Source organism: Phyllostomus discolor, chromosome 14 (assembly GCF_004126475.2).
Source record: "Phyllostomus discolor isolate MPI-MPIP mPhyDis1 chromosome 14, mPhyDis1.pri.v3, whole genome shotgun sequence".
Classification (NCBI taxonomy): domain Eukaryota; kingdom Metazoa; phylum Chordata; class Mammalia; order Chiroptera; family Phyllostomidae; genus Phyllostomus; species Phyllostomus discolor.
The window spans coordinates 51741977-51870473 of record NC_040916.2 but is presented as its reverse complement, the minus strand read 5'-3'; the positions used below and the strand labels follow the sequence as shown (position 1 = coordinate 51870473).

General features: G+C 39.6%; 3 protein-coding genes across 4 annotated transcripts; 1 reads left to right on the top strand and 2 right to left on the bottom strand.

The window, feature by feature from the left end:
• Positions 1–18877: 18877 nt before the first annotated feature.
• On the top strand, positions 18878–50626 carry PDZK1 (PDZ domain containing 1). The gene is made up of 10 exons (XM_028502471.2): positions 18878–18970; positions 27843–27984; positions 35820–36031; positions 36778–37027; positions 38748–38884; positions 39726–39921; positions 42351–42547; positions 46927–47148; positions 47794–48084; positions 49621–50626. Exons 3-10 carry the CDS (start codon positions 35822–35824, stop codon positions 49672–49674), a joined length of 1557 nt encoding a protein of 518 aa, XP_028358272.1. The 5' UTR covers positions 18878–18970; positions 27843–27984; positions 35820–35821; the 3' UTR covers positions 49675–50626.
• LOC114489200 (charged multivesicular body protein 1b-2-like) lies at positions 31422–35823 on the bottom strand. Its single transcript, XM_036015323.1, has 2 exons — positions 32482–35823; positions 31422–32442 (listed from the first exon to the last, which is right to left on the bottom strand). Exon 1 carries the CDS (start codon positions 33315–33317, stop codon positions 32814–32816), a length of 504 nt encoding a protein of 167 aa, XP_035871216.1. The 5' UTR covers positions 33318–35823; the 3' UTR covers positions 31422–32442; positions 32482–32813.
• LOC114488724 (Golgi pH regulator) lies at positions 50131–116040 on the bottom strand. Of its 2 annotated transcripts, XM_028502473.2 has the most exons (14): positions 115892–116040; positions 97046–97105; positions 91236–91339; positions 83258–83364; positions 82761–82862; positions 72284–72404; positions 71581–71661; positions 66037–66146; positions 61863–61951; positions 60864–60956; positions 54888–54983; positions 53161–53250; positions 51909–51974; positions 51114–51767 (listed from the first exon to the last, which is right to left on the bottom strand). In XM_028502473.2, the coding sequence occupies exons 1-14, from the start codon at positions 115931–115933 to the stop codon at positions 51561–51563; spliced, it is 1368 nt and encodes a 455-aa protein (XP_028358274.1). In that variant the 5' UTR covers positions 115934–116040; the 3' UTR covers positions 51114–51560. The 2 variants fall into 2 exon arrangements, with proteins under 2 accessions (XP_028358275.1, XP_028358274.1); XM_028502474.2 differs by lacking the exon at positions 54888–54983 and having other exon boundaries at positions 50131–51767.
• Positions 116041–128497: the final 12457 nt, after the last annotated feature.

Sequence of the window (128497 nt, the reverse complement as noted above, 5' to 3'; positions counted from 1 at the left end):
TGCAGCAGTGATTATAATACCAAAAACTTAGAAAATGGAGAAGACCCATTGGCTAGAAAATGGTTGAGTAAATTATAGCATATCCATAGTATGAATTATTATGTAAGCATAATTTATATAAAATTAATATATAGACAAAATTTCATAAGGCATTTACTTATTAAATAAATACATAAAATCATTTTTCCTAGACACAATTGATAGTCATAAAATATGATAGAAGGAAAAATTCCACAAGGAATAGCAACAATAATAAAGAACTCATATAATATGTCTGGGAATTTAAAATGTAACAAGATTGCTATATCAGACCTATAGGTAAAAACTATAAAATGTTTATGAAGGAACATAAAAGAAAATCTAAATAGAGACAATTGTTAATTTTCCCTATATTTAGCTATAAATTTGTTATAATCCTAATAAATCCCAGTAGTAGCCTGGTGGTCTGGCCCCCAATGCTTCTGCCCTAGCCTTGACCTCTTGCTCCCTCTCCTGTGTTCTCACACCTTCGTGTTCCACCAAGTCTCCACTAGAATATCCTGCTGACTTGAGACAAAACATCAAAAAGTTTAGTTTGTGTTAGCTACAAAGCATCATCTGATTTGAAGAAAAGATAAAGAATTGCATTTATTCATTCAGCCTAGAGTTGTGGTTGTAAGCATAGACGTGAAACCCAGGTCCAGCAGTTGTTTAGAGTGCCTACCCCACACTCCACAGTTGCAGGTTCAATTCCCTTTGTGTGGGATTGTGTCAGAGCACATACAAGAATCAACAGGTGAATGCATAAATAAGTGGAAAAACAAATCAATGTTCCTTCCTCTCTCCCTTCCTCTCTAAACTAAATAAATTTAAAAACAAAATCATAGACTTGGAGCCAGGCTACCTGTGTCCAAGTCCTGGTCCCAAAACTTACTAGTGTGATGGGCAAGTTTCTTAGGCTCCTGGAACAGGAACTACACTTAACTCTTAATAAGTAAATGGTTATATTTGACACTGAGCAACTGGGATGTGTCAGGTACCTTAGGACATAGGGAAATGACTAAATAGCAGAGGCAGACTATCTTAGTATGTACTTAATTTCAGCCTCTGGAGCCAGAACAGGTTTGTAACCTTTCACATTTATTAGCTGTAAAATGTTGGACAAATTTCCTAACCCCTGAAAATCAGCTTATTGATCTATAAAATGATGCTAATATTTTTGTCCCAGGATCATTGTGTGGATTATATGAGGCTACCAATGTAAATTGTTTATATAGCATAGTTCCAGTATAGTGCCTGGTGCAGAAAGGGCTCAATAAAGGATAGTAATGGCTGTTTTAATGGTTCCTCATATTTGAGGCAACTTATAGTGTTCCAAGCACATTTTGTACATGACTGTATTTGGTTCTTATAAAACACTGAGCTATTATGGTTATTTAAAAAATTATTTGTGTCCTGGCTTGCATGGTTCAGTGGATTGAGCACTGGCCTACGAACCAAAGGATTGCTGGTTCGATTCCCAGTCAGGTTCATGCCTGGGTTGTGGGCCAGGTCCTCAGTGGGGGCCATGTGAGAGGCAACTACACATTGATGTTTCTTTCCCTCTCTTCTTCCCTCCCTTACCCTCTGTCTAAAAATAAAATAAATAACAAATCTTAAAAAAATAAAAAATTGTTCTTTGTACTGAGCATATGGACTCTTAGAGCCATTGTGACTAGTTTAAAACTAGTTTGTAACTGGGGGAGCTAGGACTCTAACTCCCAAGTTATTTGATCTTTCTCTGGAAGTTTCATTTCCTTTGCCCCTCTTCTCACACCCATCCAAGCTATTCAGGTATGTCTGCAACACAAAGACTGTGATAACATTAATAAGGTTGTAAGTATATCAAGGAACTAGGAAGGAGAAATTCTGAATGAGGGATCCTGAAAAGGCTCCAAGGTGGGCATGGAGTGAGTTAGGTCTTGACAGATGTTTATTGACTTTGGGGAGCTGGTGCCTGATGGATAAAGTGGTGAGATAAGGTGGAGAGTGGGCTGGGGAGATTTGGTTTTCAGTCTTGGCCCTGCACTAGGCTAGCTGTGAGATGCTGCAAAGGTCATGTCTCTTAACTAGACTTGTCTAGCCTGGTGGGAGGGCGCTGGGGTAGCGAGTGCTTCCGAGAGTGGCAGACAGGTTGGCTAGCTGTGTGGCGCTAATGTAGGAGTGATTCACGGGTGCATAGGGCTGAGCTGGAGCAGACCATAGAAGTCTGTGGTGGGCCATTCAGGAGAGCTGGGGGCAGGGGTGGGGGGGGGCTTTGGGAAAAGGATGCTCTTGCCGTGGTGCCCAACGGAGCAGGCACCGCTGGTTCTGCACTCTGACCGCTAGAGGGCGCTGTCTTCCCATTGAAACCGGAGATGACCCTCCACCCCTTCCCACAGTTCCTCAGCCCAAAATTTGGCCCCTTAGGGAACCCAGTGTGTGGGATCAACCTAGCGGGGCTAGCTTGAGAAAACCTAAACTAGTAGTGGAGGTGTTGGAATTGCAAGATCGTGTCCGATTGGTCCTGGAGATGATGCCTGTATTACAGTTGCAACTGGCACTCATTAGCCCTAGAAGGTGGTAGGGGAGGGAAGTCTGGGTATTTTCTGCGTCTACCACGTGCCAGGGGCAGGCATCCTCTCTTCGGTAGAATGTGGGAGACGCGCAGCATGCAAGGATGAGGGTGCAGATTAGGTTGACATCCTCACCCTTCTGCCTTCCTCGGGGCTATGTTGGCTGCCCAGGGCCTGTGAACTCTCAGGTTGGAGAGATCGCTGCTGGCAGCAAACGTCCCCTCTCGCCTTACCTTTTAAGTGGGAGGCATCTGGATTCCTGGGATCCAATACAAAGCTCATGTGATCTCAGGCACGTTACTAGTAACGCTAACCCTGCTTAGCCTTACATTCATGCCAATGCTGTGACAATTAAATGATGCATAAAGTTGTGCCAGAGGTTTTCTGGGGAGTGAAGACTTGCTGGTGCAGAAAAGATCGCAAAGAAGAGGCTCCATTCTCTCTGCCACCAAATCCCAGATCTAACCTCTCAGAGGAGCTGAGCAACCAACTCCACATATACATACTTCTGTTTGCTGTAACAGTTGTAATGAGATGTGAAAATATCTGTGATTTCTATTGATGGCAAATTCTATTGTGGTTTGTTGCCTGTGTTCATAATAGAAAGAAATGCTTACTTTCAACTACAGGCTGGTGAAAATAAAGATGTAATATTTCCCCCAAATTCACAAGTCCCATGAATAAATCCATGGCCCCAGGTAAGAATCTCTACTAACAGTTTCTTCAGTTTGCAGCTGGGGAAGCTGAGGTCTCCTAATTCCTGCCTAGGTCAAAGGTTTTCCTACTAAAGTGCAGAATTCTGAATCTTAGGGAAAACTTTCTCTACATCATTTTTTCAGTCTGGAATTCTCAGGTTTACTTTGTCAAAAACGTGCCAGTGGCCTGAAGCATCCCTTGCTTGTATTATGCCCAGAGCATATATCCGGGGTGTGAACTTCCCTCAGAGGTGCCTCTCAGGGCCAGCTCCAAGCTCCGTGGAACCCAGTGGCTTGTCCCAAGAGGCTTTGAGGAGTCAAGTGGAGAGTTGATTCAACCCTGATAACTTTCTTCTAGTAACTCCTTTTTATTGATAAGAGTGACCCTTTGCCATTTGTCCCCCTTGGGCACTGAACAAAACAAGTAGCCTGGAGGATTTAGAATAGCATGAGGGATTTAAACTCTGTCAGGTACAGTTATTTCAAGGAGCTCACCTGGATTTCTTTCCCATGAACATAGAGTGTGGTTCTTTCCCATTTGAGAAAAGTGTCTGAATGCCCAAATCCCTGAGGATAGTGAGAATGCTTGCCCTTTTGGTACAAGTATCACTTCTCTTTCCCATGCCTCTTAGAGTAAAGCACATTGAAATAAATAGGTTTCTTAGGGACCCCACTGGAAGTCTGTGGTTGCCTGAGTAGTTCTGTTGACTGTTCCATGCCTGCTCCCAGACCCCAGGTCCCCAGTGGGCTTCTTTGCCTCAGGGCAGAAGTTCTTTTTGGCTCTAAGATAGGTGTCCTGGTGAAAACACCTTGAATGAGCTCTTAGCTCTTGAGTTGTTCTTTGGTCTTGTTAAAACCCCATCTCTCACCTCCGTCATTGCTCTGCTTTCATTACTGATCTATATGGTCTTGGAAAATTACAGAATTTTTTTTAAGCAATCAGGGGTCTTCCTGCCTCTCTCTCCTCCACCTTTACTGTGATTTTTTTTCTCTTCTCTCTCTGCTGATTTCTCCTTTTCCTCTTCCTTTTTGTTGTGTTAGAAATAGACTATACTGAGAAAAACCATCCTTGCAAATTGTGTTTTTTTTTTTTTTACCTTGGGGACACAGATTTTTCACCTTATAATTCATAAGGATAAGACTGATAATAGAATAACTAGAAGATTTTTTTAAAAAAATACTGTGCTCCTAAGTACAAAGAAAGGTACAAAGCCTTTTCCTGAGAGTTTTGTTTAGGACCTTGTCAGGTCAGAGGGACACCAGGAACATCTCCCTATTTCGCCAAACTGTTTGGCTTTCAAAACAGAATAAGTCAATTCCAGGAGCCTGGAAGATGGAAACCAATGGTGGGAAATTTCATTCCATTTACCTGTCTCTCACCACCATTCTCATCACCAGATCAATCCAGCCCACAGGATACCTGGCCACCCCAGACATAAACTGCTAAGCCGAGCCTGGTATCTGGTAACCAGTATCCTTATTTGTTGTCCCTAAAGAGTAGTCAAATATATGACTTCTGTTTCTTAAAGTTGAGATTTGTCACTGCTTGTCTCTGTAAGATACTTAGAAGAATATTCAGACTTCCGGCAAGATGGAGGAATAGGTGGTCGCACCGTACCTCCTCGTACAACCAAGATTAGAAAACCAATAATTTACAACAAAAATTTACTATCAGAATAACACCCAGATCCGGCAGAGGATTTATCTGAATGGAAGTCGGACAGCCAAGAAGTTGAAGTAGACGCGTTCATCCGGACTGGTAGGAGAAGATGAGCTGGGCGGGCGCGGGGCTGGCTCGGGTCGGCGGCGCGCAGAGGTCAGGGGAAGGTTTGGCGCGAAATCGGCGCAAAAGCCATCGGGGGCGCAAGAAGGTAGCGGTGATCCCTGAGTACGCAAGCTGCGGCTGGCAGACCCAGAGGGGTAGCGATTGTGGACCAGGGCAGAACTCGTGGTCCGGAAGCCCAGACAAGGGTCTGAGTCCAGGGGAACGGAACTACCGCCCGCCATTGTTTTCTCCCGCCCTGCTCCCGCTCCCGCCCCGCCCCCACACATAACGTCACAATCTAGCGACCGGGGTGCCCTGCCCTGGTGAGCACCTAAGGCTCCGCGCCCCACCGTAACAAGAGGAACCAGACCGGAAAGAAAAAAAAAAAAAGGAGAGACAGGGAAAAAAAAATATGTTTTCAACAGAGCAGATCAGTCCCCCAGGACTCATCCTTTTGAGTGACCAAGAATTAGCCAATCTATCAGATGCGCAGTTCAAAACACTGGTGATCAGAAAGCTCACGGAACTGGTGGATTTTGGACGAAATTTAGATGAAAGAATGCAGATTACCATAAAACAGATGCAGGAAGACACGCGGAGGAGAGCCAATAGTGAAAGGAAGGAATATGAGTCTCAAAACAATACAGTGGACCAGAAGGAAGATAGAATCAACCAAGCAGGAAAGCATGATGAAATAAGAATTCAAAAAATTGAGGAAAAGATTAAGAGCATCTAAGACACCTTTAAACGTTCCAATATCCGAATTATAGGGGTACCAGAATCGGAAGGGGAAAAGCAACAGATTGAGCACGTATTTGAACAAATAATAAAGGAGAACTTCCCCAATCTGGCAAAGGGAACAGTCTTCCAAGAAATCCAAGAAGCTCAGAGAGCCCCAAAGAAGTTGGACCCAAGAAGAAACACACCAAGGCACATCATAATTACATTAGCCAAGGTAAAAACGAAGGAGAGAATCCTAGAAGCAGCAAGAGACAAGGGGACAGTAACCTACAAAGGAGTTCCCATCAGACTGTCAGCTGATTTCTCCAAAGAGACCTTACAGGCAAGAAGGGGCTGGAAAGAAATATTCCAAGTCATGAAAGACAAGGACCTACATCCCAGATTGCTCTATCCAGCAAAGCTCTCATTTAGAATGGAAGGGCAGATCAAGTGCTTCTCAGATAAGGTCAAGTTAAAGGAGTTCATCATCACCAAGCCCTTATTTTATGAAATGCTAAAGGGACTTATCTAAGAAAAGAAGATAAAGAAAAGACATGTATAGTAAAAGGACAGCAAACTCACAAATATCAACAACCACACCTAAAGCAAAACCAAAAGAAACTAAGTAAACAATTAGAACAGGAATAGAACCACAGAAATGGAGGGCACATGGAGGGTTAGCAGCAGGAAGGTGGGAGGAGGAGAGAGGGGGAAAAGGTATAGAGAATAAGTAGCATAGAATGTAGGTTGAAAATAGATAGGGGGAGGGCAAGAATAGTACGGGAAATGTAGAAACTAAAGAACTCATAAATATGACACATGGACATGAACTAAAGGGGGAAATGTGGGTGGGAGGGGGTACAGGGTGGAGGGGAGAGAAGGGGGGAAATGGGACAACTGTAATAGCATAATCAATAAAATATATTAAAAAAAAAAACTAAAAAAAAAAAAAAAAGAATATTCAGCATTTCTTGTCATCCAGAGGCTATATAGCAATGACTATCACGAACATGAAGAGGTGTTGAAGACAACAAGGGATGTGTGAGGGTGGGGCCACTTAAGCACCAGCAGACATACATGTGTTCACACTGGTTATTGCAAAACTCAAAGTTCTGCAAAGACCTCAGGACCTGAGATTGAACCACAGAGGATTTCTCAGCAGTCATGAAGCATCTATCCATCCTGCAAACAGTTGCTTACATAATTTCTTTTAAATGTTGCTTCTGATCACTCCTAACTGAACATCATTGTATGTTAGGCACAGTGAGGATGACATGACTGAGCTGTCAAGGACAGCACACTTTGTTGAGAGAGGCCCCGTCCCCAGAGATGAGGCAGGATGCTCCAATTGTTTAGGCACCCCAGAAGTGAGAGAAAGCCCAGAACGGAGAGAAGGAAGGGAAGAAGAAAGGGGACTGTCTTGTGTGCCAGACACTGTTAGGTACTTTAATGGACGAAGTTTCATTTGAATTGAACTTTTAAAGAAGGTAGGATTCCAAAAGGCAGGGGTAAGCATTTTTCAGATATAGGAACAATATGAACCAACAACGTATAGGAACATACTGGGCTTGTTTGGAAAGCAGTGAAGTTTCTGAAATGGGTATAATGTAGGCTGCCTCCTGGTGATGATGGGGGTGCTGGAGGGGAGCCCCTTGCCCACAGCATCCCAAATATCCTGTCAACCTGTGAATGTCTGAAGTACCTGAGTCCAATGACATAATTTAGAAACTGATATATTGTTTTCAAGATCTTACTGGTAAATGCTCAACATTAAAAGAAAGGTTGGATGTTAAATCATATTTTTATCTTCCATCTAAAATTGTGAGGACTCAGAAATGGAAAGGACTAACATAGCCATCTGGTCCAGTCCCTGGCAGGGTGCAGAAGCTTTTATGCTAGTAATTCTCACACTTGAGTGTATATCAGAATCACTTGTTGACTATTAAAATACAGATGGCTGGGCCCAGCCACAGAATTCTGATTTAGTAGGTTTGTAGTGAGGTCTAAGAGTTCGTATTCTTAACAGTTTCCCTGGTGCTGCTACTAATGTAATGTTCTTGGCAAAGTCTTCTGTGTAAAACATCTTGCACCCTTTGTTTTCCTCTTTCTAGTGGTGTGCAGCCTATTACCTACCACCCAAAGCGCCCTGCCAATATTCTTTGTTGAACACCGCCAGCTGTTTAGAAATTCTTCCTCGTGTTGCTTCACACGTTTAACTTCCAAGCAGTCGTTGACAATATCCTATTAGGAGAAAGTCAGGGTTGTTTTATTGTGGAGAAGGGGTGTCAGCCTCAGGGGTTTGAGTATCAAGATGACAGGACAGGCCCTGGGAAGAATGCCTTTCTTAGCCTCAATTCTAATTTCCAGTCTGTAGTGAATGGCTCACAAGGAATATTGACCTCAAGTTCTGTCTTTTTAAATAGAAAACAGAGAAAAATCTATCCACATCACTGTGGTGTCTTAGAGTCTGTCCTGTCCCTCCCTGGTGGTAGAAGATACCAGATTCCTTTGTAGCCAGGCCTCCTGCTGACAGGTAAACAGGCTTGTGGGGGTACTGTCACTTGCTTCACACACTGGTCTGTACGGTGATAACTTCTCTTTCTCTAGAACACACCAGCCTGATGGCAGAAATGGCTTCAGTCACAGCTCTATCTGTCCTCCCAGCTGGGGTGCCCCCTCATTACCACCACCAGACCACATTGTGTGTGTGAACACACAGGGACAAAGCTCCTCTTCCCACCTCAAGGCCACACTGTCTTCTGGGTGCCAAAGTCACACAGCAGATGGCCCTGTAACTAAGATCTCACATCCTCCTCTGCTTATTGCCTCTAGACAGCCATCAGTGCTGAGTTCCTCGCTGCTTCCTGCTGAACTCTGTCTTTGGCCAAAGGAGTTGAGGAAAAGAATCTCCCATACTTTGTGGCATCAGCACTCTTTCAGCCTTCCCATTGCACCAGGAATCCCAAGATTTCCTGATGCGTAATCCTTTAAGTGTTCATGTTTAACTCCAGCAAAATCATACCATGAAACTAGAGCATTCTGAAGGATGGCTGACAAGAGGAAAATAAGACTGAACACCTGCATATGTACTTGACAAACACATGGGTCATGTTCAACATTTGCCAGTAGAGGAAGAGCCTTCTTGACTTCATTGTTACCACATAGAAGTGGATTTCTGATCATGTGGATCATGAGAAAAAACTAGACATTCTTGCTCCAAGTTGGTGGATAGCTTCCTCCCCTCAAACCAGGCCTCTAAGTGCTGATACATGGTCATCACTAGCGAGGGCACTTTCTTAACTTCTTGTAGAGACTGAAACCAAGAGATGAATGCCTAATCCTTTGAATCAGAGATTTAACATTTGCCCTTCAGGAAATTTTCAATAATGTTTAGCAAAGGATCTACTGCTGAGGGTGGACTTGTAGATATTGCTATAGCTGGCTGGGGTTGGGGGGACAGAGGCTGCTTTCCATCTGAAAGCAGATTGGATGGGGCCATCGTCATCCTGACTTAGGCTTCTGAGAAGAAAATATACCTTACTCAGTGAATAATGAAAGCAAGCATTTCTTCCCCCTCCTTCTCCTCCACCGGCATGTTAGAATTCTAAGCAATGGGAAATTAGTTTGTTCTCCAAACAAGAATGTCAGGGTGCACTGAAACCATTCTGACAGAGAAAATGCTTTGAGGCAGGGTGTCTTGTAAATCATGCCACAGACTTGGAACTTCTAGGCTTGATTCTCTTTCACGGGTCCTTCACATCTGGATGAGATGGTCCCCTACCCCTCCAGGGAGGGGTGGAGTCAGTCTAAGGCTGTGGTCTTGAGATCCCTTGGCACTTTGTTGTTCTGCTGTTCCCAAGCTTGTCTCTCTGGGGGCCCTGTGAAGTTGGCCCTTTAAGACAGAGTCCAAACTCATAGATACAGAGAACAAACTGATGGTTGCTAAGTGGGAGGGGGCTACGGGTTTGGGTGAAAAAGGTGAAGGGATTAAAAAGTATGAATTGATAGTTACAAAACAGTCATGGGATGTAAAGTACAGAATAAGGAATGTAGACAATAATATTGTAATAACTACTATGGTGCCAGGCAGGTACTAGAACTATTAGGGGAATCAATAAATAATATAATTGTCTTACCACTATACTGTATAGTATACTATATACTATCTAGTATGTATGTATATGTATATACTATGCTATACTATATATTAAAGCTAATATAAAACAATATTGAATGTCAACTGTAATTGAAAGAAACAAAGAAAACAGGGTCTAAACTTCCCAAGGACCAGTGATCCTTATTTCTGTGTTTCTCAGAAGAGGTGAGTGGAGACTAATCCATATTCCAAGAGTGCCTAGATTTTGATACATGCAGGAAGTCAGCACATGCCCTGTTCTTGCTCTGCACCTCAGTTTTTATTTTGTGGAAAGGATTGTGTGTTCTGATACTTCAGCTGGGCAAAGGAAGAGGGAAGGAAAGACAACTAAAGTATCCTTCACAGCCATCTTGCAAGTGTTAATAACTCACCATTCTCCAGGGGCTCTCAGATCTCCCCTGATCTGCCACCTGGTTGTTGAAAAAAACTAGATCAGCAATCATGTATGGCCACAATGGGTGAAGCAACAGAGGAGAGTGGCTTTGCTCTTCCTTCTGCCCATCACCTTGCACAGCTGTAAAACATTTATCTCAGGTCTGCATATGGATTTTGGCCTAATAAGCTTCTCCAAAGGCGTGCAGACTACACAGACTGCTTCTTCAGGCCAGAGCAACATGGTGAGTAAAAGGGGAGACTGTCATAAACATAGAGCAGGGACAGGAAACCACCGAAGCTTACAATGCCAGGTTCTGAGTAAATTAATGAGCTACTAAAAAGACAAAATAATACTGGGCTAATCAGATCTAAAGTTGTAGTAAAAATTTGAGGATATCAGAGATGGATCTCAAATATGAAGGGTAGAGGATGGAATCTTGTATTGAGCCAGAGAAACTGAGGTAGTAGAAAGGCCTTTGTAGTAAAAGTGCAGAGTTTTAGCTGTGGCTCTGCTATGAAGTTGAGTGATTTTGGCTGAGTCATTTCACCTCACTGGATCTTTGTTTCATGGTTAGAAAAATAAGGAGGTACTACTCAACAACAAAAACTTAAACAGCTTCATTAAAAAATGGATAAAGGACTTGAATAGACATTTCTCCAAAAAAGATATATGAAAAGTAAATAAGCACATGAAAAGGTGCTCAACATTAATCATTTTTAGGAAAATGCAAATCAAAGTCATAAGATATCACCTTACACCCATTAGGATGACTGTTATCAAAAAACCAAAATAATAAGTGTTGGTGAGGATATGGAGAAACTGAAACTTTTGTTCATTGTTAATAGGAATATAAAATGGTGCAGCTGCTGTGAAAAACAGTATGACAGTTCCTCAAAAAATTAAACAAAATTATCCTATGATCCAGCAATTCCACTTCTGGATATAAACCCAAAAGAATTGAAAGCAGAGACTTGAACAAATATTTGTACACCTATGTTCACAGCAGCATTATTCACAATAGCCAAAAGGTGGAAGTAATCCATTCATTGCCAGATGAATGGATAAATGAAATGTGTTTCATACATACAATGGAATATTATTCAGCCTTAAAAAGGAAGGGAATCTAATGTATGCTACAACACAGATGAGCCTTGGAGACATTTGCTGACTGAAAGAAGCCAGTCACAAAAAGACAAATACTGTATGATTTCACTTATAAGAGGTGTGTAGAAGAGTCAAATTCATAAGGACAGAGAGTAGAATTGTGTTTGTCAGAGCCTGGGAGGAGCTGAAAATGAGCAGTTGTTGTTTAATGAATATGGAGTTCTAGTTTGGGAAGATGAAAAGGTCCTGAAGAAAGATGGTGATGATGGTTGCACAACAATATGAATGTACTTAATGCCTCTGAACTGTATAATAAAAAATGATTAAAATGGTAAATTTTATCACATTAAAAAATAGTAAGCCCTGGCTGGTGTGGCTCAGTGGATTGAGTGACAACCTGTGAACCAAAGGGTCATTGGTTTGATTCCCACTCAGGGCACATGCCTGGGTTGCAGGCCGGGTCCCCATTTGGGGGTGTGCAAGAGGCAATCACACATTGATGTTTCTCTCCCTCTCTTTCTCCCTCCCTTCCCCTGTCTCTAAAAATAAATAAATAAACAAATAAATACATAAATTTTTAAAATATTGAGGCAATGAGATAAAAGTCCCCTGCCAAATGTGCCAACATATGCCATCATGAAGATATTGATTCCTTCTAATTTTGAATATACCAGACAGGACTGAGGGCAGCTGAAACCACTAGGTAGGTCACTTCTAGCCTTGAAGAGCTGCTTCTGTTTATCACAGTATCCTATACACATATAACTTTTAAAATTTCTTATTTTTTAACCTCATTAATTGTCTGATATAATACACATACAGAACAGTACATAAAACTAAAATGTATAGCTCAAATACAACCATAAATGCCTCTGTAACCACAATTTAGCTCAAGAGCTAAAATCTTGCCAGCATCCCAGAAGTCAGGATAGTGTGTTACCACCTAGGCAGGCATCACCCAGAGCCTGCCTGATATTTGGATATTATACAGGGGTGGACAAAAGTAGGTATACAATCATGAGTACACAAAACAGAGTTTATTCGTGAGTTATTATTTATTAATTATTGTATTTATGTGTATTATTTTTATTCTTCTCATTGTTATTATTGCATATCTTTACTTACAATTATCTTTCAGGGAATGATGGTTGGTAATTTAACCTACTTTTTCCCCCTACCCCTGTATAAATGGAATCCCAGAATGAAAATAAATGAACAACAACTGCACAGAGCAACATGGATGAATCTCACACATATCTGGATTACACCAGAACAATGTATTGAAAAAAGTTACCCTTACCTCTGTCTGCCTGTTCTTTGTCGTAAATCAACTGTTTTATTTGAATGGGTCTATTTTGGGGCTTTCTAGTCTATTCTGTTGGTTTATTTGTCTATCTTGTGCCCATCTGCAGTAGTTACTGCTACCCTACTGTCTTGTTACCTGGTAGAGCGTGTCCTTCTTTATTCTTAGTTTTCGGAACTAGCTCATCAAGGTCCACCAAAAAATGAATAATGAAACAAACCCTGTAGGAAGTGTAATTGGAAGTGTAATACACTAATCTGTAAATCAGTTTGGAGGGGATTGAAGTTTTAGTCCATGTATATGGTGTAACCTTCATTTACTTAAGTTTTCTTTAGCTGCTGTCAATGATGTTTTGTAGCTTTCTAAAAGTATGCTGAAGTATTGATCCCCCTCAACTTTTGGGTAGCCTGGGCAGTGCCTGGGAAAACTAGCTGGCTCTAGGCAGGTCCTCCAGCCTTGGAAAGGCTCAGCTGTTTACCCTAGTGAACTATACAACCATTATCAATTTTTCTGTGTGACATGGTGAAAAAAGTATTGGGAAGCGTTAGGAAGTCTTTACAGTTTTCCATTTCTGATCATTTGCCAAAAAATGCAGTGTTGTGAGTGGACTAGAATGACATAATAATGCCCTCAAACATCCTGGGAACTCCTAAATTGCCCAGTGTGTACTTCTAGCCCAATTTATTTCATGAGCCTATCTGTACAATGTGTGCTCATAAATTAAGAGAGCTTATTCTTGCAAAAACATTAATAATGTGGTTATGTACTGAGCATTTACCTGGTTCTGGGTGATATACAAATGTCTTCTTACTTAAGACTTCAAGAAATCCTATGAAATTGTTAGTATTATCTATGCTTTACAGAAGAAAAAGCTGGAGCTTTGAGAGGCAAAGTAACCCTGAAATGGTAGAACCACTTCTTCAAACATGGCAGACTAGATAATCTGAAAACCTGTCCTCCACAGAGTTCATAGAAATACTGGGTGAAATATATAAAACATTTTAAAAAGTAGATAGTTGAACTTGGAAGAAAGGAAAGAAATTGCTAAGGTCCAGAAGTGAGGTAAAAATTGAAACCAGTAACCAAGCAGTTTGTTTTCTTCACAGGGTTACTTTGGGACAGGAGATAAGACCTGTAAACTGAGGCCCCACATAGAGCCAAGACCCTCAAACCGCTACATTCTCCATGAAAGGATGGGCTAAAAACCAGTCCTGTTGGCAAAAGGAGATTCATTCATTTTCCCATTAATTCAATAACATTTTTTGAGAGCTTACTATAAGCTAGACTTATATTCCAGGCACTTGGGGGGGATATAGTAACAAAACAAACAAACCTCTGTCCCTCAGGGATTTATAGTCAGGTGGGTGCAATACAGAAAATACTTAATACACGTAATATAGCAGGGGATATGTTTATGGAAAAAACAGAACAGGGAAAAACAGATTAGGGATGATGGGGTAATCATCTATGTTGACCTGGACTCTTGGAGGGAAAACAGATTCTGTCCTGCAAATTCTCAGCCACAGATCTGCCCTTTAGGAGGGGCTGGGCTTATAATTGATATTAGTTATTTGCATGATCTGGAAAAACTAAGGAAAGTAACCAATATAAATTGACCCCAGGTTCTTTTTTTTTTTTAAGGTTTTATTTATTTATTTTTAGAGAGGGAAGGGAGGGAGAGAGAGAGACAGACAGACAGACAGACACAGACATCAATGTGCGGTTGCTGGGGGTTCTGGCCTGCAACACAGGAATGTACCCTGGCTGGGAATCGAACCTGGGACACTTTGGTTCCCAGCCCGCGCTCAATCCACTGAGCTACGCCAGCCAGGGTGGCCCCAGGTTCTTAGTGTCTCTCCTTATCATTCTGGTGGTATGGAGAGGTGCTACCTGATAAAAACAAAGAAACTCACCACCTAGGCTGCCAAGGGGTTCCAGAGATAAAACCTAGACAAAAGTAAGCTCACAATAAAAAAAATACAAAACTATCAATGATTTTGGCAGATTTTGGATTCAATACAGTATTGTTGGATGCTAAAGCCCATTCTACACACACATCAAGATATACCACACATTCTGATGGGCAGGGTTACCCTAAGATCCAAGGTATTTAAGATCACAGAATCTTCAAGTAGGAAGGGACCCCCCAAAATTACTTTCTCCAATCTTCCTAACAAGGTAGGACATCTTTCTGTAACATGACACAGATCATCAGCCTCTATTTGAATACCTCCAAGGCAGGAGTATATATTCTTTGCCTGGATGGTGGGCAAAACAACACTATCTAAGGAGACAGGTAGGTTCCTTATTCCTTTTGTGCCCAGTGATCTTGGGCAGAATAATTACCCATATGAATTTAAGTTTTCTTATCTTAAAATGGGGATATCATCTCACAGGGTAGTAGATATAATGGCTTACCAGGCACATAACAGGTGGTCATCTTATTTTTCTTCTCATTAATGTCTTGATCTAAGTAACAATAAAAATATTTATTCTGCTTTGCATTTATTAAGTCAAATCCACTCATAGGCATTTGAAAATCCAAATTTTAGAGGGGGGAAAATCTCATTCAATTCAACATTCCACTGGGAATGAGCTTTGTCATTTTAAAAAAATTACTAATTTTTATTTAATTTTGAACCAACATTGTTTCTGCATTTCAGGGCCTTTTCTATTTCCAGTCTGAAGGTTTGTGGCTGCTTATTCTATCTATGTTGGGATGGAGGGTGAGTCTGAGAAGTCTCTTGATCAAGGATGAAGTATAAGCTCCATTGTGACAGCTGGCTTTTTTTTTGTCATATAGCTTTTTTTTTGTTTTAGAAGTTTCAAGAGTAAATTTTACTCACTTAAGCTCATTAATTTAAAACTTATGGTATTGGAGAGTTCTGGCCACGATGGAGACACAGGTAGAAACACTTCACTTCCTCACACAACCTAAAGGAGGATAAATAACAACCAATCTAAAATAAATAAACAACCAGAAAAATCAAACTGCAGGGAACTCCGACAACCAAGGAATTAAAGAAAAAATCAACCAGAACAACTAGTCTGGTAAGGCGGTCGGCCATGCATGCGGGCCTGAGGAGAAAACCACAGCAGCAGACCTTGGGGGCGGGGCTGGCTGCAGTGTGGCGACAGGCTGCGTGCACAGGGCTGACTTGAGGGGAAACTGAGACTCAGAGTTGAGACATTGCTACATTGGGAGAAACTCCCAGTGTCACACAAGAGTCCAGAACGTGCACTAGGGACAATCAGGTGAGCTTCATTGTTCCCTCTCTGGCCCCTCCCACACAGGCAGCACAGCAAAGAGGGTTGCCCTGCCTGGGTGATTTCCTAAGGCCCCACCCCCTTTCAGCTTCTCAGCTGCTCCAAGACAAAGAAATATGGCCTAAATGAAAGAACACAGGAAAAACCTCAGAAAGAGAACTAAACGATGAGAATATAGCCAACTTATCTGATGGAGAATTTAAAGTACCCTGGTAATCAAAATGCTCACAGATCTGATTGAGCTTGGTCAAAAAATGAAAAAACAAATGAAAGATACACAAAATGAAATAAAGCAAAATATTCAGGGAACCAACAGTGACAGGAAGGAAACCTGGACTCAAAGCAATGATTTGGAACAAAAGAGAAAAATAAACATCCAATGGGAACAGAATGAAGAAACAAGAATTCAAAACAGTGAAGAGAGTCTTACAAACCTCTGGCACAACCTGAAATGCTCCAATATCCAAATTATAGGGGTGCCAGGAGAACAACAACAGCAAGAAATTGAAAACTTATTTGAACAAATAATGAAGGAAAACTTCCCCAATCTAGAGAAGGAAATAGATTTCTAGGAAGTCCAGGAAACCCAGAGAGTCCCAAAGAAGTTGGACCCAAAGAGGAACACACCAAGGCACATCATCATTAAGTTACCCCAGATTAAATATAAAGAGAAAATCCTAAAAGAAGCAAGAGGAAAGGAGACAGTTACCTACAAAGGAGTGCCCATTATGCTATCAGCTGATTTGTCAAAAGTAACCTTGCAGGCAAGAAGGGGCTGAAATAAGTATTCCAAGTCATGAAAGACAAAGGCCTACATCCAAGATTACTCTATCCAGCAAAGCTTTCATTTAGAATAGAAGGGCAGATAAAGTGCTTCCCAGATAAGGTCAAATTAAAGGAATTCATCATCACCAAACCATTATTATATGAAATGTTAAGGGACTTATCTAAGAAAAAGAAGGTAAAAAATATGAACAGTAAAATGACAACAAACTCACAACTATCAACAAATGAACCTAAAAGAAAAACAACAAAAACAAAAACTAGGCAAACGACTAGAACAGGAACAGAATCAGAGAAATGGACATCACATGGAAGGATTTCATTGGGGAGGGGGAAGGGAGGAATGGGGGGAAGGTACAGGGAAGAAGAAGCATAATTAATAGGCATAAAATAGGGAGAGATAAAAAATGGTATAGGAAACAGGACTCAAAGAACTTGTATGTACAACCCATGGACATGAACTAAGGGGGGCGTGGAATGCTGGAGGGTTGAGGGGATAGGGGTGGAGGGGGATAATAGGAGAAAAAAATGGGGAAACTGTAATAGCATAATCAATAAAATACTTAAAAATAGATAAATAAAACTTATGGTATAATTTACTTGCAATGTAATTCACCAATTTTAGGGGTACAGACTGGTGAACTTTGATAATTATAGATAACTATCTACCCACACTCAAGATATAGAACAATTTCCTCACTTTAAAGTTTCTCCTTTAGGTCTTTGATTTTCAGAGGGATGTTGACAAATTGGCTGAAGTCTGGTGAGAAATCTGGAAGTCCTGGCATAGGCAGACCACCTTAAGGAATTAGGCTTATGGAGAATGTACCAGCTTTCTAATATTTGAAGGACTGCCATGTAGATAAAGAGTGGTTTTAGGGCAGCTCAGAGGGAGCCATCAGGACCTGTGGGTGGAAGTGAGATATTTTAGCTCAATATAAAAAAGAAATATCTAAAAACAATGTAATAACTATTTACCGATGACAAAGGTGAGACTGAGTTAAAACTGAATTACTCTAGATCAAACACCTAGGAAATGGTAGATTCAGAATTTGAAGGCAGGTGTTCTGATCCTAAATTCAGATTTTCTCATTCATCCCTTTGCTTTGGAAGATGTCCAGGAGGCTCATGGGGCATAGTATCAAAATAGAGGCGACCTGAGTTAGCTACTCAGATGTTCGTCATTTTTAACCATTACCCTCTGGCTCATGCCATGCCTTTGTTGGGGCTAGCCAAGGCCCAGTAAAGACCAGTGACCGTTCCAACATGAGCGGGGGAGGGTGAGACCAACCCCCGCAGCCTGTGGTTCACTTTGCTTCACAGCCATCTTTTGCTTTGATTTCCAGCGTGGGGTGAGGATCCAGGTCAGTGAGAAGCTGGGTGCTGGGTTTGCCTGTGTGGGTGCCACTGATAGAGATCAGCTGCTGGCCTGGCTGGGGCTTCAGGTTGAGAGGAGCTTGTAGCAATGCCTTCCACCTACCTGGCTGGGTTTGTCTGAGAGATTCTGAGTGTGAAAAGGGAAAACAATTGAAAATAAAAACAGCACTCTCAGGTGAGAGAGAGGGTAAAAAAAAGAGAGATGAGTGTATAACAAGAGGAAGGGAGCCTAGGCAATAAACCCAGAACTGTACTGCACAATTCCCAGTGAGCAATTGAGTGAAAACTCACTGTCAGAGGAGAAAGGACTGGCACATGAGGGCCTTTGCTGAATTTAGGGGTCTTATTGGCCTCCTGGCACTTTACTGACAGTGGTTGCACAGGTTACTACTATGCAGGAAGACAGTTCATGAGGATGCTCAGGAGTCCCTCAGCCCTGACCTTCAGATGGGAGAGAGTGGAGGCTCCCAAGGCATTGAGTATCAGTTGGACGTTTGTTGGATGTGACCAAGGCATCTGCCAGAGGGCGAGAACAGAGAAGGCAAAGGCACCTCTTCCCTGGCTGTCATTCCCCTCTACTTTGCCCTCCTTTTCTCTGGGAGAGGCTAGCCAGCAGTGGCATCCTACACAGTGAGGAAGGTAGGCCAGTGCATTGTGTTTGCCCAGCTCAGGGCCTAGCCAGCTGGCAGGAAGCAGGACAGAGGTCACTTGAACTCAGACCATGTGTCCCTGTTAAATACATCAGCTTTTAAATCAATCTTTGTTCAAAGTCCAGTGAGTTCCAAGAAAACAACTCACCAGCAGAGAGTGAATTCCCAAGTGGACCCAGCAGCTCTTCCTCCCAGGTCCAGGTAAGAACTAACTCTGAGCCCCCCGACTGAGGGGCTGACCACCTAGGCCTGAACCACCTTTTTCCTTTTCCTTTTCCCTCTTCTAAGCAATAGCTGGCTATCAAGAACAGAAGAGAGGCTCATGCAGAAGGAGCAAGGAGCCAGGCCCCCTTGGTGGTGGTGGTGATGGTGGTGTGTTTGTGTAGTGGTGGGGGACTAGTCTCCTAGATTCTCTCTGCTTGAGGTGCCCCAATACTTGCAAATGAGGGTGCGCTTCACAAAGGAGTTGGTAAACTAATCCTCAAACAAAAGCTTTCTCACAGTTGCACAGAGGTTTGATGTACAGCCAAAGGGAGTGAGACAGCAGACCTCACAGGTCACAGGGAGATACTCACAGAACTTTCCTGCTATGCAAGGGCTCTGGGTAATAGAGATTTTCTTAAGGGTTACAATCTAATGTAACTGGACAATATAGACAGGCATTGCTATTCTTTTCATCACATTATAGCACTGAGAAATGAGGAAAAACCAGGGGATTTCTAGGCTGGCTGAATTTTAAAATGTAGATCTTCAGGCTCTACCCTTTGGAATTTCTAGTTCTTTGTTTTTTTTTTTTTTTAACACTCACCCAGAGGAGTCTCATGTACAGGCAGGTTTGGGAACCACTGGCAGGTTCTTTCCTAAGTAGTGGGGTCAAGGGACTTAAACATGACTTTCATCTAAGGGCCCACCAGCTAAGAATCCTATTCTGGCTGGCTCTGCGAGAACACATTCCTCCTTAGCTTTAGTCCCTGCAGTGTTGCACTGACATGCTCTCATTCTTTTATCCAGAAATCATAGGGGCTGATGGTCTCAGGTCATGGTTGTCTAGTCACCTGGAGTCACACATTTTTTCATGAAGCAATAACTCAGGGACTTTGAGTTTGTGTGTTATGACTAAGTAAATTGGTCTTACCATTGACTCTTGCATATTCTTTGCACCATACACTATGAAGTTGCTAGTAATGATGTCTTCAGTTCATAGACCACTGGATAGACAGCTGCTTCTCATCCAGAGCAAAGAACATGGGGCTGGAATACAATAACCTCGGTTTTCATTCAGCTGTTAGTGACAGGCTATTAGACAAGTCAGCTAGCTGGAGCCTCAATTTCATCATCTATCAAAGCCTCTCATCTTTTGCTAAAGGCTGTACTGAAAATAAAATTATAAATATGTGCTTGAGCAGAAAGACAAATGTGCTTACATTTTAAATGTGTGTATGTATCTGAAGGATCTGTGGAATAGTGGGAGACACACAGCCTTGTGGCTAGCTGGAGACCTTGTTCCACCTTTTAATCTTATCGAGCCTTTACTCATCTATAAATAAGGACTTGAGACTTAATAATCACAATTGTTCTTTTCAGCACCCCAAGTATAATAGATCCTGGAGCTTTGAAGTCTAGCTCTTTATTATCACTTGGGTGTGAATTAAAATGTTAGCTCCCCGGGAAGGGCTTTTAAAATCAGCTTCCCCCTCCACTCCACCACTATATTCCTCATTTGTAGCCTTATTATCAGAAATCATCTTGTTTACTTCTTATATGTCACCTTTGCTAGATGTGTAGTTTCAAGAGAGCAGGGGTCTTGTCCTTTGTTGTTACTTGCTGTAATCCCAATTCCCAGAACAACACCTGGCAAGAGTAGATGCTTAGATATTTGGGTAAATGAAAGTTGGTATGGCAGGGAAGGAGCTGCAAGGATAAAATCAGGATTTCATTTTTTAAAATGTATTTATTTATTTATTTTTAGAGAGAGGGGAAGGGAGGGAGAGAGAGACAGAAACATCAATGTAGGGCTGCCTGTTGCATGCCCCCTGCTGGGGACCTAGCCCACAACCCAAGCATGTGTTCTGACTGGAAATTGAACCAGCGACCCTTTGGTTCACAGGCTAGCCCTCAATTCACTGAGCCACACCAGCCAGGGCAGAATTGAGATGTTTTGATAAGCTGCTCTGAAGGTGAGGAGGTCGAAGAATTCTGATACTGTCAGGTTATCTGAGGTCCAAAGTCTGATGATGTGGGAATGGGTGTCTCTGTTTTACATCTTGGTTAAATGGTTTCATATTTGTTGCATAAGAATTTGACAAGAGTAGCAAGTTAGAGTTAGACATATTTTCTTCAAGATCTCAACAATTCCTCACCTTGGTCCTTCATGAGGGACTGCTCAAATTTCTTTCATTTCTGCCTGGTTGGTATTATGGCTAGGTGATTAAGAGCATGGGTGTTAGAACTGGAAATGTGCTTTCCAGAGCAGGCATGTTTTTCCCCTCTAAACCTCGATTTCCTCCTCAAATAGTCATAATAGAACCTAGTTGTTAGTGTTATGAGGATTAGGTGAGACAATGCACTTTGTGCCTTGCACAGCTGAAATATATTCTGAGGATCTTCAGACAGCTTTGTGAGAGGCATAACCCCAGGGAAGGAAGGAACCCTGGCACTGGCAAGGAGTTTTGTAAGCAGGAAAGATAGCACCTACTAATTTGCTTAATGACAACCAGGGAGGGTTTGCTCTTGGTTTGAGATGACCACCAGTTTCTGAGGCTCCAAGCCTCACAGACATAAACACTGAAGCTTCTCTGTAATCTGTAGGACTGAGTCTAAGGCATTTATAGTCTCAACTCTTTTTGTCCTTTCAATATGTCCTGTTCTCTGGGTGCTCTGAACCATTCACCATTCCTGAATTCACCTGTACTCTTACTTTTGTTTTGCATGCCTTCCTCCTCCTAGCCTAACTACTTGAGTTTTCTAACACAGCATGGTTGGGAGGCTGGGGAAACTGTGGAAGGAGCCCAGACTCAACTGGGTTTGAATCCAAGTTTTATTGCTTATCCAAATAGCCATGGGAAACCAACTTAACTTTTCAGAGTCTCTTTCCCTTGTCAAATGGACTATTAGGATTAGATGAAAACTCATAAAAGGTACTGAAGCTGGTGCTTAGAACCTAGTGGGAGCTCACTAAATATGTGTAACAATAACAATACATTTACTTTTTTTTCAATTATGGTTTACATGCAGTATTATTTTAGTTTCAGGTATACAACATAGTGATTAGACATTTATATAGCTTAAAAATGAAGTAATCACCCTGATAAATCTAGTACCTATCTGGTACGATATATAGTTATTACAACATTATTGACTGTATTTCCTATGCTGTACTTTATATCCCTGTGACTATTTTTATCACTGGCAATTTGTACTTAATCCCTTTCACCTTTTTCACCCATCACCCCACCTCCCTCCCATCTGGTGACCATTATTTTGTTCTCTGTATTAGTGAGTTTGTCTCTATACAAAATACTTACTTTTCAACATTCCAGCACCCATACCCTTGTTTGGCAGTTATGTTTGTAACTCTCTCCACTGCACTATGGGCTCTGTGAATGCAGGATGGTATTTAATCTGGGTTGAGCCTCAGTCTCTGCCCCCAGCAGGTACTAAATATAACTAATTAATTATATAAATGATACTTGAAATTCAGAGGATGGGGTGACACTTCCAGACTGTGCTGGTCAGGAAAGGATTTGCATACATCTAAACTTTGAACTTAGCTTTGAAAATGGGTAGGTCTTGAATTCATTCACTTGTAAAAAAATGTTTGCTTAGGACCTAATCAGAATGGGGATGATATTTCAGGCAGAGCATGGGGCCTGAGCAAAGGGCAGCCTTGGTGCCTGCTGAGGAGTAGAGCTGGATAATGCTGAGCCTCAAAACCTGAACCAGATATCTGGACTTTTGTGTCTTGAATAAATTTTTAGAGGCTAACATGGTGAGAGCAAGAACAGGAAGTTTGTCTTGAGGCATTGAGTGGGAGAGACAGGAGGTGGGAGGACTCTGGTACATAGAAAAAAAGTGAGAGGGTAGAAATGCAAGTTCAAAGGATCTTGTAAAACCAGGTGCCAATTTGGGGTGATAACTTTGTTCCAGCCAACCCTCTGGATGGTTTGGTTATTTTCAGGCACTAGTTCTATCAGCAGGAGTAGATACTATATCCTTTCTGTGAGGACATCTCAGTTTTCATGCAATATTGACTCTATCTCTACCAATTTACAGAACTCTTAGATAAGCAAAGTGTGAAACACTTTGAACTCCATCCCAGAGTCCTACCATATAGGACAAAGTGTTGTTCATGGTGGCTGGAGCACCGTGACTGTCCCGTGGAGTACCAATGGGACAAATGAACTTTGAGATAAACAGATTCCATTCCCTAACATAAATCAGAAATAAGAACTGAATTAGTCACTGGGCCGATGATCACTCTTTGCCACATAATTCTCAATGCAATGCACTTCATTAATTTCCCATATTTGAAATCTATTGTTTGTGAAGACCAAACAGTAACTATCACAGAGGGAAGTACAGTTAGCAAATATGTATTTTAGGGCACTTATTCTATTTTTGATACTAATTATTTAAAATTAATACACTTGAATGTTTGAATTCTCACAGGTCTTGCCTTTCAATTGAGGAATCCAGGTGGCCTCAAATATATTATCTACAGCAGAGATGTAGGATATGCTCTAGGTAAAATATTTGTGAAGAAAATAAAATGGAATTTTCTTTATCTCTTCCTTGCTTGATACATCTGTCAATACTAGCCAAGGTACAAGAAACAGGTTTTGCTAAGGCTCTGAAAGAAGGCAGAGATACTTCTGGCACAGGGCAGGAAGGCCTTGGTCAGGGCTGATGGCTGTGGGGAATTCTCAGCCAGTCTAGAGTTGCTGATTTAACATCACCAGTCTCCACTAATTGTATTTTCCAATAAAAGTCTAGTGATTTGTTTGTCTCACTCTTTACACAAGCATGCAAATGCTGAAGAAGTGTTCCTCACAAGGGCACAATGTGTGGATGTGCCTGGTCAAGCTTCCCAGGAATGTTGCTTTCTCCTTGCTAAAGTTCAGAGTGTTTTATGTATTAGTGTGGAGTTCAGTGCAAAGTGAATAACATTCAGGTTGAATGTTATCCTAGAGTTCTTGACCTCTCTTCCTCTCATGCCTTAATGAAATAGAAATCGTTTACTATGTGGTTATATCCTCGGTTGCACAAGTATCCTCTCATAGTCTCAGTAACTAGGGTTAAATATTATTCACCTGTTTTGCTAAGTTTTTGCTGTTTAGCATTTTCATGGTTTGAGGGTTGGTTATATAAGTGCTTTGTGAAGAGAGGGTGTATTTTCTGTGTAGTCTGATACTGACTGTATCACTGATTCCTAATTACTATTAGATAAGATGGTGGTGAGGTTAGAGTACTCATGACTAACAGTTGTTGATCACTATATTTATAGAATAATCCTTTTACATCCTGGACGTTGGGACATCAGCAAAGAAGTGCTCCCTGGGCTTTTTCCTTCCACTTGGCTATCTCTGGGTAAAACAGCCTCCTTCTGTTTTTCCACCTCCACATAGAATGCTGTGTATCCAACACCCTTTTTACTAATCTTTTGGAAATTTAGTGATCCTGTCTGGTGAGTGAGCTTATTTGCTAGTTACTCCCTAGTTACCATGATCCTAGTTACCTGGGCCAGATATATCTCTATTAAGGTAATTCTTTCCTCACTCTATCTCCTGCACTCTTGTCTGTTCCTTGGGTCCCTTTGTTGGGGTACCTTGGGCTCACATCTCTTAGAGCTCATCTGCTCCAGGTGTTGGGACTCTGGCCAGCTTAGTCTTGGAGTTCTGCGAAAGCCCCCTGGAATCTTATACCTCACTGAGACAAAATATTTGGTGCCATTTTTGTAATTCCCTAGCTTTCAGACTTACATGATACTTCTGGGCTCAGGGAAATATGAATTCATTATTTGAACTTTAAAATTTCATGGGGAATAAAATGATCAACCCTAGCTTTTCAGCACCTAAAACTAACTTTGCAGAGGAGGTCTAAAGTGAACTCCTGATCTGATAATCAAGGTACTCGCCCATCCATACTCCATAATTCAATCTCTACTTGTCTGCTTCTAAAAGAAAGTGGGAGCATTGCTCAAATGTTCTCTCAGAAAATGGGATTCCCATTACTATAGGACTGCCACCAGGGGACAGGGAAGTCAGTGTGCATGGAGGAGCCTTCTCTGCTTCAGATACTGCGCTTACATGCTTTACATGTTCCATCTTAAGTAACCTTCACCTTGTCCGTGTGCACTTTCTATTCTGGGTATACTTTTGTCTTCAGCACGAAATTAAGAAAGTTGCCCATGTTCTCACAGCTAGCACATAGTGACACCAGGATTAAAAGCTGTGTTTAGATTTAAAACTCTTATTCTTTCAAACGTACTTTACCCAAACTAGAATGCTGGGAAAGATGGAAAGAAAAAATGCAAATTTTCTTCATATTAGCCACATATATGGCCACTTTAAGCTTTTCCTTGCCAGAAACTACTCTATTCTGAATATCTTTTAAGATGACTTTTTTCCATGAGAACACTTAATTTTTGAAACTACTCCCTCAGTTCTCTTCTTCTTCCCTCTCCCTATTCATCCTGCTGAACCAGCCCTGAAACACTTGAACTTCCTGGCTTCTCTTACCTGACCATTCACATTGGCCCCACAGTCTATCATTCCAGCTCTGTGCTGTAATGGTAAATACAGAAATCCTCACCTCCTAGTCTTCTGTTTTTAAACATGTCAAAACCCAACTCGGGGGAGAAGTTACCACTCTCTCCTTCTATTTTTTCTGTACCTTTTTATGAGAAAAAGCTATGAGAAACCATGCTGTTTGGTCTGCTTTAAACTCATGAGATCAATCAATCTATCTATCTACCTAATAAAAATATATATTTAACCTAAGCTGTTTCTTAGAAAATTTTATTCATTTTGTTTACTCACTGTGGTGAAACCATGCTGTGGCTATTGGAAATCCTTTTTGTCAGTGGTTATAAACTTTCAGCCCAATTTATAGCTGTTTAGTTTACATGGAGGTTCTTAAAAATATGAATAGCTGTCGGCTTTTTAAAACGGGGACTTTTGCTGGATTAAAGACTTAAATGTAAGAATCAAAACTATAAAACTAGAAGAAAACATAGGCAGTAAAACCTCTTATATTTCTCTTAGCCGTATATTTTTTCTGATATATCTCCTTAGGCAAGGGAAACAAAAGAAAAAATAAACAAATGGGACTACACTGAACTCAAAAGTTTTTGCACAGCGAAGGAAACCACCAACAAAACAAAAAGACAACCCACTGAATGGGAGAACATATTCACCAATGGTACATCTGATAAGGGGTTAATACCCAAAATTATAAAGAACTCATACAGGCCCTGGCCAGGTAGCTCAGTTGATTAGAGTATCATCCCTATCCACCAAGGTTGTGGGTTTGCTCTCTGGTCAGGGCACATAGGAGAATCAACCAATGATTGCATAAATTAGTGGAACAACAAATCTTTTTCTTTCTCCCTCCTTCTCCCTCCCTTCCTCTCTCTCTAAAATAAAAATTTTAAAAAAGCCCTCATACAACTCAACACCAAAAAAAGAGAAACAACCCAATTAAAAAATGAGCAGATGACCTGAATAGATACTGTTTCAAAAAAGGACATACAGATGACCAAAGTATTATGAGAAGATACTCAACATCACTAATCATCAGAGAAATGCAAATTGAAACCACAATGAAGCCACTTCATGCCTGACAGAATGGCTATTATCAATAAATCCAAACAACAATGTTGGCAAGGATGTAGAGAAAAGGGAACCCTCATGAACTGTTGGTGTGAATGCAGGTTTCTGTAGTCACTATTGAAAACAGTGTGGAGAGGTCAAAAAATTAAGAAGAGAACCACCTTATGACTGACCCAGTGCTTCCACTCTGGGTCCTATTTCTACCTGGAGAATTCCAAAACACTAATTCAAAAGAATATATTCACCTCTATGTTCATCACAATGTTATTTATAATAGCCAAAATATGAAAGCAACCCAAGTGCCCATTAATAGACAAGTGGGTAAAAACGTGGTGGTACATATATAAAATGGAATTTTACTCAGCCATAAAAAAGAATATAATCTTACCATTTGCAACAGCATGAATGGACCTACATAGTATTATACTAAGTGAAATAAGTTTGTCAGAGAATGACAAATACCATATTATTTCACTTACATGTGGAATCTAAAAAACAAAATAGCCCTGACCAGTGTGACTCAGTTGGTTGGATATTATTCTGCAAAACAAAAGATTGTCAGTTCCATCCCAGTCAGGGCACATGCCTGGGTTGTGGGTTTGGTCCCAGGTCGGGGTGCAGTCAAGAAGCAATGGGTCAATGTTTCTCTCTCACATTGCTGTTTCTCTCCCCCTCTTCCTCTCTCCCTTCCCGTCTCTCTAAAAATAAATGAGCAAACAAAATTAAAACAGACTTATAGACACAGAGAGCAGACTGACAGTTGCCAGAGGGGAGAAGAGTCTGGGAACTAGGTAAAAAAGGTGAAGAGATTAAGAAGTACAAATTGAAAAAAAAAAAAAGAAGTACAAGTTGGAAAGGAAAATGGACTCATGTATATAGACAACAGTGTGGTGATTGCTGGGGGGAGAGGGATATAAGGGAACTAAATGGCAATGAAAAAAGTACAATAAAAAAGGTACAATTGGGAGTTACAAAATAGTCACAGGGATGTAAAGTACAGCAGAGGGAATATAGACAATAATATTGTAAAAACTATGTATGGTGCCAGGTGGGTACTGGAAATATTGGGAGAGGGAGAAGACTTTATAAAGTATATGGTTGTCTAGTTACTACACTGTATACCTGAAACTAACACAAAATAATATTGAATGTAAACTGTAATAGAAAATAAAAAAATTAAAATGGGGATATTTTGCATTAATTTCTTGAGAAATCTGTCACACCAGGCTGTTACTTCCTCACAGGAGTTGTAAATAGCAGCTGACCCACAGTCCTCTCCTGGCCAGATTCACTGATTTATTAGTTTGAACCCAGTGGATATTTTGGTCCATATTCTTGAAGTTCCTGATTTGTCTCAACTGCTTTGCAGGAGAGATTGAAGCTGAGGTAAGTGATCTCATTTTCCTGTTTATCTCGTTTTTTCCCACTTCTGTGCTGCCCAGTGGAATTAGTTCAGCTCATCAAGGCTAAAGCCATTTCCTATGCTCCCATGCCATTCCTTAATATACAAACATGCTGATTGTTTTCTCAATATTAAAAATAACACCACCCACCAACTCTGCTCTCTCTTCAAGCTGCTAGCACAACTCTCTCATTTATCTGTTTTAAGATATATCTCTATTCATTCCCTCTGTTATTTACTATCTACTCATTTCTTAGTCCCTTATCCATCCTGGACTTCCATTTTCTAAGCTTAGTGGCATTTTCTGTTTTCATATTCTTTACCTCTTAATGTCATTTGACATTGTTAGCTATCTTACCATGAAATTAATTTTTTAGTTTGCACTATACTGTCAAATCTTGGCCTTGTGATTATTCCCTCTCTGCTTCATCTTGTCACCTAGATATAGGTATTATGCAAAGCTTTATCCTTGACCCTTTTCCTTTTATATTCTCACTCATGGCCTTCACCTAGCACTGCTGTGCAGACTCTAGTCCATCATCTGCTGAACTCCATGCCCTTTGATTTAAACCCATCTCAGAGTGACTTGTGTCTCTTCCCTCATGATTGCTCCACTGTTTAATGGTATCACCTTTCTGCTAGTTACTAAGGCATAAAGTTGGTTTTCTTTTACATCTTCCTTTTCCAACAGCCAGCTAAGTGGGTAGCATTACTCAGAAGATGCATTAGTCTCTTGGCTGCCATAACAGAATATCCCAGACTGGGTGGCTTAAACAACAGAAATTTATTTCTTTACAGTTCTAGAGGCTGAAAGTCTAAGATTAGGTATTAGTAGGTTGGGTTTCTCCGGAGTCCTCTCTTCTTGGCTTGCAGATGGCCTCCTTCTTATTGGGTGCCCACATGGTTTTTTATTTTATTTTTTCCATAATTTTATTTATTTTTTAAGAGTAGTTTCTTTTTAACTTTATTTTTAAAGGTTTTATTTATTTATTTTTTAGGGAGGGAAAGGAAGGAGAAAGAGAGAGAGAGAGAGAGAGAGAGAGAGAGAGAGAAACATCAATGTGCGGTTGCTGGGGGCCGTGGCCTGCAACCCAAGCATGTGCCCTAACTGGGAATCGAACCCGCGATGCTTTGGTTCGCAGCCCACGCTCAATCCACTGAGCTACGCCAGCCAGGGCTCATAATTTTATTTTTTAAAGATTTTATTTACTTATTTTTAGAGAATGGGAGGGAGGGAGAGAGAGGGAGAGAAACATCAATATGTGGTTGCCTCTTGTGCGCCCCCTGCTGGGGACCTGGCCCACAACCCAGGTACATGCCCTAGACTTGAAATCGAACCAGTGACCCTTTGGTTTGCAGACTGGTGCTCAATCTGCTGAACCTCACCAACCAGGGTCTCACATGGTCTTTTCTCCCTTTACATGCACTCCTGGTGTTTGTTTCTCTTATAAGGATGCTGGTTCTATTGGGTTACAACTCCACACATATGACCTTATTTAACCATAATTATCTCTTTATGAGGCCCTGTCAGTAAATATAGTCACAATGGGAGTTAAGGCTTCAACATGTGAATTTTGGGAGGAACACAATTCAGTCCGTAGTAGAAGGGTGGTCTAGGGCTTGAAAGGTAACAAGGTTGGTTAGTAGAAAAAAATAAGCTAAGGAATAAATTCAGGGAAAGTATACAATGGCCCTTATGGAGAAGCAGACAGAATGAGAAGATGACTATGAAATTAGAATATTCTTGGAACTCAGAACTGAGAAGACCCAAAAGCACAGTGTATTCAAATTGAGCTGTGGCCTCAGAAGACTTCACTGTGCATGTACCTCTTTGTACAACAGAGGCCCCCTTCCTTATTACCATGCACCCACAACAAAACAACATGTGAGTGAAGTAAGCAGTAATTAGGGTGAGTAACAAGGGCCTGTGAGCCCTAACACAGCCTGGGGGCTATGGTCCTCCTGGACACTAGTCAAGGTTTGGTAAATAAATATTTTGGACATCTTATTATCATACTTATCCTGTATGAGGCCATCTCTGCATGCACAAATCTGAGGGAACAGTATTGAAGAGTTAATACAATTTCTCACTTAGTCCTCACTGTAGTTCTTCCATTTTTGTCACTCCTATGATCTCATGGTTCCCACACTGGGCCAGGCCCTTTATTGTATGTGAGTAGAATTATTACAACAGCCTATTACCTGGCCAGCCTCCAGTGTGTCTTTGCTCCAGTCCTTACCACCTACTATTCTTGAAGCTGAACTCTGACCCTGTCACTCTCTGTTTATATGCCTTGAGTGGTGCCCACTGACTACCAAACCAAAGCCAGATCCCTTGGGCTGGTATTCAAGGCCTTTACAGTCTAATTTGTCACCCACAAGTTTCCTCCATTTAGTAATGGTATACAGTAATACCATTTATTATTGATGGTATATAGATTACACCATTTCAACTAAGTGTATCTGTTTACTCAGATGAAGCCAGTAAGTGCCTTTGGGCATGGGTAGACAACTCCCAAGACTGAAAACATGAATAAAGGTTCTATTATTCTTGCTAACTTCACTTCCCCAGTAGTTGTCATTTCTTTTCCTTCCTTAGAATAATTCACTTTCTTCTGGTCTTTGTTTTATCTGGTCTGTAGCAACTTTGGGATTCCTTTACAAAATGGTACCTAGAAGCTCAGAAGACTTAGACAGATAACTCTGCTTTCACTGCATGTTCACTTTTAATTGGGAATTGTTTTGTGTTCTTATCAGGTTCTCACTGATGTTAAAGCTCTCAAATATTTCCCAGGGGATCATGGTTTAAGATTCCTTCATTCTTAATCCTGTCCCCTGCACTGGGTAGGCTTATGGGCATTCATGTCCATGTGATATTTTAATTGGATATGTCCACATACAACAATTATATTAGAACAGAGAACTTTTTAATGTGCAGGGTAACAGGACAGCCATGCTTCACTACAGGCTTCTCTGACTTAGGGATCAATTGAAGTGTAGTGTCACTCTTTCCCCAACTAGCCCTTCTGCAGAAAGACCTGCAATTTCCAGCCCCAAACACTCAAACTGAGGGGAAAATGAGATTTCCTCTCAGCCTCAGTCAACTAAGCTAAACATGTCTGGCTGTTTGAGTCTCACCTGTGTAGTCATAATTCCTTCATGAGCCACTCTGGGCTCAGACTTCCAGCCCCTATGCAGAGCTCCTGGTGAGGGTGAGTGTTGAGTAGGGATCACATAGGGGCCCATGTTGACCTTGGACTTGGAAGAGTCCTCTGGGTCCTAACAGCTATTTCTTTCCTATGGGAAAACAGCCCAGTGGCTTTAGTTTTTTCTTCTCTGGCCACATTCAGAGGTTCTACCTACCCTCCTTTGTGGTCACTACCTAGCCTTCCTAACTTCTAAAATGTACCTATTTTTTTTTCTTGACCATGAGCATGTTATTCTCTATCCTAGTAGCAATAATATAATTCTTTTGGTAAAAGGTGGGATTTAAAGGTATAATTAGTAATTTAGATTGAGTTTTTAAAAACCTCTTGGCACTCATCCCTGAGTATTCCTGTCCACCAGTAAGCACTTTGTTGTCTTTTCCATAAACAAGTGACTTTGTTCCCAGAAATAACTTTTTTCCCCAGAGCTCAGTAATGGGTATAGCTTTCTTTCATTTCCAGTATTTTATTTTGGCTCTCGGAACTTGGGAATAAATCCTGCTGAAAATTTAATGGACTCTGGCTTTAGATTTCTGTGATGAGATCATAAGAAATCTATAGATCTTCCCTAGTTTTATGTCTATCTACCATAGGGGTCTCATCCCTGGATTTTCTCAGGAAGCAGAAGATGGAGGTGGGGGGCTGAAGAATTAGGAAACAGTATACTTAAATATAAAGATCCTTCCTAGTTAGGCCCTGTGTTTCAACTACCAGGCATCCTCATCCCATAGCAGTGATGGAATCTTGCTCAAATAACTGATCTCAGCCCAGATTTTGAGACGAGCAGAACACCAGGGTGTGGACTAGACAGACATAGTCCTGGAGCTGGACCAGAACACAGCCCTCTTGATGCCTAGTTGAATTGTCTCTCTACAAAATGGCAAAGAAAACAAATAGTTTTGGGACCCCAAAGGCCCCATGTAAGGCTTGTTTTTTTGTGTTTTGATCAGCTTTCTCCAGTGGTGGAGTTGAAGGTGGTAAATATTTTATCAGTGTGGCATGGGCACCTTCAGTGGCTGAATTGTGGGGAGGGCAGATGTGGTGACAGGAGGAAATCTCATGCTCAAGCAGTCACTGTTTTCCAACCAGCACAGTAGCATTTCTTTCTTTCTTTTTTTTTTGAATTAAAAAGAAACCAAAAGCTTTATTCTATACTTTCTTCTGTAGTATTTTGTTGTTAGATTTGTGATGCAATTTTTGAGGAAGATGTTTCATATACAACAAACTAATGCCAGCCTGGTGAAAGTCATTTACAAACAAAAATGTTCCCCACACTTTTCAACATAATATACAAACTGTAAAATCTGTCAAGGTGGAAATTCTCTGGAATTTCTTGAAGTATTGGAAAGTACAGCATGGCAAAAGAAAGGGTTATATAAATAGTGTTCAAGTATTCTGTAACATATAGTGTTCTTAGTGTAACAGAGTGCAACTTATCTATATACACATATAGATAAGTAGATGTAGTAAACAGAAGTACATGAGGTAAACAAAAGCACCAGTTCTTTAAATTATACTTGATCACATAGACAAGCAAGTCTCTGTGATAGTTCATCCTGTTCCGTGGAAGCAGCACTGGTGCCAACAGATCCCGTCTGATCCTGTGGTCATTCCAGACTGAGATCAAGGCCACCTTCACTTGCTATTTCTTGAAGCAGCATAGTCACTTGGTTTTGTGGTGTTGTTAGGATAGTAGTACTACTCATTGTGTCTTCCATTTGTTGTGTTTGAACATCCAGTGTATCAAACTGGTGTTCAAATTTATCCATCAGGGCAGAAATCTTCTTAAGGTTCATACTCCTCAGTGTAGCATCCATAAACTTAACCACACCTGCCATGGACTTGATTACCTTGCCCATTGTTACTGCACTTTGAACTCTGGCTGCCACAGTACCCACCTTAGCGCTCATTCTCAAGAAATTATTTGCTTGATTCTTCTGGCAGACTGCATTTTCAACAGGTATTTTTGCAACTTCTGTATTGCTTTTCTGAATGGCCTTTTTAATCTTGCCCTTTTCAGCCTTTTCTTCTTTATCACATTTCTTGGCATTCCCATTAAGCTCTTTAGCAGCAAATTTCAAGTTAAACAGGTGTTTCTCCATATTGGACATGGTCTTACAACCTTTCTTGGAAGGTGACAGCACAGGGCAGTGGCATGGGTTTGATGTGCGGGCACTCAGAGTTCCATCCTCCTCCTGACCCACACCTAGGTTTGGATCCCACTTCCTGTTTCTGCCTAGGCAGCGTTTCTGTCAGTATTTCTATTGGTGTGAATTGCCTAATTCTCTGGGCTTCAACCACAAGTGTGAAAGGAAACTTTGACCTTAAGCACCTAAGGCTTTAAAGATGTTAAAGTGCAGATCTGTGTGACTACTGTCTGGATGTTTAAAAACTTTAAACAGACAAATAAACAACTTGAGATTTTGTCCAAAAACAATGATTTGTGTTTCTTTGTATATCAGACTTTCTAATCTCTATTGAGACAATAGACTACTTTGCCTCTTCCCCTCCTCCCCAAACACAGGACTAGTCCTACTAGCAAGGAAGTTTCACTTTCTATCCTCAACCTACAGAGAAAGAGGTTAAGATCCTGTGTGACATCAATGAATTTTAGGAGTGGGTACCTTAGAAATAAGCATTCATACGCTTATCACAAACAGCCTTATCTCTTGATGAAAACACAGCCTATAATGAATGGCCTTTATTTTGATTATGGGGACATGTTTTGAATTTTGTAGGATTTGAATGAAGTTTCTCTATAATTACCTCCAAACTTCAGAGGGCTTTGTTTTTGTTTTTATATTTTTTCCCCCTTTAAGGCTTTTCAGTACTATGAAATTGAGAGCTGAAAGGAACTGAGATGAAAATTAAGTTTGGACATAGATGCAGATCCTGAGGTTTGCAGGATAGTTGATCAGCAGAAAGATTAGTAAAAGGTAAGATAGTCAGAGGGACCATACACAGATGCTTGCATGTGAGGAACCCTACTCTGGTGATGCTTTCTTCTCCCCTCACTCCTTACTTTCCCTGTTTCCATATAAAGTGGCATCTTCCTGGCAGTTGATCATGATATGTCAGACCTGCTCGGCTTTCCCAGGTTTAAGTGATGACTACAGTGATCACGGCTTCACGTTTCTCTTCCCCTGATACTCAGACCCTAGGCCCTTGGTAAGAGATCACTTGAAACATTACCTATTTGTTTCTTGTTTTCTTGGCTGCTTAATCATTCATGCCACTGGTGGTGTGGCTGCCAGACTCTGCTGAGACCACATAAAATAGTCAAGTCATCAGGCAGTGGGAGGCATTCTGCCTCGTTTGTACTGCATGCCTGTCTCTGTAGGCACAAAGGTCAGAGATGGCTATCTTGAATTACAACAGTGTGGCTTCCACAGAGCCTGGATTATTTTATTGTCTCTTCTTCACCCTCCACCCACATATACTGTGTGGTCATGAATTACTGTCCCTCCAGAAGGGAAGGGATAGTCAGTTTATTCTCTGATTTACTGGTAGAGAACTGTGATGAGGAGAACATGAAGGCTTGCCCTGCTGGCAGTTTAACCAGCAGTCTAGCCATTTGCTCTTGGGCCTCAGCCTTACTGCAGCAGTTCTGGCCTCCATTCTTATTCTCCTATGAACAAAGGAGCTTAATCCAGGAGCATTTGGGATGCTGATAGAAGTCTTCTACTAACTGGGTGCCAAAGCTGTAGCTGCTGGTTTTCAAACTTGTCCTGTTCTCCTCCTGTGGCTCAGGACCTTGCTTCTGCAGTGGGGCATGGGAAGGGGTGGATGGAAATGGAAGCTGCTTTCAAAAAGAGAAATCTGACCTGGCCATAGGAATCCTCTGTTGGGCATCCCTACTCTTCTCTGACTAGTATTTTAGGGCCCTGGAAAACCACCTTTATATCTTATTTCCAATGTAGCAGGCCAGCTCTGAGTCCTGGCTGCTCTGTTTTTTTAATTAAGGTCTTCCTTGTTCTGTCCTGCCTCACCTAACTCCTATGAACCCTTTAGGTCTTAGAAAAGTCATTCCCCTAGGAAGGCATTCTTAATTGTTCCCACCCCATTCCCTGCTCCCAGGACCTTTTTTTGATATTCTCCCTTTTATCCCTTATGCTAGGGATTCTTCCCTAGCATATCATTCACCACATGTCATTGTAAAAATATGTTCTTCCTAATATGAGAGGCATAAGGGTCTCTCTTGTCTATAGATTTATCCCCAATGCCTAGAACTTGCCAGGCTCTTCAGACATTTGAATGAAAGTGGGCTTGTATTTTCTTAAAAAATTTAGGTCATATACTTGGATCTAATTTCTTTAGGTCAGGAGACAAAGAAGAATTTGGTTTTGGATCTATTGAAATTAAAGCATCTGTGTGTAGTCCCCACACAAATATATGCATTTGAAATGCAAGTAAAAAGGTTATCCTTGGGGAAATAAATTTGGAAATCATTAGTAAGTCCTGGAAGGAAGCCCACTAATTTCCCAATGGTGCTAATAAAATGGTCTGGATTTGGTGAGATTAGAAGAATAAGATTATAGGGGATGGAGGACAGGATTCTCACACTTCAATTAGATTTTTTTCCTATGGATGTATCCATTTGTTTCTCATCACAGACATGGCCTCCACCTTTAAACCCCGGGAATGTAAGCTGTCTAAACAAGAAGGGCAAAGCTATGGCTTCTTCCTGCGAATTGAGAAGGACACTGATGGCCACCTGGTCCGGGTGGTTGAGAAGGGCAGCCCAGCAGAGAGAGCTGGCCTCCAGGATGGAGACAGAGTTCTTAGGATCAATGGTGTCTTTGTGGACAAGGAAGAACATATGCAGGTAAATGGGACATTTGTGGTACTTCTTTCAGGATCTATTCAGCCCCCACATCTTTGCTGATTATTATTTTGGAGTTCGATGGAGCTGTCCTGGCTGTAGCTGGCAAGGCAGGACACACATCTTTATGGCTGCATTTTCTGCCAGTTAATCAAGTCTCTTATACCTAACCAAGAACTGTACAAATTATTATCAGATTTCAGTAGTTTCAGGTCTAAAATGCATTGCCTATTGGTGATATGCCAAGAACTATGCTAGGTAATTTCATATTTATTTTTTTGTTCAATTCTTATCACAATCCATGAGGTACATATCATTTCACAGATGAGAAGTAGAGGCTCAGATAAATTATGTGTTCGTGCAGTGAACATATGGCAGTGCCTGACCTTAACCCAATTCCACCTGTCTCTAAGTGGGTGCTCTTTTCACTGTACCATTCTGTTTCCATAAGACCTGGGAGGAACTGTTATGCTCTAGGGGTATCATTTGCCTTTAGAAAGGATCAGTCCTTTTAAGAATCCTCCAGGCTGGGGTTGGACCACACTCTTGATTACAACAGTAAGAGAGGTCCAGCATAATCTGCACCTGGCTCTGGGGAGGGCTGAGGTGGAGATGGCTGGGGAATTATCTGCTGACTATTTGGGTATTAGGGATTAGCTGTCAGAATCCCCAAGGCCAGATGATAAACCAGCAATACCCCTCTGGTTAATAGATGGTTATTGGTTAAAGTTATCTTTTCTTCCTTTAAGGTTGTGGATCTAATCAGAAAGAGTGGGAATTCAGTGACGTTACTAGTTTTGGATGGAGATTCCTATGAGAAAGCCATGGAAAAAAAGGTGGACTTGAGAGAGTTGGGTCAAAGTCAGATGGAGCCATGTGTGAATGGTAAGAAACTGCCTCCTATGATGAATGGAGGAGCACAGACTTGGACCCAGCCACGGCTCTGCTACCTGGTGAAGGAAGGGAGCACCTATGGCTTTTCTCTGAAAACTGTCCAAGGTAAGTTTGAGGGTGTGGCATGAACAATCAGCTTTCCAGAAGAAAGATACTATCAATGAATGACTTCTTTGACTAACTTTCCAGTTGCTGTGGGCATCCAACAGCAGCTGCACTCTACCTGCCCTTCCCTTACTTTGCCCAATTGTGCACTTAAAAATCAAAACATCAGACAGCAGCAGGGTGGAGGCTGGCACTGGGCATTCCTGGCCCCCAGTGTTTGTTAGGCTAACCAGAGGGTTAGGGGGTTGATTATTCTGATATTCTGTTCTAGCTTCCTTAGGGTGAGAGTGGAGGGGACATTGGGGAATAACAGGCCAGAAAAAGGAGGTTCTTCATAACAGCTACTTTTGAGTAAGAATGATATCTCTTTTCATCTCTCTGAGTGCCCAGGTTGTCACTCATTTATTCAATAAATTCTCAGGCACCTATTGATGTGTCAGACACAGTTATAGTTGTTGAGGACATTGCAAAAATCCTTACCCTCTTGTGGCATTTAAACAGTACCCTTAGCCATGGCCCAGACTTACTCTGAGGTGTGTCCCTGACCTCTAGCTGAGAGTAACATAGTGATTTGAAAAACCACAACCATCAGGAAGTACTAGAAGTTTTGTTTCTGAAATTTCAGGGGTGCAGGCTGACCTGTGTTCAGTTGACCGTGGTTCAGTAATGGTTTCTCTGGGATTGAGGCTGGAACCATAAAAGCTGTGTTAGCCTTGTGGTTCTATTTCCAATGTTGTCCCTCCTGTGTACTTTCTGGTACTAGAGAGGCTCTGGTGGTGGATCATAATTTGGCACTTGATAAAGAGCAAACCAATAGTAAACATAATCTAGTTTCCAAGGCTTATTTAGCCTGTAGCAGAGATATAAACTGGCTATAATAGGTATTTCTCAAGTTTGTCGATTATTAAACACATAGTGTAGGTGGTCAAGGGAAGCTTGGCATTTCTTAGAAGTCCATTATCAGTAAAATGATAAAAAAATCATGATTCAGAGTCTATTCTTTTGGTTCTTGGGCATTTGTATAAGGTGAATGGTTTAGATGAACTTCATGAGGAAAATGTTTTCTTCATGACACAGATATAACAAGGTAATGTGTTTAAGGAAGCAAAGTTTAAGTTACTATTATTCCTTACAAATAACTTATCTAGTCATTATAAAGCAGACCTTTGCCTAGACTGAGTATCTTGAAAAGGTACATTTAATTAAGAAACACATATCATACCACCTACTAATCCAGACTGCATGTATGTATGCTTCCCCTCCCTCCTGTGTCTCTGTTCTCTTTAGCCCACATCAGTGAGATTTATTGACTTCATTGGTCTCTGATGGTTGGTGACAGTACTAATTAGAGGACAAAATGGAGTGGATGTCTTCTAATTCTTCAAATGCAAAGAAAGGGAGTATGGTACAATGATGCAGCATGGGCATGGTTTGGTACTTTCTGGTCCAAGAGGCCAGTGCCACCTGGGATTCCTTCCTTTCATTTAGTTGGGCTCAGAAATTCTATTTAAATCAACAAAGACCAATTGAGTAATGGCCATATCAAGTTTTTCTAGGAGCTATAATTATAATTCTAAATCAAAAGCCAAAGCTATTTGAGTTAGCCCTAAAATTGGAAGTTCTAATTTTACATTATTGGGAAAAAAAACAACAACCCTTTAATGTTGTACTTCCTGTGTAATGGAGTTGTAACATCTGTCTACCCCCTAATCTTTTTCAGGTAAAAAGGGAGTGTACATGACTGACATAACACCTCAAGGTGTGGCTATGAAAGCTGGTGTCCTGGCTGATGATCACTTGATTGAAGTGAATGGAGAGAATGTAGAAGACGCCACTCACGAGGAAGTGGTTGAAAAGGTACTTTTCTTGCTTTATCTTTCACTCTGCTCTCATTGGAAGTGACAGGGAGATAAGAGTGGTAGTTTATGATGGGAGAAATAAAATCATGGTTAGTTACTCTTTTGTATTAAGAACAAAAAGACTCATTAGTGGCCTAAGTAGAGTTGATATAGGGTTTTAGAAAAGGACTTAATTAGTTTCATTTTATTTCAAAGATGTGTTCTAAAGAACCATTAAATTTATCTTTTGGATTTGATTGTACCTGATTGGGAGTGCCCCCTGAATTTATAGTAAATTCAATGTTGAACCAATGTTACTAAAATACTTTAATATAAGCTGGAAGATAATCAATGTGGCAATGAATACAGAGCTGCAGATGGGGAGTACTAGAAGGCATTACCCCAAATCTTATGTCCGAGCATGGTCCCATGATACGTGGAAAATAGTCTGAAGTTTTCCTTTAAGGCTATTTGAAATCTTGATCATTGACCAATCTTATCACTTTATCATTATAGAATAATCTTTCAAAATATACCTTTACTTTTTTTTTTCTTTTCCAAACTCATTTTCTAGACTTCACCTGAGAACTTTTCTGGGTTTTCTGAATTCTAGCTCTCACTTTGGTTCAGTTAACATCTGTGTGGTTGAGGTCATACTTAGCAAGGGGAAAAATAACAACTGTGGAAGTGGAGGTAGACAAATACCAGTGAGGTGACAGGAAACAGTATAAAAGCTGAAACTTAGGCTTTATACTCCATATTTTCTGTTGAATATAGACACTGTGTGCCTATCTACAGAAACTTTATTTCCCAGCAGTTTTTGGATATTGATGTTGGTCCTCACCTGTGTGTTGTTGCAGGTGAGGAAGTCAGGAAGCCGTGTCATGTTCCTGCTGGTGGACAAGGAAACTGACAAGTACCATAGTGAGCAGAATATAAAACTCAAGAGAGAAACAGCCAGTTTGAAATTACTACCACACCAGCCCCGGGTTGTTAAGATGAAGAAGGGAAGCAATGGCTATGGTTTCTATCTGAGGGCAGGTCCAGAACAAAAAGGTAAGGCACTAGGAGAGCAGGAAACTTGGCAGTGTAACCATCCAATTCTTCATCTAAGTCTGACTCCAGAGTTCCATTAGGACCCCAACCCCCAATATAAGGGAGGTAGTAAGAAGCTAGAAAGCATAGCTGGGTCAGTTTCCATATCACATGGGGGCTTGATGATGCGTATGACCCTAGGTTTCAATAGCAGAATAAAGCAAAATTTTGGATCTGGGCAGTGGTGTGCTATTAAATTGGCCCTTTGGGGAGGTGGGGGAGGAAGCCCTAATTTGTAGCATTTGTTGATTTTTGTGGTATAAATACTCTTACCATGTCTGATTTCAAGCTACTCACATAATACAGAATGCAAAGTTGAGAAATATTGTGTACAATTGGTACTCATGAGCTGGTGTGAGGAAGCCCTAGCACATCCCTAGATCTGAGGCACAGGTGCGAGTTGGGATCTCAGGTACAGTTGGGATCTCAGGTACAAACAGAACCAGGAATCTTTCTGATTCCTTGTAACTCAACATGCTAAGTACAAAGGTCCTCCTAGGGAAGATGAGTGCATAAAAGTATGTAAGTTCAGGTCATGTAAACTGTTACACACCCAGACGTTGCTATTTTTTTTGTTATATATGTATACATATATAACAAAATTCATGAATTCATCAAATATTAATTTGGTTCATATTATATAAAAATATCCTTGGGCCTTTGACACTATCAAGTAAATCAGATGAATTCTTCAGTCAAAGAGCCTACTAGTTAGATAAGATACATGTCCATAAGGGAAGAAACTGAAGGTTGGAGCGAGCTTTTCTCACTCTACCTCATAGTAGAGGTAGCACTTGAGCTTAGACTTTGTAATGTAAATAGAATTTGGACAAGTTGATGGAGCAGGGACAAGGAAGGCTATTCCAGAAAGATAGGAGTTAGATGAACAAAGCAAGGAAACAGGTACGGTTTGATTGATATCTAATGAGAAGCACAAAAAACCCAAGTTAGGAAGATAGGTTGGAGAGAGAAATGAAGGACCTTTTATGCCAGGTTGAGGAGTTTGGACTTGATTCTGTAGTCTATGATGTTAACAGTTTTTTGAGCAGTGCCAGGGGAGGAAAATAAGCATACAGTCACTTGGGGGGCATTACACATCTTAATTATTCCTAATAATTCTACAAGAATTGCTGAAATTGAGGGTGCAGAGGAGATACAATTATCTAAAGTCAAATAACTGTGGTATAACTGGGATCAAACTCAGGTTCATTTAGTTCCAAAGCTCATGCTGTTGCACTGGGGAGTGACTTGGTCACATGTTGTATCAAGATGAATATGAAGGCAGATCTGTATTGGAGAAGACAAAGATTAGGAGCAGGGAAAGCAACTGGTAAGGTGCAATAGTGTTAGGGTAGATAGTTGAAGCACCAGGGAGTCTCTCTCATTGGCCAAGATGACTCAGGGGGAGGTTCTTACACTAAGTGCCTGAGAGCTAAGCAGATGAATGGATAGGGCTGAATGTGCCCAAAGCTAGAATGGATAGAACCCAAGGGTGCCAGAAGCTAGAAATATGAATGCATAGGGCCCTAGCAGAAAGCTAGAAAGATATTGGATAGGAAAAAAAAAAAAGCCCTCCATTCCCTATCCCTATAAGAATCTAGGGCTTGACCAGGAAAGGAGATGGTCTTTGAGATGGGAGCCCACCATTCTCCCAGGTGGTATGGTGTCTGAATAAAACTTTTTCCTTTTGCACCAGCACCTGCTCCATGAGTTTGGCTTTCATTACAGGAGGCAGCTGCATCTCCTTTTTTTTTTTTTGTTCAGTTATAGTAGTAGTTTAGGTAGCATTCGAGACAGGAACTAATACAAACTGCATTTAGGGTAGGTGAAATGGGACTAAAAAAGAGATGTGTAAAATATTAAGTTAGCATTGAAGAACTTGGCAGTTTATTAGATATGAGGAGTGGATGCTGAGGAAGAATCCATCGTCAGTGTCAGTGACTGGGGCAATGGTGCTCCCACCAACAGGTGACCAAGAAAGGAGTTTTTGGGAATATATTATATTGGGAGGGATCTATGGGATATCCAGTTGGAGATGCCTACCAGTTAGATGGAAAAGTGAAACTAAAACTTGCTGACCCTTAATGCTTAGCATGCTATTTTATCAAGACTGAATTTCAGACACTTTTAGTAACAACATGATTCTTTTCTTAGAACCTTTCATTATTAATAGGCTGGGTTTATTTCTGGAGGAAGTTCTGAGCAGGGAATGAGACTGAAGAAAGAGGGCACTTATAGGCTTCTTAGAATGCCTGTCAGTGGGAGGGACAGTAGCTGTATTCAGCATGCCTACTACATAGTTTATCAGGGCCTTGGGCTCCAGCAGAAATCCTAGTTTTATAGCGGCCTTTCTGATAATTTTTTTTTTTGGGGGGTGGTGGGGTGGTTAGGTCAAATCATCAAAGACATAGATTCCGGAAGTCCAGCAGAGGAGGCTGGCTTGAAGACCAATGACCTGGTACTGGCTGTCAATGGCGAGTCTGTGGAATCCCTCAGTCATGACGGTGTGGTGGAAATGATCAGAAAGGGTGGAGATCAGACTTCACTGTTGGTTGTAGACAAAGAGACAGACAGCATATACAGACTGGTAAGTAATACAAGGTCACATATTCATGCTTTAAGTTTGGGTGCATTCATGCATACCCTCACTTTGGCTAAGTTTCTTTTGGTCTTCTTTTCCTTCCTTCTTTCTTCTTTCTGAGCCAGTGCTGTTTGGCTGACTATCTTTTATTTACACCACCATGGCTACTGCATTCATGAGCCCATTATGTTAGCACTGGTGTTCACTGTGTCGGCTGTTGAGAGAGACTAGATGATTTCAACTGGCTGAATCATTCTTTCTACTTGGTTGTTTAAGTTTTCACTTTGATCTTCACACTGGAAAGTACGTAAGAGAATGCCATGTTATTGGTACATGAACTTTAAGTTCTTAGATTCATGATCTTCAAAGAATTTGCAAATATAACTGCATAATTAATCATCTTTTAATAAAAAATGCTTTAACATGTTTATTTTTATTTTTTTTTACAATATATTGCATTGATTATGCTATTACACTTGTCCTATTCCCCCCCCCCCTTTATTACCCTCCACTCTGCACCCTCCTTCCCACCTGCATTCCCCTCACTTAGTTCTTATCCAGGATCATTCATACAAGTTCTTTGGCTTCTATATTTCCTATACTATTCCTCCCCCTGTCCATTTTGTACCTACTATTTACTTATTCCCTGTATCTTTTCCCCTATCCTCCCCCCACCCCTTCCCACTGATAACCCTCCAAGTGATGTCCATTTCTGTGATTCTGTTTCTGTTCTACTTGTTTGCTTAGTTTGTTTTTGTTTTTTTTTTTTAGGTTTGGTTGTTGATAGTTGTGAGTTTGTTGTCATTTTACTGTTCATAGTTTTTGATCTTCTTTTCCTTAGATAAGTCCCTTTAGGTCCTGGCTGGTGTAGCTCAGTGGATTGAGCATGGGCTGTGAACCAAAGGGTTGCCAATTCAATTCCCAGTCAGGGCACATGCCTAGGTTGTGGGCCAGATTCCCAGTAGGGGCCACGTGACAGGCAACCACACTTTGATGTTTCTCTCTTTCTCTTTTTCCCTCCCTTCCCCTCTCTCTAAAAATAAATAAATAAAATCTTTTTAAAAAGTTAAGAGAAAAAAGTCCCTTTAACATTTCATATAATAAGGGCTTGGTGATGATGAACTCCTTTAACTTGACCTTATCTGAGAAGCACTTTATCTGCCCTTCCATTCTAAATGAAAGCTTTGCTGGATAGAGCCATCTTGGATGTAGGTCCTTGCCTTTCATGACTTGGAATGCTTCTTTCCACCCCCTTCTTGCTTGTAAGGTCTCTTTTGAGAAATTAGCTGACAGTCTGATGGGAACTCCTTTGTAGGTACCTATCTTCCTTTCTTTTGCTGCTTCTAAGATTCTCCTCCTTATTTTTAATCCTGGGTAATGTAATTATGATGTGCCTTGGTGTGTTCCTCTTTGGGTCCCACTTCTTTGGGACTTTCTGAGCTTCCTGGACTTCCTGGAAGTCTATGTCCTTTGCCAGATTGGGGACATTTTTCTTCATTATTTGTTCAAATAAGTTTTCAATCTGTTGCTCTTCCTCTTCTCCTTCTGGCACTCCTATAATTTGGATGTTGGAACACTGAAAGATGTCCTGGAGGGTCCTAAGCCTCTCTGCATTTTTTTTTGAATTCTTATTTCTTCATTCTTTTCTGCTTTAATGTTTCTTTCTTCCTTCTGGTCCACACCGTTGATTAGAGCCCCAGTTTCCTTTTCATCACTGTTGGTTCCCTGTACATTTTCCTTTATTTCACTTAGCATTGCCTTCATTTTTTTTTTTCGTCTAATTTGCGACCAAATTCAACCAATCCCATGACCATCCTGATCACCAGTGCTTTTGAACTTTGCACTTGATAGGCTGGCTATCTCTTAGTCACTTAAAAATATTAGCTCTTAGGCTTTGATTTGTACTTCCATTTGAGCCATTTTTCTTTTTTGGGGGGGGGGGGCCTGGTCCCATCTGTTACGTGTGAGGGGCAGAGCCTTAGGTGTTCTCCAGGGCAGGGCAGCCCAGTTGCTGGGTTGTGGTGTATGTGGGGATAGGGTCTGAGAGGGAACAATGGTGCTTGCTCCTCTCTCCATTGGATTTCAGTCCCTTCCGCTGCTTCCCCCAAGCAAACTGGGTCTTTCTGGTGCTAATTCCCACGTGGGTAGGCTTGTGTACATTTTAGGACCCCATGGGTCTCTCCAATACACTCTCCTGTGAGGCTGGGAGTCTCTTCCTGCACCTCAACTCCCACAGGTGTTTTCAGTGTCCCGAGGCTCTACTTACTGGCATTGGGACCGTGGGTTTTGTGGTCTGTCTCACTGCCCAATTTCCCCTGGTTTGTCTGGGCATGAATGTGGCTTGGAGAGCCAGGCACCTTGTGCGCACAGATGCCACCTCGCTGGGTCTGCCAGCCACCTGTGCGCCCAGGGTCCAGCCACTGTGGTCTTGCGCACAGGATGCTTTATGTGCCCGGTGCCACCACTTTTTGTTCCTGGACCCCTCTCCACCTAGCTGCCCAACTCCACCCCTCCTACTGGTCTGGATGAATGTGTATAGTTTAATGCCTTGGTTGTCTGACTTCCATACAGTTCAACTTTCTGTCAGATTTGGTTGTTATCTTGTTTCTAAATTATTGCTGACCCTATTTTGGTTGTGTGAGGAGGCACAGCATGTCTACCTATACCTCCATCTTGGCTGAAGTCCATAAACTTATTTTGAGGTGTTCCATGGGGTATAGCTTGAGCAGATAGAGAAGCTATAGTGAGGTAGCTTTTGGCTTAGGAGAATTGAAGCTGTTAGGAACAGGATAAACCATTTCTGCAGAATAGTGAGCTCCCAGTTGGTAGAAAAGGTCAAGAAATCAGGTCACTGCTGTGGTTGTTTTAAAGGGGGTTCTGGCATCAAGTCCTTTCCAACTTCTAATCTTATGACAGAATAATTTCACCATAATTTTAATGTTTTGGTTAAAAAGAGAATTTTGATCTGTAAAGGTGTCTGTCCCCATCTTCTTCCTCCCTCTTCCCCCCAAAGTTGCATAGATGAGCTGGATGTTTGAAATATAGCAGTGAATAGAACACCTAAACCTGTTTTTGGAACATACTAGACACCTAAATATTTGAATGAAGAATGAATAAAACTATTAAGTGTTTTATATTATTGTACTTTGTCTCAGAATTAGCTACCACTGTCAGTCTATTTGCTTATTTGGATAGTCATGTTAGAGGTATTTTTGCATATAATGTCACTGATAATTTTCTACACTTTAAAGAGAGAAAGAAATGTGGAAAATTTGCAAGCATATCACTGAAAAGTCCATAGTTAGTTGAATTGGCCAACTAGGAGGTTCTGTGCTAGTGCTAGTCTCATTTAGAAAGGAGGATGTGGTCTTGTGGTTAGTAAGATAAGAACCAGGGGACACCAAATCTAATTTTAGCCTACTGAACAGTATGACTTGGGGTAGAGCACACATTATATATTCACTTTCAATTGCTTAGGTTTTTTAACACTGCCTCACAGATGTCTTGGGCACTTGCAGGCAGCAACTACTGATCTAGTATCTCACCATACCCAAATCTATCCTTTTAATTCTCTTAACTAAAACCTAGTCAGCTAAGCTCCTATTTCTATAAAAAAAATCAGTCTTATGTTTCCAGTTCAATGCATCTTCTATATTTAAGACTATCACTGCCTTCTCATGGATGGTCTGGGAATTGGGATGGATTCGAAGTATTTAAGATATGAGTTTGGCTAATGGTTACAACAATAAATAGTAAAACAGAGTACAACACATCACAGTGCTGGAGGGGTAGTGGCGGAAGCAAATACCAAAGGATTGGAATTAACTTTTAATACCAGGTGACTATATGATTGCTGCCCACCACCACTCCAGTTAATTATTATATATACTTTGGATTGTGATAGAAATAATGTCTTCTGTTACATTTTCTCCAAGTGTTTAAGGAGTTCTGAAGATCATCTTACTGAAGGGGAAGAGCCAGATGGACTTACTTTGCTTGAGACAGTGGACAAGTCACTCAATGTGTATAACCTCCTGCCAGGCAGACTGCCTATCATTGTTCAGTGGCTTCCTTACTATCACCAAGTCAGAAGAAACTAGCAATTCTGCTAGACTTATTTTTGGATCCTTGTACAACATTTGTACTGCATTTATTTTATGTACATGTGATTTGTTTATATGTTTATACGCATTACTCCATAACCAAGCTCAATCTTCCTTTATACCTTTCCTGGTTTGGGGTAATAGAGAAATTTTACAGCCCACAATCAGATGTATCAGGAAGAGGAGTGGAACATGTATGTCACCTTGTAAATGAAACTAGCATATTTAATAGTGTAATTACTCATATTTACAATTAATGTTTTTCCCCTTTATTTTCCAAAGGGTAATTTTTCTCCATTTCTCTACTATCAAAGTCAAGAACTGCCTAATGGTTCTGTCAAGGAAGCTCCAGTTCCTACTTCTGCTCCTCCAGAGATCTCAAGTCCAGATACTCCAGAGGAAGTAGATCGTAAGCCTAAACTGTGCAGGCTGGTTAGAGGTGAAAATGGCTATGGCTTCCACTTAAATGCAATTCGTGGTCAGCCAGGCCCATTCATCAAAGAGGTATGGTAATCTAGTTCCAGTAGCCCAATAAACACAGCCATAATTAGAAGGGCCTGTTTCACTCATTGATGGTTTAGTAAAAAGGTTACATTGAAGACCTACACTGAGTGTCTCACTTGGGTTCAAATAATTGCTACCACAGTCCCAGACCCTTTAAGATAGCTACTAGTACATCCTAAGCTAACACCTTTTTTTCCTAAATACCTGTTCCCTTCAATGGTCTCTTTAGACACTTTCAAATCAAATAGAGTTGATATGACTATAGCTGACAGTCATATCACCATTGACTGAGAGTGATACTTGTGTGCTTCTGTGAGTTTGGCATAATGCCCTATGCTGGTAGTGACTGACAGTGAGAAGGCTATCCCTACAGCTCTCTGAAATTGGCAATGAAGAACGGACCTATGCCTTCAACCCAGAAGACATACAATATGATAATCAACCACTGTAACCCTATGTATTTCAGTATGGAAGTTGTAGCCTTCACAAGCAGAAAGCATTAGAGCACTTTCCCTAACTTCTGTACCTAAAGGAGAAATAATAACAGTTCAATTCTCAAACTCCTCATCTCTCCTTTGAAGGGAAGCTAGTCTAACATTCCCTTATCTGTGTTTGGAAGTGATAACTCAAAACCTCTGTTCACAGGTACAGAAAGGCAGCCCTGCCAACCTGGCTGGGCTAGAGGATGAAGATATCATCATTGAAGTGAATGGGGAAAATGTGGTGGATGAACTCTATGAGAACGTGGTGGACAGAATCCAGAGCAGTGGGAAGAATGTCACACTCTTAGTCTGTGGAAAGAAGGCTTATGATTATTTCCAGGCTAAGAAAATCCCTATTGTTTCCTCCATGGCTGATCCTTTAGATGTACCCTTTGATTCCAAAGAAGGAACACTGGGGGAGTTAGACTACAACTCACACATGGCGAAAGAACGAGTGAGTGGTGACACATTTTTTTTTCCAGTGATCTAACTTACCAGAATATGGAAAACCCTTAATAAGCACACCTCATGAGCATGTTTACCATAGATTTCCTAAAATACTAGAAAATTATAATGTAAAGGTAACTGGCAGATCAAGTTATTGTAGGGGAGAGGATGTAGTATAAAAACAACAAATTTCTTATTTTTCATAGCATGGAGTTGACAGTAACTATCTAGAATTGATAAACCAAGGAATAAATTAAGTATCAAAATTATAATAGGAGTGGAAGTTCAATCAGGCTATTTATGTACAAACTCTGGTTCTGCTGTGGGCAAACGGATTTATTCTTTGTGTGCCTTGGTTTCCTTACTATAAAACAAGGAAAATTTGTAGGGCTTTATCAGGATTATATTAACTAAGACTATTAAAGTGGATCAAGCAGTGCCTTGTACATGGTAAGCATGAAAATGAATGGTGGAGGTTAGAGACAATATTGTTTTTAAAATAATTGATAGGTATTCAAGTTTTATTACTAGGGACAAATAAACATTATTCTCTACATATTTAGATTAGATAAATTCCTTGGTAAATCTGTTTTTATTTTTGTCCAATTTCTTTTCATAGATGAACTTGAGTTCCAAGAGTGAACTGACCTATCCAATTTCATAAAGGAAACATACAGCAAAGCCAAAACTCTAAAAGTTCTAGATTATTTTTCTTTCAATATATTAATTTAAATCTTCTAGTTGTTAATATAAAAATACCAATTTTAAATGAATACCCACTCTAACAGTCCATTTAGGCTGCTATAATAAAACACCATATACTGGGTGGCTTATAAATAACAAACATTTCTCACAGTTCTGGGAGCTGGGAAGTCCAAAATCACTGGCAGATCTGGTGTCTGGTGAAGGCCCTCTTCTGGGTGGCAGACTGTGGACTTCTTGCTTTGTCCTCACATTGCGGAAGGAACAAGGGGTTTCTGGGGGCTTTCTTTTAAAGCACTAATCCCAGCTCTGCCCTCATGACTTGATCACCTCCCAAAGGCCCCACCTCCTATTACTATACTATCACCTTGGGGATTAGGATTTCACCACATGAATTTTGGGGAGTACAAATATTCAGACCAAAGAACACATAATAGCCATTGACCATACTATCAATTTCTTAACAAAGAAAGTATTCTCATTGTCTTAAGAACCCTATAGTGTGGGGGGTGGGCTGGGATAGGAGTAAAAGGCAGAAAACTACTTGAACAACAATTAAAAAAGTGTAAAAAAAAAGAATCCTATAATGTGTTTATAGGGAGTCAACTGTAGTACTATGCTAGTTTTATAGAAAGGGAATACATATATAGAGACTTTAAAAAATTTGTTAGTTTCAAATAGCAAGCTGAACACAAAGCCAAGTAAGTGTACAATTCAGGTCACTTGTATTCTAGTAAGTGACTCTACTCCCCAACTTAAGTCATGCAACTCTAGAATAAATCATCTATCTCTTGATATTCACGCTCTACCACTTACAGACCCTTTGTTTTCTTTTTCACAGACCAACAGTACAGCCTCTCATTCTTCTTCCAATTCTGAAGATACAGAAATGTGATGAGTACAAATAACGGCTTTGGCACATAGTTGTTTCTGGGTATTTAACAAGAACCCTTTTCTAAGAAATGAGCTGCCACCCATTTGCTGTCTCTGTTAAAGAACTCCTCTGGAAACCACTTCATCATGTGTAATTGTTTTCTGTTATCATTTATCTCAGGGGTAGCTATTGCAGATGGCTTATTTATAGTTAATTTAGGAAAAGTTAAGGTGGGGGTGAGATTCTGTTCATGTAATCTCTTTCAAGTTTCAAAACTTAACTATACAGGGTCTGGCACAAATAATGCCTCTTTTTATTACACAATCATAAGCATGTAATTCTGTAACATAACAGTATCATACTCAAGCATACCATATGACATTTTAGGTAAAATTTTTGAATTAAAACTATAAATTATTACATCCATATCATTACACTACTGACCACACTGAAGCAGGTATTACCTCTGCTGGACCCTGTATTTCTCTGTATGGTGATATCTCTTACTTCTATTTGGGGCTCCTTGAGCACCAAAGATGATTTATAAATCTGTATATGTGACAGTTGTCAATTAAAGTATCTGAGCATATAAGCCTATTAAAATTATGCTTTTTAAAGAATGCTGTGTTTACTGAAATAAATACCATTAAAAAGGTCTTTTGAGTGTGCTTGAACCTTCCCTGTTAGCTGATCTAATCTTAATACTGCTTTAGTTTTTGGTAAATTTTTATGCTTTACCCTTCATTTTGCCTCTAGAAACAAAATAAAACAAAATTCAGAATAAGACCTTAGTAATAAAATAGAGACTTTCTGGTAGTAAAATTCAGCATTTTCTTAAATTGTGTTTCTGAGTGTCCTACAAATTTTGCAACATTTTCCTTTTATAGATGAAAAAATTGAGTTGTAAGACAGGAAAGTGACTTAATCCAGTTTGTAGTTATTCACTGTTTTACCCACAGCATGAGGAGCAAATAAAATAAACAGACATCATTACTAAATTGAATGAATGTAGAGTAATTCACTCTTAAATAATACTAAGTTCAAAGGAAATAAAGAAAAACAGCATACTTGAAATCTGTCTTTGTAGAATCTATTTCAATTGCACCCTACCCAGTTCCCAGAAAAGAAAAGATGACCTCTTGGTTATTTTAATAGGGCAAGGGTTGGGGAAGGAGGAGTGGAATGCTAACTCATGTTAGACCATATAAGCAAAATACCAAGGTATTTTTTTAAGAGAAGGGGGAAGAGGGGCAGGAAGAGAGATAGAGAAAGTGAGTGAGAGAGAGAGAGAGAGAGAGAGAGAGAGAAATTATTTTCCTCTCACATGCTTGCAACCCAGGCAGGTGCCCTGACCAGGAATTGAACCGGTGACATTTTGGTTCACAGGCTGGCACGCACTCCAATGAGCAACATCAGCCAGGGTAAACCAACATATTTTTGATAAAGAAGCTAAGGCCAAAGAGTTGCAATCTCTGATTTTAATGACAGTCAACCTCAAGGGAAAGCCAAAACCTTTCTCCATGTGAATCTTGACTTAAACAGAAATCCTACATATTTGGCCCAGCTACTGTAGACTTCTCTTACCCCATAGTTCAAGTGTATTTCCCCACCTCTAGTTTCTTGACTCTCTTCCACCCCTACTTCCCAATGTTGCACCAGTCTCAAACAAACAGGAACCTCTCAACTGAGTATTGGATTCAGCTACCTTGCTCTCTCATGCTCTAGAGGATGCTATTCATGATCACATGACCATGAGGTAGAAGGCATAAGCTTGAGGTAGAATATACTACAATAGCATTTTGTTTTGTTTAAAAAAATATTAGGCCCAGGTCCATTCCATTTTTTTCTCTTCTTATATCAAAATTCTGGCACCACTGGCCTGTTAGCAGTCCATAATATGAATGAATTCAAGGTGTCATATGCTTCTCTGGTGCCTGTTTGTGAGCCAAATAGAGGAAGAGTATGCTGGACAGAGCACTGACTAGGAAGATCACATCGAACCAACGGTGGTAGAAGTTGAACTGCAGTTCTCCAAGCACTTCAGTGATTATGGTGCGGTATTCTAAGGGCATGCTCATTCGGATCAGTAGCACAGATGAGACGAAGTACATGCCCTGTAAGTCAAACATATTAATCCAGAAGTCACTTTGAATGTAGTGAGGGAAAGGTCAAAGGGCATGATTAAAATATTTGAAGGTATAAAACACTTCTGGTATTTTACAGCTGTAAAGATAAAGCTGGTTTTCAAAACTTACCATTATCTGTGCTAATAGCAGGACAATGACATTGGAGGACTTACTGCTAGAGATGGCATAAAAGAACTGTCAATAAAGGGAAAAGAGATAAATTTATGCATCACTGCTATATCCTGTGTCAAGAAAAAAGATCATTAAGTAGCATGATTAACACTTATTTAAAAGTGTCTCTTCCATGCCACAATCCTGTATACAACAATTTGTATGGTTAAGGCTATAAAGAAGAGACTTAAATAGTCTCAAAAAAGGATCTAGTTACAGTTTTCCTGTGGGGTAGTGGTTTTAAGTATTACATTGTAACATAAAAGAATTCCCATCTAATAAACTTTTTAGAAACTATGTGATACACCTGACTTTAACATCACTATAAACATTTAAAGAGTTTACTCTGGGTCACTGAAATTGTTACTAGGCTGCTCCTGAGCTCTTTCCAAAATTGTGCTAGATGCCTGGAGACTCTCTTTCCTCCATTTTCTCAACATCTTCCCTCCTCTCATTCAAAGAACTCTTGGGTCTGAAATCCCTACCTCTTTTACCAGAGAGTATTTACCCTCCAGGAAGTTTTCGTATGTTGAGCAGAAAGCAATTGAACATTCTTCTTTTCCTACTTCCAGATTCTCCTTACAAGTGACTCCCACAGTTATTCTTCCAATCTCAAATGCTTCTCTCATTCACTCATTCCAAATATTTGCTGAATATCTACTGCTGTTCTAGATGCCACTGACATCAGTGAACAGAACAGACTGTGGTCTCCTTCTATGACCTTTGGTAAATGTAGTTTTATCTGATTATATAATGTAAGTATATCATCATCAATTTATTTATTAGTTTAACTTTTAATTCCTCACCTGAGGATATTTTTATTAACTGCTTTTTTTTTTTTTTTCAGAGATAGAGACAGGAAGAGGAAGAGAGAGAGAACATTGATGTAACAGAGAAACATCATCTGGTTGCCTCCTGTAGGGTCCCCAGCTGGGGATCAGACCCACAACCTAGGCATGTGTCCTGACCAGGAATTGAACATGCAACCTTTTGGTGCACAGGATAATGCTCTAACCACTGAGCCACACTGGCCAGAACTGTATTCGCTTAACTTTTTAAAAATTCTGTTGTATGTCTTTTAAATGTGTAACTGTTGTTTAAGATCTCAGAAGACAGAAATCTTAAATGGTAAAATTATTTCATAATGCCATATATAATTAAAATTATTTCACAATGCCACATATAATTATAACTCTGTGATACAACATACCTTGGTAAGAGTGATCAGTAATCCTCTGATAGATGTTACAATGATTATTCCAACCAGAATAAAGGAAATATGTTGGGACCAGAACTTCACCTGCCACCACAATGGAAAGAATAAATATCTGTTAAATCTCTGTTCAGAAAGACATGAAGTTTAAGAAGGTGCATTCTGATTGCTTATGTGACTGTGAAAGGAAACTTCATTAGGCCCTATCTGATTAAAAAAAAATTTTTAGGGAAGCAAGCAAGTAGCAACTAAAACACCTATAGGAAGCTGCTGTAAATATCTTCATTAGCAGACATAATGAAGACTTAAGGACAGAAGAAAGAAAGTACAATGAAGTGATTAAAATAACACATATAAATCAGAAGCAACACAGATCTAATGATATAGCTTCAATGTGATAAATGGAAAGCACAAATTAAAAGGAAACCAAATAACAGCTTGACTATTTTTATTATCTGTGACAATTCTCTGATCACTCAAAACTTTTAAGGAATTTTTCATTTTTAATAGAGAATATACAGACATTCTTAGCCATGGGCACTTGAAAAACATGATGATATCTTTTCCTTCTCTTTTATTGCTTCATAGTGAGAGGCAGCTTTGGGATCCTGTGCTTGATTCAGGTCTGCAAAGTATCTGAGGGACAGCTACTATCACTACCATCTAAAAGATGTTATTCAGAATTATGAACCATGGAGTATATAGATGAATTATGGATGGAATATAAATACATATACAGCAACTAAATAGAAATATATAAACAGCAACTGATAAGGAAGAGCATTTCTAAAAATTGAGCCCAGTAAAAAATTTAAAAGGGAAAATAGATATGCATATATGTAGCACTAGTGAAGCATATGTTACAGTATAATTTATATAGTACTTGAAAAGATATCATGCTCCTTCACATGAAAAAGGGTACACTATTGATATACCATTAAAAATGTATGCTTTAAGCTATTTCTTAAGGACTGGAGCTCAATTTGCTCTGGTTCATTTTCATTTTATCCAGCTACTAGGGGCATGTTCAGCTGACATGAATAGATGAGGGTAGCATGCTGTCTGTGGCTAGGATCACAGCACAGGTAAAAGGCCCTCATGGGGACTAGGAATATGACATTGATCTTACTATCAGCCAGGATCACTGGCCATCTGTATATATGAAAAATATACTATTCTATAAATAAAAATATTAAATTTAAATTGGGACAAGAGTGTGTTTAATGACAGTGGTATTATAAAACAGGTGGAACTATGACAAAAATTTGTGCACAGGTTACAGTTATCATGTTTAGCTCAAAGTCCACATTAATTAACAGATTATTTTTTATAGCAGAAATCATTTTTCAGTTCTAATACAGAACACTAATCAGTAGTTAATATTCTACCAGAGGAATCAAAGGTAGGTTGTGTGTTTTAAGATCTCATTAAGTATCACAGAGAGGCGTATCCAAGTGTTTGGTGGTGAGTGGTAGCTGGCTACAGAGAAGTGGAGGAGGAACTATAGAAATAATCAGCATCCATGACAATAGTTAAGTGCCAGCAATTAAATTTGATGTCCATTACACATCTGTCATACAAATGTCAAAATATACAGAGCAGAGTGGGAAGAACAAAAACAGAATCAAGTCCCTATAGTAAGGAATTAGAATATTAATAATGGTAATTTATACCAGATAGAATAGAAAAAAACAGAGAAACTGGGATCTTGATACAACTCTTACATCAAACTGAATCCCCAGATAATTCACAGTGATCTCAATGCCTCTTGTGACAGGATCAGTTTTCCCAACTCGATCAAAAACAATATTAATGGTTGCCTGAAGAGACATAGAACTTTATATTAGAGCATTTCAATAATCACCCACTGTTTCAAAAAGGTGATTCAGAATAATGAATTAATCACCACAACAAATCTTACTGCTGGATGTTTCTAAAAATGCAATTCTATTCTCAATCTAAATCATATATAAGAAATCTATTTTGGCTATTCACATATAGGCAAATAAAAGTCTCTATCTACCCTAGCTTTCTTTTCTGTAAGGAGTAAAGGAGACTAGGCTATGGTACATACACCTTAATTTATCAGGAGCCAGAAATGTAACATTCTGGTAGATGAAGCCAGGGTAACAGAATAAAGGAATTCTAGGGTTATTCCCTGTGGTTATTTTCTGAATGCTCTAACAGCAATCACTAAAATTTCAAAAAGCCAAAAAAGATTAAATGGAAATATCAAAAATACCCAATTAATCCAAAACAAGGCAGAAAAAAAAAGAAAAAGGGGGAAAAAGAACAGTTGAAACATATAAAAACATATAGTTTATGGTTGTTTTAAAGCCAACAATATCAATAGTCACATTAAATGTAGAGTTCTGGCCAAAATGCAGACATAGGTAGAGACCCTTTGCTTCCTTGCACAACCAAAAGGAAGATAACAACCAAACTAAAATCAATAAACAACCAGAAGCACCAGAAAACCAAACTGCATGGAACTCCGACAACCAAGGAATTAAAGAAAAAATCAATCAGAACAATCAGATCAGTAAGGTGACGGACTGTGAAAAACAAATGAAAGTTACCCAAAAATGAAATAAAGCAAAATATTCAGGGAACCAACAGTGACAGGAAGGAAACCTGGACTCAAAGCAATGATTTGGAACAAAAGAGAAAAATAAACATCCAATGGGAACAGAATGAAGAAACAAGAATTCAAAACAGTGAAGAGAGTCTTACAAACCTCTGGCACAACCTGAAATGTCCCAATATCCAAATTACAGGGGTGCCAGAAGGAGAACAAGAGCAGCAAGGAATTGAAAACTTATTTGAACAAATAATGAAGGAAAACTTCCCCAATCTGCAGAAGGAAATAGACTTCTGGGAAGTTCAGAGAGTCCCAAAGAAGCGGGACCCAAAGAGGAACACACCAAGGCACATCATCATTAAGTTACCCCAGATTAAATATAAAGAGAAAATCCTAAAAGAAGCAAGAGGAAAGGAGACAGTTACCTACAAAGGAGTGCCCATTATGCTATCAGCTGATTTGTCAAAAGTAACCTTGCAGGCAAGAAGGGGCTGAAATAAGTATTCCAAGTCATGAAAGACAAAGGCCTACATCCAAGATTACTCTATCCAGCAAAGCTTTCATTTAGAATAGAAGGGCAGATAAAGTGCTTCCCAGAAAAGGTCAAGTTAAAGGAGTTCATCATCACCAAACCATTATTATATGAAATGTTAAAGGGACTTATCTAAGAAAAAGAATGTAAAAAATATGAACAGTAAAATAACAAACTCACAACTTCAACAAATGAACCTAAAAGAAAACAACAAAAATAAAAACTAAGCAAACAATTAGAACAGGAACAAAATCAGAGAAATGGACATCACATGGAGGGATTTCATTGGGGCGGGGGAAGGGAGGAATAGGGGGGAAAGGTACAGGGAAGAAGAAGCATAATTAGTAGGCATAGAATAGATGGGGAGAGATAAAAATGGTATAGGAAACAGAACTCAAAGAACTTATATGTATTACCCATGGACATGAACTAAGAAGTGCAGGAAATGCTGAAGGGTTGGGGGGCAGGGTGGAGGGGGGATAAAGGAGAAAAAATTGGGAAAACTATAATAGCATAATCAATAAAAATACTTAAAAATCAACCAATGGATGCACAAATAAGTGAAACAACAACAATAAAAAATCACATTAAATGTAAATGGTCGAAATCATGGGTTGGCATATGCTATCACTATAATACGATAGCAGCCATAGACAATATGTAGATGAACAGGCTTGGTTGTGTTGCAATAAAAACTTATTTACAAAAGCAGGTGATGGCTGGATTTTACCTATGGGCTGCAGATGGCTGACTGCTGGCCTAAACATGCCAATTAAATAGCAGAGATGGTTAAACGGAATAAAAAAGGAAGACTCAACTACGTGACGCTTAAGAAACCCACTGTAAATATAAAGATACAAATAGGTTAAAAGTAAAAGTATTGAAAAAGATATATTATGTCAATACCAATAAAAAGAAAGCTGGAATGTCTATATTCATTTATATCAGCAAAATAAATTTCAAAGCAAAAAATATTGCCAGGGATTAAGTGGGTCATTTCATAATGATAAAAAGGATCATTTCAACATAGGGTACATAATGACACTAAATATGTATATATTTAATAACAGAGCTTTAAAATACAGGAAACAAAAACCAATAGAACTATAAAAAGAAATAGACAAATTCACAACTAGCTGGAAATTTCAACACCCCTCTCAATAACTAACTGGTAAGAAAAGTAGTTGAAATTCAGTAAGGATATAGAAAGCTTTAACAATATTATCAAACTTGAACTAATTGACATTTATAGCACATTCCAGCCAAAAGCATAACTCATAATAGGAAATAAAAAGATAAACTGGACTTCATCCAGTCAAGAACTTCTGTTTTTTTAAAGGTACTATTAAGAGAATGAAAAGCCAAACCACTGACTGAGAGAAAATATTTGAAAATCATGCATTTGATAAGGAATTTTCACCATCCACAAAAATAAATTCAAAGTAGATTAAATACTTAAATATAAGTCATGACACCATAAAAGTCCTAGAGGAGAACACAGGCAGGAAAATCTCAGATACTTCAAGCAGCAATATTTTCAATGATATGTCCCCTAGAGCAAGGGACATAAAGGAAAGAATAAACAATTCGACCTCATTAAAATAAAAAGCTTCTGAATGGCTAAAAAAACATCAGCAAATGAAAAGGGAACCAACTATATGGGAAAATATATTTGCCAATAATACCCTGAACAAGGGTTTGATCTACAAAATATATAGAGAACTCACATGACTCCACTCCAGGAAGACAAGCAACCCAATTAAAAAATGGGCAAAGGCCTTGAACAGACACTTCTCCAAGGAGGACATACAGAGGGCTCAGAGACATATGAAAGGATGCTTAGCATCACTAGCCATCAGAGAGATGCAAATTAAAACCACAATGAGATACCACTTCACATGGGTCAGAACTGCCATCATAAACAGAGAAACAAACAACAAGTGCTGGAAAGGTTGTGGAGAAAAGGGAACCCTAGTGAGGGTGAGAATGCAGACTAATACAGCCACTGTGGAAAACCGTATCTAATTTCCTCAGAAAACTGAAAATGGAACTGCCTTTTGATCTGGCAATTCCACTGCTGGGATTATACCCTAAGAACCCTGAAACACAGATTCAAAAGAACCTATGCACCCCAATGTTCATAGCAGCACAATTTTCAATAGCCAAGTGCCTGAAGCAACCCAAGTGCCCACTGGTGAATGAATGGATAAAAAAACTCTGATACATTTACACAATGGAATACTACACAGCAGAAAGAAAGAAGGAGCTCCTACTCTTTGTGACAGCATGGATGGAACTGGAGAGCATTATGCTAAGTGAAGTAAGCCAGATGGTGAAAAACAAATACCATATGATTTCACCTATAAGTGGAACCTAATCAACAAAACAAACAAACAAACAAAATATAACCAGAAACATTGAAATAAGGAACTGACAGTAATCACAGGGGAGTGGGGAGAAGAGGGGAAGGTCCATCAAAGAACATATATAAAGGACACATGGATAAAGCCAAAGGAGGTAGGTTCAGTGGTGGGAGGTGGGAATGGGTAGGGCAGGGGGCCATGGTGGGGTGAAAATGGAGACAACTGTACTTGAACAATAAAAAACCCCAAACATTTAAAGATTGGCAAAAATATGAATAGATGTATCACCAAAGAGGATGAACAGGTGGCAAATAAGAATGTGAAAAGTGGTTCAACATCATTAGACATTAGGGAAATGTGAATTAAATTTAATACCATCTCATACCTATTAGAATGTCTGAAGTTAAAAGGACTGACCATATGAAGTGTTGATGAGGATGTAGGGTAACAAACTCGCATACACTGCAGGTGGGAATGTAAATGGTACAATCTCTTTAGAAAATTTTGGCCATTTCTTCACAAACTATCTGTCATATGATTTTGCTATTTTAAACCTAAGTTTTTCCTCCCAAGAGAAAAGAGAACATATGTCCATATACAGACTTGTGCTCAAATTTTCACAGCAGTGTTAGTTGTAATATCCCCAAACTGGAAACAAACAATATTCATCAGTAGGAGAGGAGATAAACAAATGGTGATATACCCATACCATGGAATACTATTCAGCAATAAAAAGAATAAACTATTGATACACATAATATGGATGAAACTTAAAATAATTTATTGAGTAAAAAAAGCCAGACAGAAAAGGGGTATATACTATAAGATTCCATTTATATAAAATTCTAGAAAATAGAAACTAATGTATAATCACAACAGATTACTGATTGCCTGGGGACTGAGGGCATGGGAGAGGCGTTACAAAGGAGTACAAAGAAACTTTTAGAAGTGACGTGTGGGTATTTTCTCTATCTTGATTATGGTGATGATTGTTGCACAGGTATACATTTGTCAAAGCTTACCAAATTATACACTTTAAATATGTGCAGTCTAATGAACGCAAATATATCTCAATAAAACTTAAAAAATGATGTGTTTCTTAAAAAAGCTCATCATTTGGGAGAGGAGTTGAGGAGCTGGATGAAGGGATTAAGTACAAATTAGCAGTTACAAAATAGTGATGGGATGTAAAGTACAGCATAGGAAACATAGTCAATAATATTGTAATTGTGTGTGGTACCAAGTGAGTACTAGACTTACTGGGGGGGATCACTTCATAAATTATATAAATGTCTAACCACTATGCTTTACACCTGAAACTACCATAATACTGAACCTCAACTGTAATTGGGAAAACAAAAACCAAAACAAAAACCAAAAACCAAAAAAAAAAAACCAAAAACAAAACAAAACTCCCCTAAAGGCTGCATCTCAGGAAGAAGCTTTCAGCAGCTTAGCTAACTGGACACACTATCTTCATTTATCCTCTCCCACCAAATGAACCAAGATTTAAAAATGTCATCTGAATTTGAATTGACATCAAATTATTATAACATTAGACCAGTTAAATCCGAATCCTGCAATGATCAAAATGAACTAAAAACTCCTCCTTGTGCAAACACAGTCCCAGTAGAAAGGTTACCAAACCAGAAAGTTAAATCATCCTCTTCTATAATCACACTGAAACCCATTAATACCTGCAGATGAGTCACAACTAAAGACAAATAAAATGCCATAGAGAATAAATATTAAGGGAGAACCACAAAAGAATAAGATCTATAAACACATAGGATGAATTTATCTATAGAAATACACTTTACAATTAACTTTGGACTTCATTTTTAGGTATATACACATTACTAAAAAGGACAGGTGGCTTCTGTTGTGCACTGAAGGTAGAAGCTGAGTTACATACAGTCACATACTCATGAGTAATATGGAAAGCAGAATGTAAAATAAACTGCCATATTTGCTTCATATATTTCGTAATTTAAGAACTTACTAATGATTTCTGACATAAGAAAAATGCAACCTTCCTTCTCTACGTGACTTAAAAAGAAGAAAGGAAAAAGAGAGAGACTCAAAGATGATCACATTCTCTGTTAACACTAGGATTTGAAAATTAGGTTGGAATTTAGTTCAATACCTCAGTCAAACCCACTTTTCTCTTTCTGCCATTACCAGGGTAAATTACCTAAACTGTGACAGTTAAAAATATGCTTACCATGAAAATTTTCCAAACACAGTAAATAGAGAAAAAGTAACCCAGAAAATTAAAATATTTCCCCTTGAAAGTTTTGGAGTATTCTATTCTCTCCTGAGGGAAAACAAACACAAAACATGGTCAGTTTCAGCTAAATGTAAATTTATATTTAACATAAATAAATTACTTGTTCAGGCTAAGTTAAAACACACACACACACACACACGATAATACTAATATTAAAATAATAGTAGTAGTGGGCAACATTTACTGAATATTCCTTTCAGCCAGAATGTGAGATAAACACCTTGTATGCATTACCTTCTTTAATCTTCGTAGCTCTTTTTGGGTTATATTCTATCACCTTAATTTTATAGATCAGAAAACTGAAGGTTAAGAGTTTAAATAACTTCTCCAAGGTCACACAGCTAGTGAGGAGGGGAAGTTCGGCTCAGGTCTATCTGTCCCCAAAGTTTATGTTAACCTCTATGCTATAGGGCTACTGCTGTGAAGTGATCCTCAAAAAGGATTTAAAAAGTTGAAACAGCTTTAACTAATACATTTGTGCATATTTAAGTTATATTGTATTTTAGGTATAAATAAAAAAGCTACTTCTTATAGTTAGGCCACTTCTCAATCCAGGTCCTTTAAAATACAGCTAGATCATGACAGAAAAATGTCTTCTTGCTTTTATGACTTGTAAGGGAATAAAAAGCAATCAGAAGAGCTGCCATCTTGATCCTGGGTCAGTAGGAAGTGGTGTGTTCTACCTTCCTAGATATTGAAAAGCCTCTTTTGACTATTCTACTAATTTCTATTACTGAGTGTTCCATTAAGGATTTTGCTAGTGGTAGGAGCAATGTCTTGAACAGTGTAGATTTCTAATGCTTCAAGGCTAATATTTAAGCTATGAGGTGCCTCTTGCACTGCTTGGCCATAGAGGACACTAAAAAGCTATGTAGTCTTGTTCTCTCTTCAATCATAGTGACAAAAACACACTTCAGTTTCCTTGTTCTGTACCTTGGTAGCATATAGATCAGCTGTTTCCAGAAAAAGCTGCCTGCTTAGTTCTTCCAAAGCATCTACTTCCTGTTGAATAAGGGTAAGATCTGGCACAAAATAGGAATCAAGGTTTAAACCACACAAAAGTTTCAAGAAATAGAAATGAAGAAAGCATATGCTTTTGGTTTCTCCTATACTGTATCCTAGGAACTGCTTGTATTTTCAATTTCCTGCTTCATAGCCAGCAGTACTACTTCAGACCAATTTTCCCAACCTCCAACACAGGTGTGTAAAAGTGTCTCCATCAAGAGCATCACCACCAAACACCCTACCACTGTTTGTTATTAGCTCAAGTAGCTCAGGCAGATGGTTTTGTGGGGTTTTTTTGGCTTAATCTAGTTAGCTAGATTAAGTCAAATGTAATCTTGGAAATCTCAAGTGGTTACAAAGTAAGAAAAATACCTATAATATAGTATAGTTTCTCATAAGTTATCTGAATAAATATAATATTGGAAAAGGGAACTACTATTTACTGAGTTCTTTTTTTTTTTTAAATATATTTTATTGATTATGCTATTACAGTTGTCCCATTTCCCCGTTCACTCCCCTCCCCCCCTGTGCCCCCTCTCCCACCCACCTTCCCCCCCTTTAGTCCATGTCCATATGTAATACTTATGAGTTCTTTAGCTTCTACATTTCCCGTACTATTCTTGCCCTCCCCCCTATCTATTTTCAACCTACATTCTATGCTACTTATTCTCTATACCTTTTCCCCCTCTCTCCTCCTCCCACCCCTACTGCTAGCCCCCCCTTGTGCCCTCTATTTCTGTGGTTCTGTTCCTATTCTAGTTGTTTACTTAGTTTCTTTTGGTTTTGCTTTAGGTGTGGTTGTTAATAATTGTGAGTTTGCTGTCCTTTTACTATACATGTCTTTTCTTTATCTTCTTTTCTTTGATAAGTCCCTTTAGCATTTCATAAAGTAAGGGCTTGGTGATGATGAACTCCTTTAATTTGACCTTATCTAAAAAGCACTTTATCTTCTCTTCCATTCTAAATGAGAGCTTTGCTGGATAGAGCAATCTGGGATGTAGGTCCTTGTCTTTCATGACTTGGAATATTTCTTTCCAGCCCCTTCTTGCCTGTAAGGTCTCTTTGGAGAAATCAGCTGACAGTCTGATGGGAACTCCTTTGTAGGTTACTGTCCCCTTGTCTCTTGCTGCTTCTAGGATTCTCTCCTTCGTTTTTACCTTGGCTAATGTAATTATGATGTGCCTTGGTGTGTTTCTTCTTGGGTCCAACTTCTTTGGGGCTCTCTGCGCTCCTTGAATTTCTTGGAAGACTGTTCCCTTTGCCAGTTTGGGGAAGTTCTCCTTTATTATTTGTTCAAATAACTTTTCCACTTGTTGGTCTTCCCCTTCTGGTACCCCTATAATTCGGATGTTGGAACGTTTAAAGGTGTCCTCGATGGTCTTAAGCTTTTCTTCGATTTTTTGAATTCTTATTTCATCACGCTCTCCTGCTTGGTTGATTCTATCTTCCTTCTGGTCCACTGTGTTGTTTTGAGATTCAGATTCCTTCCTTTCACAATTGGCTCTTCTCCGTGTGTCTTCCTGCATCCCTTTTATGGTAATCTGCATTTTTTCATGTAATTTGGATCCAAAATCCACCAGTTCCGTGAGCTTCCTGATCACCAGTGTTTTGAACTGTGCATCTGATAGATTGGCTATTTCTTGGTCACTCAAAAGGATGAGTCCTGGGGGTCTGATCTGTTCTGCTGGAAACATATCTTACGTCTTTCCCCGTCTCTCCTATTATTTTACTTATTTATTTATTTTTTCTCTGGTCTGGTCGCTCTTGTTACGGTGGGGGGCGGAGCCTTAGGTGTTCACCGGTGCTGGGCGCCCCAGTCGCTAGCTTGTGACGTTATATGTGGGGGCAGGGGTGGGAGCGGGGACAGGAGGGATCAATGGCGACCCTTCCGTTCTCCTGGAGTCAGACACTTCCCTGGGCTTCTGGGCTGTGAGCTCTGCCCTGATCCCCAGTCGCTGCCCCAGTGATTCCCCCAGCCGCCACTTGCGTACTCAGGGATCACCGCTGCACCGCTGCGCTTGCTCCTGCGTCCCGGATTGCTGTTGCGCCGATTCTGCGCCAAATTTCCCCCGACCTACACGCGCCTGCGACCCGCGCCAGCCCCACGCCTGCTCGCTCGGCTCGTAGTCCCCTACCAGTCTGGATGTACGGGTCTACTTCAACTTCTAGGCTGTCCGACTTCCATTTAGATAAATCCTCTGACAGTTCTGATATTATGACTGCAAATCATTGTTGTAAATTATTGTGGTTCTGTTCTTGGTTGTGCGAGGAGGTACGGTGCGCCCACCTATTCCTCCATCTTGCCGGAAGTCCTATTTACTGAGTTCTAATACAGGCTATGATTTATGACATTTCCTTCTTTAGTTCTTTAGAGACATTATCTTCCATTATTCTTATAACACTCCTGTGAGATAGGAGTTATTGTCCATATTGCAGATAAGTAAAGCTCAGAGAGTCAAATAATTTGCTGAAAGTCACACAGCTAATAGGTGTGGATGTTAAGTCAGATCTTACTCTAAGGCCTGCTCTTTCCATTACACTAGGCCACTTTCAAGAACTCAGTGAGGTCACGCTATCATTCTCTCCAGTTGAGAAAACAGGCTGAGAAGTTGAATCCTGATACTTTTGTTGAATTGATTTAGCGTCACTAAGATAGCTAAAGCCTAAACTTTGGCTTTCATGGATTTTTAAGTAATAAAAATAATAAAGACAGCCCCTTCTAAAACAGAAACATTGACTTTAATCTAAATCCTCCCTCCTCCGTGATTTTCTCCACTACACAAATCAGCACTTCGGTTCCTTCCTCAGCAGTGGCTACTATTGGCATGGTTCAGCCACCAAACAATAGAGTTTAACAAGTTAACATGTTTGTCCTCTCATGATTAGATAGTAAGCTCCTTGAAAAGTGAGGTTGTATTCTGTTCATAATTTTAGGAGATGTGAAATAACTGTTTCTTGATTAAATTAAAGTAATTCATTCCCTAACCCCCACCCCCACCTCTGGTCATCCTACATTTCTTTGGTTTAATTCTTACCTGCATTTGACCCCAGAAAGATATGTCATAAATTTTTTTTAAAGATTTTATTTATTTATTTTTAGAGAGGGAAGGGAAGGAGATAGAGACAGAGAGAAACATCAATGTGTGGTTGCTGGGGGTCATGGCCTGCAACCCAGGCATGTACACTGACGGGAATCGAACCTGAGATACTTTGGTTCAAAGCCCGCACTCAATCCACTGAGCTATGCCAGCCAGGGCTAGATATGTCATAATTTAGAGCAAGAAAAGATTACATCCCTTTTCATTAATTGAAGCAAAAGGGAATTTGGATTTCCTCAAGCCAGAGCAACAGGAATATCCTACCCCACTCCTGGGCCCCCAACGTTTTGACTTGAGAGCCTGATAGCCACAAAGAGATTTGGTTACTCAATTTGGGAATTAGTTTAACACTGCAACCAGGTGGGCAACAACAATCCATTAACCCAATCTCCTTGATTTTTAAACCAAAAAGTCACTGGAGATACACAGCTGCTTAAAATTTACTTAGGAAAACTGACTGTTTTAGAAATAGGCCCTTACCATCTTATATACAGACCATACATTTTAGGCAGCCATTATGTTTTACAGTTGTTTTTTAGAGTTGGAAAATGTAGTAGTGTAATGGAAAGAAGTAAGTTCTGGTTCTATCTTTGCCACAAACCACTGTGTGACTTAACTTCCTCTGGGTCTCTTTTCTCATCTGTAAAATGGAAAGACTCACTTGTTAGGACCTGTCTAGCTCAAAGACAATGGCTTTACGATTTTAGGGTCATCTATGGGTATTGGAAAGATGACTGCACACAATTTCCTAAGCTTAGCCCTGGCCTGCTGGACTATGGATGTAGTCAGCTACCTTAGAAGAGACTATCCTAAACTACTTTTTTCTCTTGCCCTTGGTCCAGAGTTGAGAAAAAGAATGTATGGTGCCATCTGATTACTAGACTTATCAGGGAGATCACTTTGTAAGTTATATAAATACTAATCACTATTTGCACACCTGAAACTAACATAATATTGAATGTCAACTTTAATTTAAAAAAAGGGAGTTTAGGGATAAAGGATACTTTCACTTCCTGGTGCTGAAGTAGTAACACTTTTGATCATTCCCCAGAATCCTGATGGTTTGTTATGTATCTCCCCCTTCTGGAACATAGTTCTCCGTGTCATTGCCATCCTGAAATGAAAAACAAAAAAACAACCAAAAAACAAAAACAAACCAAACCAAACCTAAGCAAGGAAGCATGGACCCTCATAATCCATTCTCATTCACCATCTAGTCTCATTACTACCTTTGCCTCTTTTATCTGCTGAGGTGTTCATGGAAGGATGAAAATTCTGGAGTCCCACTTTTTCACACCTTATAACTAAGGGGAAACTATACACTCCCAAAAGCAATGAGGCCTAAGTGAAGATGACAGAATTTGGAGTAGGCAATAAGTTTGAAGAATGGCTCTGCCACTAAGAAGCTGTGAGACCTTTGAGTTTTCATTTCCTCATCTCTGGATAGTTGTGCAGATCAATGAAATAATATAAAAGAACTCATGTTATAAACAAAGTGCTATACACATATTAATAATTATCACTATTATCATTTAAGGACAAAATAAAGTGATAGCTAACACATCTAACTAAAGGACCAGGTACAGGATAGGAACTCAACAAATATTTCTTCCCAGAAGAAGAAAAAAGAAAATACCTCAGCAAAGTCACACAATCCTGGACTCTTCTAAAACATCATCATTCTCTCTCTAACTCCAATCTCCTTCCACTACTGAATAAGTTAACAGGGACTACTATGCCTTCCCTTGTCCTCTTAATCTATGGAGAACCCACCACCTCAGTAGTAGCTGCTGCCATGTTCCAGCCTACCAACATAGGTATTAAGAACAGGGTCTTTGTGAGGAAAAGAAGATAAGTTGTGCACAAATGGTTACTTGAAGGGTATAATGGGCCAAAACCTATAGGCCTAAAATAAACCAGTATGAATCTAATAAAAATATAGTGGTAGGACTAAAGAAAAGTTTAACTCAAGGTAGACATTTTGGAGTGACAAGTGCTGAGGAGGAAGAGACAGTACTGATTATTTATATTTGGGACCAATGCAAATAATACTAATGGCATTTCTGTGGTCTAAAATTTTTTAAGCTATTGGTATTAACAATAAAGAATATTAAGCCATGTTTGTTTAATTACTTCCTTCTCAAAATGACCTTTGCTTGGATACTGAGTGAGTGGAATATAGTTCCAATTTGGTTCTTTCTGCCTTTTCCTTTAATTATACACATATTCACTATAACTCAGTATTCCTGGAAGATATAATAAATAACCAAGAACAGGCTCAGACCTAGGGAGATTTTGAGTTAACAAGACTTATAACATTTAGCTTTCTATTTTCATAGTTGGGAAAACTGGACAAGTATAAGGAAGAAGTTCTATTCCATTCATTTAAATGTTCACTTCATCTTACCATACTGGATTAAAGGAGAGGCAGTGGGGATAGAGGGAGCACACAGCACATTTCTATTGTCCTTAGTTTCAATGTGTACAATACAGCAAACACAATGACTGGCTGTGGAGTGGAACTGGTTAATTATGTGAAAGTGACTGACACTGAATTGTGGCCCCATAACAGGGAGAGAGGTATGATCACTAGAGGTGAGAGTTGGCTGCATATGGACAAGCATCGCCTTGTTTTAAACAATTCACTTTTACTTTCAGTTTTATCACCTTCCTCTAAACCAATTTTTCTCTTATCAAATAAGTTGCAGATAAATAAGAACTATTAATACATTTAAAAAAGAAAAAGTAACAAAAAATTTCTGAAAAAGGAAAAAAAATTAGGTCCTATAGAAGTAGCTGACTGTTTTTTTTTTTTAAAGATTTTATTTATTTATTTTTAGAGAGGGAAGGGAGGGAGAAAGAGAGAGAGAAACATCAATGTGTGGTTGCTGGGGGTCATGGCCTGCAACCCAGGCATGTACCCTGACTGGGAATCGAAACTGTGACACTTTGGTTCGCAGCCCGTGCTCAATCCACTGAGCTACACTAGCTAGGGCGACAGCAGTTGACTTTTATCTTGAGCTTCCCTTCACCATTATCACTACTATTACCATGATTATCATCACTATTGACTCTTTATAACAGGGCTAGGTCCGGAACAAGAATAATATGCCTATTACTAGCTGAATGCCTTTTAAAAACCCACAACCTGGAAAAACATATGCAATTGGCTGAGGTTTGGTGGTAGTCTTCAAGTGAAGAGGCTGAAAATTGTTTGCTATGATTTAAATACGCTACCCTGCTGTTTTCTGGTCTCCATCATTTCCAGTGGGAAGTCAGCTATTACTTTTTTCCTTTAATTAAACATTTTATTTTGAGATAATTATAGGCTCACATGTGGTTGTAAAATAATAGAGAGAGATCTCATGCTTTCCCCAAATTTCCCCAATGGAAACACCTTGCAAATTTGTAGTACAATATCATAACCAGGGTATTGACATGGATACAGTCAAGTTATAGAACATTTCTATCACTATAAGGATTCCTCATGTTGCCCTTGGATAGCCCATTTTCTTCCTCCCACCTCCAACCCCTGTCTAAACCCTGGCAACCATGAATCTGTTTTTCCCTTTCCATTTTGTCATTTCAAAAATGTTTATAAGTAGAATCATACAGTATGTGTAACCTTTGTGGATTGGCAATTCTGTCTCAAGAGTAGACCCCCTTCTATTTTTGGCTTACATTTTCTTAGGCTGTCTGATATTTACTTTGCCTATGTACTGTTTAGTGATGAGGCAGATTTGGGGCAGTTTATACCTAGATTCCATTGATTGGCTGCCTCCTGTATGAGCCAGGGAATTGAACCTGAAATGTTTTGATGTATGGGATGACATTCAACCAATTGAACCACCTGGCTGGGGCTATACTTAGATTTTAGCTCTTACCCTTCTGCATTTCTCTTGCTTCCAAAAATTTCCTTTTAGACTTCCAGTTACTTTGCCTATTTAAACTCTATCAATCTGTATACCCGAGTGGATGCTGAGAAGGGTGGATGGTGGTTGAAGAGCACCCCTGGGCAAGAAAGCCACAAACATGCAGTTACCTGACACTTTTTCTTTTTCAAATTTCTACTTGTCTTTGTTCATTTCCCAGTGTTTTCAAGAGTTTGTTTTTTAAATAATTTTTCCAGTTTTTATGATTTTCTATAGAAGGAATTGCTTGAACTCTTTATAGTGCCATTCCTGGAAATTTCCTCTATATGATTTGATGGCAGCTATGGCTGGGTGTTGAAATTTCACCAGTGAATATATTTTTTCCCCATCCCTATAAATTTTCAAAAGAGAGACTAAAATATTCTAACTCAAGGATAGAAGTTGAGATTTTTTCTTCATAGGAATAGCTTGCATTTAACTTTTACATATTAATAGACTGTAATCTTTTTTGTACATCATAAATATAAATTCAGAATTTGTTGGCTGAAAGGGAACCTACAGACACTTTAGTCAACCCTGTCATTTTACAAATAAGGAAACTGAGACAGCGTAGTATTTGCTCAAGATCACTTAGACAAGTTCATTGTAATGTGATTGTTTAGCTCAAGTTCTTTTCATTATACTATGGTGTAGTTGAACGGCTGTATTTTCTATCTTTCACGAAACCGTAATTTCAAAATTGTACTAGTACTGGTTGTGAATAGACTATATTTTAGCTATATCATAGATTGCCAACATAAAAGCTTTAATATCTAAGTCACCAGGAGAACAAAACAAAATAAACAATTCTCTCAACCAGAAAAAAGCTGAAAGGCTTTCATCACTAAGCCAGCATGCTCATACTATCTGAACTAAGGTTTTGATGAATGTTTTCCAAATACTATAAACCTCATCTGCTATTCAGTGAGAAGACAGTGTACCTCTTTCCTGCTGCTACTTTCAACCATTAACTTTTTTGTTTATAACAGATGTTATTTTTCTTGTATGTCATCTATGATCCTCTGCTGTTAAACTGAAAGATGGTCTATAAGAGTTTGTAAAATGGTTTTTCTACATCTTGGTAAACAGCAAAGGCATTGTAGAAATTGCAGGGTTGTCATGTTGGCTATCTATCTGCCCTGCTAGCTTCACTGGGTGAAGAACTATGGTAACTAGGTCAAGATGGGAGGCTGATTTATCTGAGAGCCACTCAAATTAATGAGACCCATTGCAGGACCACAAACCATCCCAGATCCTGACTAGACAAGGTCTATAGGGATACTTCAGAGCCAATTACTAACCATTACTAGTGATAGAGTGGCTGAAAAATGCACATCTGAACTTGAATTTATATTCATCTCTTGGTATGAATAAAAGAAATACAGTAAAAGGCAGAATGTTCTTAGGAATCAAGATAGTCTTGTTCCTGTAAGTGTCTTCTAATATTGAATATTGTTGCTTTTATTGTTATGCTTTTAAAATTTGCATTCATAGTCATTCATATAAAATAAAGAATAAATGTAAACAAAATATTTAAGTAAATAAATGTATGTGAATCTATTTTCAATATCCCAGTAATGATATATAGAAATGGAGACAAATAATTAATTGGTAAATCTGGGCCGCTTTATCACTCTAATGTCTATTGTTATCTCTTACATCAAGGCTTCTTTGACTTGACTATGGGTCTTATAAAAAAGTGTTGAAGGAAGAAACATGAAATGCAAAAACACTTACATAACTTAAAACCTCTATGTCATCATTTTTATATGGTTATAATAACTTTAACAAAGACAGTAGATTAATAAGCTTCATGAAGGTAGAAGATTATCCTGTTCATCTTTGTATTTCTGTGTATTATTCGGCATTTAGTACAGTACCCAGAATAAACTAGGCTTTCTGTAATTATTAAGTGAATGAATACATGAATGAATAAATGAAAGCAAAGCATTAAAAGCAAATGATTATCCTGCAGAGATTATTAATAAGTTCAATAGTTTTCCTTACCTATGTATAATTCACTGTTCTAAGAACTTTATATGTCAGCTCATTATTTCTACTTTACAGATGAGGAAACCAAGACATAAGGAGATAAAGTAACTAGTTTAAGGACCCTATGAGTTGTAGGCCAAGGATTCAAATTCAGACAGTCTGAGTCTAGAGCTTATGCCTTTACCCACTGTGATATAGATTTCTAGAAATGTCACTTTGAAAACATACATTTCAAACACTTTTAAAATAATAAAAACAACAATAGCTACAGACAAATTTTTTAAAGTAGAGAAAAGAAAGTTGAAAAGTCATGAAAAAGTTTGTAAAAATTCAGGACAATAGACTTTTAAAGCATCTAGTGTAGACTACCTTCAATATAAAATATTCTAATGACTTATCTCAATATAAAAAATTCTAATATTCTAATGATATATCTTCAATATAAAAATTCTAAGAATTTATCTAAAGTCAGGAAGTAGGTTGTACTTGAAATTTTTCTTTCATATAGGGCTAGATATTAAGTCTTTGATGATAACTTATAATGAAATTGAGTAAGAGGAAATTCCCTGTTAGCATCAATTCATAGCCAAGTTTTTGTTTAGAAATTCTACAGTACAGGTTTTTTTTAATGTGCTGATTTCTTACCTTTTCTTTTTGCTTATGATCATATCCATGGTTTGGAGCAGTCGCCGTTCCAGGGCTAGAATATCTATGTCAGTTACATTCCTATAACAAGCACAAATTATTAGCAATGTTTTGGGGTCCCATCCTTGGGCATAATACAAGGCAGCTGGAGAAACACATAAGCTTCAATGTTACCCAGCAATTCAAGAACTTGTCTCTTTCTAAAAAATATTAAAATGAGCAAAAAAGCTTTTGTTGTCATTTTTTATAGCTAATTCTTCTGGGGTCTCAGGGCAATGAAAGGTAACTAGCTCTCTCATAGCCTTTCTATGCTTCCATTCAGTGACATTTATGATGCACGTGTAAGCACACTTTTAACTTGGCATTGTTCTCTACTGTTCTACTTTTTTTAGAAATTAATTTGTTGAGATTAGCTCACATTTCTGTCCTCTAGAAATGTGCCTTTAAAGTGGGGACTTTAAAAGTCCAGGTAGGGGGTGGAGAGAGTCAAACTGAAATTACCACTAATAATTACCAATATTGTTTGCCCTTATTTTTCCTACATTTATTTATAAAGATTCCCAGGCAATGCCTGGGAATAAGGACAGAGGAAAAGAAGAGAAAGGCAGTGTCCAGGTATGTTTAAGTATTAATGATGGTGGCATGATATGACATATGTATTCAAGAAGTAAAGGGAAAAAAAAAGAGACAAAGTTCTCATTACCTGAGGAAGTAGGACATGTAAGTGTATGGGCAGTTGACAGCACCGAATCCAGAAAGAAGAGCCACGAGAGTCACACCAATTACACCTACCCGGCTGATGAGCTGTTCTATGGATAAGATTCCTGAAAACATCAAAGTGCATTAGTACCAGGTAACAGAGATGAAATGGCTTTCATCTGCACTGCAAAAGGAAACATCACTAAAATTATCAACCATTACATACAACTAGCATACAGAGGCCAGATTTTATTACTGTGTAGATAATTTATAATAAATATGTAAGAGTCTATTGATTTTCCTTCTATTTAATATGTTTCCCAGAATCATCTCTATTATTGGATGATGGTAATAATAAAATAAGAATAACAACATAATTATAAATAATACTATTGACTGTTTATTCAAGGTAGTATGAACTCTAACAAAGTATAAGAAACTTGTACTTTCAGTATAAGTTTTGGCCAAAGGAAAAAAAAAAACAACAGAAAAACAGGAAAGTAAATTTGCTGGAAGAGCATATATGGCAGGTAGCAACCTCTGCTCTAGTCACCTTCAAAATATATATTTCCTCCTTAGGTCATACGCTCTTTAGCTTATGTGTTACTCATTTTTTTTTTCAAACTTAAAAGTATATTTTATTGATTATACTATTACAGTTTTCTCATTGTTTTTCCACTGTATCACTCTCCACCCGGTACCCCTATTGGCTCCAGCATTCCCCCACCTTTACTCATGTCCATGGGTCATACATATAAGTCTTTGGCTTCTCCATTTCCTATATTACACTTAATACCACCCTGTCTATTTATACCTATCAATTATATTCCCTGTACCTTCTCCCATCCCCCCCCCCCATACCCCTCCATGTGATCTCTATTTCTGTGAATCTGTTCCTTTTCTAGTTGTTGGTTTAGTTTTTTTTTTTTTTTTTTTTGAGGTTTGGTTGTTGACAGTGGTGAGTCTGTTTTAATTTACTGTTCGTATTTTTGGTCTTCTTTTTCTTAGATAAGTCCCTTTCACACTGCACATAATAAGGGCTTGGTGACGACGAACTCCTTTAACTTGACCTTATTTGGGAAGCACTTTATCTGTTCTTCCATTCTAAATGATAGCTTTGCTGGAGAGACTAATCTTGGATGTAGGTCCTTGCCTTTCAGGACTTGGAATACTTCACTTCCTTCCAGCCCCTTTTCGCCTGCATTCTTTTGAGAAATCAGCTGATAGTCTTATGGACACTCTTTTGTAGGTAACTGTCTCCTTTTCTCTTGCTGCTTTTTAAGATTCTCTCCTTATCTTTAATATCGGGTAATGTAATTATGATGTATCTTGGTGTGTGTTTCTTTGGGTCCAACTTCTTTGGGACTCTCTGAGCTTCCTGGACTTCCTAGAAGTCTACTTCCTTTGCCAGATTGGGCACATTCTCCATTATTATTATTTTTAAAAATATTTTAAGTATTTGCTTATTGATTTATTTTTTTTAAATTTTATTTATTTATGTTTGGATGTTTGGAGAGGGAAGGGAGGGGGGGAGAGAGAGGGAGAGAGAGAGAGACACACACACACACACACACACACACACACACACACACATCAATGTGCCGTTGCTGGGGGTTATGGCCTGCAACCCAGGAATGTACCCTGGCTGGGAATCGAACCTGCGACACTTTGGTTTGCAAGCCCACGCTCAATCCACTGAGCTATGCCAGCCAGGGCTTTCCATTATATTTTTAAATAAGTTTTCAATCTCTTGTTCTTCGTCTTCTCCTTCTGGCACCCCTATTCTTCATATGTTGGAACATTTAAAGTTGTCCCAGAGGTTCCTAAGCCTCTCTCCATTTTTTTTTGAATTCTTGTTTCTTTATTCTGTTCTGGTTTAATGTTTATTTCATATGCTCCAAATTGTTGATTTGAGTCCCACTTTCCTTCCCTTCATTGTTGGTTCCCTGTATAGTTTTCTTTACTTCACTTTGCATAGCCTTTACTTCTTCCTTTTGCGACCATACTCTATTATTTCTGTGAGCATCCTGATCACCAGTGTTTTGAAGTCTGCATCTGATAGGTTGAGTATCTGTGTTACTTAGTTCTTTTTCTGGAGTTTTAGTTTGTCCTTTCATTCGGGCCATACATCTTTGTCTTGGTGTACCTGTTACTTTGTAAGGGATGGAGCCTTAGGTATTTGTCAGGGTGGAGCAACTCCACATCGGTGCATTGTTGCACTCTATGTGGCTGAGGGGTCAGAGAGGGAACAATGCCACTATCTTGGCTCTTGCCCCACTTTGTCACTTCCCCTACTTCCTACAAGTGAATTGTGCCCTTTCAGCTGCTGCCCTGGTACTGATTCCTTGGTGGGTGGGTTTGTTCATGTTCTTGGATCCCATGGTCTCTCCAATGGACTCTCCTATGAGACTGGCAGTTTCTCCTGCCACTGCAACTCCCTCAGGTTTTTACAGCCTGAGGTCTTGAGGCTTTATTTTCCCACGCTGTAACCCTGGGTTCCACAGTCTGTCTCGCTCCCCAGTTGTTCCTCCCAGTTTATCTGCATGTGAATGTGGGATTGCCCTGTCTGCCAGCCACCGCGTCAACTGCTTGGTCCACCAGCTGTAGCCTTGCTGGGTGCCCTCTCTGCCATGGCTCCCCATCTCCACCCCTCCTACCAGTCTAGATGAATGTTTCTCCTTTAACTCCTTGGTTTTCGGACTTCCATACAATTCGATTTTATGGAAGTTCTTTTTCTTCTTCTTTTTTAAAATTGGTTGTTATCCTTTCGGTCTTGGAAGGAAGTGAAGTATATCTACCTCAGTCTCCATCTTGGCTGGAAGCCACGTGTTATTCATTTTTGCCACCATAAGTGCATACTCATCTAAAAACTGGGCTGACTTATGGATGAGCAAGTAATTCAAAAGAAAATACATGAATTTTAGATTATTGGTTGTATTCTACGAATCAATTATTTCTTTACTTGAGAATGCTGAAAAGCAACTAAGTAGTTAAAATAAATGCTGCCATTGATGCATTTGGGATAAATAAGAGAAAGCAATGCTGAAGAATAGCTCAGAATATTTGGTGCCACAAAAAAATAGTTTTAATTTGTTGTTCACTTTCTATTTCTAGTATAGAATCCACTTCAGCTATTTACTTCTAATGGCCAAATGCCAGAGCTGCCATTCAGGAATTCTCTTAGCTTTGAAACCAAAAATTTCAGTATTTGAGTCCCCTTGGTCCTTCATTTCCACCACACTGTTTTAGAACTCTTTGGGACCCCTGGTCTCTAGTCTTTTGCTTCCCTAACCTTCCATTTCCTTCTTCTTCACTGAACCCAGACTTCAGGATTGCTTGCTTCAACTTCTCTCACTAGGACTCTGAGTCCTCTACTCTCCTTCAGAATCACTGATCCTGCAAATACCCAACCCTAAATCAATCGAATACTCTGCCTTTCCATGCCCATATCTGAGCTGCTTAAATCTGCTAGAATGCATACTGATAGTGGTGCCATTACCAATGTACAGTCTCCCGTTTTAACAGAGTTTACAACACTACTGAGGAATACTTTCCTTGCTCTCGGTCAGCCATCTCTTCCCACTTCCCTCAGCAGATATTCTTTAATCCACTTTTCCAATCTTTGTTCTCCACAGCTAATGCTCTTATTTATAAGAAATGTTAGTAGAAAAATGAACCAACTCCACTCTACTATAAATATTACATTGGTAATCATTCTTCCAACTTGTCCCCCCTGAATATGGTGCTTAAAGTTAACACTTCTCTACTTGTTTTTCTTTTTTTTTTTTTTAGGGCTAAATATATCTTATGGATTATGCTATTATTGTTGTCCCATTTCTTCTCCTCTGTATTCCCCTCTGCTCTTTACCCACCCACCATCATCCCCCAACCTTGGTTCATGTCCATGGTCATACATATAAGTTCTTTGGCTTCTCCATTTCCAGTACTTTTCTTAACCTCCTGTCTATTTTGTACCTACCAATTATGCTTCTTATTCCCTGTACCTTTTCCACCATTCTCCCCCCGCCAATGATACCCTTCCACGTGATCTCTGTGAATCTGTTCCTGTTCTAGTTGTTGGCTTAGTGCATTTTTTTTTTTTTTTTTGAGGTCTGGATGCTGACAGCAGTGAGTTTGTTTTAATTTTACTGTTTGTATTTTTGATCTTCTTCTTTTTCTTAGATAAGTCCCTTTAACATTTCATATAATAAGGGTTTGATGATGATAAACTCCTTTAACTTGACCTTATTTGGGAAGCACTTTTTCTGCCCTAAATGATAGTTTTGCTGGAGAGACTAATCTTATTTAGATGTAGGTCCTTGACTTTCACAACTCTGAATACTCCTTTCCAATCCCTTCTTGTCTGCAAAGTTTCTTTAGAGAAATCACCTGGTAGTCTTATGGGCACTCCTTTGTAGGTAACTCTTTCCTTTTCTCTTGCTGCTTTTAAGATTCACTCCTAATCTTTAATCTTGGGTAACTAAATTATGATGTGTCTTGATATGTTCCTCCTTGGGTCCAACTTTGTTAGGACTCTTTGAGCTTTCTGGACTTCCTAGAAGTCTATTTCCTTTGCCAGATTGGGGGAGTTTTCCTTTATTATTTGTTCAAATAAGTTTTCAATTTCTTGCTGTTGTTCTTCTCCTTCTGGCACTGCTATAATTTGGGTACTGGAATGTTTCAGGTTGTCCCAGAGGTTTGTAAGTCTCTCTTCCTTTTTCTGAATTCTTGTTTCTTCATTCTGTTCCCATTGGATGCTTATTTTTCCCTTTTGTTCCAAATCGTTGCTTTGAGTCCTGGTTTCCCTTCCTGTCACTGTTGGTTCCCTATATTTTGCTTTATTTCATTTTAGGTATCTTTCCTTTGTTTTTTCATTTTTCAACCAAGCTCAATCAAATCTGTGAGCATTTTGACTACCAGGGCTTTAAATTCCCCATCAGGTAGGCTATGTCCTCATTGCTTAGTTCTCTTTCTGAAGTTTTGCTCTGTTCTTTCATTTGGGCCATATTTCTTTGTTTTGGTGCACTTGTTAAGTTGCAAGGGGGCAGGGCCTTAGGTATTCGCTCGGGCAGGGCAACCCTCTTTGCTTTGCTGCAGCATTGTCTGTGGGGGAGGGGCCAGAGAGGGAACAATGCAGCTCACCTGCTTGTCTCTAGCCCACTTTCCAATGAACTCCTGTGTGAGACTGGGAGTTTCTCCCACCGTGGCAACTGCTGCAGTCCACAGTCAGCTCTGATTCTCAGTTTCGCCTTCAGCCAGCTCTGCCTGCACAGTCTGCTGCCTCACTGTGGTTTTTCTGAGCCATCCCTATCCTTGAGGTCCACCACTTCTCCATGATTTTTCTGAGCTGGCCCTGCCAGCATGGCCTCACTGCAGGTTCTTAACGGTCCAGTTGATTTTTTTCTTTAATTCCTTGGTTGTCGGAGTTCCATGCAGTTTGATTTTCTGGCGCTTCTGGTTGTTTATTGATTTTAGATGGACTGTAATCCTCTTTTTGGTTATGCAAGGAAGCAAAGGGTTTCTATCTATGCCTCCATCTTGGCCAGAATTGAACTTATTACTCTTAAAGGTCAAATATATTAGACATCTGAACATTCAGACATAAAAATCAAAATGCTTATTTACTGGAGCACAAAGGTAAGACTAAAACTAAAACTACCTCCCTATCTCTTCCTCTCAGTGTGTTCTTCAGGATATTCTCATAGAACTTAGAAAAAGGAATAGATTAAAGTACATCAGATATGATGGTCTTCTTTTTTGTTTGGGCAAGATCTGACAGCACTGGTCACATGAGCTAACTGCTCAAATGGAAAAGGCTGGAGAATGACATGGTAGTCACATGTTTGGACTGAATGTGAGCTTGTGCTATCACTGTAAGCAGCCCTGGAGTCCTTTTATAACTCTTGTCCCTCATTTGTAATATCAGAAACAAATTTGTTTCTCTGGGTTTTTTTCAAAAGTTTATATGAAAACCATATTATCAGGGCCTCTCTTCTCCAAATCTATCCCTACACTGCCATGGGCATGCTGACCATACCAGCAAATCCTAAATTCCTATCTAGAGTGTTACTTACTTTCCTGAACTCATCTACCATTTTGGTGAGACAAAATTTTTTTTCATTCAATGATTCACTAAACACATGTGCTAGTTTGCAGTTTCTGATCTTAGGAAACTCAAAGGTGAATGAGGAAGTAAGAAAAGAAAACAAATAATGATAATTTTTTTTAACTGTTGTTCAAATGTTGCCAGTCTCACCCCCCCATCACTGCCTCCGACCCTTAAACCCATCCCCTTTGGCTTTGTCCATATGTCCTTCATACATGTTCCTTGATGGCCCCCACCCATGTAATTATAAATTTAATAGGTGATATATGTACATCAAAGCAGGAGCAATTAATATCCCCTAATGATAACCAAGAAAATCTTCTTAGAGGAAGTGACAAGAGTTGACTTTTGAAAGAATAAGTAGGCATTTTCCATGTAGGCATTTCATAGGTATACAAGAGGTGAGAAATTGTCTAGGCTGATAGAACATCTCTAGAAACTTCAAATAATTTGGAAGGACTGGAGGATAGACACATGGAGAAAAGTCAGGCCATGGAGGGTCATGCTGAGTTTGAATGCTTTTGCTAGGCTGGTGTTTCTTAACCTTTTGGCCTTTGTTAGTGTTACCTGAAATTTCAAAATAGTTTGTAAAATATACAGTCATTTATGATGTTGCATATGCATAAAAAATTGCACATTACCTCAGTTCCTCTTGCAGGAAAGTCTCGTAACCCCTCTCAAATCCCTGCTACAGGTAATGAGTAGACATGGAGGATCCATGAGAGATAAGGCAGATTCTAGACACCTATGCATTCAACATTATTCCAATTGTTTTCTAGGACTTTTTTTCCCTTAAGGGTCAAATTTTTATTTTCTTGTCCTGTATCCATGTTTTTCTCCCTTGTGTTTCTCTCTCTCTTTCTTTCTATTAAGTATATTTTATTGATTATGCTACTACAGTTGTCCCATTTTTTTCTCTTCATTCCTCACTGCCTGGTTCCCCCATTCCCTCCAGAAATCCCCCCCTTAGTTCACGTCCATGGATTATACATTTAAGTCTTTGGCTTCTCCATTTCCTATGCTATTAACATTCCCCTGTCTATTTTGTAACTATCAGTTATGCTTCTTTTCCCCTGTACCTTTTCTCCCCATTCTCCCCCTTCCTCTCCCTGCTGATAACCCTCCATGTGATCTCCATTTCTGTGAATCTGTTCCTATTCTAGTTGTTTGCTAAGTTTGTTTTTGTTTTTTTAGGTTCAGTTTTTGATAGTTGTGAGTTTGTTGTCATTTTACTATTCATAGTTTTGATCTTTTTCTTAGATAAGTTCCATTTACATTTCATATAATAAGGGCTTAGTGATGATGAACTCTTTTAGCTTCACCTTGTCTGGGAAGCCATTTATCTGCCCTTCAATTATAAATGATAGCTTTGATGGATAGAGCAATCTTAGATGTAGATCTTTGCTTTATATCACTTTGAATACTTCTTGTTGGTCCCCTCTTACCTTCAGGGTTTCTTTTGAGAATCAACTGATAGTCTTATGGGAACTCCTTTGTAGGTAACTCTCTCTTCTCTTCTCTAGCTGCTGTAAGATTCTCTCTTTATCGTTTTAACTATCATGTATCTTGGTGTGACCCTCTTTGTGTCTAACTTGTTTGGGACTCTCTGAGCTTCCTGGACTTGTATATCTGTTTCCTTTGCCAAACTGGGAAAGTTTTCTTTCATTATTTTTTCAAGTTAAGTTTTCAATTTCTTGTTCTTCCACTTCTTCTGGCACCCCTATTGTTTGGAAGTTAGTATGTTTAAAGGTGTCCCAGAGTTTCCTAGGCCTCTCCTCATTTTTTAAAAAAAATTCTTGGTTCTTCTTTCTGTCCCAAGTGAATGTTTCTTTCTTTCTTTTGTTCCAAATCATGACTTGAATCCTGACTTCCTTCCTTTCACTGTTGGTTCCCTATATATTTTTCTTTACTTCACTTTGTATAAGCTTCACTTCTTCCTTCTATACTCAATCATTTCTGTAAGTATCTGGATCACCAATATTTTCAATTCTGCATCTGATCGGCTGACTATCTCTGCATCACTTAGTTCTTTTTCTAGAGTTTTAATCTGTTCTTTCATTTGGGCCATATTTCTTTGTCTCCCCAATTTAGCAGCCTCCCTGTGTTTCTTTGTATTAGGTAGAGCTGCTTTGACTCCCCATGTTGGTGCACCTGTTATGCTGTAAGGGGCAGAGACTTGGGTATTTGCCAGGGCTAGGCAACCTGCTTTGCTGTTTTGTGGTGCTGTCGGTGGGGGAGGGGTGGGAGAGGGAACAATGCCACTTGCTCGGCTCTTGCCCTGTTTCCAGTCACCTCCCCCACTTCTCATTAGCAACTGGTGCCCTTTTAGCTGTTGCCCTGGTGCTGATTCCCTGAGTGGGTGGGTTTGTGTACATTCTAGGACCCAGTGGGCACTTAAATAGACTCTTCTGAGAGACTGGCAGTTTCTTCCACTGCCCCAACCCCCACTGGCTTTTATAAGCAGTTGGTTTTGAGGCTTTATTTTTCCAGTGCTGGAACCCTGGGCTGCACTGTCTGGCCTGGGACAGGAATCACTTGTTCCCCATGGTTTCTGCTGGTTTTTATCCATTGCACGTGAATGTGGGACCACCTGTTCTGCTGGCAGCCACCTTTACCACTGCATCCTCCGCATGCTACACCATGTCCTCTCTACTCTGGCTCCCCATCTCTGCCCTTCCTACTCACCTGGATGAATGATTCTTCTCTAAATCCTTGGTTGTTGGACTTATATACAGTTTGATTTTCTGGCAGTTGTGGTTATTTTTTGTCAATGATTGGTTGTTATCCTTCTTATGGTTGTGTGAGGAGGCAAAGCATGTCTACCTACATCTCCATCTTGGCTGGAAGTCTAGCATATTTTCTTATACTACAGAATGTGGTGGAATGTCAAAAGTTCTTTTCTAGATTTCCTCAAAGGTAAATGTCAGAATGTTACCTAGGCTGCATCAAATTCATATGCCCAAGTGAGATCTCAAATGAATAAATAAGTATTGTGGGAATAATAAGAGCATTTGGGGGATGGAACAGCCAGGGCCGAAGTTCTTCTGTCTGGCCCCTGATATCACGGTTCTGAGATCAGGTGATAACTTCAGTGTTTTTTTTCTAGTTTAGTACTGCAGTATTTCTGTGGTGTTCTCTTCACTACATACCATTTAAACTTGATGTCTCTGCTTTCCTAGAAATTTTATAAACTACCTAAAACCCAGTAATAAATCACTTTATGCTTTACACTAGTTATATTCTGTTTTCTGCTTTAAGAATCCTGATACAGCAGAAAAGTGAAATGAATAGGGGTTATACATATAAATAAATTAGAGAACTCACCTGTAATAAATATATATATATATACACCTTATAAATATAAAAATACTTATTGCAGGTGAGTTCTCTATTTTATTTTAGTCAGATTTGTATATATATTTCTGAAGTAGTTCTACAAGGATTTGTTAGACAAGAGATTTTTGTTTATTGTTTTTAGCACAGAAATTCGGAGTCTGTGCATGACCTATTTTAACATTTAAAATAAACTTTCTTGTGTGAGGAGAGATACTTTTTCCTAGAAAGATTTCCTATTTTTACTGATTTTGAGTGTTTCATGTCACTGCTCTTTCCCAAAATAAACTCCCATCTATGGCCATACCACATTGAACACACCCAATTTCATCTGATCTCAAAAGCTAAGCAGGGTTGGGCCTCATTAGTACTTGAATGGTAGACCAAAATACATACACTCTTTAAAGACAATCTTTTAAAAAAAATATTTTGTTTATTTTTTTAGACGGGGGAGGGAGGGAGAAAGAAGGGGTGAGAAACATCAATGTGTGTTTGCCTCTTGTGCGGCCCCCTACTGGGGACCTGGCCTGCAACCCAGGCAATGTGCCCTAGACTGGGAATTGAACCAGCGACCCTTTGGTTTGTAGGCTAGCACTTAATCCACTAAGCCATACCAGCCAGGGCTAAAGATAATCTTTATCGTCACTTTAGCAGTGACCATTTGCCTTTTGGCTCACAGACCCCTTTGTGAGTCTGATAAAAGCTTATGGACAACCTACCTCCAAATACACATACAAATGTATTCCCATAACCTGCCTATACTACCAAAAGATTTAGGTTAAGGACACCTTTGTGCACTCCTTACTCCCTTAAAGTTCATTCACTAACCTAAGGTCTAAAATTTCTGCTCTGAAAGATATCTGTTTCAAAATCAGAATTTGACACACCCTAGGATGAAGGGAAAATTTGGTTCATAACCCCAAAATTTTTAGAGACGTAATTTGCACTATTTTCCTCAGTCAGAAATTTTTAAAAGTTATTTTTTTCAGTATCAGAAAATTATAAACAACCCATTCCCTCTCCTTATCAAATATATACTCACCATGTTTTGGGCTAAGAATGGGAAATGGATCTCCTAGTTTCCAGAAGAAGTACATAAAGGTCAACCATAAGAGACAGGAAAAAAGCAGTCGCTGTTTATGCACTAAGAAAGAGGAAATAAGGCTGTAAAGTTAAATAGATACATGCTAAAGAGCCTACTCTACTTAAAAGATATTGAATCGTGCTAATTAATGTTTGGCTGGCTTGTTCTCTTGGCAAATCAGTGATGGAACACTATAAAATTTTTAGAGAAAGCATCTTTACTGCCATACGAAAAATTGGCTGAAATGAAGATGTGGGGTGAACTGAGGGAAATGATCTAATAGAAACAGAAATAGAATTGTGGCAGGACAAATAACCTAATCACTCATTCAATATTAATTTTGTGCCAACCTTTTAAAAATGCTGTGTATGAGGTGGCCCCAAAGAACAGCTACTGAAAGTAATATAGAAACCTTTACCTTTTCGTGTGCCAACACGAAAGGGTAAAATACTCACACAGTCGGATGTTGCTCACAATAAAATAGCCAATGTAAAAAGGCACCATAAAAACCAGGATCAGCAGAATTATGCACAGGTTCATTTTCCAGTGAAAATAACGGGAGCTGAAATAGATGTCAAAGGCTATCACTAAGAGGGGAAGAACATAGCAACTTTCATTCTCTTTAGTCTTCCAAAAGATCTCTTGCTCTTTGCACTTACTGGATATATCCCATGTAATTAGTCAACTAGGCTGTTGCTATTTGCTCTTTCATAGAGAATAAAAAACAAAGTTCCAGAAGGTATACATAATCATACATAAAAATTTCACTTATTAAAATGAGATCATTAGTGCTCTACTTATATTCGAAGGCAATTTATAATAATATAAATCAACATATACTATTACAGGTATAATGACTAGTTTTTCACTTACCACTGGGAGTCTTATTCCAAATGAGAATTAAAAAACAATAAATGTTAATAGTGATATGTACTAAAAGACTCAGAAATATGTATTTCTTTTATACCCACAATATAATTAAACATTTGATTTGCATGACTTTATTACTGCATCTAAATTATATTTATTGATATTTTAGGATTTTTATAACAACTTTACTGATATAATTCACCATTTAAAGTGTATGATTCAATGGTTTTTAGTATATTTACAGAGGTGTGTGACCATCACAATTACTTTTAAACCTTTTCATCACTCCACAAGGAAATTTTGTACCCATTAGCAGTCACTTCCCTTTCCTTCCAACTTCCCCAGCCCCAAGAAACTTTCTTCCCATATGGATTTGCCTATTCTTTTTTTTTTTTTTTAAGATTTTATTTATTTATTTATTTATTTTTTAGAAACGGAAGGGAGGAAGAAAGAGAGAAACATCAATGTGTGATTGCTGGGGGCTGTGGCCTGAAACCCAGGCATGTGCCCTGACTGGGAATCGAACCTGCGACACTTTGGTTCGCAGCCCACGCTCAATCCACTGAGCAATGCCAGCCAGGGCTGATTTGCCTATTCTTAACATTTAAGATAAATGGAATCATGTAATATTTGTGATATTTTATGACTGGCTTCTTTCATTTCGCATATTTTTTTGAGGTTTGTCCATACTGTAGCATCTATCAATACTTCATTACTTTTTATGGCTGGATACTTTTCTTTTTTTCTATTTTATTTATTTTTAAAAGATTTTATTTATTTATTTTTAGAGAGGGGGAGGGCAAAAGAAGGAAAAAAACATCAATGTGTGAGAGATACAGTGACTGGTTGCCTCTTGCACATGCCTAGCTGGGGACCTGGCCCTGCAACTCAGGCATATGCCCTGGCTGAGAATAGAACTAGCAAGTTTTTGATTTATAGGCTGGTGCTCAATCCACTGAGCCACACCAGTCAGGGCTCTGGCTAGATAATTTTCATTCCGTTGTATAGATATACCACATTTTGTTTATCCATTCATTAGCTGATGGACGTTTGAGTTCTATTTTTTAGCTGTTATGAAAAGTGATGCTGTGAACATCTGTGCACAAGTTTTTGTGTGAACATGTTTCTATTTTTATTAAATATCTAGGAGTGGAATTGCTAGATGATATGAAAACTATTTAATTTTTAAAGAACTGCCACTGTTTTCTACAGTGGCTGTACCATTTTATATTCTCCCTGACAGTATATGAGGGTTCCAATTTCTCCACAGCTTTGTCAACACTTATTGTCTTTTTGATTATAGTCATCCTAGTGGATGTCAAATGGTATTACACTGTGGTTTTGATTAGCATTTCTCTGATTTGATGACTAATGATGTTGAGTATCTCTTCATGTGCCTATTGTCCATTTTATTTGGAAAAATATCTATTCAAATCCTTTCCCCATTTTTCAATTGGGTTATTTGCCTTTTTATTACTAAGTTGTAAGAATTTTTTATATATCCTAGACAGAAGTCTTTCACCAGACATGTTACTTACAAAAATTCATTCTTGGGATACCTGTTCACTTTCTTTTTAAAAAATTTTTTTATTGTTGTTCAATTACAGTTGTCTCCATTTTCCCCCATTACATTCCCCTGCCTGACACATTCCCCTGCTTCTCGCCTTCAATCCCTCACCCCCCGTTGTCTTTATCCATGGGTCCTTTATACATGTTCACTTTCTTGATGGTGTTCTTTGTATTTATTAATCTTAAATTTACTTATATTTAGGCCTTGTTTCAAAAAAAAAAGAAAGATTAGGTGGTTCAAAAAAAAAGGTTAGGTGGTTAAGTGGCTTATGAGGCTACATAAAAGATGACATAAACTATAAGGAAATATAAAAGAAAGGAAACACTGCCTTAAAGTGGAGTGGCTACTGCAAATAGAAAGCCAGAATATACTTCTAACAGTTGATAGTTTTGGGAACCCTTTGACTTTGGAGGATTTGAATTTCCCATTCTATAAACAAGTATTTCTGGTGTGGTGATGGCAGGGGTGGAGGGGGTGGTGTGAGGGGGAAAGAGGTATAAGGGGAATAAATGGTAATAAAAAAAATACAATAAAAAACACTCTTAAAAAAGCACAAGCATTTCTGACCATCTCTCTCTAAAGAATAACCTAGACTACTTTGTTTTTATTCTGGGTTATTGAGTGTTATAGTCAAACATAAACCAAATTTGGGGAAAAGGAACCAATAATGTCAAAAATCTGTGGATAGCTTCCCACTCTGGGCAAGGAAGAGAGAGCTACAGGAATCTTGTCAGAGCTGCTGGGACTGAGCGAGTATTTGGGACTCTGTGCTTATGGGGAGAGCTATCTTTGTAAGAGGCTTTCCTAAGTCTTGGAACAAATCCACATAGATGTTTAGGATATTGATGGAACCAATGTCTGGTTATCTAGGAGCCTGCATTTTAGCCTCTCCTCACCTAATTGAGTAATCTGAACCCCCTTTCCTCCAAAGAACTCTGATCTATAACCTCAGAAAACAGTCCACAAAATTGGATCATCCTTAGCCATCTATCTTGCTTCTAACCTTTGTAAATTTCTGTATTTTCTATCTTATATATCACAAAAAGTTATTGTGTACAGTTTCTATTAAGTGTTAAAATGTCATGAATATATTTTTTAAAAAGAAAGGAAAAAAGCAATACCAGAGATAGGTAAACTATCAGGCCAGGCATAATGGCTGTTATGAAAATGCACACCATAGTCCTGGCTGGTGTGGCTCAATGGACTGAGCGCTGGCTCACAAACCAAGGGGTAACTGGTTCGATTCCCAGTCAGGGCACACGCCTGGGCTGTGGGCCAGGTACCTGGTAGGAGGCACATAAACAGGCAACTACACAAAGATGTTTCTCTCCCTCTCTTTCACCCTTTCCCTCTGTCTAAAAATAAATATGTAAAATATTTAAAAATAAATTTTTTAAAAAAGGAAATGCACACCACAGAGTTTTAGACACTTGCTATGGATAGGCTATAAATTTAGATTTAAATTTATTAAAGGTTAATCTGAAATAGAAAATTTCATCTATTAGAGAAATCACAGTGTCTGTAAAAAGAAATAAGTGCTTAAAGGAAGCATAATTATTACTGATTTATTATTACTGAATTATGAAAATCAAAATGAAATTTCTCCAAGCATTTCATAAAGAACAAAATGTTAGGGCAATTAACAATTTCATCAAGAGCATCCTTTCAAGAAAAACATCAATGAGCTTCAAGAGAATTGTTTCTTACTGCTTCCCCTTTAGTAGAGATGGCAGGAATCATAAAACAAAGAGCTGTTCAGTAAAGGCTACCCTACAGATAGCCAGCACCATTTAGTCTAGATATCCTGAGAGCCTTTTGCTCATCCAAATTAACCCACTTTAGAGCATCCACAGAAACAAGAAAGCTGCACATCGTTCAGGCAATCATACTCAGTATTTTAGCTGTGAAAGGAGGAGGAGGCAGTGAGTTTGAAAGGACAAGTGTAATCTACATTGCTAACTAAAAGCAAACCACATAATTTAACTATCTTTTGAGTTAAGGATAGAGTGACATTCTCTTAAGAAAATTAAGGATCCTAACAAGATTATATATTTGAATCGGAGGCCACACTTCTGCTCAGTGATGAATTAAAAAAATACTCTTAGTCAGCGTGAAGATTCTTTTTTGAAAACTAGTATTGTGACTTCCGGCCAAGATGGAGGCATAAAGGACAGACACGCTGTGCCTCCTCGCACAACCAAGATAAGGACAACAACAATTTAGAAACGGAATAACAACCAGAGCTGACAGAAAATTGAACTGTATGGCGGTCGGACAACCAAGGGGTTCAAATAGACACGTTCATCCAGACCGATAGGAGGGGCAGAGTCAGGCAGCGCGGTGCGGGGTGCAGTGCAGAGAGCAGAGAGCGTTGGGACTGGGCACGTAAAGACTGCAGCAGGAGGACCCTGGGCGCACAAGTGGCAGCTGGCAGACCCAGCGAGGCAGCAATTGTGAAGCAAGGCACTCCACACAACGCAGAATCCCAGTGCTGGGACAAAGAGCCTTAGGGAACTGATTGAAAACACCTGTGGGGGTTGAGGCGCAGGGAGAGACTCCCAGCCTCACAGGAGAGGTCGCTGGAAAGTCCCACAGGGTACACAAGCCCACCTACACAGGAAGTGACACCAGAGGGGCCTAGTTTGCTCCGGGGAAGCGGCGGAAGGGACTGAGGTCCGACAGAGAGCCAAGCACGCGCCACGGTTCCCTCTCGGACCCCACCCCCACATACAGTGTTACAATCCAGCAACTGAGGTGCCCCTCCCTGGTGAATACCTAAGGCTCCACCCCTCATACATAACAGGTGCGACCAGACCAAAGAAAAAAAAGATAGCTCAAACAGAAGAACAAATGAAAGCCCTACAACCAGTACTTTTAAGTGACCCAGAGATAGCCAACCTATCAGATGCACAGTTCAAAGCACTGGTGATCAGGATGCTCACAGATTGGTTGATTTTGGTCACAAATTAGATGAAAAAATTAAGGCTACAATAAGTGAAATGAAGGAAAATGTACAGGGAACCAATAGTGATGGAATGAAAGCTGGGTCTCACACCAATGGAGTGGACCAGCGGGAAGAAAAAAACATACAATCAGAAAAGAATGAAGAAATAAGAATTCAAAAAATGAGGAGAGGCTTAGGAAGCTCCAGGACATCTTTAAACGTTCCAACATCCGAATCATAGGGGTACCAGAAGGGGAAGAGGTAGAGCAAAAAGTGGAAAAGTTATTTGAACAAATAGTAAAGAACTTCCCCATTCTGGCAAAGGATATAGACTTCCTGGAAGTCCAGGAGCTTAGAGAGTCCCAAAGAAGTTGGACCCAAGAAGGAACACACCAAGGCACATCATAATTACACTAGCCAAGGTAAAAATGAAGGAGAGAATCCTAGAAGCAGCAAGGGATAAGGAGACAGTAACCTACAAAGGAGTTCCCATCACACTGTCAGCTGATTTCTCAAAAGAGACCTTGCAGGCAAGAAGGGGCTGGAAAGAAGTATTCCAAGTCATGAAAGGCAAGGACCTACATCCCAGATTACTCTATCCAGCAAAGCTTTCATTTAGAATGGAAGGGCAGATAAAGTGCTTCTCAGATAAGGTCAAGTTAAATGAGTTCATCATCACCTAGCCCTTATTATATGAAATGTTAAAGGGACTTATCTAAGAAAAAGAAGATAAAACACATGTATAGTAAAATGACAGCAAACTCACAATCATTAACAACCACACCTAAAACAAAAACAAAAACAAACTAAGCAAACAACTAGAACAGGAACAGAACCACAGAAATGGAGATTACATGGAGGGGTAGCAACAGGGGAGTGGGAAGAGAGAGGGGGAAAAGGTAGAGAGAATAAGTAGCATAGATGGTAGGTAGAAAACAGACAAGAGGAGGGCAAGAATAGTATGGGAAATGTAGAAGCTAAAGGACTTATGACACATGGACATGAACTAAAGGGGGGAATGTGGGTGGGAGAGTATGTGCAGGGTGGAGGGGAATGAAGAGGGGAAATGGGACAACTGAAATAGCATAATCAATAAAAAAGAAAAAAAAAAGAAACTAGTATTGTTAGGAACAGACATATAGATCAATGGAACAGAATAGAGAGCCCAGAGGTAAACCCATGTCTCTATGGTCAATTCATGTTCAACAAAGGGGCCAGAACCATAAAATGAAGTAAAAATAGCCTATTCAACAAATGGTGTGGGGAGATCTGCACAGCTACATGCAAAAAACAAAACTTGACCACCAACTTATACACAAAAATAAACTCAAGATGGATAAAAGACTTAAATATAAGTCGCAAAACCATAAAAGTCCTAGAGGAGAACATAGGAAAATCTCAGACATTCCATGCAGCAGTATTTTCACCAATATGTCCCCTAGAGCAAGGAACATAAAAGAAAGAATAAACAAATGGGATTTCATCAAAATAAAAAGCTTCTGTACATCTAAAGAAAACATCAGCAAAATGAAAAGGGAACCAACCGTATGGGTTCCCATATATTTATATTTGCCAATGATACCTCGGATAAGGGCTTGATCTCCAAAATACATAAAGAACACACACAACTCCACAACAGGAGGACAAGCAATCCAATTAAAAAATGGGCAAAGGATCTGAACAGACACTTCTCTAAGGAGGACATACACATGGTCCAGAGGCATATGAAAGGATGCTCAGCATCAACAGCCATCAGAGGGATGCAAATTAAAACCACAATGAGATACCACTTCACATGGGTCATAATGGCCATCATAAACAAATCAACACACAATAAATGCTGGTGAGGTTGTGTAGAAAAGGGAACCCTAGTACATTGTTGGTAGGAATGCAGACTGGTGCAGCCACTGTGGAAAAACAGTATGTAATTTCCTCAGAAAACTGAAAATGAAACTGCTTTTTGACCCAGCAATTCCACTGCTGGGATTATACCCTAAGAATCCTGAAATACCAATTCAAAAAATCTATGTACCCCAATATTCATAGTAGCACAATTTATAATAGCCAAGTGTTAGAAACAGCCTAAGTGCCCATCAGTAAATGAGTGGATCAAAAAACTATGGTACATTTACACAATGGAATACTATGCAGCAGAAAGAAAGATCTCCTACCCTTTTAGACAGCAGGATGGAACTGGAGAGCATTATACTAAGTGAAATAAGCCAGGCAGTAAAAGAAAAATACCATATTATCTCACCTATAAGTGGAACCTAATCAACAAAACAAACAAGCAGACAAAATATAACCAGAGACGAGTAAGAAACAAACTGCCAGTAGCCAGAGAGAAGGGCGGAAGGAGTTAATGAGGGAACGAAAGGGAAGAGTATTAAAGGAACATGTATAAAGGACCCATGGACAAAGCTAAAGGGGCAGAGGTTTGAGGGTTTGAGATGGGGGTGGATGGGGTGGGGGACAGTGGTAGGAGGAAGATGAAGACAACCATACTTGAATAACAATAAAACAAAATGGAAAAAAAACACACCCTAGATTCTGAATGTTGTCAATGCATAGATGTAATACACAATCAAGGCCCATATTTCTGTTACATAGTAGGGCTATGATGTTAGCAAGAACTGGTGTTCAGCCTTCAAAAACGCCCTTAACTTTGAGGAATTCTGACCTTTTTAGGTGGAGATTATTCAATCAGCAGAACTATGTGGAGGGTCATTACTGGAATTCATTCAGACAATAGATTGAGAAAATAAAACTTCTAGGAGTGAATCTTAGGTAGGACCTAGGGTCTTAGATACTCAATCTTAATTAGTATTTCAGAGCTAATGGTCAGGCATTTTTTTCCTGCCTTTTCACAATCTTTGTCAAACTTGTTACTAGGTAACTGGGACCCATATTTGGTGCTGTTATTATAGTACTGAAACTCAACTAATCACATGGTAAAGTTTTTCAGCTATGGGATCCAAGAAAGTCTTCTATTGCAAAGAAAGTTACACAGGTCTCTTTAAGAGGAGAGGTAATTAGTACCCTTACTCACCTGCTATTCAATACTCCTAAGATTTCAAAGATGATGAGCTCAAACATGGTGCAAGAAAATGCAAAAGTCACAGAGAAGATCACCTGTACAACATACTGACGCACCTGTTAAAAGCCAAAGAGAGACCAATAGTCATTCTCTTATTTCAAATGCTGAATTGATGATCTTCTGATAATAAGTCAGAAAACTTATTTTGAAGGAATTCCCAAGCCATTGGAAAGAAGGCCATAAAAGTCACTTGCTTGGAGCTAAAGAGATAGATTATAATAGTAAGAGGAATGCAGACTGGTGCAGTCACTGTGGAAAATGTTATGGAGTTTCCACAAAAAATTAAAAATGGAACTTTCTTTTGACAGAGTGGCAGAGATCCCACTTCTTGGAATATATCTGAAGAAACCTGCAACACTAACTTGAAAGAATATATGTAACCCCATGTTCAGCAGCACTATTTACAATAACCAAGATCTGGAAGCAGCCCAAATATGAATAACCTAGTCATCTACTGATGAGCAGTTGAGTAGTTTAAAAAATGTGATACATTTACATGATGGAATACTACTCAGCTATAAAAAGAAGGAAATATTACCTTTTGTGACAGCATGGATGGACCTACAGGGTATTATGCTAAGTAATAAGTCAGTCAGAGAAAGACCAACACCATACCATTTCACTTATATGTGGAATCCAATGAACAAAACAAACAAACAAACAAACAAACAAGAAACAGACTCATAGATACAGAGAACAGACTGACAGCTGTCAGAGAGGAGAGGGGTTGAGGGGCTGGGTGAAACAGGTAAAGGAATTAAGCAAAACAAAACAAAAAAAACCCAAACACACACACATATTCATTCTCTCTCTCTCTCTCTCTCTCTCTCTCTCTCTCTCTCTCTCAACAATCCCTGATAGATACAGACAATATGATTACCAGAGGAAAAGGGAGTTGAGAGTATGTAGAAGAGGGTAAAGAAGGGATAAATGGTGATGGAAGGTGTAGAGTAATCAGAGTCAGTCAGGCTCCTTCACCCATATGTCTGGGCAACTAAGATAAGCAGAAATCTCATACCCTTGAAAATGGGCCCCATAAGTAGCGCTCCCATAACCTTGAGTGGGCCTGCATGTGCAGAGTCACATTATACAATATTTTGGCTCCCTGCCAGCTTTGTGTGCACTTAATATATATGGGAGTTGGGACTCCCTGCCGGTGTGACATGCAGCTTGTGGTGTGCATGGATTGCCCCACCCTTGAATAAAGGTATGTCAGGCATTCCCACAGCCCCATGAAGTTTCTTCCGCCTGTTGGAATTTTGAGAACCTGTCCAGCCTTAAACTGTTGCAACACAATTGGTGCCCTTGGCAGGATTAGTTGCAGTGTGGAGGAGCTGTCGACCCCCTTGAAGAGTGGTCTGGAAGGGTGGCTGGTCACTGGTATGTGGTATCTGGTGGTGAGTCTCCACCTGGTAGTGTGGGCTTTCACCCCAGAACTGGTCTATTAGTGGCACAGAAGGCCCTGCAGCTCGTAGCGGAGACCCTAGAGAAGCTGAGAGCGTGGGTGGCCATGGGCTGGGTGTTTCTTTCAGCTTTGTGAGCTGAGACAGAAACTGCACTATGCATGACAGTGAAGTTCTGAGAGCTCCTTGAGGGAACAGAAGCCTGGGTCTGTTCCTGCTTCCGTACCCCTTCCTTTCCCCCACCCCACGAAGACATGGAACACAGTTGCGGAGAGAACTGAGTCAGAGGACTGTGGCCCAGGTTGGGTGCTCTGGCATTGGTGGCACTGGTGTCTGGAAAGCTCTGCTCATAGTGTGCTGAACAGAGCAGAAGGTAGTTGTGGAGGTGGCCAGAGGAAAAGCAGCAGCAGCTGGGAGGTACGGTGTCTTGAACTGCCTCTGTTTGATAGTTAAAGAATGACCCGATGTGGTTGCAAGCTGAACGACGTTTCCCAAGGCCCTAAAAGAAGGCGGCAGCGAAGAAAAAACCTGGGGGTGTGCCCTGAGAAGTTGGTCCTGTGTGTCTGGAAGACCATATGGCTGTGTTAATCTCCTGAGAAGACGGAAGAAATATCCTTTGGACATTTTAATGGGGGAGGGCCAAAGAACCCATCTACAGGGGACGGATGAAGGTGAAGGTGGTGCAGCTTTCTCTGGGTGTCGGGTGTTTGCTGCCCTCCTCCCTGTGAGTAAACTATTTAGGAGACCTCCCCTCCTGAGTATATCCTGGGCCCCTTCCTGGGACCTGTTGAAGATCTTTGCGGGGATATGCTGACTATCCCCCAGTTCAGTTGCCATCCTCATGAAGGGTTATGGCAGTTAAACAGACACAATCTGGTTAGACACTGGAGTAGGTCAGAGTAGCAGTAGACAGAACTGTAAGCTGTGTGGCTCATGACTGTCAATGAAGCACCTCCGTGACTATTTGCACAGATAGTTGGGCGGTGTACCAGGGACTGACCTTAAGGATCTCTACATGGCATGCAAATAAATGTATGGTTATGCATAGGCCATCACAGGGGCAGGCCTTATGGCAAGACCTATGGGAATTAGGCTACCAGGAGCAAATCATTGTATATCATGTGACTGGGCATGCACCCCTTTCTTCCCCTGGGAATGATGAGGCTGATATGCTAGCCAAGGTGTGATGGCTGGAAATGGTGCCTGTCAGCCCATCAGGAAGAGAAGTGGCCCAGTGGCTAAACCACTGCCTCTTAAATGCTAGACAGAAGACCATGTGGTCTATTATAAAAAACTTGGGGATTACCTGTCACCTTAGCAGAGGTATAGGAAACTTGTGAGACTTGTGCTATCTGCTCATAAGAGCATCCCCAAAAGCCTGTGGAACTACAGGGCAGGTTGATGTAATTGGGCCCCTACTTAGTTCAGAGGGGTATAAATATGCAGTCACATGTGTAGACATGGCTACTGGACTTTTAGCGGCTTACCCTGCATGGCACCTGGATCAGAAAGCAGTAATCACTGCTTTGGAGTGTTTATGCATTGGTTATAGGCGATCCTTGGTCATTGAAAATGATCAGAGGATACATTTTACTGGGGTCTTGGTACAACAGTGGGCCTGAGACCTGCAGGTTGACTGGAAGTTCCATGTAGCTTATCACCCCCAAGCTGCTGGAATGACTGAACAGTACAATGGTCTCTTAAAGCAGGGCCTGCGAGCCATGGCTGCCACCCCTACGCTGGGGGGCTGGAAGTGATGCTTATGGACTGTCCTCTAGACTCTAAATGAGGAGTCTGACAGGGGCCCAGCTCTGGTGGAAGCCTTACTCCACTGGACTGCTGCTCTAATTCAGCTGTAGGTGCAGACTTAGGATGCCTTGCTGAAACAAGGCATGGGAAAACAAGGAAATGTTCTCTTGCCTGCACCTTAAGAGCCTGAAGCAACGGCAGACAGTCACTTGGATGTGGCTGTAGGGAATAAAAGCCCCCACATGTGTTTGGTGGTTCTTGTTGCTCCTTGGAAACAAGGGGTGGGGAGAAGCTTGCAAATAGTGGCCTGGGTAATTGGGTACTTGTGCCCAGGAAGGCCCCATCTGTTAACCACTGTCTTACTGGCTGACCAGAAACTTGATTGTATGTTGCCTGAAGGTTGTGATTTGCCACTGGTGATGACTATAACTGCTCTTCCTTTTCACCCTTAGGGTGCAAAGTAATACCTTAGTGGATTAGGTATATATCTATGCCTCAGTGGCTAACCAATCAGTGTGTTGGGTTTGCAATGAAATCCCCTGAGCACCTCTGCTGGGCTCCCATAGCACATCTCTCCAGCTTCTGTTTCAAATTGGAATGTTACAGAAACAGTGGAACAGTGCACATTCCTTGTGGAATGTGACCTGGACCAGCATCTGAGCTGTGGCAAAGCAACGGTATGTCCTGCCCCGGCCAAAGAGTGGCTTGGGTTGGCTCACGGCTGGGACTGTGGGGTTGGCTGGGCCAGCCTGTCTTCTGTGTTGAGAACCTCAAAGGACAAGCCCAAGTGGGCTGGACTCCAATAGGTCTCGGTCAGACTTGGACTCTAAAGCATGCCTGGGAGGCATGGACTGATGCATGGGCTGCAGTTCCCACTGGGGTCCTCTGGGTGTGTGACTCACATGGGTGGCCTTATTTGTCCAGGGAATTGGACCAGCCACTGTTCCTAGGGGTGACCTTGTTGCCTGTGTTCTGGCTGTGTGCTGCTGCAACTTGTACTGTTGCTACAGCAGCTGGGTGCAGCGCTCTGCCTTCCTCACCAAGGGACCTTCACAGGAGGCACCCTGGCGTAGATTGTACGGTAAAGAACCCTGAAGAGGTGAATTGTAGGGTAAACGGAGTTAGTCAGGCTCCCTCACCCAGATGTGTGGGCAACTAAGATAAGCAGCATTCTCATAGCCTTGAGAATGGGCCTGACAAGAAGTATTCCCATAGCTTTGGGTGGGCCCACATGTGCAGAATACAATATTTTGGCTCCCTCTCAGCTTTGTGTATGTGTAGTATATAAGGGAGTTAGGACTCCCTGCTGGCACAACATGTGGCTTGTGATGTGTGTAGATTGCCCCATCCTTGAGTAAAGGCATGTCAGACATCCTAAGAGCTCCATGGATTTTCTTCTGTCTTCTGGAATCTTGTGTGAACCTGTCCAGCCTTAAACAGTCGCAACACAGAAGGGCACTTGACTTGGGGTGGTGAACACACAATACCATATACAGATGAGGTGTTATAGAAATGTACACTTGAAACCTATAAAATCTTATTAACCAATGTAACCCAATAAATTATTTTTAAGATTTTATTTATTTATTTTCAGAGAGGGAATGGAGGGAGAAAGAGAGAGAGAGAGAGAAACATCAATGTGCGGTTGTTGGGGGTCATGGCCTGCAACCCAGGCATGTGCCCTGACTGGGAATCGAACCTGCGATGCTTTGGTTCACAGCCCGCGCTCAATCCACTGAGCTACGCCAGCCAGGGTGTAGCCCAATAAATTTAATAAAGATAAAATCAAAATTAAAAAGAAAGTAGTGCTTCTGAATCATGGGTCACTATTACTATCATCCTCTTGTGGATGGAGAATTTAAGGCACAAGATAACAAGATAATAAAGTGACAGGGTCATAAGTAGCACTTAGAATTCCTGATGCTCAGTGACAATAAAAATGACAGATTTATGTGTATATAGGTTAGAACTAAAAGAGTTTCTTCAGTACTCTGCAAATCTTGGACTAGTTCTGTCTGGAACCTCCCTGGGAGGTCTTATATTATTGAGTTGAACAGAAGCTCTAGCATCCTGGGCTCTTTCTGGCAACAGCCCAATCTCACTAAGGAGGACTGATGCAGCACATCCTAGAAATGACCCCAAAGTAGTCTAAACCATTGACTTTTACTAAATAAGGATGATTAACTAGGAAAAGCCCAGTCCGGGATGGCATTTTTTTGAAGTCAAGGCTTAAGTTAAGAACCAGACCAGCTTTAGGAGTTTGGTATTAATTTAAGATGTAAGATTGGTCATTATAAAGCAAAATGAACAGAAACATTTAGGAGACATTAAATTCTCTCTCAAAGAATAACTATTTGCTATTGGTGTGCATAGTGATGTAACTATGCATGACAATTTTTGTTCCTGGCTTCTTGGCTATATATATGACTTGCTTTAAAAAAAAAATCAGCTAAGCCTAATAATATTCTCCAAGAATTATATAGGATTTGTTTTGATAAAAGCTTCCTATCTTGGAAGTGACCTTTCTTCAAAGGAGGTATTCTTTTTGCCCCATTTTAAAATGATTCAAATTCATACAGTATTAGTATCATCAGAATGATCTCTTCTTACCTCATAGTCCTTAAACAGTTGGTGCATGAAGAAAAGCCACCCAAATCCAAAGAAAAGGACCTGAAGGAGAAAGAAGATATAAAGTCAATATACGTAATCTTTTGATAAATGTCATATACAGAGTATTTTATGATAAAAGATCTGTTAATTAGATAGTTTATTTCAGACATTAAAGATGAGGTCAATTCATATAAGGCCTGTTTATTCAAGTCCTCAACATTGGGAGTAGATATTGAAACACTCTTCAATTTTTGAAATTATCCATATTTTAGAACATGTTTTAAGTTAGACAGAAATTAAAGGTTTTCCCTGTAATCTTAATTATAATCATTTTATGAGCCAGAGAAGCTAGCAAATAAAAAAGAAGTCAGTCAAACTTGCTTTCTTATAGATGATCCCTCCTTGTAAGTATTTAAAAGCAAAACAAAACAAAACAAAACAACTTCATGGAAAAGAAGTTAAGCTTAAAAAAAAGGAAAGCAGTAGAAAGTGTGGTATTTATGTGTTTTCCTTCATGGGGCTTTCTTAGCTTCTCTACCATCCTGCCTAATCCATGTAGAGTGGTTTCCATATCAGTGTAAAACCAAGAGACTGCATGATACCACTTTGTTGGTTTTGGTTCAAACTGGCATCAGATATGGTAGGCTCATGACAGCTCTGTTTAGTGTTCTAAAGCTTGTTTGTTTTTACTAGTAAATAGGACCTTCTTTATATACACATATAACCATGCTGGCACAACTCATCTTTTCTTTTTCTTTTCTTTTTAACGATTTAATTAATTTATTTTTAGAGAGAGGGGAAGGGAGAGAGAAAGAGAGGGAGAGAAACATCAATGTTGGTTGCCTCTCAAGTGCCCCCTACTGGGGACATGGCCCACAACCCAGGCATGTGCCCTGACTGGGAATCCAAATGACAACCCATTGCTTGGCAGTCCGGCACTCAGTCCACTGAGCCACACCAGCCAGGAGAACTCATGTTATCTTATATTGGCTAGGAACATTATTGAAGACTAAAAATCTTTATGCATTTCTTGAGGAGCAAGTGTAAACTCTTGAGAACATTTTAGCATAGACTCTTCCTCCTCCTGCTGGGTCCCTCCTATCCACAAAACTCTTATTTTCAGTCACACGGATCTTCCTTTGTTTTTTTTTACACAACATTGTTTCATATCAAGACCTTTGCAGATGTTGTCCTCTAACAGGAACTTCTGTCCAGTCCCCTCCCTACTTATCCTGCTGTTCTTAACATACCTCTGGTAGGCCTTCTCTGACTTCCCAAATAAGGATTAGTCACCCTTTTTATACAATCCCCATTCAACCTTTATTTCCTTTATCAAAGCACTTCCACACATTTTTAATGTCTAATTTAAATACATACATTTTAATTCAATCCCTTTTATGATAAAAACTCCCAACAAAACATTGAAATACCAAAGTAAAAAGTTTTTGCACAGTGAAGGCAATATCAACAAATGAAAAAACAAACTACTGAATGGGATACTTGCTAATGATACAGCCAACAAAGGGTTAATATCCAAACTATACAAAGAACTCATACAATTTAATACCAAAAAACCCAAACAATCCAAATAAAAAAATGGGCAAAGGATCTGAATAGACATTTCTCCCAAGGTAACATACAGATGGCTAACAGACATATGAAAAGATGCTCAATGACACTAATCATCAGAGAAATACAAATTAAAACCACAAGGAGATATCATCTCATACCTGTCAGAATGGCTATTATTAATAAACAAGTGCTGGTGAGGATATGGGGAAAGTTGGTGGGACTGTAAATTGGTGCAGCCACTATGGAAAACAGTATGGAGATTCCTCAAAAAGTTAAAAATAGAGCTGCCATATAACCCAGCAATTTCACTTCTTGGCATTTACCCAAAGAAAACAAAAACCTTAATTCTAAAAGATACATGCACCTCTACATTTGTTGCAGCATTACTAGTAATAAACAAAATATGAAAGTAACCTAGGTATCCATTGATAGATAAATGGATAAAGAAGACACATCATACACATACACAATGGAATATTATTTGGCAATAAAAAGAATAAAATCTTGCCATTTGCAACAACATAGATAAACCTAGAGGGTATTATGCTAAGTAAAAAAAGTCAGTCTTCCGGCCAAGATGGAGGCATAGGTGGACGCACCGTACCTACACGCACAACCAGGATTAGAACAACAATTTAGAGGCAAAATAACACCCAGAACTGACAGAGAATTTATCTGAATGGAAGTCGGACAGCCAAGAAGTTGAAGTAGACCCGTTCATCCAGACTGGTAAGAGGGGCAGAGAGGAGCAGCCGGGCGCGGGTCGAGACGAGGAGAACAGGGAGAATTGGGCGCATAAGGCAACCGGGAGCACGTAAGGCATCTGGGGCACGCAAGATCGCAGCGGGTGGACCCTGAGTACGCAAGCAGCAGCTGGCGGACCCAGTGAGGTGGCGACTGTGGACCAGGGCAGAGCGCGCAACCCAGGATCCCAGAGAAGGGACTGAGATCCCACGGAAAACCGAGCTACCGCCATTGTTCCCTCTCGACCCCGCCTGCACATACAACCTCACAATCTAGCGACTGGGGTGCCCAGCCCCGGTGAACGCCTAAGGCTCCGCCCCTCACCGTAAAAGGAGTGACCAGGCCAAAAAAAAAAAAAAAAAAAAAAAAGAGAGAGAGAGAGAGAGAGAGACATGTCTCAAACAGAAGAAGAGATCAATGCCCAGGTCTCATCATTTTAAGTGACCAAGAGATAGCCAATCTATCAGATGCACAGTTCAAAACACTGGTGAACAGGAAGCTCACAGAATTGGTTAATTTTGGGCGCAAATTAGATGAAAAAATGCAGGTTACCATAAAAGAGATGAAGGAAAATACATAGAGAACCAATAGTAATGGGAAGGAAACTGCGACTCAAAACAATAGAGTGGACAAGAAGGAAGAAAAAAACAACCAAACAGGAAAGAATGGAGAAATAAGAATTCAAAAAAAATGAGGAGAAGCTTAGGAAGCTCCAGGACATCTTTAAACGTTCCAACATTCGAATTATAGGGGTACCAGAAGGGGAAGAGGTAGAGCAACAAGGGGAAAGTTATTTGAACAAATAATAAAGGGGAACTTCCCCATTCTGGCAAAGGAAATAGACTTCCAGGAAATCCAGGAAGCTGAGAGAGTCCCAAAGAAGTTGGACCCAAGAAGAAACACACCAAGGCACATCATAATTACATTAGCCAAGGTAAAAATGAAGGAGAGAATCCTAGAAGCAGCAAGGGATAAGGAGACAGTAACCTACAAAGGAGTTCCCATCACACTGTCAGCTGATTTCTCAAAAGAGACCTTGCAGGCAAGAAGGGGCTGGAAAGAAGTATGCCAAGTCATGAAAGGCAAGGACCTACATCCCAGATTACTCTATCCAGCAAAGCTTTCATTTAGAATGGAAGGGCAGATAAAGTGCTTCTCAGATAAGGTCAAGTTAAATGAGTTCATCATCACCTAGCCCTTATTATATGAAATGTTAAAGGGACTTATCTAAGAAAAAGAAGATAAAACACATGTATAGTAAAATGACAGCAAACTCATAATCATTAACAACCACACCTAAAACAAAAACAAAAACAAACTAAGCAAACAACTAGAACAGGAACAGAACCACAGAAATGGAGATTACATGGAGGGGTAGCAACAGGGGAGTGGGAAGAGAGAGGGGGAAAAGGAACAGAGAATAAGTAGCATAGATGGTAGGTAGAGAACAGACAAGAGGAGGGCAAGAATAGTATGGGAAATGTAGAAGCTAAAGAACTTATAAGTACAACACATGGACATGACTAAAGGCGGGGGATGTGGGTGGAAGAGAGTGTACAGGGTGGAGGGGAGTGAAGGGGGAAATGGGACAATTGTAATAGCATAATCAATAAAATATATTAAAAAAAGAAACAAAAAAAAAGTCAGGTAGAAAGGCAAATACCATATAATTTCACTTACACATGAGATCTAAACAAAACAAAACAAACAAAACACAACAGAAACAGACCTAATAGATACAGAGAACAAACTAATGGTTGCCAAAGGGGAGGAAGGAAGGGTGATGGGAGAAATAAACCAAAAAACCAAATACTTATTTATGATAAACTGTGTAAGTTAAATAAAAAAAGAAGAAAAAAATAAATGTGCCAGCCTCACAGTAAGTACAGAATAAATGTTGCTGTTAATATTCTTGCTTTTACTCAGGAACACTGAGGTACAAAGTTTGAATAGGGCAAAGTGGAGTAGGAAAAAAAAAAGAAATTATAGGAAATTTCAGCCAAGTACAAAATGACTAGGAAAAAAGACTAGGGGCAAGGGTTAAATATTTTTAAATGTAGAGCCGCATCTTAAACAGCTTTAGAAATATGCAAAAGTAAGCCCTGACAATTTAGAAATAATATAACTAATACATGCCTGAATGAATAGAGGGGAAAAGAAGATATAAAGTAGCTTAAATGTACTGAACACTTTTAACCCTCACCCGAGTCATTTTTTTTTTTTACCGTTTGAGAGAGACAGTGAGAGAGAGAGAGAGACAGAGAGAGAGAGAGAGGCAGGCACTGATGTGAGAGAGAAACATCAACTGCTTGCCTTCTTGTGTATACCCTGACCAGGCATCAAACCCACAACCTGGGTACATCCCCTGACTGGGAATTGAAGCTGCGACTTTTTGGTCTACGGGACGACATTCCAACCAACTGAATTACACCAGTCAAGGCCTGATTAACTTACGTTTTATAACCTGAGTCCAACAGATATCAAAACTGGTGTCAATTAATAGATGTAAAAGGACATTTAAGTGTATAAAGTTATGGTGTAAAGGATATTTAAACAGAAATACTAGAACTGAAAGTCAAAAAAAAGTTAGTGATAGAGGAGAGTAACTGACAAGGGAGGTGGAAAGAGGTGGAAGCATACTAACTTTTATTGCAAATAGTAAAAAATATTTACATACATACACACATAGTTTTTGTAGATATCAGATTCTAAGTTATATGAGGACAAGGATCTAGTTTGTCTTGCTAATCTTTGTATCCTCAGTACCCAGCATGATTCCTAGTGCATAGCAGGCTCTCCATAAATGTTTGTTAAATGAATAAATTGCCCACAAGTAGAAGTTGATTTGTTCTTCAGCTTCTTTCAACCTTAATGTTTTTTATAATAATTTATATGTGCTGTGCTAGGAGCTGGGGATGCAAAGATGAGTAAGATAGTCATCACCCTCAAGGAGCTCAGAGTACAATGATAAAAACACAAAAAATTTTTTTAATATAATGTGGGACATTCAATGAACAAAATATGCAGTTGATATTATAAAGGAATATGAAAAAGGGAGACCAAACCAAGCTGTAGTGGGTTAGAACAGATTTTCTGGAGAAAATAATACTTTAGGCTGAAGGAAGTTTTAATTTGGGTTTAAAACCTGATATATGCAAATTTGGGGATTATATGCATTTTTCCAGAGAGAGGTTCTAGGGTATTCATCAAACACTAAAAGGTTTCCATCACTCCTAAAATATTAAAATAACATTCTGTTAAAGGATGAAAAAGGATTAGGCAGGTAAAAAACAGGTGGTGGAGGTAGGACAGGGCTTTCTTTCTAGAGAGCAAAGAGCATGATTAAAGGCACAGAGTTCTTAATAGTATGGTATATACTGGGAACTACACATGGTTTGGTACTGCTGGAAGGTAAAATTCAAAGACAGAAGTGGTTAAAAATGAAGTTAGAGAGGAGGATAAGAGGACCAATGACTGAGAGTCCTGAAGGCCGCCCTAAGGAACCTGTAATCGTTTAAATGGGGAAAAGACATGGCTGGGTTTTTTTTATATGGAGCACCAGGGTGGCTACCTGGGAAACGTATTTGAAAGAAACAACATTGTAGAAAGAGAAACATTATAGGAATTTGCTGCATTAGCCCAGATGAGAGATGATAAAGGCCTGAATTTAGACATTGATGGAAAGAAGGCAACAGATTAAAGTAGTGCTTAGAAGGTAAAATCAGCAAGGAGAAATCAAGGATGAATGAGGCACCCAATTTATACAAAGAATATTGGAGAAAGAAAAGGTTTGGGAATGGGGGTGGGGGATGGGAAGATGATGAATTTACTTTTAGAAATGCTAAGTGCTCCAAGGGCCATCCAGCTCAACACAAAATACTGTGAAGGTACAGCTGAGATACACCTAATAGGTGAAACCATCAAAGTTTGTGAAATTATTCAGGAATAGTATGTAGCGTGAGAAGAGCAATATGCTAAGAAGAAAACACTAGAGGATAGGAGTAGAAAGAGACCAGGAAGGAGAAAGAGAAGGAATGGTCCAACAAATAATAGACACTAGAAGAGTGTGGTATCCTGAAACCAAGGGAATAGACTAGAGACTAGAGCACAGGTGGCAAACACAAAGCTCGTGGGCTGAATCAGGCCCTCCACCTTGTTTTATCCAGCTGGGCACCTTATTTCTACCTGGCAGCAACACCGAGCTCCTTGCCACCAGTGAAGGAGTAGTTACATTTATACAGTTTTAAAATTACATTTGGCCCTTTGAAGGCAACTGTGAGGCTGATGTGGCCCCCCCACCACGAAAATGAGTTTGACACCCTTGGACTAGAGTTTAAAGGGGTGTTAAATGAAACAGGACTGAAAAATATTCAAGATTTGGTAACTTGGAGTTCAGTGCTGACCTTAAGGAGAGCAGTTGGAATAGTGAGGTAGAGGCAGGAACCAGACTATTGGGCTGGGGGTAAGGCAACAGAGACCATAAGTAGAAATTACCCTAGGGAGAGCTAAGAATGAGAGAAAGAAAACATAAGAGTACCCTAGAGAAGAATGTGGGATAAAGGGAAAGTTTATAGGCCAAGAGGAAGAAAGCATAGATTAAGAGAGTAAACAAACATGAGAAGGAACTGATGGGCCACTGGAGGATGAGTTGATGATATTACTAATTTATCATTATTAGCAGCAGTTATCCTTTATTGACTATTTACTACATTCCAGGAACTCTAATGTCATTAGATCAGAAAAACCAGACAGGTAGGTTTGATTATTCTCATTTCTTAGAAAGTTGAGGCTTATAGAAGTCAGGCCATTTACAGTATATAGTGTCAGAATCAGGATTCAATCTAAAGTCTTTGTGACTGATTCTAAAGCTTATGCTTTTAACCACTTCACAATCAGCTGCTCCAAGATAAAAGGCACAGGTGCAGAGAATGGCGTTAAATAAGGCAGTACCTTATTTTCTAATATGGGAGGAAAGGAGTTGGGAATGGTCAGGATTATAGATTAGATTAAGAGGTGGGAAGTAGAAGATCTCACCTTTGGCCTAGCTTTTGTTGATAAAGTAGGAGGTAAGGTATTCTGCTAAGAATGAGAAGTAAGGATGAAAATAAGTGACTTAAAGGAGGGTGATAAAGATTCAGAGAAATTATGAGGGAAATGGAACAAGTAGCTGATTCAAGTCAAGAAAAAAAATGATTCAGTGAACTGATGGTGTCCATAAACTCATGGCACTGGCAATGTGCACAGTTGTATAATTTTCCACATCAGCGTGAATTAGTAGTAGAACTACAGCAATGATCTAAGTGTTTTGTGTGTAGGTAAAGGAACAAGAGGGTATGAGAAAGTAACTTGGATCTACTACGAATCCAGACCAAGAAGAAAAGGGATGAACAGATTAGAATAAAATACCCCTAGACTAGGCAGGAGACCCTTTGGCCATTATGAATCATTACCAGAGGAGACAAAATTTAGATGCCATGTTTACATGACTCATGAAGTCATGAATGAAGTTGGAGAAGTTAAGCACTTATAACTGGGAGTGATATGACAGAGATAGAGGATAAAAAAGAAAACATGATATATGAGATCACCAAAATCACTCTTAAATGGAACTTGAAACAAGGAAAAGAAAATAAACAAAATGATTTATATATATTGGGAAACGGAAAAAAAAGAGAAAAAGATCTATACTTTTAATATTTCATTGTGGGCTCCTTTCAGATTGACAAAAAAGGCTCAAGACTTTTGCACAACTAATTAAAAAAACAACTGGAGAATTTATTAAGTCCAAAATAAATATGAATGCTGGTAAAATGATATAAAACCTAAAAAACAAGCAGAAGGAAAAAAGCATTTTCAAACAGTTTTGCAAATAAAAGGTGCACAGCTTCTTATTAAAAAAGAGAGTTAATATTTTTTAAATTCTGCAGTCTTGACCTTGGGACTCAGAATGTAATTTGAAACTGATAAGTCTTATGACTGTGTAGAAGGTTCAAAACATGAGTTAGATAACAGTTGCTTTTATAAGAAAAATCACTCCTATATTGAAAATTAGTTGTAGCTTTAAAAGAAGAAAAGATAGCCACTGGCAGGACAGTTTTAGTATCTAATATGTACCAGGTCCTGGGAATAGAATGGTGGACAAGAGAGCATGGACACTGCTCCAAAGGATTTTATAATCTATGCAGGAGATAGACAAGTAATTATGAAACAGTGTGATAATGTAATTATAGTGATATTATAAGGGAAGTGGGCAAAGGTTATTGTGGAAATATGTATGGGGACATCTAGTCCAATCTGGGAGAGGCTTCTTGGATGTTCATGCTGAAATCTGTAGGAATTAGCCAGAAAGAAGCGGAGGGGTATGGGTAAAGGGTCAAGAAAGAGAACATGTTAAGGAGTAGAAGGCAGCTAGGTGCAAAATGAAATGAAAAATGGTGGGAACCAAGGCGGGAGAGGTAAGAGATAGGTCTCATCATAACAGACCCCACATACCATATTAAGAATTTGAACTTTATCCTGTGACCAAGATGTTACCTGAGGTTGACCAGCTTCAATACATGTTAATTTCAGATTTTATTTCAAATGATCTTTCAGTTCACATAAAACAGGAAACATGAGGGGCAGGTGTTTCTAGGGTAACCACACACCTCTTTAGACAGGTGCTGTTTATTAAGCAAATACAGGGTTCCGGCAGAAGTAAGGCCTGTTTGAGTATGGTTGGAAGTGTAATAATATCAGTGTAATAATTCATAGTTTTAATTTGAACATTTCACCTAAAATGTCATATGGTATGCTTGAGTGGGATATTGTTATGTTATATAACTACATGCTTATGATTTTGTAATAAAAAAGTGGCGTTACTTGTGCTGGATCCCGTATTTACTAGGCCTCTGCTATGTGCCAGCAACTGATCTAGATGCTAGGGAATAGAGCAGAAAACAAGAGAGAATATGCTGGAGCTCATGGAGTTTACTTCTAACAGAAACACAAACAATAGTGATAAATGCTAAGAAGAAATTAACAAAGGGAAATGAGATAGAAGGGGGCTGAAATAGAGGCTACTTTGATTAGGGCTTGGGAGTCAGGTAAAGCCTTCCCCAAGTGACATTTTTACCAATACCTAAAAAATGAAGTAGCCACATAAATATTTGGACACAGAACATTCCAAGCAATGGATTCTTTGGGTTTTAGTTTCTCATTTGTAAAGAGCAAGTTTGAGAATTTAATATTGCATGTGAAAGGCATGTGTGAAAGTTAAAGTATTCAATGACATAAAAGATCAGAAACCTACTTTCTTGGTTCAACTTACCAATCAATTATATCCATGTTAAAAGTCTTAGAGGATACATGCAATGTCAATTTCCTCACCAACATCCTTATTTTTATGCCAAGTGAAAAAAAAATGCTAGTTAAATATTATAATTTTTCTTGAGTTGGTACTAGGGCTAAAACTAACACTGAGCTGTCATCAAGGCATTGTACAAGAAACCTTACAGAAGAACAGCAAAAAAATTACACGTCCAGATTTTTGTACATCAATACATTTGAATATTATGCAGTCAAAAACAATAGTTATGGACATTATATAAAGGATGGTAAATTTAAAAATAAAGTTATTAGGCTGTTCCTCATTTCATACTTTCTAAAATGTTGTAATAAAAATTTTTCAAGAGACGAGGACAATGCTCTTCTCCAAAGACAGAAGCATTAGGATGAAGCAATATAAAACCTGGATCAAAAACAAAGATTTAATGTACTTTAAATCTCAAAAAGGAATTGTTTCTGTCAGTCATCACTTGAAAGAAGAACAATTAAGAAAAAGTACTTTACATGCTCCTGTACAGCAGACACACTCTTTCTTGGGTGGAGCACTTCCCTATGTGCAGTAGCAGCTGGTGGGGAGAGAGGGTCAGTGGAGGGGGTCCAGGGGGAAGGAGGGGAAGAAGCAATCGTCTCATCCTATGGATTCTCTCTTGATCCACCCTGTGGAACTTATACCTTGTTGAGGATTCAGCTGCCTTGCCCAGGGTGTAGAGGTCTGGAAAGACTCAGGGAGTGTCAGTGACTGAGTTATATGGTTCTGGGATAGAGGCCATTGTCCCCACTTTCCCATGAACCTGACTGGTGCTTCACTTGCACTAGAACCACCCCCCAGGCTCTGGTGGCCCCACCTGCCCAACTGCTAGAGACTCCACCCTGCTGAGGTCCAGGTAAAATTTGGGACAGACTGAGTTGTGTGGCTATAGGGCAGGAGCCACAACCCCCACCTGTCACAAAGCCTGACTGGCACCTCCCCCTCACTGGAGATCCACTAGCCTTATCCTCCTGGTCTTTGGTGGCCCCATCTTGCTGGGCTCCATCTCCTCCCCAGCAGAATATGGGACAGACTGAGTAATGGAGCTCTAGGACAGGGGCCATTTTTCCCTTGCATGCCTGACTGGAGCAGAGCCCTCCCTTCACATGGCCAAGTATTGGTTTGTTTGGGCCTGATAAAAACAGCTTGGCTTCACCCTGTCAACTCCCTGAGACCCTTGCCTCAACACAAACATGTGTGAGCACCCAGCAGGTAGCAGCTAGACTTGGTATATCTGGGGACATCTGCCAAGTAGCCTCAGATCTAGCACTGGCACCAAGTTAGAACCTGAATCAATCTGGTGAATACCACTTTTCTTTACTTGTTGACTCACTGAAAACCTACCTCATGTGACTTGAATATTGCTAGAGGCTGTTTCAGTGACTGCCCCTAACAGGGAGATGGCAGGTAGAGGCAGGCAGAGGTAGGTCTTAGGTTGTATTGGGACTTTTCCTGACCTGCCCTCAGGACTGGTGCTGGTAAAAGCTGGCCTTGGTGCACAGCCTGGTTCTTCCCATACACACCCAGCCCAGAGAAAGCAGCACAAACTGTGGATTGCTTGTAGTGCCAAACAAGTTGCCCAGGGCCAGTCATAGGCACATTGGTCTGCACTGGGGTCCCTCACAAAAGGCCCAGAACAAACACACCTAGTGGCCAGCTTCAGACAACATCAGTGCAAGATCCAATAAACTTCACAAGTAGCATATCCAAGGGACATATGAGCAGGCACTAGATCCTGCTGAGGTGAATTCCACATTGTAGAGTAGCACCTACATAGCACCTTGAACATTGTGGTCAGGGTTGAGCCTTATATGAGCCATTCTGAGGGTCAATCCCACTCATGAATGGGCCAATAGCAATAAAGACTCGATTATAACAGGAAGGCCCATATAACCCACACAAGGGGCATTCCTGGAGCACCCAGCATAGGTAGGTGATCAGAGACTGTATACATGGATCCCACAAAATACCTACTATATAAAGTCATCCCACCAAGATTGAGAGTCATAGCAGCCCTCCCTAATACATAGAAACAAACAGAAAGAGGTAGCCAAAATGGAAAGACAAAGAAATATGCCCCAAGATATGGAAGTACGCCAAGTGTCCATCAGTAGATGAGTGGATAAAACTACTATGGGATATTTATCCAATGGAATACTATTTGGCTGTAAAAAAGAAGAAACTTTTACCCTTGTGATAGTATGGATGGACCTGGAGAAAGTTATGCTAAGTGAAATAAGCTTTGTAGAAAAACAAAGTACCACATGATTTCACTCATATGTGGAACCTAAGGAACAAACTGAACAAACAAGGAAAATGGGGACTGACTGATAGATGGAGAGCGGGATGACAGCTAGTGTGGAGGGACTGATCGAAAAGGAAAAAGGACCCATGGACATGGACAACAGTGTGGTGATTGCTTGGGGGGAGGGAGTATAAGAGGACTAAATGATAATAAAAAAATATACAAGAAAGAATAAATCAAAAATGAAAAGAAAGAAACATGGCCCGAATGGTGAACAGAAGAAAGCTCCAGAAAAAAAAGGATAAATGAAATGCAGGCAGGCAAGCAATATATCTGATATAGTGTTCAAAGCAATGGTTATTAAGAATACTCAGCATGAAATAGGACATAAAAACCATAAAATAGGACCAGAAAGAAATGAAGAATACAATACATGAAATGAAGAATACACTGAAATAAACAAACAGTAGGTTAGATGAAGCAGAGGATAAAATGAGTGATTTGAGGGACAAAGTAGAAAAAACACCCAATAAGAGCAGCAAAAAGTAAAAATAATTGAAATAATGAAAATAGTTTAAGGGATTTTTGGAACAAGATAAACTGTAACAACATCAGCATCACAAGGGTACCAGAAGAAGAGAGAGAGCGAGAGCAAAGGATTCAGAACCTATTTGAAGAAATCGTAACCCCAAACTTCCCTAACCTGGTGAAGAAAAAAGACATACAAGTCCAGGAAGTGCAGAGTCACAAACAATATGAGCCCAATGAGGCTCATACCCAAACATCATAATTAAAATGGCAAAAGTTAAAGACAAATAGATAATCTTTTCTCTATTGTTTTGACAAAGAAAAAAGCAGCAAGAAAAAGAAAGTTATTTACCTACAAGAGAGATCCCATAAGACTGTTAGCTGACTACTTAACAGAAACATTTTAGGCCAGAAGTGAATGGCATGAAATATTCAAAGTGATGAAAAGAAAGGACCTACAGCCAAGACTACTTTAGTGAGCAAGGCCCTCATTTAAAATTAAAGGAGAAGTAAAGAGCTTCACAAACAAGAAAATGCTAAAGGAGTTTGTTACCACCAAACCAGTATTACAAGAAATATTAAAGAAAGTAAGAATGAGGAGAAGGAGGATAGTGAGGAAGGAGATAGATAAGGACTGGGAAGAAGAAGGAGTAGAAAAAGAACGAGAAGAAAAATATAAAGAAGACGAAAAAGAAGGAGGAGGAGGAGAAGAGGAAAACAGAGGAACATAGCTAGAAGAATAAAATGGCAATAAATACATTCCTATCAATAATAACTTTAAGTATAAATGGCTTAAATTCTGCAAAAGACTTAAGCTGGCTGAATGGATAAGAAAACAAGACCCATATACGTGCTGTCTAAAAGAGACCCACCTGATAACAAAGGATACACACAGACTAAAAAAGTAAAGGACTGAAAAAAGATATTTCATGTAAATGGAAAGGAAAAAAAAGCTGGGTTAGCAATACTTATATCTGACAAAATAGACTTTAAAACAAACTATAATAAGAGAAAATGGACACTACGTAATCATAAATGGAAAAATCCAACAAGAGGATATAACCCTAGTAAACATTTATGCACCCAACATAGGAGCACCTAAATATGTAAAGCATATCATGATGGACATAAAGGGAGAGACTGACAGTAATATACTCACAGTAGGGGATTTTAACACCCTATTGACATCAGTGGATAGATCTTCCAAACAGAAAATCAACAAGGAAATGGAGGCCTTAAATGACACACATGATCTGATAGATTTAATGGACATCTTCAGAGCATTTCACCCCACAGCAACAGAATATACATTCTTTTCAAGCACACATGGAATATTTTCTAGGACAGACAACAAGGTAGGGCACAAAACAAGTCTCAGTAAATTTCAGAAGACTGAAATCATATCAAGTATCTTCTCTGACTACAATGGTATGAAACTAGAAATCAATCTTAAGAAAAAAACCTGGAAACTATCAAAGATATGGGGGCCAAATAACATGTTACTAAATAATAAATGGGTTAACAATAAGATAAAAAAAAAAGAAATAAAAGGTACCGGGAAATGAATGAAAATGAATACATAACCGCCCAAAATGTATGGGACATAGTGAAAGCAGTCCTAAGAGGGAAATAGCATTACAGGCCTATCTCAAGAAACAACAAATGAATATAGCATTACAGGCCTATCTCAAGAAACAACAAAAATCTCAAATAAACAATCTGTTTATATGTAAAGTAACTAAAAAAGGAACAACAAAGCCCAAAGTAAGTAGAAGAAAGGAAATAATAAAGATCAGAGTTGAAATAAAAAAAAAAGAGTCTAAAAATATACATAAGATCAATCAATGAAACCAAGATCTGGTTTTTTTTGAAAAGACAAACAAGATTGACAAAACATTTACCAGACTCATCAAGAAAAAAAGAGAGAGGACCCAATAAATAAAACCAATAATGAAAGAGAACTAACAACTGATACCAAGGAAGTACAAAGGATTGTAAGAAAATATTACAGACAACTGTATGCCAACAAATTGGACAATCTGAGTGAAACAGATAAATTCTTAGAACATGCAATCTTCCAAAACTGAATCAGGAATAATCAGAGAATCTGAACAGACAGATTACAACTAGTGAAATTAAAGAAGTAAATGAAAAACTTCTCAAAACAAAAGCCCTGGATTGGATGCCTTCACAGGTGAATTTTACCAAACATTCTGAAAGGAACTAACACCTCTCCTCAAACTATTCCAACAAATTGAAGAGGGAAGACTCCCAAACTCATTTTATGAGGCCAGCATTATCCTAATTTCAAAATCAGACAGACACAACGAAGAAAGAAAATTATAGGCCAATAACCCTGATAAACATAGATATTAAATTTCTTAGCAAGATATTAGCAAACTGAATCCAGCAATACATTAAAAAGATCATCCACCATGATGAAGTGGGATTAATCCCAGGGATGCAAGGCTGGTACCATATTTTCAAATCAATAAATGCACAAAATGAGGGATAAAAAAAATCACATGATCATATAAACAGATGCAGAAAAAGCATTGGATGAAATTCAGCAGCCATTTATGATAAAAATTCTCAGCAAAGTGGGAAGAGAGGAAACACACCTCGATGTAATGAAGACCATATATGACCAACTAACAGCCAACATAATACTCAAGGGGTGAATACTGTAAGTGTTTCCCTTAAGTAAGGGAACAAGACAGGGATGTCCACTCTTGCCACTTTCATTCAACATAGTACTGAAAGTCCTATTCAATCAGACAAGAAGAAATATAAAGTATCCAAACTGGAAAGGAGGAAGTAAAACTGTCATTATTTGCAGATGACATGATACTGTTTATTGAGAAATCTAAAGATTCCACCAAAAACTACTAGAACTGATAAATTAATTTCATAAAGTAGTAGGGTAAAAAATAAATATCCAGAAATCAGTTGCACTTCCATACACTAATAATGAACTATTGGAAAGGAAACCAAGAAAACAATCCCATTTACAATTGCATCAAAAGAATAACTAGAAATAAATTTAACCAAGCTTTTACATAAAAGATCTGTACTTGAAAAAATTATAAGACACTGAAGAAAGCAACTGAAGGTACAAATAAGTGGAAGCATATACTGTGTTCATAGATATGATGAATTAGTATCATTAAAATGCCTATATTACCCAAAGCAATCTATAGATTCAACACAATTCCTATCAAAATACCCATGGTGTATTTCACAGAACTAGAACAAATATTTCAAAAATTTATATATTATCACAAAAGACCCCGGATAACCATATTTATCTTGAGAAAGAATAATAAAGTTGGAGAAATCATGCTACCTGATATCGAACCATACTACAAGATTGTAGTAATCAAAATAGCATGGTACTGGCATAAAAACAGACATATAGAGCAATGGAACAGAACAGAGAGCCCAGAAATAAATCCATGCCTTATGGTCAATCAATATTTGACAAAGGAGGCAAAAAACAGACAATGGGGTAAAGCCAGTGTATTCAGTAAGTGGTGCTGGGGAAATTAAACAGATATATGCAAAAAATGAAACTAGACTACCTTCTTACACCGTGCTCAAGAATAAACTCAAAATGGATTAAGGACTTAAATATTAGATTCAAAACCATAGAAATTCTAAAAGAAAACATAGGCAGTAAAATCTTGGATATTTCTTATAGCAATAGTTTTTCTGATGTAGTGCCTCAAGCAAGGGAAACAAAAAATTAAAGAAATGGGACTACATTAAACTAAAAGGTTTTTGCACAGCAAAGGAAATCATCAAAGAAATGAAAAGAGAATCCACTAAATGGGAGAACATATTTACCAAAGATATATCTGATGAGGGGTTAATATCCAAAATTTATGAAGAACTTATTCAACTCAACACCAAAAAACCCCATAGAATCCAACTAAAAATGGGCAAAGGACCTCAATAGACACTTCTCCAAAAGGACATACACATGACCAATATACATACGAAAAGATACTCATTGTTACTAATTGTCAGAAAAATGCAAATAAAACCACAATGAGATACCACCTCATATCTGTCATAATGGCTATCATCAATAAATCCACAAACAAGTGCTGGCAAGGACATGGAAAAAGGGGAACCTTTTTGCACTGTTGGTGGGAATGCAGATTGGGACAGCCACTGTGGAAAGCAGTATAGAGATATGTCAAAACATTTAAAATGGATCTGTCTTTTAACCTAGTGATCCCACGTCTTGGAATATAGCCAAAGGAATCCAAAACACTAATATGAAAGAATATAAGCACTCCTATGTTCATTGCAGCATTATGTACAATAGCCAAGATATGGAAGCAGCCTGAGTGCCCATCAGTAGATAACTGGATAAAATAACTACAGGACATTTACACAATGGAATACTACTCAGCCATAAAAAAGAAAAAATTGCCCTTGTGACAACATAGATGGACCTGGAGAACATTATAGCCATCAAAAAAAAAAAGAAAGACAAATACCACACAATTGCATTCATATATGGAATCTAATGAACAAACTGAACTAATAAGCAAAATAGGACAGATTCATAGAGAGCAGGATTACAGCTAAGGAAGGATGGGGGGAAGTTAGGGGGTACAGAGATTAAGCAAAAAGAAAAAGGGACTCATGGACATGGCATCAGTGTGGTGATTGTGGGGTGAGGAGGGGATAAGGGTACTAAATTGTAATGGAATAAAATTTTTTTAATTCCAAAAAAATTAAAAATGGAACTGCCATATGTTCCAGTGATTTTACTTTTGGGAATATACCTGAAGGAGCCCAACACACTAATTCAAAGGAATATATGCACCCTCATGTTCATTGTGCATTATTTACAAGAGCCAACATTTGGAAGCAGCCCAACTGTCCATCAGTAGATGAGTGGGTAAAAAAGCTGTGGTTCATTTACACATTGAAATAGTACTTGCTTGTAAAATAGAAAGAACTCTTACCCTTCGTGACATGGATGGACCTGGAGAGCATTATGCTAAGTGAAATAAGCCAGTCAGACAAACACAAGTGCCATAGGATTTCACTCAAATGTGGAATCTAATAAACAAAACAGACTCATAAAGAACAGACTGACAGCTGTCAGAGGAAAGGGAGGTTGCTGGGATTTGTGAAAAAGGTGAAGGGATTAAGCAAAAAGCAAACAAGCAAACAAACAAGCAAACAAACCAAAAAACCAAAAACCCCTCTTAGACACAGATGATATTATGGTGATTACCAGAAGGAAAGGCGGATCTGGGGAGGTAGAAGAGGGTATAGGGGGATAAATATTGATGGAGGAGACTTGACTTGGGTTGGTGAATACACAATATACAGATGATGTATTATAAATTGTACACCTGAAACCTACATAATTTTATTAACCAATTGCACCCAAATAAAAGTAAAAAAATTTTTAAAGTACTTTAAATGATTTGAAAAATGGAGGGGAGGAAGATACACAATTAGATAGTCTGAGCTTCTCCAAATATTAAGAGTTGGCCAACAAATACTTACCGAGTGCTTGCACTTGAGGGGGGATACAGCTATGAACAAGGCAGGATCTCAATAAATAAATTCATAAACAAATACCTAAATGATATCAGTGCTTTGATGAATGCTATAAAGAAAATAAAATGGAGTAACTCAACGAATGACATAGTACAAGCAAGAGGCTTACTAGACGAAGCTTTTATAGAGCAGGGACAGTGTCTTATTTGTTTGTACCCTCAGAGCTTTATATAAATTCATTGACGGTACGAATGAATGAAGGTGGCTAATCGGGAAGAAAGGAGTGCCAGAAAAAGACCTGAAAAGCACAACCGCAAACAGGATAAAGAATGTGTTAACGTCACACTTTGAAGATCTCTCAAGCGGCGGGGGCAAATTCCTCCACACCCGGATTCAGTATTTGACAACTAACCAGCAAAGCTCCTAGCTGAACCCAGGAGCCAGCACCGATGGGCCTGCTGCGCACTCTGCGCCGGGAAGCACACTTCCCCTCAATTCATGGGTCAGGGTCTCAGTCCAGAAGCTTCGGAGTGCTTTGGGGACAGCTCCCTTCTCTCAAGGCACAGGCTCTGCGCGTTGAGGCCACCTGCCACTTGACCCCTTCCAAAAGTAGACATGAAAGCAGAGGGTAGAGTGCGGTGGAATGGAGGCTTAGCTGGGGGTGCCTACTACCGTAGGCCGCCTCCGGCCCACAGGCGGAGAGCACAGTACGCAGCAAATTCCACACCCTCCCCAAGTTCCGGGAACAGACGAGGCGGGCGCAGGCCGCGAGCAAGGAGAGCGGCACATGGGTCAGCTTGCATCACGGAGGCCGCGAGAAGACAATTCTGAAAAATGAGTCTGAGGGGCCCTGGGGCAGTAGGCAGTGGCTCACCTGGGAGGTAATCATGATGCTGGAGTCTATTAGGAAACTCATAGCGAAATGTAGGGAGAGGATGTACCATCACTTTCCACTCCCCGAGGCCATAGCAACTCGGACCGCCAGCCATCTTACACAGGTGGCCTCCGACCCGGGCCTACGTACCGAAGCTGTCAGCACGACGCCATCAAGCTGCGCCCTAGCCAGCCAATCAGCGTCTAGACCCAGTGCTTCCCCGCGATAGGAGTGGGCGGGGCGTATGCGAGTGGCCCGAAGCTGAGGCCGAGGGGTGGGGCCAGGGAGACCCTGTTTTGGAGGCGGGTTTTGATTAGAGGTGTCCTAGCTAAAATGGAAGGGTTAAGGTACCGTGGTCTCAAAATCCAGCAGCAAGGTAGTATTTCTATTTCTGAGGCTGATGGAGGTGGCGCCTGACTTAATATCTTATTTTAAGTGGTAGTTCCATTTTGTAATGGTTATAGTGGTCATAGCTAATAAGATGAAATTAAAAATAATGATTATTATAATGAGACGGTAATTAAGGCATTGTGTTCTAAATGTTACAACTTATACTTGGCTCCACTAACAGCTGCGTAATTAAGGTGAGTGAAGAGTGGAAAGGCAGTTGAGTGTTTTTTTTTAAAGCAAATATAGCTAACCAAGTAAATTTCTGATGTGATGATAACGACAACGACAACAACAACAACAAAGCCCATCATCTCTAGCAAGGGAGTGGTAATCTTGTTCTAGGGATCTATTGGACCACACTTGGAGTACTGCATTCTTTGTACCACACTTTTAAGAGACACATTGACATATTGGAGCATTCTCACAAGTGAGCCACCAGATAAGGACAAATGAAGGAAATTGCAGGAAAATGACAATTATGTGAAAGAATGGGTAGAACTGTTATGGCCCCAAGACATATTTGTAGAACGGAGTACAGGAAGTGAAGTGAAGATAAATTTTAACTCAAAATGAGGAATAACTCTTTTAAGAGTCTGAAGATGAGTTATTTTAGAAACTAGCCCCTCCTCCTGACCATGTTGGAGCTGCTCAAATTTAGACTGAATCACTACTTCAGCCAGTCAGTACTCATTTCATGAAGGCTTAATGCACTGCTGTGGGGTTTATCCCTTCCCACCTGGGAACTTGTTAGTGCTTGTAGTCCATGAAGTGTCATAGTCCTAGAAGCTGGCTGTAGCTGAGAACAATCACCCACTGAGGGAATGGCTGTAATCAAAGCTGCTTTAAATATTTAGAAGCACAGCCTTGAGTCTCTCTTCTGTCTCTCTTTTTTAGTATTGAATTCTGCCACTCTAAGCAGCCCAAACTACCTGTCAGGTGTTCAATCCCTGATCCAGAAGGCCAGGGAGCAGCAGAGGCAGTCCTACTATGGAAAAGTCTTAAACCAGAGAACTTTGTGTCCCTGGCTACATTTATCAAGGAAGCACATATATAGTGTGTAGGTGTTTAGCTACATATAATGAGTTAAAACTCATCTAACTGAGATTCAAGGTCATGTGATAGTACAAAATGCTGGGAGAGCCTTTCAAGACAAACAGCTTACCTTGGTGGCTTACTGGAGTTCATGGTGGGGATCAGTGTGTCAGTGAATCTGGTAAAGCAGAGAACAATATGCAATCCTGCTAGCCCCAGGAATGTACAAGTCTTTGAATGACACCATTTAGGATTCTCCCTACTGTAATGCCTGTGTCCAGGTCAAGGACAAGCCTGGTTGGTCCAATAAACTGCTGCCTCCTGCTTTTGATTGCAGATGTCTCTAGAAACCTTCACATTAGATTAGTGTCCAATTGACTCTCCCTTTAAAGCAGGTCTCTTTCCTGGTGGTGGTGGACATTGTCACCAAAATGGCTTGTCCTCCCATCCCTATCCCTGGTACTGTGGTACTATCCCTAGTACTCCCAATCTACTCTAGTTGCTGCTATCCTGTTCAATAGTGAGATATTCTGCTTCTGTCCATGGGCTATCAAGCCATCTGGGCTCTGAATGAGCTGCCAGTTTGGGTCCCATTTTCCAAGGATGCTTTCTTAAATATTTTATGTTCATAACTACCATTGATTTAGGGATTGTTTACCATTGATCTAGAGATTGACAGCCAGACAGCCAAGTAGATCTGCTGTTAAAGTACCTAGTGACAACATTATCAATGTTTCCCTTGGGCCAGTGTTTACTCACATCAATTCACTCTTTTTCATATTAATTATAGTGTTAATATCACCTGTATTCTCTCATATTCTAGCACCATCCACATCCTGACAGCTAACTATATTCCTTTCTTCCTCAAAATTCATACAAAAGACTGGGCCCAGGAGTTGACACTAACACTAGATCCCTAGGAAATGCCTAGCACTTCTCTATGCACATATATAATCACCTGATCATGTCAGTGGCTGGATAACATCTGTTAAGAATTTTCTTTAAAAACTTTTATTGTGATATAGAAGGAGATTCACATGCAGTTGTAAGTTTGGAATCTTTTGAGATATGACATTGAAATATATTGCAATTCCATGGCATCGTAATCCAGCTCCCTCCATCCACATACAGCCATCCTATCATGGAGTTTTCTTTGTTTTGCCAGGTTCACTGAGACCTTGAATCCCCCATATAGCCCAGTAAGCCAGAAAACCCCAGATATTCAGAGGGGAGGTACTTACCTCCCAATGGTCCTGTGGATAGCTTCTATACTTGCTACTTAGGAAGTGTATAGGGTCTGTTTTCTCAAAGCACGGTGCCCTCACTGCTTGGGGAGCTTGTTTAAAATTTAGAATCATGGGCCCTAAAGCAGACCAGTGGACTTGGGATTTCTGAGGGTGGCTCCCAGGAATTTTTAACAGTTTCTTAGGAGATTCTTATAGACATGGACAGGGATGGAAGACTGTGAGAACCTGCTTCCCACCTCAAAGGCTTCTTAGAATGAGTCAGGATATTCACACTGGGGAAAAGTCAATTCTGATTTGCCTGGAGAAAGGTGACTACAGCCAGAGTGATGATAGCTGTGCTCTGGGCTTTTTCTTCTTCTTTCTTCTTCCTTTCCTTTCCTTTCTCTTTCCTTTCCTTTTCCCCTTCCCCTCCTCACCTTCTCCCCCTCCTCCTCCTCCTCCCCTCCCTCTCCTCCTCTCCCCCGCTTTTCTTCTCTTGCTCCAGGCATGCTCACTTTGTAGCCTGAGCACAGCCTAACAACCACTTGTGCTTTGGCTCAAAAAACTCCCCTAGCCTCATCTTTGAGTCTAATTTGAACTTCTTTCCTAGTAGGCCCCCACTCTTTCAGTCCTTAGCTGTGCACTTTAGTTCTTTCCTCTTACACAGCCTCATTTTGGACATATTGACCTTGGTGCTCACCTGGTATGCTCTTATGATGCCCTATCCTGGGTCTTGATTGATTCAGATAAGTTAGAGTTAAACTCTGAATCAAGTGCTTGGTTGTTCTTGAGGCCATATACCCGAGGAATGAAGAAGCATTAAATAGTTGTGTGTCCCTGTGCAAATAACTTAACTCTCTGTACCTTATTTTCCTCATTTAAAAAATAGAGATAAGTGCCCTGGCTGACGTAGCTCAGTGAATTGAGCGCAGGCTGTAAACCAAAGTGTTACAGGTTCGATTCCCAGTCAGGCCACATACCTGGGTTGCAGGCCACGGCCCCCAGCAACCGCACATTGATGTTTCTCTCTCTCTTTCTCCCTCCCTTCCCTCTCTAAAAATAAATAAATAAAATCTTAAAAAAATAGAGATAAATAAAGTAGCTTATCTGATGAAATTATTATGAGGAATAAGTAAGTAATATACTTAAAACTATGGGTAAACTGAGTACTTTATAGTGAATATGAAGTAATTTTTATCCATTATTATTATGAATTTCCATTCAGAGTTTTCCTTCATTACTAATCATTTAAGTGTATATTTAAATTTTTTGGTTGCCAGTTATTCAAAAGTGGAAAGGCTGATGACTCTATATTTCCCAAATTTGGAGAGACTCAGAGGCATTATTTAAAAATATAATGTAAAATTTTTCCCATTTATTAAAACTCATTTCCTACTAATAGTCTCATGCAGACTTAACTTGATCCATATAATTTGTGAATAAATGGGAAGAATACATAGAATAAAATTTAAAATTAAATATATAAATCGAAAGTCATAAATAAAAATGGAAGATGTACATGCTTTTTCATAAGAACTTTTCTGAACTTCTCCACACTTAAATTTGGGTGTCCTGCCCACTGGGCCTGGGCAGAACCAAAAGATCTGCTTACTTCCCCATCACTTAGTGCTCCAGAACTAACCTCTTCTCAGGATAACTAACAGTGGGAACATTTCCTCATTTTAGAGAAGCCCCCACCTTTACCAACGGTGAGATTTACCACCATGACTGGTCAGATGACCACAAAGGAGCTGAATACTGGCATATTTCCAAAACCTGGGATATTCATTCCTATTCTTGGTTACTCAGTTACATACCCATACCCAGGCACATGTACTTTTTCATTTCCCCCAAATGGATATAATGAGTAAAATGTTTTGCTAAATGCTGTTTCACTTAGAAATATATCATAAACATTTTGTCATGCTGAAGATTTTACATTTTTATTGACTCAATAATATTCACCATATGGTTATACCACGATTTGTTTAACTAATCTGCTTTTTTTTGTTTGTTATAATAAAATAATATCATGGTGAAAAATTTGGCTCACAAGAAACACTTATTCAAGCCTTCAAGTTTCTCTGGACAAGGGTCAGTCACTGTGTCTGTAACATAGGAAATATTAACATTCCATTACATATCCATTAAGTTAGACTTAAAAATTATGTTCAGGTCCTCTGTATTTTTGTATTCTATTTATTTGTTAAGGACTGAAGGAGGGCTATTAAAATCTCTTACTACTACTATATTTCTGTACATAATCTCCTTATATTTCTGAGAACTTCATATGGTCTGATGCCTTATTTTTCAGCACAAAATGATTCATATTATGTCTTTGTTGCACATTATATTTTATATTAATAAAAATAAATAGTTTGGTTTGGTTTAATAATTCTTCCCTCCTATTTTGTATGTCTGGATGTCTGGTTTTTACCCCCACATTGTTTTTTGCTATATCAACTTTATATTCTTTAATTTTTTTCCTTAGTACTCTGGCATACATTTTATTTTAAAATAACACATGCAGTTTTTCTAACTAACATAATTAAGATGATATCTTTGTAAGTTAAGAATATTGGGGATGTCTACTTCTTCATATTTCTCTTTTCTTACTCCCTCCACCTCACACAGTTCCCAAGTTTATGTCAGTATAATCTGTAGCTTTAAGCCTTAATTTTAAAAAAGTTACTATGTGTTAAGGATTATTTATGACACTTGTATTGTGTCTGTAACTATACTTACTGTAGTTATGTTTAATTGATTTTTATACTTAATGCCTTTGGTATTCACCACCAGTGTCTTTCATACTTTATGTTCTTGAATTCTGTTTTTAAAAATATATTTTACTGATTATGCTATTACAGTTGTCCTATTCCTCCCATTTATTCCCCTCCACCCTGTGTACCCCCTGCCACCCGCATTCCCCCTTTAGTTCATGTCCATGGGTGCCCCCCATATGTTCATGTACGTATAAGTTCTTCGGCTTCTACATTTCCTATACTATTCTTAACCTTCCCCTGTTTATCTTCTATCTATCATTTATGCTACCTATTCCCTGTACCTTTTCCCCCTTTCTCCCCACCCACTTCCCCACTGATAACACTCCACATGATCTCCATTTCTGTGATTCTGTTCCTGTTCTAGTTGATTGCTTTGTTTTTGTTTTAGGTTTAGTTGTTAATAACTGTGAATTTGTTGTCATTTTACTGTTCATATTTTTTATCTTCTTTTTCTTAGATAAGTCCCTTTAACATTTCATATGATAAGGGCTTAGTGATAATGAACTCTTAACTTGACTTTATTTGGGAAGCACTGTATCTGCCCTTCCATTGTAAATGATAGCTTTGCTGAGAGACTAATCTTAGATGTAGGTCCTTGCCTTTCAGGGCTTTGAATACTTCTTTTCAGCCCCCTTTTGCCTGTAAGATTTCTTTTGAAAATTCAGCTGACACTCTTACAGGCACTCCTTTGTTAGGTAACTCTCTCCTTTTCTCTTGCTGCTTTTAGGATTCTCTCTTTGTCTTTGATCTTGGGTAACTTAATTATGTGCCTTGGTGTGTTCCTCTCTGGATCCCATTTCTTTGGGACTCTCTGGGCTTCCTGGACTTCCTAGAAATCTATTTCCTTTACCGGATTGTGGAAGTTTTCCTTCATTATTTGTTCAATAAGTTTTTAATTTCTTGCTCTTGTGCTCCTTCTGGCACCCCTGTGATTCAGATATTGAAATGTTTCAGGTTGTCCCAGAGAATTCTCAGCCTTCAATTTTTTTTGGATTCTTGTTTCTTCATTCTGATCCAGTTGGATGTTTATTTCTTTCTTTTGTTCCAAATTGTTGCTTTGAATCCTGGTTTCCTTCTTGTCACTGTTGGTTCCCTGAATATTTTGCCTTGTTTCATTTTGGGTATTTTTCATTTATTCTTTCTTTTTTCGACTAAGCTTAATCAGTTCTGTGAGCATTTTGATTACCAAGGGCTTTAAATTCTCCATCAGATAGGTTGTCTATGTCCTCATCGTTTAGTTCTCTTTCTGAGGTTTTGCTGTGTTCTTTCATTTGAGTGGTATTTCTTTGTCTTGGCGCAGCTGATAGGTTGTAAGGGGATGGGCCTTAGGTATTGACCCAGGCAGGGCAACCCTCTTTGCTGTGCTGCCTGTGTGGGAGGGGCCAGAGAGGGAACAATGCAGCTTGCCTGCTTGTCTCTAGTGCACTTTCCAACAGACTCTCATGTCAGACTGGAAGTATGTCTCACCTCGACAACCTGAGCCACAGTCAGCTCTGAGTCTCAGTTTTCCACTTAAGTCAGTCTCTCCCTCGCAGCTCTGCAGAGCTGGGCAGTCAGCCCCACCCCTCAGCCACCTCCTTGCAGTTTTTCTAAGTTGTCCTCGGCCTGTATGGTCTGCCTTACTGGTCTGGTTGTTCTGGTTGACTTTTTCTCAATTCCTTGGTTGTTGGAGTTCCATGCAGTTTGATTTTCTGGTGTTTTTGGTTGTTTATTGACTTTAGATTGGTTGTTACCCTCCTTTTGGTTGTGTGAGGAAGCAAAGGGGTTCTACCTATGCCTCCACCTTGGTCGGAACTTCTCGGTTTATTTTCACCTGCAATGAGTAACTTGAACTGTTTCTACAGTTCTCATTCACATGGAAAAGAATAAATTCTATTCTTTTCCTCTTCCCATAAGGCCAAATAAGCATATGTAGTTTTTGATTTTTCTTGAAGTTTGTGTGATAAAGAGAAGGATCAAATCTCAAATGATAAGGAGAGTTTTCATGTGCATTCTGAATCAGATACTCCTCTTTTCTACCCAATTGTTTGCTGGAGTTGACTTGTACTGGCTTGTAAATGTCATTTGCTAAATTTCCTGAAATTTTGTGAGCTAGTTGTTAAATTCAGTCATTATTAACAATTAAATTACATAAACTTTAAAAAAATGAAATACAGCCCTGGCTGGCGTAGCTCAGTGGATTGAGCACGGGCTGGGAACCAAAGTGTCCCAGGTTCGAATCCCAGCCAGGGTACATGCCTGGGTTGCAGGCCATAACCCCCAGCAACCACACATTGATGTTTCTCTCTCTCTCTCTATCTCCCTCCCTTCCCTCTCTAAAAATAAATAAATAAAATCTTTAAAAAAATGAAATACATAGGTAATAAATACTGAAAGCCCTTTAACTCTTTATTTTACTATTGTCACACAGGAGCTCTAAACCAGGGAGCTGCTTAAGTGTTCATGATATTTGGAAAAAAACACGTGGAGAACTAGCAGTTGTGGATATGCTGTTTATTACTCACATTACAATGGCAGTGGGTTGGTGCGAGAGAGACCATACCTCCTGAGTCTGAGGCTCAGGATTACTGGGTCATTGTAAGAGTCCCAGACAAAGGCAGTAATGGGTCCATGTTGCACAAACCTACTTGTGGCCCAGAGTTACATTACATCAGTGTTTATGTGCAGAAGGAAAAGGTCAAGAAGCAGTCAGTGGACAAGAAGCCACTGCCAAGAGGGTATAAGGCTGGAATTAAAATTCACTTCCAAAAAAATACACATTCTTTCTGGCCAGGGGCCCTCTGATAAGCCCTCAGTCATGGGAGCGGGAAGGGCCATGTCCATTGACCCCACAACTATTACCCATGCTCCTGTGGTTATTTATATCTATTGTATGGTGGAAATATTTTATAATGTTGTGCCACTCCACATCTCTTTCCATCTCTGTATTCAGTGACATTATGTTGGTAGCTTGAAATTGGTGATGGTGGGAGAATTTACAACAAGGAAATTGGCACACACTACAAACGAGTCTTTTTACTCTGGAGTGAGCTGGTTCTTAAATGTTTACCATCATACTACTCTCTCCCTCACCATACCCCAGTCCTCTTGTCTCCCAACTCTATAATTTCAGAGGACAAGTAACCAGAAGCTCGGCAGATTCTTTACAGTCTAGCTTGGCTGACAGGTCAAAAGAAAACAGAAAGATGGTAAAAAGTCAAGCTAGTTTTAACTGTTGTGTAATACTCTAACATGTGATTATTAGCTCTGGCATAAGGATGTGGAAGATTGAAGAATTCAGGATACAATCCCAACAATGGCTCTCTCTTTTGTCAGAGATTTCCCCAGAAGTTCGTTATGACTGTGTTTCTTACCCAAATCTTTACTAATCCTATTTAGTAAAAAAGATTTTAAAAAATTGGATTTTAAAAATAGATTTTAAAAAATTGCAGAAAAAGGCAGTGGAGCTATTTTTTCCTACAGGAAAATTTATGAGTTCTTCCAGAATTCCCTTTGTGTGCTCTGGAGGACTTTTAGAAAGCAGTGGAGCTTGAGCCTAGAGTATATCTTACCTGGTGGCCACTGCCACAGGGGAACTCCACTCTTACCGACTTTGGGAACTGTGATGTCTAGGGCAGTGGAGAGTATCTTGCCTTTCATAAAAATCTTTCTTTCCTCTTATTGTTATGGGAGAAACTCTCAGAAACTTGGTTCTTCTCTCTGATGCAGTAAAGTAAAAATTAGAGGCCAGAGAGCCTACTAACATGCAAGCAAAGTTTATTAATGCTAAGTTCTAATAGGAAATCAAAGCAAGGGCGGCAAAAGGCTGGGTGGCCAGCACCCAGATAGCCAGAGGCCAGGTGACCAGAGGCTGGGTGGCCAAAAGAAGTGGACAGAGCCCCCTCTGGCCCAAGCCTGGCTGGCCAGGGGTCTACCACGTGGCAACGGAGCCACAAGGCCAATTGAAGAGGCCAAGAGAGAGTCCTTTGTTCTGAGGACTTAGATAGCTGATGGGGTGGATGTAAAGAAGTTACATTTTAATTGGCAGATAAAGGTGGTGCCAGCTTTCTGGGGTAGACGTGTCTACCTAAATGTAGGTATGGGTGGGGATCTGTTAGCCTGAACCTTTATCTTGCTCCAGACTCTATTTGTTCATTTTGCATATGTGATGGGAGGCAGGCAGCTAACCAAAGTCATTTTATGGGTTTTTCCTTTGGGTACTGTGGACCCCCTTCCCTTCTCCCTTCCAGGCTTTGGGATGAATATACAGTCTCAAGGTTTTTCTTTTTCCAGTTAATGGAGATGACACTCACAGACTTTCAAGGGTTCCCCTCGCCCCTCCTGCATTATCATAGCTTACTTATTCCAGATGCCTGGCAGCCTTATCAGACCAGGGTCAGGATTACTGGGTCAACACGTGAGCTTTTACTTTTAGCCTCCCGTATTAAGTTCTTTGTTAGATTGTACCAGTGAGAGCCCTGCCTTTATTTCCCCTTTGGCTGCTCATTCCACTGTAACATTATGTAACTGCTGAACCTAGAATTTTGTTTCTTCTTTTCTCCTTCCTTCCCAATTACATATTTAATTGAAATATAATTATTACAAGAAGGGAAAGTTTCTCCAATTATTTAACTATCACTTCTAGGTACCTAGTTACTTCATTTTAAACATTGTATTTATGCTCAGAGTAGTTTTATCCAACCAAGAAAACCCTTTTCATCTAAATTTTGCCAACTTTGATTGTGTGATCATTTGCATGCAACCTGCATAGAGGGATAATTCAGAGTCAGGGGAAGGAGAGAGGAGGAGGTAGAGGGAACGGGGTAATAGATGCTCTGTGGGTGGTATGCTCATTCTTACCCCAAGCATGCCCTAATGACCCTCCTCAGGAAATCATGAAGAGAAGTGTCTATAGTAACCTTGCCCCAGGCCTTTCACATGATTTGGACTGAAGAGTTCTTCATGCAGGTCTTTCAGGATCCATGGAATGACTTCATTCTGCTAGGAGCCAGAGACTCTCTCAGAGGCTGGTGCCTTTACCTCAGTAAACTGGGTATGTGCTGCACCACCTTCAGCAATGAATTTTTGCATGATTAAAGATGTTCTTTTTAGCCCTGGCTGGCATAGCTCAGTGGATTGAGTGCGGGCTGGGAACCAAAGTGTCCCAGGTTCGATTCCCAGCCAGGGTACATTCCTGGGTTGCAGGCCATAACCCCCAGCAACCACACATTGATGTTTCTCTCTCTCTCTCTCTCTTTCTCTCCCCCCTTCCCTCTCTAAAAATAAATAAATAAAATCTTTAAAAAAAGATATAAAAAAAGATGTTCTTTTTTTGTAGTATTACTTTTATGAATTCAGGACTACAGAAATGTTCATGTTCACACCACCCCCATTTACTTCCTTCATTTTTCTTATTGGCTCACTTTTTATCAGTGTCTTAGTCAATAATGTATTTGAAAGTAGTGACTGTCATCATTTCAGTACACGTTATATAAAAAGGACTTCTGACCAATTTGGATAGGCCTTCCTCCCTTTTCTTTTATTTCCAAATTGCTGACTTAAAGAAAACCCACTAATTTTTTGTAGTATGTTCATAGTGTTTCCTGGGTATTAATTCACTTGATATATCTTGTGAAGGAGGGACAAAACTTGTTACCCTTAATTAACTGAGAAGAAAATTGTCATATGGAACAGATATGTGACATCTCTGTGTTGCCAGAATCAACAGAACAGCCAACACTTTTGACCTGAACTTTATTGCTCTTTATGGGAAAAGCTGATTCCCAGGTCTCATTGACCTTCAGTAATATTTGTTTAATTCTGTATTGGATGCTTCACCTGTGTGGTAAGTAACAAGTCATGGTGAAAAGCACATAGGCCTGTTGCTAATGATCCAAATGCTAGGCATGGGGATGGCAGAGTTAGGTTTGAAACTTTCTAACTGAACTTTGAGTAACTCTATCCCTCCTGGTCACAGACCACCCCTGATGGATGTATTATAACTGCTATTAATCAATCCGTCCTTTTCCTCTGAAGGGAATGACACTTTTTATGTCCTTCTGTCCAATACTTTTTATTGATAAGTGCATGTGCCCTAAAGGGAAGGACAAGGAGTAGGATTAATGAAGCCCAGGAGTCAGTCATAATTATTTGCCTCAAAACATATATGGAGAGATTCAGTGGTATAGTGAGAATAAGAGCTTCCACAGACCCAGAGATGCCTATGAATGGAAGCTGACAGTAATTAAGATGAAGCATGAAGGGACATTTTTTTAGAGGCTAAAAGTAATTGCTAATCCATCCACAGACATTTTTCAAGGTCAAAGAGTGTCAGGTTCCTACTTAACATACGGTGTCCAAGATTCTGTGTTGAGTCTTCTCTGAGAAACTGATCTCTGGAGTGTCTATTCCACACTGAAAAACTCTCACCAGGTAATGGCTAGGCAGATGGGGAAGGACAGATGGAAAGTACCTTCTTGCCCTTCTTCCCAGCCTCCCTGCTGTTGAAAGAACCTCTCAGGAAGTGGCACCACTCAGCAGGCTCCAGGTTTGGGAGTCAACTCATTAATCCTTATGATAACCCTGGAGGTAGGTAGGTGGCAAATGCTATCTTTAGTTTGTAGACAGAGAACTGAGGTACAGAGAGGTTAAAGGAAGATAATAACACAGCTCCTACATGGCAAAAATAGAAAAGAAAATTCCTGGTCTCTTTGTGCTTTTGTTTTTTTCCAAAATAGTTTCATCTTTTTGGGGGGAAAACTAAGGGAAAATGTCAACTTCCATGGTGGTGGGATAGGCAGAGAGAATGAAGCAGGATACTCCTTCATCCAAGAAAATGCACTCACCCACAAACAAACTGTGGCCCAGCAGAGGGGAGACCAGATCTCACAACTGCTTCTAAATAGCACCAGTTGTTTCCACATAGGACACTTTTCTTTTTCTTTTTCTTTTCCTTTTTGGATCAGGTCCTGGTTGAGACAGATACTTTATCTTTTATCCTGATAAAGATTGGGGTGTTTTCAGGCTCTGAGTTTATGTTTTCTTAAAATTGGTCTATAAGAGCAAAATTGTAGGAACAATAGTGTAGCCATTGGGGGGTCAATGACACAATGTCTGGTCCTCAAGCCTGGGATTTTGTTACTTCTCTCACCATACAGAAGAAGGTATGGAATAGTGTTGGCTGCAAAGGGAAGATT

Coding starts and splice junctions, on each gene's coding strand:
- LOC114488724 (XM_028502473.2), bottom strand. CDS start 115,933: ATGAGTTTCCTAATAGACTCCAGCATCATGATTACCTCCCAG. Junction 97,106..115,891: donor GCATCATGATTACCTCCCAG/GTGAGCCACTGC, acceptor TTTCTCCTTCAG/GTCCTTTTCTTTGGATTTGG. Junction 71,662..72,283: donor TACATGTCCTACTTCCTCAG/GTAATGAGAACT, acceptor TGCTTGTTATAG/GAATGTAACTGACATAGATA.
- LOC114489200 (XM_036015323.1), bottom strand. CDS start 33,317: ATGTCCAATATGGAGAAACACCTGTTTAACTTGAAATTTGCTGCTAAA.
- PDZK1 (XM_028502471.2), top strand. CDS start 35,822: ATGGCCTCCACCTTTAAACCCCGGGAATGTAAGCTGTCTAAACAAGAA. Junction 37,028..38,747: donor TTCTCTGAAAACTGTCCAAG/GTAAGTTTGAGG, acceptor AATCTTTTTCAG/GTAAAAAGGGAGTGTACATG. Junction 38,885..39,725: donor ACGAGGAAGTGGTTGAAAAG/GTACTTTTCTTG, acceptor GTGTTGTTGCAG/GTGAGGAAGTCAGGAAGCCG.